We start from the raw sequence: 125418 nt of genomic DNA, 5'->3' as shown, positions 1-125418 counted from the left end.
GTGGAAGCACCAAACAGGAGAAAATCCCCCGAAAAACAGGTGCAACTCACAAAGGTCAGCTGGTTGGGAAACTGCAGCTCCAGGGACTTTCTCAGGAGAATGTACTGGGAGGAGAAGGAGAGGCGTGGAGGGGAGTGTGGGTGACCAGCAGGCACTGGGGAACCGCACCCCGCAGATGTGCATGAGCTTACCCGGATGCCGTAGCTTCACAGGCCACTGGGGGCGGCAGAGAGCACAGGCGGGAAGCAGGCACAACAGGGAGCAGAAAAACCAGAAAGGAGAGTCAGGGATCCTCTCCCCTCCTCTCCCCTCCCCTCCCCTCCCCTCCCCTCCCCCTCTCCTCTCCTCCCCCTCTCCCCTCCCCTCTCCCCTCCCCTTCTCCCCTCCCCTCCTCTCCCCTCCCCTCCCCTCCCCTCCCCTCCCCCTCTCCTCTCCCCTCCCCTCTCCTCCCCCTCTCCCCTCCCCTCCCCTCCTCCTCTCCCCTCCCCTCCCCTCCCCCTCTCCTCTCCCCTCCCCTCTCCTCCCCCCCTCCCCTCCCCTCCCCTCCCCCTCTCCCCTCCCCTCCCCTCCCCTCCTCTCCTCTCCTCTCCCCTCCCCTCCCCTCCCCTCCCTGTTCCCAACCCTCTCACCAATACACCACTCTAATCTGGATCTTCTTCGCATCCACGTAGGTGCTGCTCGGGGAAACCGCAGGCAGAGCAGCCAGCGATGCCGTTTCCGGCAGGGACGCCAGGGACCCGGCTGAACTGGAGGAGCGCAGCAAGGCTGCCCCGAGGAGCTCGGGCACCACGGCCATGGGCACAGGAAAGGGCTCTGCGCCTGACCCCGACACGGTGCCCGCAAAGGGCGGGATCTCCTGCACCCCAGGCACAGACTCCTGTCCAGGGGCAACCGTGACCCCCGGAGGACTCTGGGGAGGAAGGCCTGCGGGGACATTCCCGCTCGACAGGGACTCCAAGGGGGTGGCCGAGGCCAGGGTCGAAGGAGGGCCTGCAGCTCTGGTAGGACTCTGGGCTACGATCCAAGCCACCGTCGGGAAGCGGCCTGGGACCGCCACAGCAGGCCGGGCTGCAGCCCCCATCGGCAAAGAAGTCGGGGCCCGCACTGAAAAAGGAGCCCGGGCGGCTGCCCTGGGGGGCACTGAGGTCGGGGTCCGCACTGAAATGGGAGAACGCGAGGCTGCCCTGGGGGGCACTGACGTGGGGGTCGGGACCACAACAGGAGCCCCGGCTGCAGCCCCGGTAGGTAAAGAAATGGGGGCCCGCACTGACATAGGAGACTGAGCTGCTGCCCCGGGGGGCACTGACGTGGGGGTCCGGACCACAACAGGAGCCCCGGCTGCAGCCCCGGTAGGTAAAGAAATGGGGGCCCGCACTGACATAGGAGACTGAGCTGCTGCCCCAGGGGGCACTGACGTGGGGGTCCGGACCACAACAGGAGCCCCGGCTGCAGCCCGGGTCGGTAAAGAAGTCGGGGCCCGCACTGAAATAGGAGCCCGGGCGGCTGCCCCGGGGGGCACGGACGTGGGGGTCGGGACCACAACAGGAGCCCGGGCTGCAGCCCCGGTTGGTAAAGAAGTCGGGGCCCGAACTGACATAGGAGCCCGCGCTGCTGCCCCGGGGGGCACTGAGGTCGGGGTCCGGACCGCAAAAGGAGCCCGGGCTGCAGCCGCCGTGGGCAGTGAAGTCGGGGCCCGCACTGAAATGGGAGACGGGGCTGCTGCCCCGGGGGCCACTGAACCCGGGGTCCGCACTGCAAGAGGCGACCGCGCTGCCGTCGCGGTCGGAACCTGAGTCAGGGTCCGAACTGTCATTGGAACTCGGACCGGAATTTGGGTCCGCACTGGTGTCGGGGTCTGCACCCGAGCACGGGCCCCCAAGACAGTGGGAACCCCCGACCGATTTGGCGTCAACCCCGGGGTGCTGGTCCGAGCTGGGATGGAAGTCCGGACTGGGGCCGGGATACGGGCTGGGGGTCGACCCTGGTTTTTCATAGGAGGCAGGGGTAGGGGGACCCTGGGGACCCCGATTTGGGACCCGCCCCTCCCTCCCTTGCCTAGGGAGGCCTCCCCCGCACCGGGGTTCTAAATAGGAGGTGCCCACAAGAAGGCACTGTTACATGGGGTTCCACGCGCGGCCCGGGTTCCAAGGCTCACAGCTGGCAGTGGGGACAGGACAGGACCCCTGGGCGCACATGCCGCTCCCTCCGCGCCCGTCACACTCGTCACACTCACGGCCTGCCTGGGCCGTCACACACTGGCTCAGCGACGCTCCCACGCCACGGCTCGGCGCATGGCACTGCGTCACCTGGCACAGCGTAGGGAAGAGGAACCCTCTCCTGAGGCGCTGGGAGGACATGCCCGAGCCTACACAACCAGGGCAGTGGGCTCAGGACTAGAAGGGGCGGGGGCAGACACGGTGCGAGCACTCAGGAACCTACAGGGCCACAGAAGGGGATCAAGACCCAGTCGGGCAATAAGAGGAGGGCGTCCAGAGCCTGACAGGGGGCCCTAGAGCAGCACCACCGTGTACACTGATGTCCTGTGCCCACAGCCAGCAAGGGGCAGTGCTGGATTCAAGTCCTGGTCCTCTACTCACCAGGGCAGGCTAAACACTGTCTGGGCGAGGCCATACATATTCCCCGGCCTACTCTTACACGGGGTCTGGTTTCATGAATGCTGGTAATAAACTGACTCTGGTTAACCACAAGCATTGGGTGTGCAAACTGTGTGAGTCCAGCTATCACTGATCAGCTCCAATACATAAACCGAGACCCACCGGAAAGGCGATCCATCTCCAGCGGGGCTGTGGGCAGGTAGGGGGCATGGGTGGGGGAACAACACTGCCAACTCCCCGCAGAGGGCTTTCCCACACAGGCGCCCTCCATGCTGACCCCACATCCTACGGGAGACCTGCCACACAGTAGGTGCTTGGTAACAATCTGCCTTTGAATGGTGAAATGCCTGACCACATAAAGCCCCTCAAGAAAATATTACAAAGCATCTGTGCAACTTTCACCCCACTAACAGCATCTCATGTCATCACAGAGCTGGCCTCAACGCCAGGATAATTTCGGCCATTAGGCCCATGGTTCAGGTCCAGGACAGACCTCCTGGGGCGTCACGGATGGGTTGTGAGCAGATGACACACTCCCCGGGCCTCCCAACCCCGCCGGAACCCTGACTTGGACCCGAGTCTCCAAAGGGACACTTCATCGCCAGACTCTTCACACTGGCAAGAGACAGCTCTTGTGCCCGCTGGTTTCTCCGCACACGTCTCCTCCCTTTTTCTCCTACACCCAACCTTCCCGGACAGAACAAACATCTTTCTCTCCTGGGCAAACCCAGCAAGCAAGTGATGCTAAAACAGGAACTCCGCCGAAAATATTCTCACAGATAACCCAAGGACCCTGCAGGCTGAACCCCAACATCAAGACCATCAACAAAGTTGCCCACTCTGCTGGGTGATGCTGGGCAAGTATCTTCTCCTCTCTGAGCTTCAGTTTGCCCGTGTAACATGCACATGGGGTTTTCTTTCAAGACAGTGTGGAGCACCGACGTTTCCTGACTGCCTGCCTGCTCTGCACTCACTCCTGCACTGCCCAGATCTTTCTGAGGCTGGGCCTGTTATTATCTCATTTGACAGATGAAAAAATGAACGCAACAGGGCCTTCCTGCTGGCGAAGTGGTTGAGCGCTGGGATGCGAAGCTTCCTGCAGCCTCTGCAGCGCCGGTTCCATCCCGGGCGCGGGCAACGGTCCCACAAGGCGCGCTCCTGCCACGCCCGCTGCTCCCCTCAGCAGAGTGTTTCCTCAGCCTCCTGCTCTGCTCCCCGCTCTGGCGCTTCTGACTGTACCCAGTGCTTGTATGTATCAGTGCTTGTATGTATCAATCAATCAATCTTTAAAAAAATAAACGCAACAGACGGGAGGGGAAGTGACCTGTGTGATGCAGTCACACCACCAACATCTCAACCCAACATCCTTGGTTTTTCCCAATTTTCCTTCTGGGCACTGGCTTCAGTGCCGACTCTCTGGAGCCACGGGGCTGACGGCGATCAGCCCTCAGCCGTGGGTGGCCTGGGAGATTTAGAGCTCCTCGGAAAGACACTCACCCCGCTGCGGCTCCAGCGCCCTTCCCATTCTCCACTTTAATTCCCATCCTATTTACATACAATGAGAGGCTGCGCGCCCCTGCAGCACGAGTCCATTCTTCTCCTCTGCACCCAAAAACCCTGCCCCCCGCCCGACTCCGACTCCAAAGCGCTCAGCCCGAGGGGATCCTGGCAGCAGGGTGGGGAGGCTGGAAGCCACTCCTTCCGCGCCGCCTCCCGAGTGTCCGCAGGGAGCGCTCAGGCACCACCGAGAACGGGCAGAAACCTCCAGGCTCTGCCGACGGGGCGGGTCAGGCCTGGAAAGCAGACGGGAGGGAGCGGGCGTTAGCGCAGGCTGCCCCCGCACCTCCGCTCCCTTTCCCCGCGCAGTGGACACCCGACGAGCGCGGGCCGAGGCGCCCCACGACCTCTTGGGGACGACAGGGCTGGCCACGAGGAGGCAGCGCGCAGCAGGGAGGGAGAGGGGGGCGAGAGAACGAGAGATGGGCGCAAAGATGGGGCCGCGGCTCTCGCAGAGACTCTGCCCTGCCCACGACAGAGGCGGCGGGTGCCCTGGGCAGCTGCGGCCGCCTGGGCCCCGGGGGCCCGCACGCTCGGGGTCGGGGACCGGGCGCGCCGACGGGGTGGCTACCTCCCGAGCGCAGACGGGCGGCGCTGACAGCTCGAGGGGCGCGCGCGCGCCTCCGCCTTCGGGGGGGTTCCAGTCGGCCACCGCGCTGCGGGAGGAAAGACCAAGATGCAGACTCCGAATTCTCACACCCGGCGCTCGCCCCCCCCCACGCAAGGGAGGGAACCCCAAGCCGACGAGGGGTGCAACGACGCCAGCAGCAAAGGGGGGGTGGCGCGGGCCACCCGCCCTCGGGTCACCGCGGCCCGACCCTCACCTGGGGCCGTCCCCGGGTCGCTCCGGCGTCCGCAGGTTGTTGAGCGCATCCGGGGGGCCGTGGACCGACGGCTCCGGGGTCTCCGCCAGCAAGCGAGGCCCGGCATCCCGGCCGGGGCCGCGGCGTCGCGCGTGGACCAGCAGGAGCGCGGCGCCGGCCAAGCCCGCGGCCACCAGCAGCCCCAGCGCCGGCGGCACCAGCCAGCGCGGAGGGTCCCCGGGCCGCGGGCGCCGCGGCGCTCCCGGCAACGCGCCGGCGCCGGCGCCCGGGCGCACCGGGAACTCGCAGCGCGCGCCCATGTAGCCCGGCGCGCAGGCGCACACGAGGCCGGAGAAGTGCGCGTAGCAGCGGCCGCCGTGGGCGCAGGGGCGCGCGGCGCACGGGTCTGCGCGCTCCCGGCAGTCGCGGCCGCCGAAGCCCAGCGCGCAGGAGCAGCGGCGCGCGCCCCCGCCCTCCAGGCACGTGCCCCCGTTGGCGCAGGCGCGGCCGGCGCAGTCGTCCAGGTCGTGCTCGCAGCGCGGACCCGCGAAGCCGGCGCGGCAGCGGCACCGCAGGGCGTGGCCCAAGTCCAGGCACAGACCGCCTGTGGGGAACGGGGCGTCAGGGGTGCAGCCGTGAAGAAAGGGGCCCCCCGAGCCCGCCCGCCTTTGTGTAGCTCGGCCCTGTGGACCCCGCCCACCTGAACGCAAGGGCAGCTGCCTGCAAGGAGCCTGGAAAGCGCCCCGGTTTCTCGGGGTCCGCGGCGATTTGGGTGACATCAGCCTCCCCTGCTTGAGTCTGCGTCTCCCTCCCGCCCTCCCCGCTGCTGCCCATGCACTTTTCTTCGAGAATCAGCGCGTCCAGAAGGTTGATGGGTTTCAGGCACCCAGCACCCCAGCTCGCCGCATGCCTAGACCGCCCCTCGCTTTTCACTTCCTCCTTTTCCTCCATCCTTTTCACCTTTTCTCTGCCCAGCTTCTCAATGCAGGAAGGTCTGTGCTCAGATGTGCCCTCTCCTCCAGGAAGCCCTCCCTGATACTTCCTCCAGCCCAGCCCAGCACTCCCTGAACCCGAACCGCTCTGAACTCTAAAGACAGGTCCCGTGAGGTGCAGCCCACAGCTGTCCTGCTCGCTGCTGTGTCCCTCGTGAGTGCTGTGGGGACAATTACAAGCCCTTGGTGCTCTTTGTCCTCTCTGCTGATTTCTCTGCTCTGGCCTCCATTGCTCAGATAGCTCCTAAGGCTCCATCTCACCCACAAAGTCACCTCCCGCAGGATCTGTCTTGGTCATCTCGCTGACCTCATTCTTCACTCTCCCTCGCGTTCTGCTCCAACCACACGCTTCCCTGTGATTCTCCACACGCAAAGCACATTCCTACTTCAGGGTGTCTGCACTTGCTAGTCCCTCTGCCTGCTCCCCCGAGACCCACCCGCCTGGCTCCCCATCTTCAGCAAGATCTTCCCTGACCACCTTCCCTATGCTTCACTTAGTGCTCATTTATCTTATCTTGTTCACTGCCTGCCCCATCCCCTCAGCTCTGCAAGGGCAGGGCTTCTTGTCCATTTCATGCCTTGCTGTACCCCAGTACCTGCAACAGGGCCTGGCACACGTTACATATGCCATAAACGGGATGGCCATGCCGATCCCCATCCCCATTTCACATGACAGACTGAGGCTAGGCAGAGCGGGAGGCCACGGTGCTAGGGGAGACAAAGTCAGGGTTCCCACCCAGGGCTGAGCAGAGCCCTACCCTTGCCCACTGGGCCATGCGGGACCCCTTTGCCGGGGCATCCCCACTCTGCCCCCCACCTCACCGTTCTGGCATGGCCGCAGGCTGCACCGGTCCACCCTCTTCTCACAGTTGGAGCCTTGGAAGCCAGGCGGGCAGTGGCAGATGTAGGCAGAGTCGGGGTCCGCACCTCCCACGCACAAGCCGCCATTGAAGCAAGGTCCATCCGCACACGTCACCCCGCTCACCTCGCATCGTAATCCATAGAACCCCCGGGGACAGGCGCACTCGAAGGACCCAGGGGTCTCCTGCACAGGGGCACATGGGACTTTGGATCGGGATCTCCTTGCAGGACAATTCCAACCCGTGCATCACCTTTGACCCCTAGTGGAGACTCCCCACCATCTCGCACCTCAGCTTGCACAGCCTCACCTGCACAGTCCTCCCTGACAGCCCTTGGATCCTCCCTGTGCTTCCGGGTCTGCCCATCCAACCCCACAGGGAGGAGGCTATGGAGGGCATGTGGGCACGACCCTGTGCCCACATCCGCCCGACATACGCTGCCCATCTGATCTACCCTTCCAAATTCCATCCAAACAACCATGTCCTAACTTGATCCTGTTCCTCAGGCCGCCACAGAGCCTCCTCCTGATCTCCTCGTTCCCATTCCCACAACTCTACGGTGCCGCCCGCTCCCCTTCCCATCACCTAATCCTATTTCAAAGTCCCAGAAGCAAGCTGGACACCTCCAGGAAGCCCTCCCTGTCAGCTTCCCCACCTCCAGGAAGCCCTCCCTGACATCCCATCCCCAGCCATCCCCAAGCTGTATCATGGGGATACAGGGAACGGTGGGAACCCCAGAAAGGAATGCTCGGGATGAGGTGGGAAGGGGAGATACCGACACTGCAGCTGCCCCCGTTGGCACAGGGGTTCCCGTCACAGGGCCCGGGCCCGGGTACGAGGCATCCGGTGTTGGCCGAGGATGGGCCCTGGGGGCTGAGGCAGCTGCTGGTGGACACAGGGACAGTGCAGAGGGGCCCGGTCCAGCCGAGCAGACATTGACACTCATCGGGCTGCTCACAGAAGCCATGCTCTGGGCTGCAGCCGGCTCGGCACGCCGCTGTGTGGGAGGCGGAGGGAAGAGAGTAGATGAGGGGCTGTCACGGGGTCAGGAGCACAGAAGTTTCTGAGCTCTTTCTGCGCTTCACCCTGCTTCAGGCTCGTGACAGATCACCCTCTGCGCTAGATGGTTCTGCCACCTCCCCCTCACACACAGGGAAACTGGGGCCTAGGGGGGACTCGCCCAGCCAGGAAGTAGAGCAGCGACCAAGTGAACCCAGGCCACTGGGCCCCGGCGTCTCTGTGTGTATGTGTGTGCGAAGACAGTGGAATGGGGGTGGAGGGCTAATGAGGGGCTGCAGGTCAGAGTTTGGAGAGAAGAGACTGAAGGAAGGGGACCAGCCATGGGGAAGAGTGTGACACTTGCCCTGTCGGGGTGTGGGGGTGGAGTTGCATTAGGGCAGGGCTTGGAGGATCCGGATAAGTCTGGGATTCCTAGGAGCTTCTGAGGGCTTCAGAAATCTGGGGAGGGTGTAAGTCGGGGATCTCCAGTGTTAGAAAGCAAAGGGACCTGACCTGGTGGGCAAGGACACAGACGGAGAGGAAGGATGCCTGAAGGGAGAGGTGGCATTGGGATCAGTTGTCAAAGTTCGCCGGTGGGGTAGACAGGACCCCAGACTTTCAACCACTTTGGGGGACCTACTAACTGGAAAGGTGCGTGAATATGGGTTAAGGAAGGAACTGGGAACAAATGCAATGGGTTTCAGGTACACATTAGGGGCGACAAGAGTGCTGGGAAGAACAGAGTCAGAAAACCCAGGAAAGCCTGGAGGTAAGATTAGGGCACTCGGTTTCCACAAAAGCTGGAACGTGGGAAGTGACTCAGGACGATGATGACAGCTCCGCAGGGACCGGGCCCCCAGTATCCCCAAAATCCGTGGCTGGACACTGCAGGGAGCTGAGGACCGAGTGGAGCGGGAGCAGGGCACTGTCAGCGGCAGGGGCCTGTCCCGGCTCCCTGGAGAGGGGTATCAGGAGTACTTGGAACGGACCCTGGGGACCCCGGTTTCCTGCAGAGGGTGCCTAGGCCATGACAGGGGCGGGGGGCCGGGAGCGCAGCTAAGGGGATGAATGAACGCAAGACTCACGAGGCGCGTCGCAGTCATCTTCCACCGGGGCGCAGGGACGCCGCCCCGGGACGCACCCCGAGGGGCCGCCGCGCGAGCGGCACAGGCGCGCACACGCGGCCCCGACGGCGGGCGGCTCGCAGCGCGCGCGGTAGGAGAAGTGCAGCTCCCAGGCGCCTGCGCGCTGCACGTCCCGGGCCCAGGGGCCCCCGGCCGCCAGGCGGCGCCGTCCGGCCACGCGCGCCAGCAGGCTCCAGGCGGGCCCTGCGGGGAGAAGGGCCGCGCGTGGGACTCGGATTCGCGGTGGAGACGGAGCCCTCCGGCGGGCATCCTCGCCCGGCCCAGACACCCAGTCTCGAGTCCCGGGGCGGGCGGGGTCCTCTGACGTGCTGGGAAGGGCAGGCCCGGGGTGTCCGCGCTGAGACGCCAGGAGCCCCGGGCTGCATCACCACCCTCGAGGAGCGCGGGGAACCCCCCCCGCCCAGCAGACAGCCCCGAGTTACCCTCCTGGACCTGGCATCAGGTCGCAGCTCCCTGGAGAGCCCAGAGTTGAAGCCACTCACCCCTGGTCTCTTCTGCTAACTCCTCTCTCCAGGTTTCCAGGATGAGCGAGAAGGTGGCCTGGATGGATGCAGGACGGAGAGAGGAGAGAATGGACTTTGGGGGGCAGGCAGGCCAGGGACAACTCCCAGGGGGACTGGCCCAGGGCAGGAAGGAAGAATGTTCTTTACGCCCATGATGGAGCGCTCTGAGCACTCGCCATGTGGGAAACACTCCCTCAAAATACCTGCTGTAACCCCCGAGGCCTGTGAGCTCCCCTGCTCATTCCTGCTTTACAGAGAAAGAAACTGAGGCTAGAAATGGGAAAGTGGAGCCTCCCTGGTTAAGTCTCAGCACTGTGAAGCTATCCGCAGCCTCCGCAGCACAAGTTTGATCCCGGGCCAGGGAGCTACCCACATGGTGCAGCAGACCTCTCCTGTCTCACCTCTCGGCAGTGTATTTCAATAGGTCTGCCTGCTCTGCTCCCCACTCTGTCTCTAGTGCACCCTGTTTTACACACACACACACACACACACACACACCCTACTCCTACTCCTCTGGGCTGCACCGCAGCTCTTGTATGCATAAATAAATTAATCTTAAAAAAAAAAAGGAAAAAAAAGGGAAAGTAATTGCCCAAAGGGCCAACGATCTAGAATTCCAGTACAGCTCTGTCCACATCTGTGCTTTAGGGCCCCGGGCTGGACGTGAGAGCTTTGGCTAAAGCCCCAAATGGAAGAACTGAGACGGGGTAAGAGGACGTGGGGTCGCTGGCAGGTAGGAGAGGCTTCCCTAGGCGCACGGAGATGGCGGCTAAGGACGAGGACCCCAGGATTTAAGCACTGAAGGAGGATTCTGAGATGTTAAGACTTCCGGACGGTGCAAGGGCTCGGGACGTGGGGCTCCACGCGTGCGGGGCTCTGCTCGGAACATTTCGGGAAAGCAGGTTGAACCAGAAAATGAGAGTTCCCAGGGGTGGAGCGTCCGGGAACGCAACTAGTCTAGGGAGACGGAGGCCAGCAGGGGGCAGCCTGGCTCAGGGTCGTGGAAGTTGAGGGCAGGGAGCGGCCGAGGCTTGGGTACGGCGCCCGCCCGGCGCTGCCCCGGGGCCGGGTCTTACCGGCCAGGCGTCCCGGAAGGGAACGCGCACGAGCCCGTCGGGCAGCGGCAGGCCAGGCGCGGGGCCCCTGGGCAACTCCGTGTAGACCGGCCCGGGCGCGCTAAGCGCCGCGCCCAGGGCGCACGGAGACTCGGCGGCCTCTTCGGAGACCCCGGGCTTCAGGCAGACCCTAAAGAAAAGGCGGCAGGGACTGCGGGCGCTGCAGGGGGACCTTGGGGTCCCCGGGCCTGGCGCGGGCCGGAAAGAGAGGATCTGCAGCTCGAAGACGCCGGCCGGCTGTGCCTGGGGTGGAAAGGGCACCGGGGTGAGGGAGCCGCGGGACCCGGGGCGTCCGTCAGCCGGGAACCCCTTCCCAGGACCCCCGAGTCTCGCCGCCTCCCTCCCTTCCACCCCCCACCCCTTCCACTCCGGCTCTGACCTGCGGAAGGAAAATTAGCGCCAGGATCACCGTCTGGGACAGGAGTTGGGGCATCGGCGGCGCAACCATGGCCTTTCGGGGTCTGGAAAACCGCAGCTGCCGGCTCCGAAGCCTTATATTGTGAGGGGACGGCCCCGCCCCTTCAGGCAGGGACCGGCTCTGGGGGACCCTGGGGGAGGGGGTCGCGGGGGAAGGGGAGCGCGCAGGAGTCGGCTGGGTCAGGGGCACGGCAGGGCGAGGGCGAGGGTCCGATGGCGCGTGTGGCTGCGGCTCGACGCCGGCGGCAGCTGGGGGGCCGGGGGCTGAGCCGGGGTGAGGTTGTGCGGGTTCGGATCCGTGAGCGTGTGCGTGGCCGCGAGCGAGCGCGTCTGGGGGGAGGGCGTGCGAGCCGGCGAGATCGTGGGACCCTGCGAGTGCAGGAAGGTGTAAGTGCAGAAGCCCGTGTGCGAGCGTCCTGCGGCGGAGCGCGCGCAGCCCCTGCCCGGGAGCAGCCAGGGGGGCACGGCCGGCGCGCGGCGGGAGGCGCCTGGGCAGCGTCTACCTGAGCTCCTGGGCCCGAGCGCAGGGGCGCGAAGCCGTGCCTGGGCGTCTGTGCAGGTGCCGCGGGCGTGCGCGGGGGCGGCCCTTCCAGGTGGGGCCGACTCGGGGCGCGAGTGTGGGGATCTCGCGGAGGCGGTCCCCGGGGCAGCCGCGTGTGGACACCATGAAGATCTGGGGTCTCGGGGGGCCCTGAGTGTGTGTGCTGGTGTGTTTTCTCCTCCCCCAAACAAAGCCGCCCTCCCCAGCCCCGCATCGCCGGCGCTGCAGACGCCCGGGCGCGGGCCGCGGGAGCGGGGCGCCCAGCTGTATGCAAATGCCGCCATCTGCCGGGCGGCGCCCCCTCCCCCTCGGTGCCTCAGCCGGGCCCCCGTTTGGTCTCCGGAAGGTGTGAGGAGCAAATGGGCAGGAAGTTCGGTCAGGCAGGGCCCTGCTCCCTGCCTCCAGGATGAACGGGGGAGGGGTTCCCCCCACGCCCTCCGGGAGCCCTCCCTGTTCCAGGGCCACGGCGAGGACAACAGATGCTCAGGCCGTGGTCGTCATCATTTCCTCCGTGCAAAGCCCGTGGGGCACGTCCCCGCCCCATACAAATCGCTACTTAGCAGTTAATAGTGATGATGGGCCCGTGTGTGCGTGTATGTAAAATCCTCTTTTGGAAGAATAACTACTCGACACAGCCCGGCAGAGCCCTGCCATGGCAAGTGATCCGGAGTTTTGAATAAAGATTTCAAGAGTTTCCTTTTATTCCCGAGAATAAATTTCTGAGTGTCCCAACACCCCAGGCTCTACTGTAGTCACGTCGACTGGTTATTCGTTCCTCGCTCTTCTTTATTTTCACCATTCAGACTTCACCTCACTACCGCTGCCCAAGGGGGGGGGGGGCTGGACACACCTTCCCTGAGTTCCCACAGACCCCTGGTCCCTCTATCCTAACCCTCACCACTCTGACCCATAGGGTCTCCACCTATGTGTGACACTCTTTTTTTTAAATGATTTATTTATTCACACAAGCACTGGGTACAGTCAGAAGCGCGGGAGGGTGAGAGGATTCACCAGAGCCAGAGCAGGGAGCAGAACAGGAAGAAGGACCGAAGTACACTGCTGAGGGGAGCAGCGGGCGGCAGGAGGGGTCTGCGCGCCATGTGGGACTATCACCCGGTGGCCGGGGATTGAACCGGCACTGCAGAGGCGGCTGGCAGCTTCCCAACCCAGCGTTCAACCGCTGCGCCACCGGGGAGGCCCTATGTGTGACACTTAATTTAAGGAAATGCCACCTGTCTTTTTGGCAACTCAGGATTTCTCACATGCCAATCTCAGACACCACGCTGAGAAGAGCAGCGACCTAGAGGAGGGGAGGAAGGAGATAGGGATCCTGGGGAAAAAACGTTCCTGGCAGAGAAGAGCAAGGGCAGAGGCCCTGAGGTTACCTGGCACACGCAAAGGTTCCCCCATGGCTTGTTCTCGCCTTTGATGCTGGTCTCTGCTCAAACACATCTCCAAAGCTGGGAGGCCCTGACCGTCCCACCCAATCTAAAATAGCACCCGACTTCCCAAGTCACGCCTCCTCTTGTCACACTTTTTCTGCGTCTACCACCACCAGCATTGCCCCCCTCCGTAGAAGTATTAGCATGAGGGCAGAGCCTTTTTCCTCCTATCGCTGCTGAACCCAAGTGCGTACAATGAGTCTGGCGGTCTAGAGCTTTGAGCGCATGACAGAGGCGCTCCCCTCTTATGGAGACAGATGTTCCAGATCTGGCCCAGGACCACAAGGCTGGCAGGTGTGGTGGGTGATGGAAAATCTACCCCTGTGGGGGTACTCTTAACAGCGGCCCAATCGTGCCCCTCGGGTGCAGCCCTAGAGCTCAGAGCACGTTGAGAAACCCCCCTAGGCCGTGGCACACAAAGGTGTCTCAGAGGCTGCCTGCACAGACCCAACCCTCTCCTTCCCTTCTGCCACTTGCCGTGAGGTGGTGTGGCCTCTCAGCACCAGAGTGGGGAGAAGCCTGAGGGTCCACGGGGCACTAGCGTGTGTCCACACTGCCAGAGCCTTACCCTTAGGAGCCATTCCTGAATCCTCCCCTCATGCCCTGTGGGTAGACAGAGCTGTCACGTTTCAAGACTGACTCCTCAGTAAAAGTGGTGGGACGAGGGGTGCCACCCAGTGAGACAAGCTAGCACACACTCGAGAGGCTCCCCAGGATCACAGTTCCCAAACATGAGACCCGGTCTTCACCTTAGCTTTGGTTACCTACTCAGGTAAAGTAGGCATGGGCTTGGCCTCACTCAGAGGCCGCCCTCGAGCCAGGGACACTGACACGTCAGATACCCCCTAGGATTGCAGTCCACACCCTCTGGACTCGGATGATGTGGAGGGGGCAGAGAAATCTAATTCTTCTGTGTAGATATCTGTGAACCTTTTAAAAAAATCTAGACTGCAGAGGTTTGATCTGGCCCACACTGTTTCAAGTACTTTTTAATTGAACAAACACCAGGCGAGGTCTTTCTTTTAAATGGAAAATATTGGACTGGTGCCAGCACCAAATGCTGCCTGTGATGGCAGGGGCTGGCACAGCTGGGGGCATGGGCAGGGGTGAGGCAGGGGGAGGGGGGCAGCCGGAGGAACAAGGCAACCGTGGATGCCCGAGCCGCGTGGACACACAACAGCCTGGGAGCACGTGCCCCATTACCTCTCACGACCACCCCCCAGGGTCAGTTGGGGAAAATGAGGCAGAAAGAGGCTTGCCCTGAACTTGCCACCGCTACCGTGAGGGCCCACAGGAGGGCCTTGCTCCACCCTTAAGCCTTGCCTTGGAGGTAGACGCCATGATTATTTTACAGATGTGGAAACTGAGGCAGGAGAGGGCAAGTAACTCACTCCAGCTCACACTGCGGGAGGCAGCTGCTGGGCCCAGAACGCACACTCCCGAGTGACACGCAGCTAGGCCACCCAGGGCGTGAGCCGGGCAGCCCCTGTGGCCACTTCAGGTCAAAGTACTTGACATAAAACAATACCTAAGATTCGGTTCCAGGCACATTGGCCACTTTCAAGCCCTGGAGAGCCCCGTGTAGCCATCGGCTCTGGCGTGGATGGAGCAGAGAGGAACATGGCGTCCGCCCCACCCGGGACCACGGCTGCGCGACATGGCCTGCTGGCCTCAGTGAGGGGCCAGTATTTACAAGTTGGGAGATTTAATATAAAAACCCCAAATTCTGGTTTCTTTTGAAACTCAGAAATTCGAGCAACTCTAGGCCCACCCTCCCGCCGGGGCAGAGCGGGCAGAGCTGCCCTCTTGAGGACGGGTGACCTCTGCCGGCCAGAGGCCCCGCTCTGGAAGCAACACTTCCCGGCAGCCTGGCAGCTACTGCCTTTAAAAAACCTAGTGCCAGTCTCCCTTTGCCGTCCCCCAGATGGGGATGCGGGGCCGGAGAGGGACACACACTCTTCACAGCTCACACAGCACACTAGAAGATGCAGCTAGAGCAGGTGTTCAGATGCCGGGCCAGGGCTACAAGTGACCCCGACCCGCGAGGCACACACTGCGCTGGACCGGCGGCCAGCCACTGCGGGGCCACGGACAAGAGGTGCAGACCTCACCCCGAAGCCCCCACCCGGTGACTCTCTGGACACAGGAGTGTGGCGTCTGGGATGGATTTTATTGGACATGTGGCTGCCCAAGCCTTGGTCTGGGAGCACCGGGGCCCAGGACCCAGGCACTGAGTTTGAGGCGGCCCGGAAGTCAGGGCTGTTTGGAGCGAGGCCACAAGCGGCTGGTGAGAGAACCGAAGAAGAGGTTCTGCTTGCTGGATCTGGAGAGCTCAGCCAGACGCTGCTGCTCCTCCTGGGGTTGGGGAAAGACAGAGGGGCGGTAGGGTCAGCCGGGGGGCAGAGCTCCTCCCTGACTCCCAAGTCCCCTGCCCTCCACTCAGAGGTTACCTCTGCCCAGACCAGAATCCTTCCCCAAAACTCCCCCTGCTCCGCCCCGATCATCAGTCCGTACCCAGAAGGTTCTGGGACCTAGAGAGGAAGCCCCGACGCCATCAAGAGCCACCTCTGAGCGACAGGAGCCCAGGCTTGGACCCCAAGAGCCCCAGGGCCTCCCTGCATACCGATCCCAGAGTCTTATTGTTGCAACCTGGATGCTAGGGAGACCCCGAGCCCAAACTCTGTGGCTCTCTACCAGATTGGGTGACGCAGCTCCTAGGGCCCCGATCCCCCAATTTCAATGGATTGCCTCTCTAGCCCCTCGGGAGTTCCGGCCCTGCCCCCATGAACCCACCCTAGAAGCTTGGCCCCCACTTGGCCCTGACCCCAGGCAATCTCCTTCCCAGGCTTAGCCCACGCTTAGGGTCACCCCAAGACCATCAGAACTCCTGCCCTGGACCCATGGCCAAGTGTCCAGAGATCCTCCTTTCCAGACCGGATCCACAAAAAACCTGGGCCCCAGATGTGCGAGACCATTGAGGACGACCCTGGTGCCAGACCCATCAGAGGCCTTTCAGGCTGCCTTTCTCAGAGCGGGCTGCAGAGGCAACCCCCCGTCAACAGAGCCCCCAGGGACAGCCTGTGTGCAAAAGAGGACTGGTGGCGTGAGATGTCCTGCTTCAGCGCTCCTCCGCTGGGAGCGGGCCCCTCGGGGCTGGGGTCTGGGCACCCACCTGCTCCAGCCGGCTTTGTCGCTGTTTGAAAGCCTCCAGCGGGTCATCCTCCAAGGCGTAGTGCTCCAGCACCGTCCGGACATCCTCCACCCCGTTCAGAGCGATAGCTGCGGGCACAGCGGGAGGGTGAGCCAGGCTGAAGGCCAGGGGGAACGGGTAAGGGTAAAGGTCAGATGCCGCGGGGGGCTGGTGCTACCTGGGATACTTCTCAACACACCGAAAGGGTTGCTGGAACATTCCCTAAAATTGCCCAAACACTGAGAAGCCTCTAAGGACAAGATGCTCACAGGGCCCCCACGGGCACACGACAGACAAGCCAGAAGCTGTCTGTTACTCCTCTCGGGGAGCAGGGTTTCCAGGCGAAAGGCCAGGAGGCCGGGGGAGGGGGCAGCCTCACTCTTGAGGAAGGCGGACAGGTCCAACAAGACCCGGTCATCGGAGTTGCCGTCCCAGGGCCTCAGGGCGACACCGTTGTAGGGCTGTAGGCGGAAGGCCTCCTTCTTGCAGTCCACGACTACTACCCGGGCAGGGTCCCGGTTCAGGCACGAAATATCCTGGAAGTGGGTGACAGTCGGGTCAAGGCCTGTGCTCCTTCCCTGCCCTCCCTGCCGGGAGCCCCGGGGGCGAGGGAGACAGGTAGACAGAGACACACGCAACACATACATGGCCTCTAGGGGTGGGGTGCTCCCAGAGACCAGGCCAGGATTACCTTAAACCCCACCCCCCACCAGAAGCAGGGTGCTGTTGGGCCATGACACCAGATGACTGACAAGCTGCAGCTCACCCAGATAAAGGGGGACAGACAGAGATCTACAGCGACACCTGAGGAGTCACTCAGCCTCTCAGACACAGGCCCTTCAGGACCCCGATTGGAGCCATGCTGACCCCAAATGACTACACAAATCCCCAACACAGTCAAAAACCCCACAGACAGCTAGACACGGGGGCCCTCGGGCCCAGGCCCACGGACTGGAGCAGTAGTCGCACTGACAGACGCCAGGCCGAACCAAGCCCACACCGGGCACGCCGGCTTCCAAGCTTTCCTCTTCCCTCACCCCAACTGTATTCTTTAGGGAGACCCCATGATCTGCTCCCCGCCCCAGATTCTGAGAAAAGGAGACGGGCCCAGGGGCCAGCCAAGCAGCAGGTGTCCTGCCAGGGTGGGCACAGAAGCAGGGCTGAGGATGGCATCAAAGCTGGGTCCCCCTTCCCTGAAGACATGCGATACCCCACCCCCAACCCCACGGGCCACCCGTGGCCCCTACGTGGCACCTTAACATGGTGTCCATCCATGTATCTCGTGGCATCCCGAAAGAGGCGGTAGGAGATGAAGCCATGAGGGTCCACACTGTCAATCAGTGGAAACGCAGTCTGGGGCGGGGGAGGGAAGCACGGAGGTCGGGCCGAGCCCCAGCCCGGCAGCCCTCCCTCGCCCGCCGCCACGTTCACCTCGCCCGTCTTGGGTCCTCACCATGCCTGTCTCTGACGTAAAGATGACGATTTCATACAAGGGGGCGAGCTGCTGAAACAAGGTCTCGATGCCAGGACGCTTCTTAAACCTCCAGCCGGTGGCCAGCTGGGGAGGCGGTGAGGACAGTGAGACACGACCCCAGTGGCCTCAGAGCCCCAAGGGGATAACAAGGACCCAACCTGAGGGAGTCCCAGAAACACAGGGCTCCCCACTGTCTGCGTGGCCCTGGGGGCAGGAACCCATGGCTGTGACTGCGGGTCGGGTCCTGGCACGCTACTGACCGCACCTACAATGGTCCACACGCTGGGCGGGGTCATGAGCCCCTTCTCATGGCAAGGGAGCGAGGCGATGAGTGATGCCCCCCCCCCCAGGAATACACAGCGGGACTGGGGCTCAACCCCAGTCTGGCTCCGGAGTCCATGCTTTTAACCCCTTCACCACCATCCGGCCACCCAGCTCTACCCGTTGTCCCCAACCTGCTACACCTTCCCCAGGACACACCGACCACTCGGGGTGCAGGAGGACACCCGTGAGCTCCAAGACCAGCGTGTAGGGCGGCTGGTAGTAGGGCTCCCGCAGCGGGTCCGGGAGAAGACAGGGGCTGGTGGGCTCGATGATCATCTGAGGGGGAGGGAGAGAATGGGGACGCTCAGGCCAGGAGCCAGAGGGCAGGCGAGGGAGAGTCGGGGACCCGGAGCAGGGCTCCCACTCACCTGTCTATAATCTTTGAAGTATTTGTATGTGCGGCGCAGCTGCTGTACCAGAACTGGATCTAGAACGCAGGAAGGGATTCCCAGATAAGCCGCCCTCGGCCTCCCAGACCAGACAATACACGAGGCGTTTATTTACTTACCAGCTGAAAACAAGTCTGTGCCCAGTTGACTAAACCAGCTCACAGGCCCGGAGGCAGACAGCACTCACATAGCCACCGGGCAGGAACACATTCATTCACCTGCCCCATTTAAACCTGCCCAGCACCCCAGGTGCAAAACAGAGTATTCCCACGTGCGCATATAATTCTGCTGATTTAACGGCCAGGCCGCACGTCCACCGTGAACCCCTGGGCTTCCAGATCACCCTGCTTCAAGCCAGGGCGCTGAGTCTCTCCAAGCCACACAGCGGGTCCAAACAGGGGGTCTCCACTAGGAGTGGTCTGGCGCCCCCCTTGCGGGAACTCTGGGAATGTCTATGGACGGTTCTGATTGGTTGCCGCTGGAATCCAGTGGCGGGAGACCCGAAGGCAGTCAAAGATGCAGCAGCGCACGGGACACTCCCTCACAACTTTTCTGGCCCAAAGCAGCAATAGGGCAGAGGTTGAAAAACCCTGATTCAAATGACTCCACTGAATCCAGTTTAAACCAGGAAACGTATAGGACTGCCCACTTCCGAATGGTACTCTCAGCACAGTAAACTATTATTTAGGGACTTGCCTTTTAAAAACCAAAATATCAGAGGCACTCAAGATAGCAAACACGGGGCCTCCCCGGTGGCGCAGCGGTTGAGCGCTGGGTTGCGAAGCTGCCCGCGGCCTCTGCGGCGCCAGTTCGATCCCCGGCTGCTCCCCGGCCACCGGAGGAGGGTCCCGCATGGTGCGCAGACCTCTCCTGCTGCCCGCTGCTCCCCTCAGCAGTGTACTTCGGTCCTTCTGCCTGCTCTGCTCCCCGCTCTGGCTCTGGTGAATTCTCTCACCCTCCCGTGCTTCTGACTGTACCCAGTGCTTGTATAAACGAACAAGCAAACAAACAAATAAATAAATAAATAAAACATGCCTCTAAAAAAAAAAAAAAAAAAAGATAGCAAACACACCCGTTTCATAAGAGCACGTGCACCTGCCTCGCCGAAAAGAGAATATCCATTTCTTTAAGCCAGGTACAGCGGCCTGCCCAGCTAGAGCGTATACTTGCCCCCGTGCCCAGGTTAAAGCCTATGTTCACACAGCGGCCTGCAGATTCCCCAGCAAACAGGTGGCTTTCCGGACCAACCATTTTTCTTTTTCTCCAGGGAAGAGCCGTAGTAGCGGGCTCTACTGAGAGTGGACGACCACTCTCTACTCTCCATTTTCAGAATCGCCTCGTCCCAGAGGGGGAAGGGGGAAGAAGGCATTGTCTTGGAAATGAGGAGCAGGGTGGGGTAGTGGCCGGGAGGTGGGGGGAGGCTGTCATAAAGAGGAGGGGGATAGGGGCTGCGGAGGCTCAGATCTAAGGCACAGGAAGCCAAGTGTCCGGCGGCGGGTGACAGACAGGTGGGTGACAGACAGCAGCGTTCCCCCAACACGCCCACCCTGGCTCCCCTCCCCCACCCTTCCCTGACCATCTGCTCCCAGGCTGAGGGGCCCCGGAAAAGGGATGGGGCTTTGTTATGTATCTCCCCCAAAGCCATCCAGCTGCTGACTCCCCCACCCCTCATCACCCTGGAGGAGGGGTTGGGACTCCGAGCTGGGGAAGACAACAACTGTAAATTACAGGGCAGAGTTTGGAGAAGGGGTCACGGAAACTCCGAATCTGTGCTGTTTACTCACCATCGTCGAATTCATCGGGGATCTGGGAGGTAGAGAGAAAGAGACAGTTTCGGACAACAGAGACAGAACCCCATCACACCCAGAAAAGGAATCCCTGAGAGGAGTCCCTGAGAGGAGTTGGCACAGGTCCTTGGGAAGGGTTCACCCCAGAACAGAGATGAGCCTGAGCAGACCAAAGGGGAGGGGACTCCGGGGATGGTAACTCAGGCAAGGGATCTGGGGCTCTTTCCCCCTCACCTTGGCACCATTTTCATCCACAGAGTTGTTTCCTGCAAGGGAGACAGGGATGAAAAGGAGGAATTGGGGCCTGGGCTCTTGGGTCTTAAGGAAGAGGGTAGGGGCAGGTAGCCGGGATCCCTGAGTCTGGGGGTAAAAGTGAGCCTCCTAGGTATCTGAGGAATGAAAGGACTAGAGGGAAGTGTGGACTTGTGGCTGCCGAGGGGAAAAAGTAGCTCAGAGGGCTGGTCCACCCCTGTCCCTCCCCATCATCTCTCCTGCACTTGACTCCCTGTAGCCTCATGCAGGAGTCAATTAGAGAGATAAAGACCTTGATAAGACAGGTTGAGACTTTCCCCATTTCTAAGGTTCTGAATTCTAGCTGCTCTACTACGGGAGGAGACAGGAGGTAAAGATGGGGAAGTCCATCTTTAGGGGAAAGGGAAGAAAGGTCTGCAGAGGGGCACAGAACCAAACTGGGATACAGGGCTATGTCCCTCACCGAAGATATAGACAATGCTCACGGTCCCCCCGGCCCCGAGCAGCCCAGCAAGCCAGAGTGCGACTTTCTTGGCGTAGCTGGGACCTTCCGTGCCCCGCTGCTGTTGTGGGCCCTGGGCCTGGGTCTTAACGCCTCCGTGGCTCCCGATCTCTGCGGCCTGTGGTTGAGAGGGCAGTGGTTGGCCAGGAGAAGGGGAGATGAGGGTGATTTGGGGCTCTGGTCAGAGAATAAAGTTTGGTAGCCAGGAAGCAGAAACCAACATAAGCCTCCGAGTGCTTGGGGGACGAGCAGCCCGGAGAGTGGATGTCTCACAAGGATCAAGAACTAAACTGGTGCCAGGATACCAAGAATTCAAGAGTTGACAGGGGGTGCCCTGGATACCAGAGGCAACTGGAGGGCCTGGAGGCCCCAAAAGCAGGGCAGGGAGATGAGAACAGGGAGCCTGGTCCGACACAGATGCCGAAAGCCAGGTAATGGAGGACACGCAAGGGGTCAGGATGGGCATTCAGGCGGCTGGGGCTCACGGTGGAGGTGTATCGAGCGGAAGGAATGCGAGCGGGAGACCAGGGCGCAACTGCGCGTCCAGGCTTGGGGAAGCAGGGCAAGGAAGTGATAGACCTGGAGGTCAGAATGGCTGGAGGGCTGTCAACATGGAGGCAGGTCGAATCATATGCCCACAGGCCTACCTCGCCGCCAGCACCGCAAAGAAAATAGCCCAGTTGGGACCCCAGTGTCCCTGGGTCCCCGCCCGTCAAGTATTACCTGAACGGGAACCGAGATAGGAAACAGGTGACCCCCGGCCCCAGCACGCACGTGGGATCCAGAGGGGGTGAAACCCAGAAGAGGTGGGGTCCTGAGGACGCAGCTGAACTCTCAGTTTTAGTCCGGGGGAGCAACGTCGTCCACCCGGGGAGGCAGGGAAGCGCCCCCAAATGCGGGCGGCATTCCATTCAGCACCCTGAGGTGCCGCGTCCCACAATCTCCGGACAGTAGCGGTTCGCCAGGAACCCCAGGAACGGGGTCCTCACGCCGCAGGCCGCATCGTCCCGCTCACCTGATCCGGGGCCCGGGGGGACGGCGTCGCCAACCTCGCGCACAGCCCCCGCGCGCTGAGCCGGAGCCCGCTCCGCAAGCGCAGGAACAGCGCCGCCGAGGCCGCCATCTTGCGCTGACGCCACTCGGCCCCGCCCACTCGCTCCCCCTCCCCCGCCCCGGGCCTGGGCGGCGGCCAATGGGGGCGCAGGGGCGGGGCGGATGGACGGGAGCCCGAGAGAGACATCCGACCCCGGGGGCGGCGCCGCGGGCGCGTTCGCCTGGGGCGCTCTCCTGCCGCTCGGCGCCTGCTGGGACAGAGCGCCGGTCGCCCCGCACCACGCCCCGCCTCGGGCCCCGGGGCGCACCGCCCCCTACGCTCCGAACGTGGCTGGACAGCCGCCGCCCAGGCGTAGCGCTGAGGCCAGGATGAAGGACCCCGAAGGCTCCTTCCCGAAGAGCCGCCGTCCGGCCGCCGGTCTCCCCCGAGGGGGCAGGAGCCAGCCCCTCCGCTGACTCACGTGGAGCCCGGGGCCCGAACCTGCCCTCTCGCCCTTGTCTGGGCCCCCTCTTACCCCGGACTGGGAAAGCCGGCCCTTTCCTGGGCTCAGCCGTGGCAACAGCGGCCTCGTGCGGCAGGCGCAGGCGCACTGGGAAGGGACGCATGCATTGGAGGCTGCAGGGAGCCGCGATCTAGAGTTAAAGGAAGTCTGGTCCTGCTGTGTGCGCTTTAAAAGCAGGTGTGAGGCCCTCCCGCGCTTCTGACTGTACCCAGTGCATGTATAAACAAAACAAACAAATAAATAAATAAAACATGCCTCTATAAAAAATAAAAAAATAAAATAAAAAAAAAAAAGCAGGTGTGAGGGCCTCCCTGGTGGCGCGGGGGGTTAAGGAGCAACCTGTGAAGCTGCCCGCAGCCACTGCAGCACGAGTTCGATCCCCGGACGGGAGCTTCCCACATGGCGCTGCAGACCTCTCCTAGCTCTGCAGCTGCTCCCCTCGGCAGTGTATTTCGGTCATTCTGCCTGTGCTGCCCCCCCCCTGTCTCTGGTGAATCCTCTCACCCCCTGCACCTCTGGCCTGTACCCCAGTTCTTGCATGCATAAATCTTTTTTTAAAAAAAATGTGTAACAACCATATAACGTTTAGGTGTAAACATTAAGGCAGTGAAGGTACAAGTCAGGAAAGGGAAAGCAGAATTTAGGGTCGTAGTTACTTCTGCTGGGGGATGGACTGGGAGAGTTGCTAAAGTGGGTCTTATCTGGTGATTTCCCAAGTTGGAGGGTGGGCATGTGGGTGTTCCTGGCATAACTTTTTAAACATCTGATGTATTTTTTATGATACATTTTTTTTTTTTAAAAAAAGCGAACATTAACTGAGGAAGGTGAAGGAGAGGCAGGGTATTAAGCCCCATTTCTCTACACTGCTCCCCATTCCCACTCCCAAGCCATCAAAGGAGCTATGGCCACATGGTGTCGCTGCTCCTGGCTCTGGAGAAAGGCCCACCAAACCCTGTGGCCTGCAGTCTGGGCAGCTGCGGGCAGAACTCAAGCGTGAACAAGATGTAACTTCATCAATCATGCGAAGGGCATGATGTCTCTCAGACATCTTCTCAAGCCTTTCTCTCACGAACCCTCTGGAGTAGGCACTGCTATTTCCAGAGAGGTGTACGTAGGACCCTGTTAATTTGCCCCAAACCTCACATCAAGGACGCGGGATCCGCAGATCACCTCACAAGAAAGAATGCGGACGTGTGCGAGTACACACATGCACGCGCACACAGAGACACATGACTTTTGACCAAACAGCTTTTTATTGAAAGACCATAACACAAAAGCAAGCTGGGGAAGGGGGTACGACAATGTGGGGCCCCTCCCCCAGACTCTACTCTGACTCCCATGAACAGTGGGGAGGGAAGTAAGAACCCAGAAAAGAAAACCCTGAACCATCTGGCTGGCCCTGCGGCAGGCCCGGGTGCGGTGTCAGAACCAAGGGCCAAGGGAAAAGGGGGACGTCCCCTCTGCCGAGCATCTGCCCCATCCGCTGCCTCCACCTCAGGCCTCCAGGAGCTTCCCCAGGAACCGGAGGTTGAGGATCTTGAGCTGCTCGTCAAGGTCCATGCGGACGATGCCGTCTTCACCGTCGATACTCAGCAGGACCCCGGTGGCTTCCCGATCTTCACCCAGGATCACCTTCACCTGGGGCGGGGGGACGGGGGGGGGCAGACAGGGTCAGAGTCTGTGTCGCCAGCCCGGTGCCCCCTGTCTCTGGCCCTTCCTTACCTTGTTGTTCTTGGTGGGGGTGATGGGCTCCAGGTGCTCACTAGAGATGCTGACCACTTTCTCACTGTCCTTCAGATACACGGAGCACATGCCTCCCTGGGGGCGGGGACAGCCTGGTCAGCCTGGCCCGCGCCCCACACTCCACGGTACACCGGCCCAGTGCTCCTTCTAAGGAGTCACTTTCCCAAGGGGACACGGGGTCAGGAAGGCCAAGACTGGGCCTGGTTTCGGGGTCTGGAGTGTACTTGGAGGGCAGGGAGAAGGGAGTGACTAGATCAGCAAGGGAAGCACCAGAATGAAACCAGCTTGGGCCAAAAGGGAGGCTGCTTGCTTCTCAGGAACTTGACTCTTCTTGCCCCAAACTGACCTCAGCTTCTTCCCTACCCTCGCTCGTCCTCCTGGGATTCCATCTCAGGCTGGACCCCCCAGTCCTCAGCCAGAGCTTGCCCTTGCCTTGCTCACTCACCGACAATCTCTAGCTCCAAGGCCTACGCACTCGGCCGGAGGGTGTCTCTCTGGCTCTCCTCCCTTCTCTCCTTCCCAACGCCCCCTAGACCTCCCCTGCTCCCAGCTCGGTCTTACCACTCCTCACAGATCACAGTGAAGTAATTCCAAACAGCAGGTCTGACCCACCAGTCCCCTACTTACATTCCGCCATAACCCCCCCATGCCAAAGTCCAAGTTCCCCAGGATGGCATCAGACACGGCCCCGGCGCGCTCCGGCCTTGTCACTCACCATCCCCCAGGCTCTTTAGGTTTTAGCTACAATGGAAAGACTTTTCCTCCCTCCCCGCCTCTGTGCACCCCTCATTAACCTCTCCCCCAGAACTTCTCTTGACTTACTCCTATTCTTCAAGTCTCTACCCCAATGTTCCCTGCCCCAGGAAGCCTTCCCCAACCCCCCTAGAGCGGGCAGGGTGCCTCCTCTGAGTTCGCATAGCTCTGCTGCCCGCTGGCCTGCCTGCATTCCAACTCTGGTCCCTCAGGCTGCTGCTGTGGGAGAAGTCTGTCTCCCCACTGGAATGTGAGTTTGTGAGGGCAGGGCCTGGAACGGTTTGGCCTCTGCTGTTATTTAGTGTTTACTGGAGGGCCAACAAGGTGCCGGTTTTCCTCCAGGAGCTGGGGCTACTTCGGAATGACATGCAGGCTTATTAATCAGAGCAGCACACCCTTGCTAAGCTATGTTTCTGAAGCGGCAGGCAGATGACATGAAAAAGAATTACATGGAGGGCATCCCTGGTGGCACAAGGGGTTAAGTCATCATTATCAAGCTATCGGCAGCCACTGCAGAACATGGTGCAGCAGACCTCTCCTGTGTCACCCGCTGCTCCCCTCAGCAGTGCATTTCAGTGGATCCGCCTGTTCTGCTCCCCACTCTGTCTCTGGTGAATCCTCTCACTTTTCCGTACCTCTGGCCTGTACCCCAGTTCTTGTATGCATAAATAAATAAATCTTTAAAATAAATTACATGGACCTACAAGAGATACCTGGGATGACCTGCATGCCTCCGGGGAGGGTAAGGGGGAGTTAAAGAAAGAATGGAAGGAAGACAGTTCTAAATGAAAGAAATGCACTGAGGCTGGAGGGGACTTAGTGAATGTGAAGAGAGAAGACTGGTAGCGCTGGAGCAGGGAAAGCCAGGGGCCTGGGTGCCCAGCACAGTTACTGAGTTGACCTTGCTCAGGAATCCATTAAAAAGTGACCGGATGCGGGTGCTGGCCCAGGCTGCTGGGGCTCCAGTGTGAGCACGGGCGAGAGAGCCCCGCCCCAGGAGGCGTGCATGCCTCACCGTTCCACATCTGTTTCTCAGTTATAAGCAGGTATTGGAAGACATGACTGGACAGTGAAGAAGGAGAAAACAAACCCAGTAACTGCAGAGATGGGGGTACCAAAGGAGAGGATGTGCCAGCCCGGACACCCCACTTACCGTGACACTGCGGATGACACCGGTCTGCCCCACCACCTGTGTATCCAGGTAGGTGTCCCGCACCTTCACCTGGATGTCAGTGGTCACCCAGTCGCTGGAGTTCTGCTCAATCCCTGAGCCCGGCGTGTGCGGGTTGTAGCCACCGGGGGAGGGAGCGCCAGGTGTCATCGGACTGTAGCCAACAGGGCTCGGGCTGGGGCTGGCCTGTAGGGAAAACGACCGAGTGGTTGGGGGCAGGTCATCTGGCCTGACTGTCCCCATAGGTCCGAGGTCACCGCAGCCTACCAGCACCCTCGAGGGCACGCCAGCTGACCGGTACCTGGTAGGCCATGGGTGATGGCGTGGGGTGGTAGCTGGCAGGGGAGTGGGTGTTCTGGTAGCCAGCCGGGCTGGGCGCCACCTGGTGGTAGCTCTGGGGACTGGGGCTGGGCTGGTAGGAGCCCTGTGGGGAAGGGGCAGCGTAGGGCGAGAACTGGTCTGTGTTGTACCTGCAGAGACAGGAGAGGAGCATGTATGGGGACGGCAGGAAAGGAGGTGGTGGCAGTAGACAGGGGCTGGACAGGGGCTGGGCAGGGCCGGCCCCGACGGACTCACATGGCTGGCGTTCCTGGCGTCTGCGGGTTGTACTGTGGGTTAACCTGCGGGGAGGAGGGGTCTGGGTAGCCCGGTGTTTGGGGGTTGGGGGTGCCCCCGTAGGCCTGGGGGGACGGGGTGGGCTCGTCGTCAAAGGCGTACTCGTATTCTTCCTCAGCCCTGCAGGGGAGAGAAGTCTGTTGAGAATGACCGCGGTAACCACCGAGTGGCCAGTGTTCCCAGGAGAGCACTCGCTGGACCCCACGTGGCACCGAGGCGACCTTATCTTCATTACGGCCCCGGTTAGAGGCTCCCAGGTCACAGCCGAGGAGACTGTGAGGTGAGGCCGCCTGCCGGAGGCCACACACCCTGGGTCACCTCATCTGCCTCCGAGTCGAGGAAACAGATGAGGCTGCAGAGATTTCGCACACCGCCCCGGCCCCGTCACGTGACCAGCCTGGGGCTGCGAGCGAAGAGTTTAGGGTGGGCCACGGAGACCCCCCACCCCTCAGAGACCCTGTGCCCCCACTGGTTCTCACCGTGATGGGGTGTTAGGGTTATTGGGGTCCCAGGCCCCACTCTGGGCAGGAGTGCGGCTGCCATCATGCAGGGGCGTCTGCGAGCCATAATGTGGGGTGCGGCTGCCTGGAATGGGGGAGAGGCACGTGTCCTTCTGTTCTGTCCCAACTCCAGGTGTCCCCACATCACCCCTCCCCCGTGCCCGCGGGAGGGCACTCACCATCCTGGAGCGGCGTCTGGGAACCGTACATAGGCGTGCGGGAGCCGGAGCCGTACATGGGCGTCTGGGAGCCATACATGGGCGTCCGCCCGTAGGTTGAGGTCATGCCACCCGGGCACCGCGAGCCCCTGTGGACGGAAGACGGGGTGAGCAGGGCTCGCTCACCTTCCAGCCACCCTCCGCCCGGCCCGGCCAGGCCCGTACACCGTGGTGAGCCGCTGGCGGTCCACGGAGATGGTCTGGCAGGTGGAGTGCAGCTCCACCCGGGCTGTGGACTCCGTGGCGTCCTTCACCACACCGATGTAGCCTAGCGGGGAGTGGGAGTCAGGCCCAAAGGGCTCTCCTTCACCGTGCGCCCCTAACCCCCACTTGGCCTCACGGGTCACCTTTGTAGGGCCCCTGGGAGATCCGCACAGTCTGGCCGATGAGCTCGTTGTCTCTCTGTCCCCGGCCCCTGCTCATGTCGCCGCCTGGGCTGCCAAAGCCTCCACGCTGACCTGGGGAGGGAGGAGAGTGTCACCAGTCCCTTGGGCCATGCCCTCCCCTTACAGGCTATGCCCATAGCCTGGGCACCTCCAGCTCCTCTTGAACTGCCTGACTCCCCCTCACAGCCTCCCGGACTTCCCCATCAGAGCCCTGAGAGTTCTGGGCAGCACTGTAGGGTGGGGCTGCCATCCTATGGGTTGTGAGTCCCACAATGGCAGCTGCCCAGAGAGTGTGGGCTGAACAACCTTCTCCCCCAAAACTCCGGACACATCCCCACCCCCACTCCCCCTCACCTCCAGCGCTGGGGTGCATGGGGCTGGTGATCCGGGGGCTCATCGGGGCAAAGCCACCCACGGTGAAGTTGGTCACATCCCGGGGCTAGGAGAGGGGCAATAAGTGAGCCGGCAGCAGGGTCTGGCTGCCAGGCTCCCCACCCCTGTGCTACGCTGCCAGCTCCCTCTGGAAGTGTCCCGCTTGAACCTGGCCAGCAGCCATCCTGCCCCCTGTGGGGAGCGTGCCTCCGTCTCCCTTCAGGGAACGGCCACAACAGGTGCCGTGGGGGCCTGCCACTCCAGACGCCCAGGCTTCCCTCGACCAAGGAGTGGAACAGAAATGTGGGAGCCAGGAATTTAAACTCCCCAGTAACACAAATGCCACAAGCCAGGGTAGCTCATCACCCCCTCTGCAGGAGCCCAGGAAACCACCTCCTGCTGCGGCTACCTAAAGAGCCAGTACGGTCCTTTGCTCCCCGTTTCTGCGCAGCTTTCCTACCACAGAGCCTCGGTACTTGCTGTTCCTGAGACAGTCCCGCGACCTTCCCCTCATCCGGGTCTCTGCCAAACGCTGCCTCTCAGGGAGGCCTCTACTTAACGCCCAATCCAAAGCAGCAGCCCTCTGCTTTTCCCATTTTGTTTTCCTTTACGGGGCTTGTACTGAGCCGTGTTTATCCGCCCGCCGGCACAGCACAGCAGCAGTGCTGCGCTCTAGCTCACTGCCGGACCGCCAGCGCCTGGCATCAAACAGGCAAGGAATAAAACCAAACACGTGAAGGACTGAATGATTCAGTGAGCGGCTCAGAATCCCAGGAAACCATTTCTTCACACTTTGCCAAGGACCCGCTCTTGCCCTCCTAACCCTGCAGAATGCCATTCTTGCCGCGCCCGGGGCCAGGCAAGACCGGAGAGCCGAGGAGGTGCCCAACAGCCAGGGTGCCACACGCCCGTCTCACCTTCGAGCCCCCAGCCAGCACCAAGTGGCGGGTCTTGCAGACAAACATGCCCCCGTTTTCCACCAGTTTCTTACAATGCAGGAAAACAAAGCTTCGGAAGAGATGGCGGATCTCGCCCTCGCGGCCCTGGAGGGGGAGGCAGGGTCACTCTCGCAGCCGTGTCCCACCCGAGTCTTCCAGGCATGGCCGGCAGGGAGCCTGTGCTCACCGAGTGGGGGCCGTCAATGACTTTGACGATGTCTTTCACGTGGATGTTGTTCTGCTCCGAGTCCAGCGCCACAGCGAAGCGGTTGTCCTTCTTCCGGGTGACAGCCTGGTGCCTGACAGTTACCAGCTTCCCGCACATGTTCAGCACCTACGGGGGGCGTGGGAGAGCCCGAGAGGGCGAGAACAACAGGGTGATGTGGAGCAGCTTCCCTATGGTGGGCTGACCCTTTCCTGTGGGAGACTGTCCCAAACTCTGCAGACGGTCCACACGTCCCGGCTCTGGCGCGGGCAACGTCGGGGGCCTCTCGCCAGGCACTGGGTCCACCAAAAATATTCCCAGTCATTCCCGAACCCCCTTTGGGAGAGTCAGAGTGTGCGCACCAGGGAACTGAGAGGCGAGGCAGAGAATAACCCACAAGCTCATGTCTGCCCGCCACTCTGTGCCAGGCCCCTGCTAAATTCTTCACACAAAATTCCACTGAGGCTTCTTCCCCCGGGAAGACTACTGTCGTGACTCCCCTCTTACAAAGGGGGAATCTTGGGTGCAGAAAAGACAAGTCACCAGCCCAGGGTAACAGCACAGGAGCAACAGAGCCAGATGTGAACCCAGAGCCCAAGTTCCCACGCATTAGGCTCCGTGGTGCCCACGTGCGTGGGGAAGGGGCTAAAGGGAGGCGGGCACCTCAGGCCCCTGGCCCGCAAGCCAGCACCTAATGCCAGGCACGCACCAGACGCTCAGGGAGCCGAGTCAGCGCATGAAGCAGCTGCTGCCTTCATCTCCGCGTCACAGGCTGTGAGGCAGGGAGAGGGCAGCGATGCCCCGCGCCACATGCAAGCCCAGCCTGCCACCCAGAGCAGCTGCTCAACCCTCAGCCTGCCGCCGCCCGGGTCGGCGCTCTAGGCGAGGAAGCCGCCGCACTCAGTGCCACGCACCTGGAAGGTCTCCCGCTCCAGTCGCACGATGACGCCCACAGTCTCGGAGTCCAGCTGCACCAACTCCCCCCACTCATGCTGGCCCCCGACATCCACCCCCGATGCTGTCTCCGAGCAGAGCTGCAGGTCGCGGGGGAGCACCTTCAGCTGCGGGAGAGGGGAAAGGGTAAGGCAGGTCCCAGCAGCTTGCTGGCCTGGGTCTGCTCCGGGCATCTCCGCCCCGCTCCCTCTCCCCGCCACCCACCTCGTGCATGGTGAGGTCCGAGAAGAGGATGACAAAGTTCTCCTCCACCCGTACGATAAGGCCCGTGTCGCCCTCGAACCGGCCGGCTATCACCTTCACGTGGTCCCCCATCTTGAAGTACTTCCGAAGTTCCTGGGCGGGGAACTCCAGCATGTCCTAGGATTGATGTGGGGACAAGAGGATAAGGGGGAGCCACGGTACCCAGTCTGCCCCACCGTCTTCAGAAAAATACCGTCCGAACCCCCTTTGCAGGCTCACACCACCCAACCACAGACCAGAGCGAATTCACTTGTACGAGCCTCCGACTGCCCTAGAGATAGCGCATCTGACACAGGACCTCAGCCGGGACACCCCGCAGACCCACTCGGAGACAGCTGACCCCAGACTTGCGACACCAGACTACACCCTCCTCAGACCCAGAGAGAGGCTCACCCCAGACACAGCACACTGGCCTGGACAAGCCGCCCCAGCACCACTCCCCAGCAAAGTAAAATCAGGTGGCCGGCTCGAGCGCGCCACAGCGACGCCAGGCCCTCGGCCCCAGACCTGTGCACCACGCCCACCTTGAGGTCCTCGTGCTTGGGCATGATGGTGATCTTGTTGCCGTCCACACTGAGGATCTTGCCCTGCAGGTTGATGAGCTCGCCCTCACACACCTCCACATTGTCCCCAGGCTGGAAGTTATGTTCCCGCTCCTTCCCTGCAGGGGCAGAGGTGGGGCTGACTCGGGGACTGCCCCCCATGGCCATCCCTTCCTCCCTGGCCTGGGCATCCAGAGGGGGCCAAATACCTGTGCTTTCAGTCACCACCTCCAGGTCAATGCCCTCTGGCTGGTCCTCAAACTTCTCCAGTTCAGAAAGGGTGGGCTTCACTCCCTCCGTGATCTGAGCACCGCAAGACAAGGGCAAGAGGAGGAAGCAGATGAAGGTCAGTGTCACAGTTCAGTGGAATGAGAAGCAGATGGTGAAAACTATTCCCCTAGCGACACTCCCAACTTGATTATGCAGGACAGATCTGCATCACCCATGGCTCTGGAGCCTGGAGGCTGGGGAGAGAGAAAGTCTGGCCACCCTGCTTGCACCCCTCTTAGCACGACCCCTCGGGGATCCTCACCACAGCAGACATGGCAAAGCTCTTGAAGAGAAAACCCTTTCGGCTGTAACGGTTCCCCTCGAAGATGAGGAAGTCACCATCAGATGCAACGTCACCTCCCAAGGACCTGGGAATTTGTGGAGGAGAGAGTGAAGACGAGGATGAGAAGAGAATCTTGCTGTACCTCAGTCCCCTCAGGTGGCAAAGGGAGGAGAGGACCACAGAGTGACAGACCCAGCCCATCCTGACGCGGGGCCTTCTGGCGGCAGCAGCCACGGACGAAGCCCACGGCCGCCCCTCAATGCAGGGGTAACTGAGTCCACCGCTCTGCACTCTGCGGCCCCTCCCTGCTCTATCATCACCACAGCACACATCACTAACGGGCGACTGCTAGGCTAGGGTGGCCACTCCAGAAGAGCAAGAATCAGACATCTCCCATTCCCTGCTGTTTCCCCACTTCCTCTAGAATGGTGCCTGCCCTGTGCCAGGCGCTCAGTGACTAGCAGCTGACAATCATCGGACAGAGCACTGGCCTGCCACACAGGACTCTGCGTCCTCGCCATGCCTGGGACAGCAGTCACCTGCCCTTGCTTTCCAGGTGAGTAATCGGGTTCAGTGAGGACACGTTCCCTGGCCTAGTGGCTATGCAAGTAAGTCTGAAGGTCAGGACCACTGTTTATCAGAGTGAAAACCTACTGCACACGCAGTGGGTTCCAGAACAGGTCCAGAGGCAAGTGTCACTGGCAATTCTTAAGTTTCTCTGCCTGCTCCTCTCCTGCCCTCCCCTCCTCGCTGGAGGGCTCATTTAGCCTGGGCCTAAATGCCGAGACCCCTGGGCCGTGGCTCATGCTTCGCCCAGCAGAGAAGGTGAGGGCAAGATCCTTACAGGAAGAGGCGCTATGTGAGCTCGGGTACCTGGGCGTCAGGCGAGCAGGAAGAGATTTCACAGAACCTGATTTTATAGAACCTGACACATCACTAAACCCCATTTCATCACGTGACACATCAATCACACCATGTGCCAGGTGCTGCTGCGGGCACATGTGCGTAGGAATCCACTGGGTTCTCAGGCATCTCTAGGAAGCAGGGTTGGTGCTATCTACTTTTACACCAGAGGACACTGAGGCACGGGGACAAGGATCCTGCCTGAGGCGCCAAGCTGACCCCTCAAACTAAAGCTGTCAGGGCCCATCCCTGTGAGGGAACCTGCACCAAGGCTCCGAGGATCCGGCCCTGCCAGCCCCAAGGGATACGCACCTGATCTTCTCAGCATCAAACAACCTCTGCGGAGGCCGTTTAAACTTCTTCCTCTTGGCAAACCAGTCTTTCTGTGGAGGAAAGGGGGCATGGGTAGGAAGGGTGAAGGAGGAGGGCCACCCGGCGAGGGGGAATCAAACAAGGCCCTCCCGCAGGCACTTGTGCCTACGTACCAAGCTCATGCGGGCCTTGATGCGGTCATAGTCAATGCGAGGGATCATCTTCAGGGAGATGGTGTTTTGGCTGGGCTCCACGTAATCCACCTGAGGAGGACGGGCGGGTGGTCAGGAGGGGCCCAGCTCAGAGCCGTCACCTCGCTCTTTGATACTAGACAGAAAGCAGATGCCAGGAAGGGCGAGGGGCAGAGGGTGATGGGGAAGAAATCAGACAGCTGACAACGCCCAAAGGTCTTGTCTCGCCTGTCTGCCCTCAAAACTCTGCAGTGGATTGTCCACTACACTCCTGGTTCCCCCAAACCCACTCTCTCCAGCCTTCTGCTTCACTCTTCCATCTGCTTACGCACCCAACCTGGGAGTCACACAGTAGACTCCTCTCTCTCTCTTCCACCCACATCCAGTCTGTCAGCAAACCCTGTCCGTTCGGCCTTCAAAATAGCCAACTCCTCCCTCTTCTCTGCCACTATAGCCCACCTGACCCACCATCACCTGCCCCTAAACTGATAGGGCAGTCTCCTTGCTGGTTTCCCCGCTGGGCCCCATTCAGTCTACCCCAGGATTTCTCAGGCAGGTAAGCCCCTAGTGTGGGAGCACAGTCCCGTGTGAGGTAAAATGCTAGCAGCATCCCCGGCTTCCATCCACTGGACACCAGGACCATTCCCCCTCCAGTCAAAACAACCAAAACAGAGGCTTCCTGGTGGAACAAGGGGTTAAGTCACAGCACTATGAAGCGATCAGCAGCCACTGCAGCACTAGTTCGATCCCTGGCCAGGGAGCTACCCACATGGCACAGCAGACCTCTCCTGTCTCACCTGCTGCTCCCCACCAGTATATTTCAGTAGATGTGCCTGTTCTGCTCCCCACTCTGGCTCTGGTGAATCCTCTCACCCCCTAACCTATATACCAGCTCTTGTACGCATAAATAAATTAAAAAAAAAAGGCCAGTCACAGGTTGGTACCTCCCTGAGCTTATCTCCCACCATGCCCACCCTCACCCTGCTTCAGCCAGGGGCGGACCCATCTCAGTGCTTTCCTTCTGCCCTAAGAAGGCCACGTGGCCGACTCCGTCCCCTCCTGCAGACCCCTGCTCAGCATGCTTTGACCATACACAGAAGATGGCCGCCCAGTCTCTGCGCACAATAAATTCCAGGCTGTTTCATCTGGTCTGAGTGGGGATCTGCTGTCTGCACTGGGAAGGGGCTGGAAGGACTGAAGAAGAGAGCAGAGGAGCAGACGTGTACGCTGGAGTCCCAGGCCCTCAGCTACCCTGCCCCGCCCCGGCACCTGAGCGATGTCGTCCTTATAGATGCCCCGCTTGAGCCGGACCCAGGACTTGGGTTTCAGGTTGGCGACCTCCTTCACCACTTTGAGCACATCTGTCATCTCCTTGATGGGCACCATCTGCTGGTTCCAGTAGCCGAGCCGCAGGTTGCCCACGCCCTCGATGGCCTGCTTCACGTGGGTCTGCTTGTAGGCCTCCACGTAGATGTAGCCCTTCACGTGCTCTGGCGCCACGACGGACTTGATCTGCAGGGGCTGCAGGGCCGAGCGGGTGGCAGGTGACGGTGAGGCACAACTGCCGATATGTCACAGCCACCACCCAGCGGTCCCTCCTCCAGGAAACTGTGCCACAGAAACACGCTCACGCAGTGACACAATGGTGGCTGCAGAGTTAATTATTACACGAGGTAGAAATCTTAAAATGCCCCCAAAAAGTGATCTGTTAAATTGTGACTTAATTGTGCCATGAAATACATTATAATCCTGTAAGAAATGACGAGGTGAATCTATCTGCTGTGATATAGAAATATATGCAACATCTCCACTGAACCTGAGCCAGAGCGCGCTGGGGCAGCTACACTAACAGGCAGACCGGACCCTACAGCAGAGGTTGTTTCCAAGACATTTTATAATGATAAAAAGCCCCATCTAACCAAAGTCACACATCTAACAGAAGTGGAGGAAGAAATAAATTATTCATCAACAATAACTGAGAACGTAATAACTTACTTTTAGTTCCTTACTTTTAGTAAGGAATAGAACAACTTGACAGGCGGCCAAGGACGGGACACAGAACAATCCTATGGACTAACTACACCTACCAAACATCTAGAGCTAGAACAATAGGGGCGCACGTTCTTTTCAAAGGCACACTCTCCAGGATACATCATCTGTCAGTCCATTAAACAAGTCTCAATAAATGTAGCATAACTGAAATCATTTTAGCCACATGGAATGAAATTATAAATCAGTTAAGGAAGGAAATTTAGGGAATTCACAAATATGTGAAAAATACTCCTACACAGCCAAGAGAGCAAAGATGAAATTACACGTGGAATTAGAACACATGTTGCAGCAAATGAAACATTACCATTAAACACAACACAATGAAACTCACAAGATGTGGAGAGAGCCGTGCCAAAAGGGAGAATTACAGTAAAGGCCAACTTAAAAAGAGGGAAAATAAATCTCAACAATAATGTAACTCAGCTTATGAAATTAAAAAAGAAAAGGGCCTCCCCGGTGGCGCAGTGGGTTGAGCGCCGCGCTGTGACGCTGTCCCCAGCCTTTGGGCGATGGTTCGATTCCCAGAGGCCAGGGAGATACCCACACGGTGCAGCAGACCTCTCCTGTCTCGCCCACTGTTCCCCCTCAGCAGTGTACTTCATCAGTCTGCCTGTTCTGTTCCCCACTCTGTCTCTGGTGAATCCTCTCACCCTCCCGCACCTCTGGCCTGTATCCCAGCTCTTGTATAAAAATAAATAAATCTTTAAAAAAAAAAATTATTAAAAAAAAAAAAGAAAAGAGGAAGGCACTAAAGCCAAAGCAAGCAGAAAGAAAGAAGACATATAAAGACGGGAGCGGAAGTAAGGGAAAAGAAGAAAGCCAGGGAGGACCATCAAAACCAGAAGGTGGTTCTTTGAAAAAACTAATAAAGTCGAAAATCACTGACCAAGATAAAGAGAAAAGTCTCAAAATGCTGCAATCGGGCACAAAAGGACTTTAACCTGCTAATCTCATAGAATTAGAAGGCAACGTCAGAAGGCAGGTGCACTCCAACATTTAGATGCCCCAAATGAAATGGCTGCATTCTGCAGACAGGCTACCGAGGCTGACTCAAAGGAGAACGAGAGAAACCTGAACAGACCCGCAAGAAGACTCAGTAAGCGAGGAACGTACAGACACGTGTAATTCAGGGCCCAGTGGCTTCGCTGAATTTACCAATCACTTCTATCATTTCCACCGACACCCTTCACAAAGCATTCTAACACACAGAAGAGGAAACACGCCTCAACTCACCCTGCGAAGCCAGTATCACCTGACAGCAAAACCAAAGGCATCACGCGAACACGATGGACCAATACCCCGCGGGAACACACAGGCCAGAATCTTCAATGAAATGGCATAACATCGAATCCAGCAACATGAAAAAAGGATCATCATGGGCCTCCCCGGTGGCGCAGCAGGTTAAGCGCCTCGCTGAGAAGCTGTCTGCAGCCTCTGCAGCGCGGGTACGATTCCGGCCGGCCAGGGAGATTCCCACAAGGCGTGGCAGACCTCTCCTGTCTCGCCTGCTGCTCCTCTCGGCAGTCCCTGTTCTGCTCCCCACTCTGTCTCTGGTGAATCCTCACCCTCCCACACCTCTGGCCTGTGCCCCAGCTATTGTGTTATAAAAAAATAAATCTTGAAAAAAAAAGGATCATCATGTACCATAACTATGAACGATTATCTAAGTTTTGACAAGTTAACTTCCAAAAACTGGTTGTGAGGGCAGGAAATGGAAACCACCTCACATGTACAGGGCACAGCAAGAGGTGAGAGAGGCAAAGGCCGCTGCAGGATGACACACGCGATAAAGTTTTCACAAAGGACATTGCTCAACATGCAGCGGAGGTGGTCTGGAAAGACACGCAAACCAGTAATTATTTTTGAGAGACTCAGCTATAAAGAGAATTTGGATGTACTGCTTAGGTCATCAGAAACAAAAACTCCGCCATAACTCAAACAGGGGCCCAGAATCTCGCCCAGGGCACAGGCAGAGGTCTGAGGATATTTAAATTCATGACTTGCAAATTCCAGCCACTGTCCACTTGCTCTCACGGACACCAGAGGCAATGGACTCGGCCTACCACGAGTCACGTGCAGCGAGAAGGGCACCGGCCAGCTGGCAGTGGTTCGCAGCCGCCGAATGCTGCGGACAGCCTTCCGGCCCTTGGCCTGGTCCTGAAACTGGCAATGACTCCTTTGACAACACCTACATTTATTGAACGTGAGCCAGCCATGTCCAGCGCATTTATCCTGAGAATGCTAAGAAGCCAGCAAGGGGCCCAGAGAGGCTAAGTGGCTTGGTCCAGGTGACACAGCTGGGCAGCGGCAGGGACAGGATCCAATGCTGGCACTCTAAGAGAAAACCTGTGCCCTGACTGCAGCATCTGCTGGCATGCAGATGGCATCACTTCCTATTTCCCTGTGCTGTGAGGCCTGAAGGGATGGGGACCAGCTCTGGCATGGTCACCACCGTGTCCTCCACGGCTCCCGGGGCGGGGACCAGCCAGATGGAGGCTGAGGTAATGATGAAGACGTGAGAGAAGGTAGGAGGGAATTCCCTTGCACAGACTGGTTCTCTGCCAGTTCTGAGCCAAAATGCTCCATCCTGGGACTCGCTCCCAAACAGAGGAGGGGACAGCGCAGCCCCAGAGGGCTACAGGGGCACCTTGCTGGAAATTCTCAGAGAGCAAAAGACAGTGCTCTGTCAGGCACAGAACACGTCAATGCAGGGAGTTGAAGCGATTCACATAACAGGCTTTGCTGCTCAGCACAAAGGGCACCTAGCACCCTTGAACCTATACTGCCCCCTCTCTCTGGGTTTCACCCTGGCCCTCACCCCCAAGGCGATGCCCACCCGACTTACCGTGTCTGTGAACTGATAGGCAATGAACTTGCGCATCAAGGAAATGGCCGTGGCGCGTTCCTCCCCAATCTAGACGGAGAGGGGCAGGCGTAAGGGCCGGGACACAGGCGAGAGGAGGCAGGGAGGGCGGCACGCGAGCAGGATGACAAGGGAAACAGGAAGTAGGAGAGGAAGAGGCACAGGAGACGTGGAGAGAGGCAGAGCGAGAGAGACGGACAGCAGGGAGGACGGATGAAACACACTTAAGTGGGAGGAGGAGAGAGGAAGAAAGACAGGGAGGCGGCAAGGACAGACAGACGAGTACGGGCGGGAAGGTAGAGAGAGAAGGACCGAGAGACTGACATGCCAAGGGACCCGGGATAGACAATCATCACTGACAGAGCAGCCTCCCTCACTCCCCCGCCTCCGCCTCGCTCAACCTAAGAGGCCAGAGCACACACCTTACACTTGACAGTCCAGAGATTGGGGTCCCTAGATAGGAGAGGAAAGGGAAGCCCTTCAGTGAAACTGTCTCCTCACCGTGAAAGACAAGAAGCACCCCCCCCCATGCCTTTCCCTTTCCCTCCACCCTTCTACTCACAAGCAGAAGGAGAGGGAAAGCGCCAACTTGTCCCCCACCCCACCATCCACCACTCTGCCTCTCATGTACTTGCCGGCACATCACCCCAGCACAAGACTCGCACCTCAGAACTCCTGCCCCAGCCCCTTACTTGACTCCGGGGAGCAGCTGCTGCTGGGTGATGTCGTCTGAGAGCTCATCGGATCCGCCGTACACCCTGGGGATGGGGGGCAGTCAGACACCTGACCCACTCCGAAGAGGAACCATAGCTCCCCTCCCCACCCCCACACCACGTCTTACGTCTCTCCCACAGAGGACTTGGCGTATTTCTTCATGTAATACTCGCCCAGCTCTTCTTCTCGCTGGTCCCTGGGGTGCGAGAGGAGAAACACAAATTGGGGGTTGACCAGAGGAGAACATGCTGACCGGACCCCAAATCTCCCCGAGGGCGCCAGACTCACCCTAGCCCCTACTCTGCTTACCTCCAGAGGTTTTGCAGGCGGCGAGCCCCAGAACGATCTTCATCCAGGACGACGTTATCTATATTAGAAGCTGAAAACAAAGGAGCGGCTGGGGTTAGTGAGCGGGTGAAGGGTAGGACCGGGGGAAAGTGGTAGGGGCTGAGTGAGCCAGATTTGGGCCCCGGGGAAGGAGATACCTCACCAAGGAAACCCCCCACCCCTCGCCCTCCTACTCTGTTCTCCTCAGCAATCTCCTTCTCATGAAAAAGATTTGGGGACAGGGCACAGCAGTTGGGGGACATCCAACTGTTCCCCATCTCATAGCCACCATCTAAGCAAGCCCTGAACTGCATCCCACCCACCCATCAGGCTCACACACATAAACACATACATATTTTCCCAGGCCAGTGGCTGCTGCAGACCTGGCCCCAGAACCCCCTGACTCTGGAGCCCACGTGAGTCAGAACCCCCAGGGCCGGACAGGGGTCTAGGGTGAGGGAGGGTGCCTCGGGAAGGAAGGTGATGTCAGGATTATGGGAGGAAAGTCGGAGAATTGGGCTTTTCAGATTCTTACCTTCAATCTCTTCTACTTGGAGGAAGAGGAGGTGGTGGTGGTGGTGGTGGTGGTGGTGGTGGTGGGCGAGGGCAGACAAAGTATGAGCCAAATTATAGCAGCAAAATCAACCAATGGGTTGGGGGCAGGGGAAGGGAGGGACACAGGAAGGTTGAAAATCAAAAGTAAATAAAGGCCAGGCACCAGGTGGTTGGGGGAGAAGCCGAAATGTATGAGGCGCACAGAACGGAAAGTAACAGGGAAGGGGGGGCACCGGCCCAGGAAGTGGGGGGTATCTTTTGGGACCAAGCCTGCCCACCCGTACAACCCCCAGAAGGGATTCGCTGGGGTCCTGGCATCCCAGAGTCCTCGCCCCACAACTGCACCACCCACAGCCCCTAGCCCCCCCCATCTCATGGGCCTAAAAGGAAAAGGGTGCGGACTGGTCTCTCTGGCAACGACAGAAAGAAGCAAGGTGAGGAGGGTTGGGGTTGGGTGGTTCAGGGCAGGGGAGTGGGGAGATGGGTTCTCAAGCCCCTCTTGGCCATGGCCTCAGCGGTCTTGCAGAGGCAGGGCCCACACACACCTTTCTCTAGGATGTCCTCCGCTCCGTCCTCCCACTGATCCTCGTCCTCATATTCATCGTCCACATCTGAAAGAAGAAGGCACAGATGTCAGGGGGCACACAGGGCAAAGGTGACCGCCCTCTGGGAGATGGGCACCACACATTCCACCTTCTGGATAGGGACACCAGGCTCGTGGGCCTCCCCTGGTGGTGCAAGCGGTTGAGCGCAGCGCTGGGAAGCTGTCCGCAGCCTCTGCAGCGGAGGTTCGAGCCCAGCCGGCAAGAAACCCACATGGCACAGCAGACCTCTCCTGTCTCGCCCGCTCCTCCCCTCAGCAGTGCATTTCAGTCAATCTGCCTGTTCTGCTCCCAGCTCTGTCTCTCGTAAATCCTCTCACCCTCCTGTACTTCTGGCCTGTACCCCATTTCTTGCATGCATAAATAAATATTAAAAAAAAAAAAGATAAGATTGAAGTGAGCCAGCAGAAAAATTCCACTCCAGCTCTCAAGGAATGTCTGGTACACAGTTCGTGGTTCACTGTCGTCTAATCCCTTGCCTTTGTGAGGGCTGACACTTCCGGAGCACCCACTATGTGCCCGGCCCTATTCTGAGAACTTGCCTCAATTCCCAGAGGCCACCCTGAGGGAGACACCACCCTTGTTCCTATTTCACAGTAAGGGGCCTAGGGCCCAGAGAGGCCTTTTAAACGCAGGCACTCCCAAGTCCCTCCTTTATTCTTGCTGAAACAGGAACTGTTGGGCCCCTGCACAGAATGGGTAAGAGGCTCGGAGAGACGCACAGTAACTCTCCCTGGGCCACACGGAAAAAAGAACAGATCCAGGCATCCACCACTCTGTCCCACCCCCACTTCTGGGTCACCCTCACTTTCTGTAACAAACACTGTGATAACAGTACTATGGTTATGTATTTTCAAAGAATCTTTCTTGGGCCTCCCTGGTGGCGCAAGGGGTAAGCACAGCACTGTGAAGCTCGCAGTCTCTGCAGCACAAGTTCGATCCCCAGCCAGGGAGCTACCCATATGGCGCAACAGACCTCTCCTGTCTCGCCCGCTGCCCCCCTCAGCAGTGTATTTCGTCAGTCTGCCTGTTCTGTTCCCCGCTCTGTCTCTGGTGAGTTCTCTCATCTCCCATACCTCTGGGCTTATACCCCAATTCTTGTATGCATAAATAAAAACAAGCCTTTAAAAAAAAAAAAAAAAAGACACCGGAGACATGGGACTGAAGGTGGAAATCCAGCCTCCGCTCAGGGCTGCCACGCGGGACTTACCAGCCTCATCCAGAATAAAGCCTCCATGGCGGGGTTTCTTGGGGGGCCGGTCATCATCTTCCTCCTCCTCCTCCTCGTCATACTCCTCCTCCTCTTCCTCCTCCTCTTCCTCCTCAGGCTCTTCCTCCTTCTCACTGCCTGCTGCACTCCGCCTTTCCTCCTCTACCTGCAAGGCCAAGATGGATTGGGGCACCGGGGTTTATATACCCCCAAATCTAGACCGATTTCCTCATCCCAAATCTGACCTCAGCTCTGCCAGTCCCTCTCCGTGTACACGCCCTTCCACCCTGGCCAGGTCCCTCCGGTCAGCACCTGCAGTACCCCCAGTTTAGCACCTGGGAGCTGAATGTGCTCTCCACTGCTCTAGACCCTGCCAGCCTCCACCCACCCATGAACGTGACGGCTCCGTGAGGCGGGCCCTTGGCCCTGTCTCTCACTCTACACCTCCCCCGGCCGTCTCCTCCACTCCCTGGGACATGGGGAAATCTGTGACAATGACACCCACATCTCTATTTCCAATTCACACTGCTCACCAAGGTCACTACCACCTCCCACTGCAAAGGTCACGGACAGTCTTTCTTGCATCTCAATCTTATTACATCCTCATCTGTAGGACATCTCACACAATAAACTACTACCTCCCAACAGAAGCGCTCTTCCTGGCCATCTGTCACATCATACCTCACAAGACTTTTCTCCAACATTTCTGGCTGTTCTGCCCCAGCTTCCCCTCACTCTGCTGTGTCTCAAATGCTGGCTTCTATCACCAGCGCTCAGCCCAGGCCTGCTCTGCCTCTCTCTCCACAAACTTTGTCCCCAGGCCACTTTACCTTCCATGACCTCAGCCTCTGAAGGTGACACCCATCTGTCTCCAGCCCCCCACCTTTTCCCACAACTAGAGATCCCCATGGGCCAGCACCTTCCTGGATGCCTACCCTACATGTTCTCTGAGCCCTTCACACCCACCAGGTCCCAAAGTGGCCAGTGTCTTCCCCAGACCTGTGCTGGCCTCCTCGAGCTCCCCCCAGGTCCCAAATTCTTGCCCTTTCTACTTTCTGAACATCCATCCCTTCTTGGCCACCCCCCCACACACCCCAACCTAGGACAAAACAGTGCCCTCTAAACCTGGACAAATGAAAACGCACAGTCCAGCAGTAGAGACAGGTACTCAGCAGGAGCGAGCTCTATGCACTCTACAACCTGGGTCCTGCCCCACTTGCTTCTCTGGTTTCTTGCATCTCAGCTGTCTCTCCATAGCAATCACAATAAGAAATGATCAATAAAAACAATGCTCCCCCAAAAAAAGTGCTCCCCAAAATTTAATCTTTTCCTTATTAACTTCTTGAGTTTTTGCCATGTCCCCGTGAAGACAATTCCCTTTTCTGATATTCTCTTTAAATTCACTCATATTGGGTCTCCCTGGTGGCGCAAGGGGTTAAGATGCAACCTATGAAGCTGTCTGCAGCCACTGCACCACGAGTTTGATCCCCGGCCAGGGAGGTGACCCACATGGCGCAGCAGACCTCTCCTGACTCGCCTGTTGCTCCCCTCAGCAGTGTACTTCAGTAGATCCGACTGTTCTGCTCCCCACTCTGTCTCTGGTGAATCCTCTTACCCTCCCACACACCACCTCCATACTGTACCCCAGTTCTTGTATGCATAAATAAATAAATCTTTAGGGGCCTTCCTGGTGGTGCAAGGGGTTAAGACGCAACCTATGAAGTATCAGCAGCAACTGCAGCACGAGTTCGATCCCCGGGCAGGGAGCTACCCACATGGTACAGCAGATCTCTCCTGTCTCCTCTCTCCTGTTCCCCTCAGCAGTGTATTTCAGTCAATTTGCCTGTTCTGTTCCCCACTCTGTCTCTGGCGGATCCTCCCACCCCCCACGCTTCTGGCCTGTACCCCAGTTCTTGTATGCATAAATAAATAAATCTTAAAAATAAATAAACCTCTTTAAAAGTTCACTCATATCTTTACTTAATTTAAAACAAGCCTTTTCCACATTTTGCAACATTTCCAAAGTGAACTTTTTCAAAGGCTAGTTTATCAAAAATACCAAAGAGCCATAAAGGTAAAGCTACACAATGTTATTAAGTCCCAGCAAGATAATGTTGTCTGCTGCAGGTTCTAAGCCTGAGCCCGTTCTCCCTCATAAACAAGACTTGCAAATTTCAGAAAGGTAATTAAGTCAGTAACACAGTGAAACTTTCCTCAACTCTGGCCTCCCCGGTGGCGCAGCAGTTGAGCACTGCTGCCCGCAGCCTGTGCAGTGCCAGTTTGCTCCATGGCCAAAGGCGAGGGTCCCACATGGCGCGCAGACCTCTCCTGCCACCCCCGCTGCTCCCTTCAGCAGTGTACTTCGTTGGTCTGGTTGTTCTGTTCCCCGCTCTGGCTCTGGTGAATTCTCTCACCCTCCCATGATTCTGACTGTACCCAGGGCTTGTATAAATAAATAAATAAATAAATAAATAAATAAATAAATAAATCTTAAAAAAAAAAAAAGTCAAACATGTAACTGAATGTTGCATTCACTACATTCATAAGAAGAATGCTGCATTGTCATTAAATGGTTCAAGAGTGGCTTGAGATCTTACCCTCATCCCACCTAAAAGCACCTCACCTCCCGTCCCACCTGCAATGCATCCCGTAATCTTGGGAGACTGTGATCTAAAATACGAATCTGATCATTTTGTACCCAGCTTAAAAGTCGGGGCTTTCCAATGAACTGGAGCCTGCGCCACACAGCCTGGACTAGAAGCACATACTCTGCCAGCTCCTTCTCTCACGTCCCACCTCTCTGAGCTCCCCTCCCAAATGCTAGGTCCCAGGAACACTGTGTCAGCACCATCCAGCTTCCAGGGCGGTCCTCTGCACAAAGTCATTCTCCTGTTCCTCTCACTCATTACTTCGACCAAAATGCTCCCTCTTCCTGCAAGTTATGCCTGTTCTGTTCCCCCTGCCCTGAAAGTCTGGCATATTCTCTGGGCTCACAGCTCCGACAGCAGGGCTCAAGCTAGCTTAGGAACTGATGGGTACCGACGTCAGCCAGCCCAGGGCTGGGAACAAAAGATTTAAAATACCTGCTTAATAAATAAAACCCCACAATGTCCCAAATTTGGATAATTCATACTACACCAGGACCTACAACAGCCTGACTGCTAGGAACTCTGTCATCATTCCCGAGTCACTCCTAGCAAAGCCTTCTTTTCCAAAATTGGCTTCCCACTCACGGAGGCCCTCCAATTACACTCTCTGTTTTCTCAGAGCTTGAACTTGCTCCTGCACTGTCCATCCTTAGCACCCCCCGAAGTAACCATCTGTTTCTAAAACTCTCCACCCAGGCCTCCCTGGTGGCGCAAGTGGTTCAGCGTCAGCACTGTGAAGTTATTTGCAGCTACTGCAGTAGCACAAATTCGATCCCCAGCCAGGGAGGTGATCCACGTGGCACAGCAGACCTCCCCTGTCTCGTCCACTGCTCCCCTCAGCAGTGTATTTTAGTCAATTTGCCGGTTCTGCTCCCCACTCTGTCTCTGGTGAATCCTCTCATCCTCGACCTACACACCAGCTCTTGTATGCATAAATAAATAAATCTTAAAAAAATTAAAAAATAAAATAAAACTCTCCACCCTAGCACAGACTGCTCTGTGACAGAAGCTGTGAGCCCAATATAACCCGAAGTCACTGAATACTTGTTAAATCAATGATCAGGTGACGAGCTGAGGACAGTGTGCCAGCTGATTCCCTATTATTTGCCAATCCTACCTGTCTAGACACAGAACCCATTCTTTCAAGGACTGGGAGGAGGGAGGTGTTTCAAAAGTCCATCAAGTCCTACCTTTGGCACTGAAAGCAGGCTTCATGCTGCCCTCCTGCTGACAGCAAATGAACCAGCAGGTGAGTGCAGAGTCTGGTGTAGTGTTTGGGGAAATATTTGCACAGTGGAAACCAGAGCATCCTGGCCAAGAAAAGGAAGTGGGCACCCGGGTCTCATTACCACCAGGCTTTTAACCACAAGCAAAGTGTCTTAAAGCCATGAGTCAGAGACCAGGCTCGAGGCAAAGTTCTTCCTGTCATTCTCCCTTCTGCCTCACCCCCGCCATGGCATGACAGAGTTGGAGAACCCTCCACTGTAACTAGAAGACTCCCCAACAGATACAACTTCACTGACAAATGCGTGCAGAGGATAAGCAGACAGCAGAACTAAGTAGGGCAGCTCAGGAGAAGCCCAGGTAACTCTCTATACACCTGACGTTTTCCATATACACAGACACAAATAAATGAAATCTTTGGTTTTCTTAGATCGGCCACAAAGGAGGCATGATAAATGGCAGCCCATAAATCCTGGGAACTGTAGAAAAGCCCCCCTTCTAAAGGGGGTGCCCACCTCTTGAGCAAAGAGCTGCTGTGTAGAATAATCGTCAGTTTCAGGTTGCTGGCTCCATCCATTTTCCCAGAAAACCAGGCGACCTTGATTTTTTAATGAAATCACCCTTGTAAGTATTGGGAGCTCAATTTACGAATAAGTGTAAGTTTCTGTAGATTACATAAGACTTTTATAATCATCTTGTCTTCTCTTTGCTTACTGGTTTGTCACTGTTGCCTACTAAATGGAAACTCTGTGACAACAAAGGTTTGCCTTGCTCTACTCTTTCTCCCATACCTAGGAAGTCTCTGGAACACATTAGTAAGTATTTAAATATTCAACATGGGCCTCCCTGGTGGTGTAAGGGGTTGAGATGCAGCCTATGGAGCTTGCCGCAGCCACTGCAGTGCGAGCTCAATCCCCGGCCTGGGAGCTGACCTACATGACGCAGCGGACCTCTCCTGTCTCGCCCGCTGCTCCCCTCAGCAGCGTGTTTTGGTCGATCTGCCTGTTCTGCTCCCCATTCTGTCTCTGGTGAATCCCTCACCCCCCCCCCATAACTCTGGCCTGTACCCTGGCTCTTGTATGTATAAATAAATAAATCTTTAAAAAAAAAAAAAAGTTTGGGGCCTCCCTGGTGGTGCAAGGGGTTGATACGCAGCACTATGAAGCTACCCACAGCCACTGCAGCAGGAGTTTGATCCCCGGCAGGAAGCTACCCACACGGTGCAGCAGACCTTTCCCGTCTTGCCCGCTGCTCCCCTCAGCAGTGTACTTCAGTCAATCCACCTGTTCTGTTCCCGACTCTGTCTCTGGTGAATCCTCTCACCTTCCCGCACCTCTGGCCTGTACCCCAGTTCTTGTATGCATAAATAAATAAATCTTTCAAAAAAAAAAGTTCAACAAATCCATAAATCATAAATAAATATAAACGGGTTATAGTTAGTAAGAACATATTTGAAATAAAAATGTCCCAGGAAATGTTGATTATTTGGCTCCTGAAACACTCAACAGGCCAAAGTCAGAGTGTGGCTTTCAAAACAGAATACAACCCTCCTTTGCTCAAAATCATCTCAGGGCTCTGTCTCACCCAGTTAGGGCTGAATTCCTCACTGCAGCCTTCAAAGACCCTACATGCCCTGGCTCCTGTTCTCATACTCAATGATCCCACCGAAATGGACGCTTTGTTATACCTTGAACATTTCAGACATGCTCTCAACTTTACACATGGCGTTCCCCCTTACTGGAGCACTTTTCTTCCATACAACATGACCCACTCCTTCACTCCACCAAATCCTCTTTCACATGTCACCCTCTCAGACTCACCCCAATGACCCTATTTCGTTTTTTTAAGAGTTATTTATTTATACGTGAACTGAGGTACAGGCCAGAGGTGCAGGGAGGGGGAGTGTATATGTGTGAGAGGATTCACCAGAGACAGAGTGGGGACCAGAACAGGGGGATTGACTGAAGTACACTGCTGAGGGGAGCAGCGGGTGAGTCAGGAGAGGTCTGCTGCGCCATGTGGGTGACCTCCCTGGGCGGGGATCTAACTCGTGGTGCATTTGCTGCAGACCGCTTCATAGGAAGCATCTTAACCCTTTGCACCAATAGGGAGGCCCCCCCATGATCCTATTTAAAGTGCAATCAAGACCCCCTCGTTCCCTTCGCCACAGTTGCTTACTACGCAAGTTCTCTGCCGGTTATGTTCATGTACATTCATAAGAACAAAGGTTTTTAAAACCTGTTTTGCTCACTGGCATGAGCCCAAGAGCAAAGAAGGTGCCGGCAAACAGTAAGCACTAAAAATAGGGTTCCACAGCGACTGCGCATACACCCAAAGAAATACTGAGTGTTTACTATACGCCAGGTTCTTTAAACACATCACCTCTTACCTCACCGTCCCTGGAGCAACCTCAGCCTCCTGCACCTGGGCCCCTCTGCTTGGCATCGATTTGCTACTCTTCTCTCTCTCCGGATAGCCCGGAAGCTCCCGGAGGCCACAGCCCGTTCTGATCCCCTTGGGCTCGCATAAGGGCCCATCTGCCTCGGTCCTGTCCCCAGACGCAAGGCCTCCCCGAGCGCCCCAGCCACAGACCTCGGCCTCCTCGCCGTCACTGCTGCGCTCGCTGTCCTCCTCCTCGGAGAAATTGCTGTCCTCGCTGTCCGACATCTTCTGCTCTTGCAGGAAAAGACGGCGGCTCAGCGAGCCCTGCCCCGAGCCTCAGTTTCCCCGCCGGTTCCCAGGGAGAAGAAACCCCCCTTAGCGCACTTCCGGCAACCTGGTTCCGACAACTGGAAACCCGAAAGGGGGCCCCCGACGCCACCAGCTACGCCGCCCAAGTCCCCGAATCCTGTCTCTACACCCCCTGGTCCTCGGCGACCCCCAGGCCTGCCACTTCGGCGTCCGACCCACCCCTGACCGCTCCGGTTCCACCTCAGCCTTCGATACCAGCTGCTGTTCACACGACGCCTGCCTGGGACTGACGTGACCTCTCGCGAGAATCTACCCGTTAGTCACACCTAACGCGAGATCTCCGGGCTTTCCCGGACGCCATATTGAGAGTGGCGGCGTGTCCCTAATGTAGCTCGTGGAGACGCCATCTTGTGAAGGTCAAAAGTGGACGCGTAGTCTCCCCTCAGAGCTGGACTTTTCCAGCTAAGATTTCGTGTTTGAGTTTAGTCCACATCAGTCATGCGGTGGGCCAAGCCGTAAGGAGGCGAGGAATATTAGCAAGTAATAACAAATGAGCAAATAAATCAGACTTATTCACCCAGCCCCTCTGAAACAGAGGAGAAAAGTTCAGAAAAATGAACTAATTGAAAAGTGGCAGACCCAAGACTCCCCCCCAGTTTGGGTGACATCAAAGTCCTTGTTTTTCTTTACCGTCTCCTTAAGTTGGTTTGCTTTTCATTTATTTTTTAAAGATTTATTTATTTATGCAAGCACTGGGGCACAGGCCAGAGTGTGAGAGGGTGAGAGAATTCACCAGAGACAGAGCTGGGAGAGGAACAAGCAGATGGACCGAAAACACTGCCGAAGGTAGCAGCCGCCAGCCAGGAGAGGTCTGCGGCGCCATGTGGGCGCCTCCCTGGCCGGCTAGAAAAGGAACTGGTGCTGCAGAGGCTGTGGACAGCTCCACAGTGCTGCGCTCAACCTGCTGGGCCACCCGGGTGGTCCTGGTTTTGTTTTTTAAATATTTATTTATTTATGCATACAAGAAGTGGGATACAGGCCAGCGGTGTGGGGGTGGTAGTGAGAGGATTCATCAGAGACAGAGTGGGGAGCAGAACAGGTGGATCCACTGAAATACACTGCCAAGGGGAGCAGCAGGAGACTCAGGAGAGGTCTGCTGTGCCATGTGGGTAGCTCCCTGGCCAGGGATCGAACTTGTGCTGCAGTGGCTGAGGACAGCTCCATACTGCAGCGTCTTAACCTCTTGTACCACCAGGGAGGCCCCTCCTTAAGTTAGTTTAAATTGAATATATGTGTTAGTAATTATTTGTCAGAGAATTGGCAGAAAGACCAGGAATGAGGGAGAGAGAAAACCGGAAGGGAAAGAAACCGGAAGCCTTTAGAACACGCTGCTGAAATTTCTCATATAAACATTGAGACCGAGATTTAAGTTACGGAAATTTAATATACACCAGAACAGTACACGCAGGGCATGTGGGTTAGGATAGCAGCAGAGTCACAAGACAGATACAAGGGAGTAAACATGCCACAGAAGCATCTCTGCATTAACACACGCTCCCTAGTCCAACAATCCCAAATTAAACCCAAGACAGAGTGGGTGGAGCTGGACGCAATGGAAATAAGCTTCCCTTTCTACAAATCTGGTTCCTTTGAACCAGCAACCCTTTCAAACGCAGTTCCACATTACAAGGTCTATTGGTATTGTTGCAGAAATGCATCACTCCAGGGAAGTGCAGGAACAGTCGTTTTTCTCTGCATACAAGTTCTTCCTATTCTATCAGTTGTCCTCAACTGAAAGCCACCCAGTGTCCACCACGAGGAACACAGACAACGGGCTGTGGTACATCCACGCAACAGAATAGAACCAAGTACGGATGCCTGTACATGACTGAATGTCAAAAACATCATGCTGAGTGAGAAAAGCCAGACGCTTGGATATATGCAGTCAGATTCCATTCATATGAAACTTCAGGAAGTAAAGCTAATCTAAGCAGACAGGAAGCACATTAGTGGGTGTCCAGGGCTGGAGGTGGACATTGGGAAGGGGTATAAAGACATGCTTTGGGTTGATGGAGGTGTGGTGGTGTATTAGAATGGCATTGAAATATACACTTAAAATGGGCACCTTCTCCTGCATGTAATTTATACCTCAATAAAGATGATTTGAAAAAAAAAAAATGTTCAGGAGCCACCAGAGACCAATTATCAGATTCCCTGGGGTAGGGCCTGACCATCAGGATAACCTGAAAGTTCTTGAGGTGCAAAATATTCGCAGCCGGGGAGGTGAGCTATAAGGCTCTCCCCATCCTCAAGGGGTGGGGTGGTTAGAGGCCACCCATTTGATGCTCTGCCCCTTCCTGGAAGAGGAGAGGAGAGGCAGGATAGTCGGGCAGCACTTAATGACAGGGCTTTGTTCTGAGAAACGTGTCGGTAGGCGATTTCGTCATTGCGTGAACATCAAAAAGTGTAATTGCACAAACCTGGGTGGTACTGCCTACCGCACACCTGGCTCGATGGTATAATCTAGTGGGACCACCATGGTTCAGTCTGTGGTGCACTAAACCCTCGTTGAACAACATATAACCGAGAGAGGAAGAATAAGGGGGAGGGGAGCAAGATCCCCACCCACCCCCTTGACCTCGGCCCCTGCACGTCAGGATTCAGATCTCACCTTATTTTCCTGCTTCTCCCCTCTGCCCCCTGGCTCCTGAGGCTCCAGGTGGGGTCCTCTGGCCTAGAAGAGGAAGCCTTGGGGTTTAGAGCTGGGGCTAGAGCCCTAGTCTCTTTTCTCTCTCTCCACCCAGCCTCTTGGGGAATACAAGGGAGCCTGCATTGTCTCACATTCATACTGGGGACAAGTGCTGAGCACAAGCCCCCTGTAATAATTCTAAGAGTTTGGCCAGAAAGTGGGCAACAGGTCTCTGGGGATGTCCTTCGCAGGGTGGACAGGGGCCCTGGGCAGCAACCCACAGCCGGGACCTCAGGGCATCCAGTAGGCGCTGTAGCCGGAAGACAGCAGTCCCCACGGTTGGGCCCTCCTCGAACCCAATCACAGACAGCTCCAGTCGGAAACAGCCTAGAGTCTCAGCAGGACACACCTGTGGGGACAGAGTGACCTGGTGTCTCTGGCCCAGGGCCTGATCCTAAGTCCCCACCTGCAAGGGTTTGGACTTGTAGCCTGGGACTAGCCCCTTCACTTCTGAGCCTCAGTTTCTCATCTGTTAAATGGATCTCTGATGGATTCCTCCCGGCTGATAGTCACCCATAATGTATCTGTTTTAGTTGGTTCCTCAACGGCTTCTAAATGCGGATTGTGCTAGAACAAGATACTCTAATGCCATCTGCTGGACAAATACATTAAGGATGTGAAAAGAATCCTTGCGAAGGCATGATCCCAGGTCCCACCTTCCCATCCATACTGGGTGGGCCAGTCTGCCTCAAAGGAGCAGTGTGAAGAGTAAATAAAGTAACAGACCAGTGCGCAATGTTTACCATATGTAAGCAGTAGCTGCATCATTTGTTGCTACTATGTGCCTGGCGCCTAAGTGTCTCCAGGCTGCCAGCTGGGTCAGGGCTGGACATTCAGACCCCAGCTCCCCGCTACTGAATGAATACTCTCTAAACTTCCCATTCACTAGGGAGCTAAGGAAATACTCACCGATAGGTCATCTGGAGTGTAGAGAGTGCCATCATTTTTGTTTCCCTAGGTTTTGGGGATAGAGAAGAAAATTAGATCTTTGAGAGAGAGAGCCTTGACCTTTCCTCCAACAAGGCCCCCCCCAACCCCAGCACTACCCCCTCACTTAGCCAGCCTCAGCCTGCAGGCTTCCCCTCTTCCCTCCTCACCAGCATCTTCATGATAGCAATGAGGAAGTAGAAAGGCTCCTTCCGGCACATGGGTAGTCCTAGGCTCCCCAGGGGCCACACCAGCAGGAGGATGGTCCAGAGAGCCCACATGGGCCCCCTGTCCACCCCCAGGTATTCTCTGAACCCAGCCTGGAATCCTGGAAGATAGAGGTACGGAGAGAGGGAGCAAGTTGGAAGGCTGGAGTGGGTGAGGGGAACTGTCTCCTGTCCAGCTCCACTCAACCCAAAATGTACTCCAAGAGGAAGATGGCCACCCAGGGGAAAGGATGGCCTAGGTCAGAGGAACCCTATCACCAACCCATCCTCCCCACAAGGGAGATGCAGGACTGAGCAGGTGTATGAGGACTACCCCCAAGACTGCAGAGTAGAGCGCATGAGATTTTCTGTGTTGTGTTATGTTTCTTGCTGGAAGATACCTGTGTGGGGCCTCATCTGTGTCTGCAGGTGCCTGCTTGGGGGTCTTCTAGTTCTGTCTCAAGCATCTTGGTCTTCGTGCCTGCCTGCTCCTGTCTTTCTCTGAGAGCTGACCTCTCTGTGGCTTTTGTTTCCTGAGTCCATCTCTGACTGACCTGGTGTCTCTTATTTCTCCTCTTCTCTGTTGGTCCATTGTTTGTATTTCTTCTCCATCTGTGCCTGTCTCTCTCTTGCTGGGTCCCACCTGATCAGCCTCTGCTCCTTCCCTCCCCCTTTGTCCCTTCCCTTTGGAAGCTGGACTCTGGGCAGAGGAACCTCCCTCTGGCCCCAGACTCACCCACCAATCTCCACTTGGCCTCCACCCTCCAGCCACCACACCCCTTTGAACCTTTGACCTCAGACCCAGTGCTGTCAGAGAAACTGAGGCAACTGTAGCCTTTGCAGCCCAGAGAGAGCAGCTTCTGGCTAGAAGGGCGCATAATGAAGGGTTAGAGGGGAACCAGGGGGCACCCCCGCTCTAAGATTCCTCAGTTGCAGGCTTGGGGGGCTTTGAGATAGGGTGGAGCCTAGAAAGGATGATTTGAGGTATTCTGGAGAGAGGGGATTCTAGGTAGGGACCCTGAAGGCGGGATTCTGAAGAGGGAGTCTCTAAGGAGTGTGGGATTCTTCTGCGGAGTGTGGGATTCCAGAAGCAAATTCCAGAGGAGGCAGGTACTGAGAGGAGGAGGCTCTGAAGGGAAATTTTTGGGAAAGAAAGATTTTGAAGGGGACGCTGAAAGGTACATTTTCGTGAAAGGGGATTCTAGCGAGATGGATCTGGGACTGGTGGATTAGGGAGAGGGAAGTTCCGAAGGAGGGGACGTCCAGGGAGTAGTGGGTAAGAGGAGAGGAAAATCCTGGGGCCCATGATTCAGAGGGTAGGGGATGGGCCCTAGGGTGGAAGAGACCGAGGGGAAGAGGGCCTCTGGGTGGTCTCAGAAGAGGGGTGTGGGGGGTGGCCCTCTAAGAGGAGGATTATTGAAAGGAGATTCTAAAAGGAAGAAAATTCTGCTGGGAAGTAGACTCTGGGGGAGAGAACTTTTACAGCGGCGAGTTCCCGGGAGGAGGATTCTGAGCCCTGAATCTGGGGATCCGGCCTCATTTCTCTTGGGGGTTCCCGACGGAAGATTCTGGTGGAGGGTTCTGGGGGGAGGGAGCCTAGCGCGGAGGAAGGGGGTAAGAGGAGCCCCTTTTGAGAGAGTAAGACCCCATTTTACAGTGTGGGGGGGAGGAGGAGATCACTAAAGACCAGAATGCAAATAAAACCCGCGGTGACCAACGATGGCCGAGGATGCGACGAGGGCGGCTCTCCCCTCCGTCAGCGCCGCAGACACCCAGGCCCCGCCCCCTCGGCCAGGGAAGTCCCGCCCCCTGACTACCGCGAGAGCCGTAAAGCGCCGTGGGGGCGCGACGCAGGGCTCAGGGCGCCTGCGCAGCCCCTGGAAAACGGCCGCGGTGGCCCCGCGCTTTCCTTTTCCGGTGGCGGCGCCGCGCGGTGAGGAGCTCGCGTCAGGGTCCGCAGCCATGCCGTCCAAGGGCCCCCTGCAGTCCGTGCAGGTCTTCGGACGCAAGGTGAGCTGGGCGCCCGCGGGGAGGGCCCGCGAGAGGCCGGGGTCTGGGAGAGGCCGATGGGCAGGAATCGGGGCGATCTGGGAACCGGCCCTCACGTGGCCCCGCTGTCCCCCCTTGGCTTCCGCAGAAGACGGCCACCGCCGTGGCGCACTGCAAACGGGGCAACGGCCTCATCAAGGTGAACGGGCGGCCCTTGGAGATGATCGAGCCGCGCACGCTGCAGTACAAGGTGCTGGGACTGGGGACGGGCGTCTGGGTTGAGGGGAAAGTTCCAGAAGCGAGCGTGGAATTCGGGGCGCTCCTGGATTCCGTGAATTTGGAAGCTGAGCAGTTTGATATCAACAATGTGTTGTTTAGAAGCCGAGCTGGGGGCTGAAGAATTGGGCATTTGGAGAAAGAGCTGGGTTTGGGGGGGTTTAGGAAGATGCTGGAAAAAACCGCCAGGCGGAAGATGGGAAATGTGGATGTTTTGAAAACTGGGATATTGGAAAACGGAGCAGCTGGGGACCGGATGGCAAGGGGATTTTTAGATGTTAACGCGGCCTGAGTTTTTGCAGTAAGCTAAGGGTTCGGGTGTCATGCTAAGCTTTACTTTCTATCCTCACTCTGGAGCCTCTGTGACTGCAGGGAGCAGTGTTTTGTTACCCAGTACGTTTTGCCAAAGATGTCAGGGTCTCGGTGAGGATTGCAGACGCCCAGTGTGTATTAAAAATGTAGCAACAGAAATATCTGTTATCTTTGGCTGTGAGAGGGGCTTCCCTTCAGTTCTTTGACTCAGAATGGGAAGGCAAGTAGCTTCATTTCTTTGCATTGGGCTGTTCATCTGTAAAAAGGGGATAGTTTCTACTTTAAAAGCTGCCATGAAGATGTTACATTCTCCGTGTAAGCTTTTGGGGCCAGAATGAGAATGCATTTCTTTATTTTTAAAATCTGTTTAAAAGTGAAGAGTAAAGCCATCTCCACCACAGGAGTGGTTCACATTAACCTAGTGTTAGTGTCCGAGATCTCTTTGGGTAGCAGATCGTGGGTATTGCAGTGTCCTGTTAGTGGCCGTTGGTTTATTTGAAGGTGTCGTGTGTGCAGCCTATGTTAAGTGCTGGGGACAGTGCTCAGCACTGTTCTCAGACTCTTGTAGTCCCTGGACCCAATACCGAGTACTCCAGAGGCAGGCTGGGATGGCCTTTTGGGTGGAAAAAGGCTGAGTGGAAGGGTCAGGGCAGGCTTCTGGGAAGAGATCTGTGAGCTGGGAATTCAAGTAGTTTTTAAAAGTGTCCAGGTAGAGGAAGCACATACAAAACAATCTCACGTTGGCCAGGGGACAGCCTGGCATCAGTTGTTGTTACCTTTTCTGAAATTGATGTGAAGGCCCAGAGGGGAGGTGGACAGCCCAAGAAATGCACCTGAGGTAGCCTGAGTGGCTTCTCACTGAGGCACAAGGGGCCAGCAGTCTGAGAAACAGTCTTAAGAGATGGGAATCTGAGGCCCAGGGAGGGGCACCCACCGGACAAGTCCTCTGCCCATGCATCTTCCCAGCCCCTCCTGTGTAGAGGGAGGGGCCTGCATGATTGCCCAACCCTTTCCCACTTGGGCTTAGAGGCCGGTGGTGGCTGCGGGCCCCTTGGGAGCAAGGGAACACTGCTCAGACTTAACTGATGGTGTGATCTAAAGTCCTGCTGTCACCCTTGTTCCTCTAGCTGCTGGAGCCCGTTCTGCTTCTGGGCAAGGAGCGATTTGCTGGCGTGGATATCCGTGTCCGTGTGAAGGGTGGTGGTCATGTGGCCCAGATTTACGGTGAGTTGCTGGGCACATGGGTATAGGTAGCTGAGAGCGTGTCCCTGGCTTGGGGCCTTCATGATGTTAATCGGCCCTTTGTGTGCCTCTGTCTTCACAGCCATCCGCCAGTCTATCTCCAAAGCCCTGGTAGCCTATTACCAGAAATGTGAGTCAGTGGTTCCTCCCTGGGGGCAGGGGAGTGGGCGACCATGGGACCCGCTGTGGCACTGAGCCCCAGAGAATAGAAGGGTACTTCTGCCATGGTTTTCTAAACCTCCTCATCTCTCATCCCCAGATGTAGATGAGGCCTCTAAGAAGGAGATCAAAGATATCCTCATCCAGTATGACCGGACCCTGCTGGTGGCTGATCCCCGTCGCTGTGAATCCAAGAAGTTCGGAGGCCCTGGAGCCCGTGCTCGCTACCAGAAATCCTACCGATAAACCCATTGTGAGGCTTGGGGTTCATCTTTATAATAAACAATGGTTGTTGGATTTTAAGGTTTCAAGGACTGCTGTGGTCTGTGGGAGTGGAGTATCTGACTAAGGAGAACATGGGTAGTGCCCCCCTGCTCCCATTCTGAATTGCCCTTTCCAGAAGCTGCTGCTGCTCTGGGGTTAGTGTGGGTGGGTGGGGCAAACAGGCCTGCTCTCGATGTCCTGCCCCTTTCATGGTAGTCCCGTCACGGTTAGGGTAGGCGGGGCCATGTGGCATGGCCTGGCCTGAGTTTGTCTGCCCATCCCTTTGCTACTGTTCCGATGACATCTGGAACACAGTAAGTGAAGAGAAACAGCTTGGGTGGGCTTCGAGGATGACTAAGGGCTCGGCCTGATCAGGACATTATTTTTTTTAAAGATTTATGTATTCAAGAACTGGGGTATAGGGCAAAGGTGAGAGAATTCACAAGAGACAGAGTGGGGAGCAGAACAGCAGAATGACTGAAATACACTGCTGAGGGGAGCAGCGGGCAAGACAGTAGAGGTCTGCCGTGCCATATGGGTAGCTAGCTCCCTTGCGGGGGATCCAACTCAGGCTACAGTGGCTGGCGACAGCTTGATGGCTGAGACTTAACCTCCCCTGCACCACCAGGGAGGCCCCTGATCAGGCAAGTTTTTTACTGTCGATCTGTAATGGCAGTGATTGAGGTGGGGGGCCTGTATATGGGGGTAGGAGTTCCCTTGACTGTCTTCATTCTTCAAGATGGCAACTGCCTCCCGGGGAATGACCCTCCTTACGGTGGGTGCCAGCGCTGCAGGACATGCAACGTGGGTCAACATATCAGCTCATCTGTTGTGCCTGCTCGCTAAGGCGAACGCACAGTGCACTCTCGCTACGCTGGACTGCGCAGGTGGTGAATGTTTCCACCAGCAAGAATGCTGGTGGGATGCCGGTGTGCAGAGGCAGTGCCTAGGAGTCCTGTGTTGCCTGTGGATTAAGTTGGCTTTGGTTGTCCTCTGTGTGGGAAGCTGGTGCACTTTATTGCTGGGAGAGGCATCTGCCTCCGTACCAGGCTTTGCAGCTGCAGCCGACCTGGGTATCTCAACTGTCTGCCCCCAGGTGGGGTCCCACACCTAACCCAATGTGGGGGTTCAGGAGAAGACTATACATATGGGCATCAACTGAAACCTTCTCAATTCACTTTATAAAAGGAACTTGGAATTGCACCTCTCTGGTGGTGCAGGGGTTACGTCTCTGCTATGAAGCTGACACCAGTCACTGCTGGGCATGAGTTAGATCCCCAACCCCTGGCCAGCGAGCTGACCCACATGGCACAGCAGACCTTTCCTGACTCACCCGCTGCTCCCCTCAGCAGTGGACTTCAGTAGATCTGCCTGTTCTGTTCCCCACTCTGTCTCTGGTGAATCCTCTCACCCCCACACCTCTGGCTACACCCTAGTTCTTATATGTATAAATAAAAATAAATCTTAAAAAAAAAACCAACTTGGAATTGACCCTCCACTCTACATAGCTCTGCACTAGCCAGTTCTGTGGCCACACGAGGCCCCTGAGCTGGGCTGCAGAGGCAGGGACACTGGCATGGTTGAGGACAGTTCTGGGGAGGCACAAATCAAGTGCTGCTTCCAGATGGACAGTGGGGGATGGGTGGGGGATTACTGGAGCACCATGTAGGGGCCAGTCCAGTCCTTGAACAGACCTCCACGACCTCATGTGAGGCTGGTAGCAGGAGGGGGCTCAAGTAACGGATGACAAACGGCCTAGTGGCAGAATAAACCAGCTCATCGCACTTTACCTTGGAGCTGGTGTTAACTGGGTTCAGCTGGCATTTATCTCAGCCTCCCAGAGGTGGCCGAGAAGACTGGGCTGCCTGTTGGAGCGCTGTGGTTCTAAGGACTGAGCTGACCACTGACAAGCTGACCACTGACAAGCTGGCAACAGCACAAAAGTTCCTGGGAGGCTCCTCTGCTGGGGGCAGAGGTAGGAAGTGGGCTGGGAATTCTGGGGCAGGAACCTGGAGGAGGGCTGAGGCTGGCCTGGTGCCCGAGGCTTTTCCACAGGGTCCAAAGACCCCCTTGTTGTACTCCTGGCCTCCTTCCCAGATGCACAGCTGGGATGCATCTGGAGAGGCAGAAAGGGCTTGCCTTCCCTGCTCCAGGCCTTGCAGCAGACAGCCCCCCTCCTCCCTCCCTGCCGCCTCCTCGAATACCGGGAATTCCGGCGCCCTGCTGGAAACCCAGACCAGGCTGGGAACTTTCCTTCAGCTGGGAATGTGCAGCTGGGAGGTGGAGGAGGGGAGGGCAGGCTTCAGTCCTGACCGTGGGGAGGCTGCAGTGGAGCAGGCCTAGGAGGCCCACTCAGCCCGGGCCCTGGGGCACCGCACAGTGTAATCACTCAAACCCAGAGGTAAGTGGCTCCCATTGATTGAGCCAGGCCTCATCCTGGCTACCTGACTCTGCTAACCTTTAGTTCCCTAAAGCCCTGGGAGAAGCAGGCTGCCAATCCCACCTGCAGGGGGCAGTGTTCCCTGCTGTACCCCCACTGAGGACCTAGCACAAGACCTAACACAAGACCAAGAGAACTCTGGCTTCCGTGAGGCTGGAGTCTAGTTCCAGCTCTGGCCCTTCTACATTAGGGCTAAGGGCCCTAATCCCTTAGCTTCTCCGTGCCTCAGTTTCCCCAGCTCTAACCCCCCCCCCCATTTGCCTTTTAGGGCTGTTATGAAGATGCTGCATTGAGTTCACACAAAGTGACTAATGCCTGTGGTATGCACTCAGTACCCAATAAATCTGGGGCTTTTTTGCTGTTGTTGGCCGACTGTTAAAACTTCAGATTCCTAGGCTCCTGCCCTGGAGACTGATTCAGTAGACCGATTCGGAAACCGGGCCCTGTGATTTTAGCAACGCCCCCAGTGAGTCAGAGGTTCAGACACTTGACAGTGAGAGGTTACTACTCACTGAATCTTCCCGATCCCAGGTGGCAGGTACTGTTCTCACTTTACAGATGACAAGACCCAGTCTCAGGGAGGTAACACACCAGGTAACTAGAAAATTCAGGCGTTGAGTTCAGCCATGACACTGGTGCCTCAGACAATTCTAGGGAAGATTAAATAAGACAATGCACTAAAAGCACGAGAGGTTTTTGATGAAAGCAGCTCATGTTACCGACGCTAACGGTGTCTCTCATGGGGGGTTACCACTGCTGGGAGGGGGCAGAAGAATCCTAATATAAAGGCCTTCTGTCTCTACAACCTGAATTCTTTTTTGGGGGGGTGGGAGGAGGAGCACAGTGAAGCACTGTAGAGGCCCCAAACTAGAAAGGCAATAAAGGGATCAGATGTATGTGAGTGGGCACTGAATTGGAATATTCATGAGGGTGGGGGTGGGGAGTGGTTACCAAGAGAACTTTGCTAAGTCCCAAACCCAATCTGCCCTGGTGTTAGAACTGTTCTGTAGTATCGAGACCCCCCCCAAAAAAAGGACCTCCCTGGTGGTGCAAGGGGTTAAGCACAACACTGTGAGGCTATCTGCAGTCTCTGCAGCATGAGTTCGATCCCTGGCGCAGCAGACCTCTCCTGTCTCTCCTGCTGCTCCGCTTAGCAGTGTATTTTAGTCAGTCTGCCTGTTCCTCACTCTGGTGAATCCTCTCACCCCCCCCCACCCCCGGCCTGTACCCCAGTTCTTGTGTACATAAAGAAATAAACCTTTTAAAAAAAAAGGCCCAGAAAAAAACAACTGAGGATGGGTCCCGAGCTATTCAAATGGTTGGCTGATCATCCACCATGTGCTCTGGGTGGGTGAGTGGGGAGATGGCCCAGTGAAGAGGCTGATGATTGGATGAACAGGCAGAGACAGAACATGGAGGGCTGGATAGACAGGGCTGGATGGAGAAGATGGACAGGTGGGATAATGGATGAGCGGACTGATGGAAGAAGGGAGGCTGGGTGAGGAGCAGGAAGGTGGACGGATGACGAAAAGGACAGAGATGGTTAAATACAACAAGGCGTATGGGTGGGACGATTGACTGGAAGACAGATTGGGAGACAGACAGCTGGGTGGACAGAAGTAAAGGTGGCTGGGCAGCTGATAACTGGCCAGGGAGGGACAGATAAGCTGAATAAACTGCCAAAAGAATGGGGACCTACGGTTCTACTCGAAACAAAACACGTTAACTTTCCTGGTTAGCATCAAGCACTATAAATCCTCTGAAGCCACACACCGAATTATACTGCGCCCATCCACTACGTTTTAAAAATGAGAGTCCCCCAATTTCCAGCACCACTGATTCAAGCTGCCAGACCTTCCCGTTCGTCTTCCGCCACTCCCCACTGTCTCCGCAATGGGAAATGACACGTAATTTCTCGGTATTAATAAAATATTAATGACATCCCCATTCCCCATCCTGGCGGCATTTAAGGAATAAGGGTCCTTTACCAAAGCAGATTCCAGGAGTTGCAAAGCTGCAGCAATTTTTAGACCCGTGGTCAGTGCCTGGACTTCTGGGTGAAGTTCTGAGGGTCTGTGGCATCTGGTTACAGTCCTTGCTTTCCAAGAAACCCGACATCCTGGTTCACATGTGGAAGGGGGTCGCATCGGGAGCCCCCTGGGCCCGGCGAAGGCCCACAGATTCCTGGGAGGGGGCCAAGAGAGCAGGATGGTTCAAGCGGACCTGGGCCTTGGCTGGCCGAAGCCGCCCCCCGCCCCCTACCTGGATGTTGACTGTGGTGGCGTAGCTGAGCCGCCGGGCTGGGGCCGGAGGGGGCTGGGGTTGGGGTGGTGGTGAAGGTGCCCGTGATGTGGGGGCAGAGGAGGACCAGGGGCCGCGGGAGGCCAGGGGGGCGTCTCCCCCAGCCCCTTGCCGCCTCGCCAGGCTCTGGCTGATATACGAGGCTGCCAGGTACCTCGAGAGGGCAGCAGCATTGGGGCCCAGGAGCTGACGGGTGGGAAGCGGGGGACTATGAGGTGGGGTCAAGTCTGAAGACTCTGACCTGGCAACACGTGTGACCGAGTGGCCTGCTGGCTTGGACACAACCACGGCGGTGTGACCTTGGAGGGGGAACGGGCCCTGGGGGTCCTGAGAGACTCCTTGCTCAGGCACAGGTGTGGCAGCCACAGCATGGATGTCTGCAAGGCCCTGCTCCTGCAGCAAAGGTGCAGCAGGGGTGGCCTGGAGGTACGTGAGGCCTCTCTCCTCGGGCAAAGGTGAGAGGGCTGGAACCCGGATGTCCGTGAGGTCTTGCGGCTGGGGCAAAGGCACAGCAGCTGGAACCTGACCATCTGGCAGGTCTGGGGGCAAAGATGGCGGTGTGCTGGCTATGATCTGACAGTTCAGGTGGCCTCCGTGCGCAAGTGAAGGTGAGGTACCCAGAACCCGAGTGTTGGGGGGCTCTTGTTGCAGGGGCGGTGAGCTGTTAGTTGGGATCAGATGGTCCAGGCTGCTTCCAGGCCCAAGCAGAGGCTTCGTGTGGGGCTTGCAGACCTTGGCCGGAAACTGAACATCTTCGCAGCCTTCTGGCTCAGTTTGTTGGGTGCTGGCTGGGCTCTGGCTGTCTAGGTGGCCATGCTGCTGGGGCACAGGAGTGGTGGCTACAACGAGGGCGGCAGAACCACTTTCCGGCTTGGGCGAAGCTGGTGTGGCCGGAACCTGGATGTCCACGGGGGAGCCTCGCTCAGGAAAAATGGTGGCCGACGGGTCCAAGCCGTGACCATGCTCGGGCAGGGGACTGGGATCTGGATCGTGGACTGGCAGGTGGCCTTCTTGATCAGGCAAAGTGGAAAGAGCTGGAACGTGGATGTCTGGCGGGTCTTCCCACTCCGGCAAAGATGTGGGGGCTGGAACCGGGATGTTCCAGAGGCTGCCTTGCTCAGGCAAGGGGGGAGCAGCTGGAACTGGGATGCCCGGATGATCTGGCTCCGGTAAACGTGAAACATGCAGACCCTGGCCATCCACGCGTTCTGCCTGCTTAGACAGAGGTGTAGCAGCTTGCACTCGGGCAGCAGGGCCCAGGGGGACTGATTCCTGGGTACAGGTCAATGGGAAGGCCAGCTCACATACCAGCACGTGTCCAAAGGCAGGCAGGGGCCCTGTGTGCAAAGAAAGGAGAGGGAGTCAGAACTGGTGCCCCACCGTTGGGCCCTCTGCAAACCACACGTCTGTACTTTACCTGGCTCGGCCTGCTCACAGGGCTGGCAGGGGGGCAGCTGGGGCTGGGCCAGAGCCCGTGGCCGGCGGCGGGGGGCATTGGTCGAGGCCCGGGTCTCGGCCCGCTGCATCTGCTGGATCCGCTCGCTGTAAAGTCGGGCCAACTCTCGCACTCGGGATGCTGCCCTCTCCGAACTCTGGGCTCCGGCCTTCCCGCTCCTGCTGCCTTCTCCCAGATCAGAATCTTCTAGGATGAGCAGGGGCTCTGGGAAACCTGGCCGGGCCAGCTGACCCTGCTCCAAAGCCTGCCAGGCGCTCCGAATTTCTGAGCAAGAACGGAATTCCAGCTCCTCAGGGAATCCCTGATCTCGGGTGACACCCGGGGGCTGGAAATCTGGAAATGATACCCCTTCTTCCTCCTCCTCCTCCTGTCCTGCTCTGCTTCCTAAAGGGGGCGCTCCCAGCTTTCCAGAACTGCTTCCAGGGAACAGTTCTCTCCTGGGGTCCAGAGCCTCATCTGGCCCCTGCAGAGGCCCCTGTAGCCAGGAGTCCCTGGGCAGGGCGGGAGCACTGCAGAGGCCAGGAATGTCAGGAACACTGCCTATGGCTGGAAGGCAGGGTATTTCAAAAACACTGGGAATGTCGGAGAGACTGGGAAGGTGGGGAATTTGGGGAATTTCAGGAAGGTTGGGCACATCAGGAATTGTGGGAAGGCCGGGAATGTCGGGCATTTCAGCTGCACTAGAACCGTCAAGGCCCTCGAGGACATGGAGCGGAGACGGCCCCCGTTCGTCCACCTCCTTCTCCTCCTCTTCCTCTTCCGAAGAGTCCCGGCTGGGCAGGGCTTGGAATGCGAGGGTTTCGCGGTGGCCTGGCATCTGGGCGTCTCCGGGGAACTTGGGAATGTCGCAGGGGGGTGGCTGGAGTGAGCACTGGGAAAATGCCAGGGGTCTCGGCGTGGGTGGGCCCACCTGCCCCCGCGCTGTGCCCAGGCCGAGCGCCCCAAGGACACGGTGATGGGATACTCGACTCACCCCCGGATCCCGGAGGCCTCTTTGGTTCAGCAGTTCCAGGATTTCTTCAGTGATTGAGGTCCCAGAAGGCTCCAGCGTGGGGGGTCCAGTGTCCTCCAGGTCCTCCGGGGGGCCAGGGGCTGGAACTGGTGACTGAGGCTCTAAGGGGGGGTAGAGCTCCCCCTCACTGCCAGCATGCTATGAATAAGGAACGAGGAAGTGAAGGCCCGGACTGCCCACCCTCGCCCCTTTCTCCCAGGCCCAGCCCCTCAGATGGAGAAACCCAATGCCAGGCCCGCTTCTTATTCAGATGTGGGACTCTGAACTCAAGCTCCCTCCTCCCTCAGACCCAGAGGTCCAGGGCCACAGAACCTGCCCCACGGTTTCTCTTACCTTAAGTCTGGGCTTAGCTGGGGGTGGAGAGATGAGAGCGAGAAAAGAGAGAGAGGTGGAGGCAAGTGTTACTCCTGTAACAGACGAGCTGCCGTTACCCCTCCCCCGTGCATGCCCATGGGGAGAGACAGCCACAAAGACAGACCAGGTTGGGCCGGGGTGTCACTTACAGTTTTGGGGAAGCACGACAAAAGGGTCTTTCACAGGCTCTGGGGGGAGGACACAGTGATGTCAGGGCCCAGCTCCCCCGAGACCTCTGGGTCGCCCCTGGTGCTGGGTACTCACCCGACTGTCTGCGGCTACGGCGGGTGGCAGGGCCTGGAGACGGTGCTGCAGGAGACAAGTCAGAACCCCTTCATGAGGCCCGCTCTAGGCTCCCGGAGGAAGGAGGGGGTGCCAGAACACAAGGCCCCATCTCCTTTACCTGTGTTCCTCCGTCCAGGAGTAAAACTCCTAGCATCTCGAGGTTGGGGAGACCCAAGTGGGGGTGTCAGGGGCTCTGGGGCATTTTTACTTTTAGGAGCACCTGCAGGGAAAGACTTGGTGATAATAAGCTACTTTTATTTATTTATTTAACTTTTTTTTTTTTTTTTAAAGACTTATTTATTTTACTTATACAAGCACTGGACACAGTCAGAAGTGCGGGCAGGTGAGAGAATTCACCAGAGCCAGAGTGGGGAGCAGAGCAGGCAGAAGGACCGAGGTACACTGCTGAGGGGAGCAGCGGGTGGCAGGAGAGGTCTGCGCGCCATGCGGGACCCTCCTCTGGTGGCCAGGGAGCAGCCGGGGATCGAACCCGTGCCGCAGAGGCTGCGGGCAGCTTCAAAACCCAGCACTCAACCGCTTCGCCACCGGGGAGGCCCTAAGCTACTTTTACACGGAAGTAATTCCTCTACACGCTATCCTCCAACCCCAGGCCCCAACTCACTGTGCAGGCTGTTTTCAAGGAGAACTTGTTTTGCCTGGAAGAGATGAGCATGGGAGTTGAGAGGGCAGGTCGGCACCCCAGTCACCGTCCCACAAATGGCTGCTGCTACAGGTCAGGTGCTTTATATGGTTGATGATAATAAACCCTCACACCCTATGAAATTGGTGCTATTATTCTTCCAGAAGAAAAAACTGAGGCCAGAGAGATTAAGTTACCTACCCAAAGTCAGAAAGCAGGGACATGGCAAAGCTGGGATTCAAACCCAAGTCTCACTTTAAGTATCCTATGTCCCAGTCTGACACGGCACTTAGGGTCTCTCCAGTGCAATAGGGGGTGTGCAGGGCTGTCTCCAGCATTCCCAGGGCCCCCAGCTATGGCAGGAGCTGTACCTTGGCAGGAAAGGAGGCAGGATGGTTCTCAGAGAAGAGGCGCTGGAGATAGTGAATCCACAGCCTCTTCTCTTCTTGGTTCTTGGCCTGGGGGTGGGTGAGGTTGGAGCTGGAGCCAGGTTTGAGGTCTGGGGGGAAGCCCCGCCCACCAGCCCTACCCTGTGCTCACCTGCAGCAGGTGCCTGTGCTTGGGTATGGTCAGATCAGACACCTTGAACCCTAGAGGGTCTCGAGGATTCTCACTCACGCTCAGGTTACAGCACTGGATGAGAAGTGAGTGGGTTGGGGGAGAAGAGAGCAGAGCCCTTAGGCTCAGCTATGTATCCCTGTATATATCTGGGTGTCCCTCCCGCTAGAAAAATGGGCCCCACAAGTTGCAGGGTGGAGCCCTTTCCCTCTGCTGACTTCCCACCAGGCTGGGCTCAACTCTAACCACCAGTCCCTCCCCACCCTGGTGGGAAAATCCAGGCCCTGCCCCCCCCAACCCCCGCTGGCTCCACCCCTTCTCATTAAACCTTGCTTCTGTCCTCGGATTCAAGAAAACCTAAACCCATTTAAGGGGGTCCTTGCAGACACCGCCGACCCCCAGCCACCCCTCCACGTATACAGGTACAGGTGCGTAGAATAGATCTTGCAGGTAACATTCTGCCCCATCCCCATCCCCATCCCCGAACTCACAAAGATGTGGCCCTTGTAGGTGTATTCGGGGCCCCGGCGCTTGGCCACCAGCAGCATCCGTGAGAAGAGGAAGAGCAGCCGCTCACCCCCGCGGAGTCGGGGGCCGCCACCTCCACCACCTCGGAACGCACCCTCCAGCACCAGCTCCCCAAAAGCGCTGAGCTCCGGGCCAGCCCAGCCGCCTAGCCGCCGCTGCACTTCCTGCAGGAAGGACCCCAGCAGGCACATCGGGCACAGAGCAAGACAGGTGGGAGGCATGGGGCGGGTGTGTGTGTGTGTCAGTAACCAGGCACTGTCCACGCACCCCTTTCAAGGCTCTCTCTCTGAAGTACTGACGGCCCACCCCACCCCCACCAGGAAGGCCCTGTGCCCGCTCCCTCCAGCCAGCCAGCCCCAGCCCACCCGGGGTCACCTGCAGGCGCGCAGCATGCTCCTGCTTGCGCTTCATGTCGTTGATGTACCAGGCGACCGCTGTCATGGACACGATGGCCTCCTCTACCATCTCACGGCCCCCGGTGCCCGGGCCCTCTGCCCAGTGCTTGCCTAACTCCTGCCAGTCAGTCACCAGGCACCCAGGCCGAGGATGGGGAGGAAGAACAATAAAGAGACAGAAAAGCACAATGGTGAGGCAGAAACGGAGACAAGAAACGAAGCAACAGGCAGAGATGCAAACCAGCCGGTGCTGACCCCCACCCTCAGCAGTACCCGACCCCAAGCCTGGCCCACTTCTGGAGACCAGATGCCTCTCCGGGCCTTGCCCTGCCTGTGGTGGGTCCACCCTCCACATGCGCCACCAGGTGACCGATGGGCAGGACCCTGCCTTCCCCACGCACCCCCGGGGCTGCGGCTGACCTGCAGCAGCAGATGGTACTTGAGGATACGCTGGACGGGTTTCAGCAGGAAGCTCTGCAGGGGCAGTGAGTGCTGGAGCTGGGCCTGGCGCTTCTGCAGCCACAGTGCTGCTGGCGGGGACAGGGAGAGCTCCCGGAGGAGGGCCAGGGAGCTGGGGGCACAGCACCGGTCAGGGGCACTGGCAGCTCCGGTGGGCACGACTGGGCGGGGAAGGGTTGGGTTTGGGGAGGGTCAGGGGTAGGTTCGGGAGGAGTGAGTTACTGTCCCAGTCTGGCAGGAGTTAGGTGGGTTGGGGAAGGAGGAGACAGGCTGGGATGTCAGCTCGTGGGCACGGCCGGGGTGCCGTGCCCCTCACCTCGGGTAGTTCATGCAGTACCAGGTGTAGATGTCAAAATCCTCACTCTGCAAGTGAGACGGGAGTCAGGGGAACCTCCCCATGAAGTCCCTCCTGCCTAGCACAGGCCAACTCCCCTCCCTTACCCAACCCCGCCCTGGGCAGGGTGACCCCTTCGATCTGACTCACCCTCTGCACGAAGCACTCAGCAATGCCCCCCGCGCTGCTGCTGCCCTCCAGGTCCTCCAGGAGCTCACTTTGGGGGAAAAGGGGAAGGGTGAGGACGGCCGGGCCCCACAGGCCCCCAGGGTAGGATCCCAGGGGGCAGATATCCCAGTCCTTGGAACTGGCAGCTTGGTGGCTGCGAGGCGCTCAAGCGGGGGTCTCTGATCGCTATGTGGAAGATGGCAACCTGCTCACACCTTGTCCTTGGACAGCTGAGATCTCATCACAGCTGGCGTGAGTCTGAGGGCCTTGGCTGCACGACCCAGCCAGGTATCAAAACTCTCGAAGCAGCGACGATCTTAAGATCCTACAATCTTATCTTGACTCCCAGGCCTCCCGCGGTATCTTAAGACCTCGTGGAGACAGCCGGAGAGGTGGTGAACCCCGGACCCTGGCGCCCTCCGCACTAGAGGGCCATCCATGCTGGTCTGTCAGGGACTCGGTTTTCCCAGGACAGGTGGGTTGCACAAAAGTTTGTTCGCGCGGTCCTCGGGTTCATCAAGGTCCAAGACCTGACAGCCCTCGGATCCTATCCTGATGCCTGGCCTGCCCCAGTATTTGGACTTCATCCGGGTCCTCGGGCTCCCCAGCATCATGATCCCTGCCCAGTGTCACCCAACTCCAGGTACCTGCCTGGATGGAGCACTGTGGCGCCCCAAGGTTTGAGTCGGGACATTGCCTGCCTCCCACCCCCAACAGTCAGCGCCCCTGCCATCCAATTAGCCTCTGACCTGCTGAAGTCATAGATGTCCTCGATGTTGGCAAACAGCGTGCCCACCTGCTCCGCACTCAGTCCCAGGACCCCACCATCCAGCAAAGGGCCCAGGTAGTCCTGTGGGGATGACAGGGGTTACAGGGGGAGAGGGACTGGTCTGGATTCCCAGTTCGCTCAGGCGCCCCAGCCTCACCTCCACAATGCTGCGGAGGTCCCGGACATAGGCCCGCTCTGTCTCCACAATTTCACGGGCTACACGCTCCAGCCTCGAGGGTTTCGCCGAACTCTGGGTCCCCACGGGTGACAGATGCAGGCGAATGGGGGGCCCTGGAAGGGGCTCTGGCCTGGAGGCTGAGCAGGCCGGGGTGGGCCCTGGGGCCGGGTCCCCCTCAGAGCCCACCGTGCTCAGGGATGTGGAGCTCCCAGAACCTCGGGGGGAGGCCATGGCAGGGGTAGTGGGGGCTGCTGCGGGTGTGGAGTAGGAGGTCAGTGGGTCTCTCCAACTGGGGGAGTGCTCTCAGCCCCCACACTCATTCACACCTGGTCAACATCTTCCCCAATGCGCTGCGTTGATCCAATCCTGTCCTCTCCCATCAGGCTCCTCTCAGCTTTTGGCCTCTAATCCACCTCGATGCATCAGCCTGGGAGATCTTTATCAATTTGTCCATCTGACTGTTACTCCCCTGAGTATAAGCCCTTTGTGCCCTCAGGAAGAGTCTAGAGGCCCCTGTGCAACAATGCCAGTAGACACGGTCCAGTGGCTTCTTCCCCCAGCCCATTCTAGAGTGAATGCCCCTCGACTTTTTTCAGTCACTTAAATAAGCAAAGCAGCCTCCTCTCCCCTCTGTGTCTTTGCACACACTGTTCCCTATGTGCGGACCAGTTTTCCTTTCCTTTTCCAGCTCACTCCTCAGCATCTTTCATTTCGCAGCAGATATGTCCCCTCCTCCAGGAAGCCTTCCTTGACCTCCCAGACTGGGTTCCCACTGTCCCCTGGGCTTTCCCTATTCTAGTCCTGAGCACTCTGCTCTGGCACCCCCCTCTCAGGACAGTCAACTTCTGGGGTAGTCTCCCCCACCAAATTTGGAGTTCTGGGGGGGAACATCTGGGCTATGTGGATCATCCAACCTTGCCAGCATCGCCCAGCCTCAAAAGGAGGGGAATGTCCAGCAGGCCCCACCCCTCCCGTGCAAGCTCACCTGTGCGAATGTCACACCCAGCAGCACAGTCACACACTTCACCTCCGCGGGCACGCCCAAGGCTGGGGCTGGCTTTGCACTGGCTCCGTCCGAGGGCTCCCTCGGGCATGACTGGAGGGCTCCTCGGCGGTCTGCAAAGACTCCGGGCTTGGGTATCAGGACCCTTCACAGATCGGGGGCCGAGAATTAGAAGTGTGGGCTAGGTCTAGGGAGGACCCCCCGCCCCCGAGTTGCTGAGGAAGGAGACAGGAGCAAAGTGACGGAAAAGGGGAGCCGGAGGACGAAAGAGAACGTAGAGGAAGGGACGGGAAGGCCGAGACAAAGAGTGGCGAGCGCCCGAGCGCAGAAGCCGGGCGTCTGGTCCGTCCGGGGCCGGAGGCGCAGGAGCCTGGGAACGCTCGGTCTCCGCTGGAAAGAGGGTGAGGGGCAGGGCTGGGAAAAGCCGTGGGCGGGAGGCCGCGGGGTCCCAGGGGAGGGCGGAGGAGGCTGGGGGACCGGATGCCAGGGTCCCGCGGCAGGCGCCCTCCCCCGCCGAGGGCTGCGAGTTGGGGCGCTGGCCCCGAGCCCTAGGCGCCCCGCTCCGACCCGCCCCTCCCTCCGAGACCCGCTCGCGGTCCAGGTCCGCGGCGCCCCAGGCGCCCCTCAACCCACCGGCCCCGGGCTCCCGCCGCGCCTCGGCTGGCCCCCCGCCGGCACGCCCCCTCATTGTTCAGCGCGGCGGCGCCGCCCCCTCCCCCAGCCCGAGGGGCCCCTAGTTTCCCTCCTCACCTCCCAGGGAGCCTCCAGCCCCGGTCGAGGCAGCCGGGTCTCTACTCGACTTTAGCTCGACCCCCGGGGAGGCGCGGAGCCGGGACTCGGGGCGCTACAGGTCAGGGGCGTGAACTTCGGGGCTCCGAGGTGCCGGGAGCCAGAATCTGGGGTCTGTCGAAGCATGGGGTACAGCGGTCGGAATTTCTGGGTCCTCTTAATGGGGAGTGCTGCTCCCGCGTCTCAATGTGGAAACTGGGGGCCGGAGTTCTCGAGTCTTCCCGAGAGGGCCGTGGGGGGCCGGACTCGACTCCCGCTAACTCGGGGGGCAGGGGCGAACTACCTCCAGAAGGGAGCGCAGGGCAGCCCCGAATTCCCGGACCCCTCGAGGCGGTGGGCACCTCGGCCCTAAACCAACGGGCTCGGGCACCAGGAGTCCGCGCTCCAGGTTCCTCCGCCCCGGGAGTCTTCCCGCGACTTTCTGGGGGCCCCCGGGGGGTCTCCGGTCTGGGGTGCCGATTTCCTCAAAGCTGGTTTCTTCGAGCTGGAGGCGCTCGGCTTTCAGGGTCTCCGGGGCCGAAGCCCCAGACTCCCGGCTCCTCCAGGAGGGGGCGCAGGGCACCTGGATATCTGGGGTCCGCTCGCTTGGACTTCGGGTCTCTCAGAACGGGGTGCGGAAGTTCGGGACGCCGCAGACCGCGCCTGCGGGCCTCCGTGGCCCCGGGGTGGGCAGCTCCGGGGTCCCGCGGCGCCACAGCCGCGGCGGGCGAGTCTGGTCCCAGCTGAGGGGCGGGGGGCGGGCGCCTGGGGCTTCCCCTCCCCCTCCCAGCCGCCCCGGCTCACATCCTGTTCCCGCCCGCGGGGGGGAGGGGCCGCCTTCCGGCCGCCCGCCAGCGAGGGGTTAAGACCCCGCCCACCCCGCCCCGCCGGGATTTGAATATTCATGAGGGCGGGGCCCAGGCTGGCGACGCCGCCAACATTCCACATGCCTCGTGGACTTTTCCCTTTTGCAGCGGGAGCCGCGGAGCCGTGAGAATCCGGAACTCGTAGCGCACTTTCCCCCGCTGACCAACCACAAGGTTGCTGCTCGCATATGTAATGGGAGGCGGGGCTGTCCGGCGGGGGTCACGTGGTCAGAAATGACTGAAGGATCCCGCGGCGCAAGGGTGCGGCCGGAGCTCCAGTGGCGCAATCGGTTAGCGCGCGGTACTTATATGGCAGTGCGGGCGGAGCGATGCCGAGGTTGTGAGTTCGATCCTCACCTGGAGCACTCTTTTCTCTCCTTGGTAGTCAGCTGTATACCAATCCGTAATTTTAATAATCGTCCAAAACCTCTACATCACTTAGAAGAATGAACATTTCGATTTTCGGGCCAGAAAGACTCGTGGAGCAGGCGGCGGCCGCCTAGAGAGTTGTGCTGTGGGAAGGTGCTGTTTCCGTCCAGGCCGCCAGGGGGTAGCATCGCTTCTAAGATGCCTGGACGTTCTAGTTGGGTCTGCAAATCTCAGTTTAAGACTTCCGTAGGTGTGTGGACTAGCCCCACTGTGTAGGTACCGCACAGCCTCTTTCTGCGTCTTGCTCAGGCTTGGAGTCCCCTCCCTCCAATTTTATTGCGATACAATTACCGTATCAATATGTTAGGCCAAGGTGCACAACATGATTTGTGTGTATTTTGAAAAATGATTACTACAATGTTAGTATCCATGATCTCACGAAGTTACTGATCTTTTTTCTTATGCGCCTTGAGGTTTTTTTTTTTTTTTTTAAGGTTTATTTATTTATTTATACAAGCACCGGGTACAGTCAGAAGCGCGGGAGGGTGAGAGGATTCACCAGAGCGGGGAACAGGACAGGCAGACCGACGAAGTACACTGCTGAGGGGAGCAGCGGGCGCGGCAGGAGAGGTCTGTCGCACCATGTGGGACCCTTGCCCGGCAGCCAGGGATCAAACTGGAGCTGCAGAGGCTGCTTTGCAGCCCTGCATTCAACCGCTGCGCCACCAGGGGAGGCCCCTTGAGGTTGTGTTTTTTTTTTTTTTTAAGCTTAAGCAGGACAGGTTTATTAGTAAAAGAATCTTAAAGACGCAAATGGGCAGAAAAAACTGCTTCTGATAAGGACAGATTTGTTAGACAAGAAGCCGGCATAAACCCGGGCAAGATAAGAACTACTGGCTTGAAATTTTTTTTGGGGGGGGGGGCGTTGAAATTTTTAACTCTCTTGCCCCTCTTCATTTCTGAATCGATCTTTTTTTTTTTTCTTTCGATTTTTTTTCAAAAACAAATGCCAGATATTCAGTATGTGATGAGCCCTTGTTTAGACAAAGCTCCTACCCCTGGGGATCTGAGTACAAGTTATATGTTACATGGTGGTAAATGTCATGGAAAATGTAGAGCAAGCTAAGGAGGACAGGGGAAGTTGGTGGTGGGCTGTAGGTTGCGTTAACAGTCAGGGACCATCTAACTGAGGAAACATTTGAGCAGAGAACTGAAGGTGAGGGGTGAGTCATGAGGCTACCTGAGGGGGGGAGTGGGGGGGAGGGGTAATTTGTTCCAAGCCTGTTCAGGGGCTGGTGGAGCAGCACAGAAGCTAGAGGACTACAGCTACAGTGACCAAGGATGGGAGCCAGGCCGTGGAGGACTTTGGCTTTTGCATAATCTGACTCAGGTGTGATGACACGTTCCTTTGGGGTGTCCAGTGTGAGAACCAGGAGACAAGGGAGAGGCTAAGTTTCAGGTGGGAGATGATCCCAGACAGGACCAGAAGACTCAGGAGGATGGATTGTAGCTATTTTGAAGGTGATTCAGCTGTTTGGCTTAATACGGGTTTGAGAGGGTCAAGGAGACTCCCAGGTGTTTGGCGCTGGTGGTAGGTGCCATTTTAAAAAATAAGTTTTTTTTTTTTTTTAAATAGGCAGACAATCTGTTTTTGCTAAGGGAGGGACCAGAGATGTCTGCTGTTAATTCAGTGTCTGTAAATATTCCTGCAGATTCTCTGACTTTACTTCCAGTTTCTTTGCGTCTCTGTGTATCTTCCTCAATCCTCTTCCACTAAGGGGACTCAGCCCTTTCCCATAAGGGGCCAGTTGGCTGGAATTGGCCATCAAAGGTCAGGGCGTGCCCATGGGGAAGGGGACCAGGCAGGAGGCCTGAGGCAATAGACAAGGGGGGCCTCCCCGGTGGCGCAAGGTGTTAAGCACCGCACTGTGAAGCAATCCACAGCCTCTGCAGCACGAGTTCGAGCCCCAGCCGACCAGGGAGCTACCCACATGGCTCAGCAGACCTCTCCTGTCTCCCGGCTGCTCCCCTCAGCAGTGTACTGCTCCCCACTCCGTCTCTGGTGATTCCCCTTCCCCCCACACCCCTCTGGACCACACCCCACTTCCTGTATGCAGAAATAAATGAATCTTTAAAGAAAAAGGACTGGAGAGGAAGTAGAGAGGGGAGGGACAGGGCTGGGAGAGGGAGCGGAGGGGAGGCAGAGCCCAGGGCATCAGGAGCCAGAGGGCCGGCAGGGGGAGGTGGGCAGGGGAGGACGGGGCGGACTGAAGCTAAGTATAGTGAAAAGGGAGAGGGAGAGGAGTGGTGGCGACGAGAGGGGCTGGAGACGTGGAGGCTGGAAGGGCAGAAAAAGGGGCGCGGGAGCGAGACTGGGGGAGGGGAAGCGCGGCGAGGGCGGAACCGCCGGGCGGGGCGCGCGGGAGGGCTCGGGGAGGAGGAACTGCGGGGGGGAGGGGAGAGGGCCGTTGGGGGGTGGGGGGGCGAAGGAAGAGGCGGGGGGGGCAGAGGGGGGCGGCGGGGCGGGGGCGGGGCGCAGGCACTGACGCGGGGCGGCTTCCGGGCGCGGGGCGCCGAGCTCCCCCCGCCCCAGGGTGGTTCCCGCCGCCTCTTGCCTTGTAAGGTCCGAGGACGCGGCTCCGCGGGGGCCCCGCCCCGGCGCGGCGGCGACCACACACCCCGGCCCCGCGCCCCCGGCCCGGCCCGGCCCCCGCCCGGAGCTGCCGCCACTCGGCGGGGCCCAGACCCCGAGCTCCCGGGCTCCTCGAGGCCCGCCGGCCAGGACTGCGCACGGCCAAAGTTTTCGGGTGCCGGAAAGCCCGACACCCACGGCCCTCCGCGACTCCCAGGCGTGCCGCGGCCGGGGGCGGAGCACCCCGAGTCGCCGAGAGTTAGCCGAGATTCCGGATTGTTGAGATTCCAGAATCTGGGGCTTTAAAAACTGCCCTCCCCGCCCCTCCCCGGAACCCGAAAGCCCGAGTGCCCCCGACTCCAGCCCAGAGGGCGGGGTGCTGGGACCCCGGGCTTCCGAGGCGCCCCCGCCCCCCCCCGCGGCGCGCCCCCGCCCCCGCGCGCCCGGGCTGGCGCCCCGGCACATTCCGTCCTCCCCGGCCCGCCCCTCCCTCCTCGGCCCCGCGGGGACGGAAACATCCCGGCCCCGCCCGCGCCCGCCCGCCCGCGGGCCGGGTCAAGGAGCCCGGCAGGACGGCAGCGCCCGCGCCCCCCACGCCCCGCGAACTGGCTCTCCCGGTTCCTACCCGGTGACCTCACCTGGCCCCGCCCCCTCAGGTGAACGGCGGGGCCGGTGACGTCACTTCCTGCCAGGTAAGCGCCGTGGGCGGCTCGGCCCTGGAAGGTTGCGTCCGACACCCTCCCGAAAAGAAAGAAAAAAAAAGGCCCCACTAATCGCCCCCACTCGTCGCTGCCTCTAGCCGGCGGAAAAGCCAGGATTCCACATTACACGCAGATTTCTTTTATTTAAAAATTTCGAGAGACACAAAAATAAAACTTTAAGATAATATATTAATATATTATTATAGTATACTTATAATAATAATAATTTCGTTTCCAATATTACAAAAAAAGGAAGAAAAATACACGGGAAGCAGACGACCCAATATATATAAATACTATAAAACCTTTCAGAATAAATAAAGTCGTCATAAATAAAGGGCGCAGTGCCTGGGGGCAGGAGGGGGAGAAGGGATTTGGCAACGACGTTTTGGCTACTTGATTTGAGGGAAATCTCAGCACCAGGGTTCCCCCTTGGAAGGCTCCTGTCACCATCAGACACTACAACCTCAGGGGATAGGAAAAATTGGGAGAGGGCGGTGAGGGCCTGTTATTCACAGCATTGGGTAGGGGAGAGGTGGGGAGAAAGAGGGGTTCACTGACTCCCTCAAATTTGCTACATTAGACAAAGATCCCAGAAAACACTCCTTCCCCCAACACCATGGACACTGAGCTTGCTTGCACACCGGGGGCCTGCCCCAGTGTGTGGTTAGGAGAGGGTTAATGCAATTTGGAAGGTGCACCTAGAAGCTACATGAGTACCCCCGCCAGCTCCCCACAGTCCCTGGGGTCCCTGTGGTGCCCACAGCACAAGAGAAATGCACCCCTCCTTGAGATCCAGCTGATCTGTACCCAGCAGGCAGTTGTCACTCAGAAACGGAAATTCGATTGAAGATGGGGAGGCGCCGGGACGGTGCAGGTGGCTGAGGAGGCCCAAAAACCCCAGCCTCAAAGACTGGCGACTCAGACCCCCCCAGGCTGCTGCCGCTACTGGCATATTCATCGGGATCAGATCCCAGGGAGTGTGCGGAGGGACTCCGAGCCAGGCTACCCAAGGGCCCGGGCCCCCAGACACTGCTGGGGTTGGCCCTTCTGCAGGAGGGGCAACAGGCAGGGGCGGGGTCCCTTCGGGCCACAGGGGTTCCTGGGGCTGCCGAGAAGGCAGAGGGTGAAAGTGGCAGATCCCCAGGTGGTGGAGGTGGGGAACTCGAGGGCGAGAAGGAGCAAGAGGACAAGGAAGGCCCCGCCAGGCCTGCTGGTGGTGGTGAGGTTCGGCGGCCAGAGGGCAGGCCCGAGAAACTGATGCTCTGGCGCAACACATGAGGGTGGCCAGGGACAGCTAGGTCCTCGCTGGGGTTGTGGATGAAATGGCAGCGGGAGCCATAGGGGCAGCCCCCCTGGAGGTAGAACTTGTGGCAGAGCTCTGTCTTGTACTTGGGGTGGCGACTGGCCTGGCGGAGCTCACCTAGGCCGTGGGCAAACTGGCATTTAGCCCCGTAGCGGCAGCGTCCACTCTCAGAGAAGGTCCGGCATAGCTCAGTCTTGTAGCGGGAGGAGGTGGTGGGGGCTGAAGTAGGCGAGGTGGGAGAGGGCGACAGTTCAGGGCCAGGACGGGGAGCCAGGGGTGCGAAGCCTGGGGGTGGGGGCACCCAACCGCAGCTTCTGCCCTCCACCAGACTGGTGGAGCGGCCGGGCAGACGGGCAGCGACCCCAGCAGGGCTGGAGTCAGATGAGCTGAGGCTCCAGTGGCGCGAGGAGGCCCAGCCTGGGCTGGACTCGGTCTCTCCGTGGTCGGATGGCAGTTCAGGGCTCAGCGACAGAAGGCTCTGTGGGAACAGGGATCGGTTAAGACACCGAAAATGTAGGGTGACGCTCCGCCCCAGCTGCAGGGCACCTAAGAGCTTGCCAGTCCGGTTTGTGGGCTCCTGCCCTGAGCCCCACCCGTCCGCAGAAACCCCTGGGTTTGGAATCACAGGGATCCCGATTTGGAGGTTCTGAGTTTACAGCAACTGAAGCCTGTACCAAGCGAGACCCAGAAATCCCGGGTCCCTTGGCAGGATTAAGAAGGGATCCCCAAGTCAGGGCACAGCACTGTCCTCCAATATTGAGGCTCTGGGCCTCTCCGGATCTGACCCCGTGCCCCGGTCTCTCCAGTTTCACAACTGGAGGGAGGAGAGGGCAAAGTTAACTCAGGAGTCCGTATCTCTTCGATCTTAGACTTCCCAAAGACTCGCGCTGGTCAGGGAGCGAGGAGAAGTTTGCTTCCCATCACCCGAAGACTTCGGCCCCAGAACCTCCCCCGCGCGCAACCGCGCCCTCAGCAACTACTAGGGGTAAACCAGGTGTGGGGCCATTTCCGCCTCCAGAGAGCCCCAGTCTGAGAAAAGTCCTCCAGCCTCCCATCCCCACGGGCCACTCCACCCAATTTGGGGCTGAAAGTCGCGGGCTCCATTTCAAATCCAGGGAGGCGCACTGCTTGGAGACCGGGGGGGGGGGGGCTCGGACACCCGGACAGAGGGTGCGGCGCTGGGGAGCTCTACTTTGAGGAAGGACCCAGGGGTCCCGGGCCGGAGTTTGAGGTGCCAGACTAGTAAGTCTGGTGCGGGCCTTCGGGGCGCCGGCCGGCGGGGACTCACCTCGTAGATGGCAGCGAGGTCCATGGCGGCGCGGATGGCCGATCGGCTGAGAGACCCGCGGAAAGTGGGAGCGCTGGAATCAGGCTGGGGCCGGTTAGCCGAGCCCATGTTTTTATGAGCGAGGAATAGGGCGGGGCCTTCACTGAGGGGCGGGAGCTTCCCGGACGCGCGTCCCCGGCGCTGCGCGGATACCCGAGTGTTTTCGTCTGCCCTGCTGGGGCTGAACCCGGCCCATTGGGGGCTGCGACCGGGCGGGGGGGGGGGGGGTGGGGAGTGCGGGGAGGGGGTTGTCGGCTCCGTAGTCCGGGCTGGAGACTGAGGCGCGGGGAGGGACCTGGGACGGAGGTGGGGGCAGGGCCCTGGGGGAACTGACCAGGGCAGAGGCCGAGAGGGCGCGCGCGCGCCAGGGGACTGGGGCGGGAGGGTACCCCGAACTCCCGAGAAACGTAAAGACACACACACACACACACACTCACACACGGAGGACAGAGGAGGGAAGGTAAGAGAGACATAAAAGACGTGATACACACACACACACACACACACACACGCGCGCGCGCGCGCGCACACAGACGGTGGGCAGCGGAGGGAAGGTAAGAGATAAAGACGGAAAAGACGATACAATCCCAGAGAGAGGAATTCAGAGGAAGGAGCTAGAGAGAGGGTCACCTACAGAACCAGAAAGGACGAGGAGAAACAGACAGACACCCGCAGGGGCCAGTTGGAGAGGAGACCACAAGGCCTGGTGGAGAATTGTTTTCTGAGACCTGTTTGGTGGGGTTTTGCCTCCAAACACCCCACACCGCCAGAGCCCTGGCCCGCTCTCCTCACCCCCCAAGGCGGGGCTGTGGTCCTCACGCCCTGGAGAGACTGGACAGGAGGCTTCACGCGCAACTCCCAGGCTGTGGTGGCCTCTCAGGCTCCTGCACACTAACGCTCTTCTGCTCCCTTGCTCGGGCCAGGCTCTGTTCCAGGACTTTACAGACGTTAACTCAAGGAGGTGCCTCTATGCCCGCTTCGCCCACCAGGAAATACAGGCGTAGAGTTCAAGTTCCTCTTCTAGCTCCAGAGAGCAATGGCAGCGGCCTACCAGGCCTTTGACGGTATTAAGTTTGTCCTCTGAGAAAACTCAAGATGGGGAAGGTGAAGCTCTTTTATTATGGTGGGGAGTTGCCTTGCTGGAAATCTGTTTTGAGATGCGGGGTCATCCCCTAATAGTCTCTCTGGCGATAAGTCTACTTTGGGGGAGCCACTCCCCACACTGGGGTTGCCCCGGGTGAAACTCTCCAGATCTGGGGGAGACCCGATTATTGAAGAGGGCCTTGGCGAGCTGGTTGCCCTGAGAATACCGGGGTAGACATCGTTGCACTCACGATGATGGAAAGTTCATTCTCGAAGGCAGCGCCTGCTTGTACTGAGGTGGGGAGTTTCTGTCACACACGCCGCCCTGCCTCTTTGGACACAGCCTGGGGGAATCCCTTATGCGGCGCTTTCTGGGGCGGCGGGGCCTTCCCGGCCGGTCCCGTGAGCGGGGCGACCGCGGGCGGCCCGGCACGATCGCAGCCTCCCGCTCCCCCGTGAGTCACTCGCAGGGGCGGGGGGAGGGGAGGCTTCCTGGAACCGCGACCACGAGGCCGGGCCCGGACGCCCGGGTTCCTCTCCTGTAACCAGGGCTCCTGGCGTGTGTAAACAGAGCCTCGAGGACAAGGGGCAACGGGGAGGTGCCTGGCACCCGTCTCCCGGCCGGGCTCCAAAGTCTCGGGGTGCTGGTGGGACTAAGACTGCGGGAAAACGGGAGGTGGGGGATACCCGGGGGTCCCGGGAGCCCCATGCGGCCGCGGTCCAGGAGGAGGAATTCCAGTCTCGGTTCCTAGGAGACCGGGAGCATTTCCCACCCCTGAGTCAGGCTGACCCCCCCCCCCAACTTTCTGCTGAGTCACCCGCCCGACAGCTTGGGCGCTCGGGATTGATTGGGCCGATGCTCAAAGAGGAGGGAGGGGGGTGTCGCGCCCGGAAAGACCGACCACTCACCCCAACACTGAAGGGTGGGAGCCGGGAGCCCGGGCCTCACCCCTCCTTGCTGGAGTCTAGGTGTCCGGGTCCCCCAAGCGGCCTCTTAAGACTCAGGAGACCCGGCCCCTGCTCCCCGCTTTCCGCAGGTCGAGGAGCCCCGGCCCGGGACTCACCTTTACTCTCAGACCCCAGTCTGGGCCCCAGCCCCCTCCTTCCCCCCGGTTTCGGGGTCAGGCCCCCACCCCGCGCCCCAGCCCGGGAGGAAGTTCAGGGCCGAGCTCCTCCCCACTCCCCACGTCGCCAGCGGGAAAATCCGTGGCTCCAGTGGCGGCCGGGAATCCCCTCTGGAATGACGGTGGGGAAGGGGACGCCCGGGTCCCCGCGCGGGGCGCAGGTCCTGGGCGGGCAGAAGGTGGGGGCAAGGGGCGGAAACCGAGGGCTAAAAATACGGCGAGCGCTTCCGGCCGGGGGGGAGGGGAGCGGAGAGCAGAGTTTCCAGAAAAACAAGCGGGGACGGGAAACGCGGGGGTGTGAGAGCGCCTGCGAGCGCGCGGGCGGCCGGGGGCCGTGTCCTCGCGGCACGTGCGTCTGGGCCGGGGGTGCGCCGCGGGGGGTGCGCCGCGGGGCGGGCGGGCGGGAGCGGGAAGCGCGGGGCGTGCGCGCGGCGGGGTTCGCGCTGCAGGTGCCAAAGCGCGTGCCCGGCAGGACGGGGTGCCCGCGGCGGGGCGTGCGGTCGGTGGAAGGGGTGTGGGACCCGAGCGCGGCCGGCTTCCTGTGGGGGGCCGTGCGCGCTCCCGGCCCGCCCGCCACGGCTGTCGACGCAGGTGCCAAACCGCCGGAGCCGGGCATGCACTGGACTGTTTACCTCGCCGCCTCTGGGTGTGGGAGTGGATGCCCAACTGTAGCTGTCTTTGAGGTGTCGTTCTCGGGACGTGTGACTTACAGACCTCCCCGTGCGGCTGTGTGGCGCTGGCGGCCGCTGACACCTGGAGTGACCAAGTGTGCGTTATTCTGCAGGGCGCCTGGGGGAGGGCACCTGCGGCCCCTGCTGTGATGAGGGCCTGTGTGGCGTGTGCCCCGCTCCCTGTGTGGATTGTGTTCCCATGTGACTTGTGTCCTTAGGTGGTGGTGGTGTCACTAGAACTGGGGAGGCAGCGCCTGGATGGGGTTCCTTTGTGGTGTCAGTCACAAGGCAGTCAAACTGCTGAACTTTGAGGCCTGACGTCTGCACTCACTGATGGGGAGGCCACTGACACGCCCCACCCCCACCCCCCAGGTCTAGGCCAGCAGGCCTCTGTGGGCAGAGCAGACAGCGCAGACACACGCACTCACACCTGAGAAGCCTTATCTCTCCCTAGCCCAGGCTGCTTTTGATAATGTTGAGCGAGGGCAGGGCTGAGTCAGCCTGTGATGGGCAAAGTCTGCGATGAGGAGAGTGATAGCGGGTTAAGTGGTGGTTAGAGGGTTGTTTGTATGGTCATGTGGTTTGGACTGTTCCTTTAGCCAGCCTCTGGGACCAAGGCTGGGGACACCATGGTCTAGATTAGGGGCAGGTGTGTGTTGTGCCTATGCTCTGTGGCCTTGGGTGGCTGGGCATCTCACATTAGCTATTCTCAAGTGTGCGGTGGTGCTCCAGGTTGTACAGCCTTCCTTTGGTTGGAATAATCTAGTAAAAACCTTTACCAAGGTGCTCCATGGCCTGCCTCCAGTCCTTTCCACTGCCAGCCTCTTCACTGGGGTCCAGGACTCCACATTGTTCTATAAACCCACTGGCATCTTCCTGCCTCAGGGCCTTTGCACTAGTTAATCCCTCTCCTTCAAGTCTGTTCCCGTATCAGTTTCTCAGTGAAGCCTTCTTGACAACTATCAAGGATTATTTAAAACAAAAACAAAACTAGGCCCTCCCTGGTGGCGCAAGTTGTTAGTAAGCACAGCGCTATGAAGCTATCACAGCCACTGCAGCACGAGTTCGATCCCTGGCCAGGGAGATCCCCACATGGTGCGGCAGACCTCTCCTGTCTCGCCCACTGCTCCCCTCAGCAGTGTTTTCAGTCAATCTGCCTGTTCCGCTCCCTGCTCCGTTTTTGGTGAATCCTCTCACCCCCCCCCCCACACACACCTTTGGCCTGTACCTCAGATCTTGTATACACATTTTTTTTTAATCAAAAAAAATTCTTGCTATTTAACTAATAAATACATGTTAACATATCCTTACAGATGACAATACCCATAAACCACTACCCAACCTAAGCTTTCAAACGTTTTCAATAAAGCAACATAGCTCATGTGAAAATCTTGCATTCATGTTACATTTATTCCTGTGTACTCTTTTGGATAAATCTCTGCTTCTGTTCTCCCGTCTCTGCTTTCTCTCGGCACTTCTTGTCTGATAGATTTTACCAGACTGAGCCGCCTCTCACCAGACTACCAGCCCCACCAGGCAGGGGTCTTTGCTCCACCCTGTGGAGCTGGGCCTGCACCAGGTGTTCGCTGCCTGCAGACACAGAGCCCTGGTGCACAGCTTCTCCCTTGTGGCTGCTGAACTGCACCCGTCACACTCCCCTGCCCACCCACATCCTGCATGTCTCCCTGGGCACTGTTTTAAGCACTCTGGGTCCCCTATTGTGGGTGATGCGATGCCACGCCACCTGTCGTGTGCTGGCTGCACCCTATGGAAGCTGGGCAGAGATTGGGGAAAGAGGACACTTCTGGTTGTACAAAGATCATGGCATCACGTTAGCTGGCAGAACCACTGCTTGCCTTTATCTGGAGATTAGGGAGAGGGACCTTGATTATGACAGTGAGTTCCATGTGTTAACCTGGCTAGGCAAGAGTCCGCATTATTCAAATACTAATCTAGACACAGTGAGGGAGTTCTGCAGCTGTGTCCGAAGTACAAAATAAGTTGACGTGAGTTAAGGGAGGTGATCCTACAAGTCCTGGGGAATGGGTGGGGGGCAGAGCAGTGGCTTCCCTGAAGAGGCCACCTGTGTGGGGCAGTCTCAGCTGCTGTCAAGAGGGCTGCTGCCCACTCTGGGGTCTGCCCGGTGTGCCTGGTGTTTCAGGGAAGGGCCCGTGCAGACACCTGGTCATTTCCCAGGATTCCAGTGCGGGGACTTGGGCTCTGGGTTGATCTCAAGTCTTCTGGGGTCCAGGAAGGAGGCCTCAGAGCTGACATGGGAACCAGGACACAGAAGGTGTTGGGTGGGGCAGTCCCCCAACTAGGCTGAGTCACTTGAGCCTTTCACACCCCAACAGCTGGGCTTGGGCTGGTAGCTCCGCCCTGCACTTGCCCAGGCCTGAAGGCCATGGTTGAGCTCCCCAAAGCTCAGCTCCAAGCATACTCTCAGGGAAAGGGGGAGTCTGGTGGGGTGACCCCTCCCCAAAACCTGCTTCCCGGAGCTGGGGCCCAAGCATGCCTGGGTTCTTCCCCAGGACTGATGATTCATCCCTGCTGGGGCCTTTTCACTTCTCTTTTGGGACTAAAAATACAAGGACCCAGGCGTTCAGCTGGGCAAGGCTTCACCACGGGTTGCGCAATGCCCTCCGTCTGAGTGCTGACGCAGGCAGGTCCTGGTACGGGTAGGGACCGGAGTTGCTCCCCAATAGGCCATGCAGAGGTCAAGACCTAGACCCCCTACACTTCCCCTTTCCTGGGTCAGAGGCACTAGAGGCTGGGCTGTGGGCCCTGGGAGTGCAGCTCCTTCTGAAAGCCCCCCGGGGTTCTGGCTTCTGGAATCTGACCCCCTGGGGGACTGGGAAATGGTGAGAGACAGTAAGACCACAGTGCAGACAATGACAGGAGACAGAATGAAGGAGAAACAACACACACATATAGGAACCAGAGCTGCCAGAAAAAGGGTGCCAGGCACAAAGACTGCCCTCAAACTGGGGGATGGAATCCAGCCAAGACTGAGGGCCCAACAGGAGCTCCACACCCAGGTGAGGACAGGGGTGGGGGGGGAGGGAAGCCCCTGGACGGAGGTCACCAACCCCAAGAGTCCAGAGTCCAGCCAAGCCTCTCCAGGAGCACTGGGAGCCAGCACCCGCAGGGCCCCAGCCCCGCCCTGTGCTCCCTGCTGGCCTCTGCTGCCCCCTGGCGGCCCCAGCCTCAGAACTCGCACATGAAGAAAAGTCAGAGACAAGGCTGCTTCCAGGCTACTCTTCATTCCCCCCAGACCCCCACCCCACCACGCACTCCCCACCCAGCCAGCTCACAGTGTGCCCCCGGGGCCTGTTGGGGGTGCAGGTGTTTTGCCCGTGACCTTGTTGGCGCAGTCCAGAAGGGCCGTGTGAATGTCCTTGGCACAGGCAATCTGGGCTTTGATGACCGCCAGGTACTGCGGGTAGGGTAGGCTGTCGGGCTGCACTGCATCCGGCTTGGTGGCCGTGGGCACGAGTGTTGGAGAGTGCTTGGCGCTGTCACAACTCTGTGACAGGCACTCATGTGCCAGGCGCTGTGGACAGACAGGCGAGGTGAGGCATCAGCCTAGCTCCTGAGCCCACCCCACCCAGAGGGCCAGCCTGGCTAGTCACGTTGGCTCTGGACCCCCCAGTGCCAATCACAAGCTCGGTGGCCTCAGGCCCGAGGCTGCTCCTCTCAGAGCCTGTTTCCTCCTTTGGACAATGGCTGTTAACGGCCAGCTCTGCCACCTCATTGGCTCAGAAGGGTGTGTGGGACTCAAGCCCGGGCTCTGGAGCACCACTTAAGAGCTGACTAGGGAACACCCGCCTCCACTGTTGTGCTGGTCTAACCCAGGCTCTGCAGCACCAGTCTCTGCTCTGATGGCACCTGCACCAGGTTTGGTTTGGCTTCTCTGACTGCTCCTTCCAGGTATTTCTTATCCTACCCAAATCATTTTTTTTTAAGATTTTTTATTTTATTTATTTATGCATACAAGAGCTGGGATACAGGCCAGAGATGCAGGCGATGGTGATGTTGAGAGGATTCAGCAAAGACAGAGTGGAGAGCAGAACAGGTGGCTTGACTGAAGTACACTGCTGAGGGGAGCAGTGGGCAAGTCAGGAGAAGGTCTGCTGCGCCATGTGGGTCAGCTCCCTGGTGGAGATTGATCCCTGACCACAGTGGCTGCCGACAGCTTCAGAGTGCTGAGACTCAACCACTTGTGCCATCAGGGAGGCCCCCCTATCCAAGTGTTACAGATCGCAATTTCCAGATGCCATCTCTTCCCCTCAGTCTGGAGCCCTGTCAGGCTCAGTTCCCACCCCCACAGAGATGACACCACATCTGTGTCCCCTGGAAATTTCCAAACTCTCATATTTTCCTCTCCTCCCTCCCTCTTGGTCCCTTTATCAGGGACAGCCAGACCATCCCAACTAGAGCCTGGGGCTTTACTGTGGAGCTGCCTCCCACAGCCTTCAGTTCCATGGCCTGGACACAAAGCCTCTTAGGACCTCTCCCATCTATACTTTCCCATTCCCTCAGCCTTGTGCTGGTGTAGCTCAGTCTACCTAAATCCCGCCATGGCTGCTCTGTGGGCTCCCAGCCTCCAGCTCCAGCCCTCCAATCCACCCCTCATTTGGTAGCCAGAGGCCTAGTCCTAATAAAGCAAATGGCCCAATATTCTTCCCTCTTGGAAACCCTCTGTGGCTCCCTGGTACCCTTAAGGCTATATTCAAAATCCAGCAAGCGGGGCCTCCCTGGTGGCGCAAGGGGTTAAGACACAGCACTATGAAGCTATCCACAGCCACTGCAGCACGAGTTCGATCCCTGGCTGGCCAGGATGATACCCACATGGCGCAGCAGACCTCTCCTGTCTCCCTGCTGCTTCCCTCAGCAGTGGATTTTAGTACATCTGCCTATTCTGCTCCCCATTCTGTCTCTGGTAAATCCTCTCACACACTACTCCCGCCCCCCGGCCCGGCATCTCTGGCCTGCATCCCAGCTCTTATATACATAAATAAATAAATCTTTAAAAAAAAAAAAAAAGAAAGAAAAGAAAATCCAATAAGCCCCAATGCTTACTATACCTCAGCCAGAATAACTTTGTGATGTTCCTAAAAGGAGCTTTAAGCAGAAGCTGCTGTTTCTGGTTGCAATGCCTTTCTACCACCACAAAGCTTCTCAAGCACTAACTTGTCCTTCAAGTCCCAGTCCAAAATAACGATGAGACTAGTACAGGAAACATTCGTCATGTGCCTAGTACGGTGTTAAGTTCCTTATTTTCATGATCTTACTCATTCTTTTCTGCAAATTCATTTTCCAAAGGAGGACCCCATGGCTCACACACAGAGGCTGGTGGTGTGTCTGATGCCCGAGGCTGGACAAATCCTGCCCGCTTCCATTTTTGTTCCAGCCTCAGCTCAGACGTGCTCTTCATCAGTAGCTTCCAAAGCCAACCTTTACTTAGCCATCCCCCTACTAGGCAGCGTCAGGTGGCTGCTCTGGGTTTCCACAGTCCCCCGAGTTTCCCTTGCTTTATTCTTGTGCACCCTTCCTGCGTTTCTCCCATCACAGCCCTGAACTCTGTAGCCAGGGCTTCTCCCAACTCAGCCCTAACTACCGAGGTCTATCTATCACTGTATGGAAATACATGTCACCCACCGAACAGGAAGTTCTGTGAAGGTAAGGATTGGGGTAACAGTGAAACACAAATCTGATCCACAGGAGATGCCCCCATTAGTGGGTGTTCACTGACTGAAACAGGGCTCCCGAAGATCCCAGGGACAGAGTCAGGGTTATGGTCATCCAGGCTAGAAGGCCCCTTACCAGACAAAGCTCCAGTTGGTCACAAAGTGCATAGAACTCCTCCAGACATTTGTCAAAGCGCTGTATGGGTCCGTCGCTGCTCTTTCTATATCCCGGGAGAAGAAGGTGACTGGGAAACGGATCTCCAATCTCTGGGACATCAGTGGCCACCCAAACAAGTATCCATCAGGGACCAGATATAAGCTTAGGAGAACATGAGGCAGGGCCTGGGGGACAGTTAGTAGTAGAAGGGGCAAAAGAACAAGGCTGAGTGCCAGGGAGCCAGGCTTGAAAACAGGAGGAAAGGGTGGGTGGGCGAGGTATGGGGGAGGAGTTTCCCAGATTGGGATGGAGTGGGGAGGCCATCCCAGGCCAAGGGCACTACACTCACTGTCCGTTGTCAATGTTAGTGTTCTGAACCAAGTTCTGTGCTGCAACCTTCATCAAGGTCTAGTTGGCAGAAAAAATGACAAAGAAAATGCAGAAATATACGGAGACTCCTTTGGTAGCTCTGCATTCTCCCTCAAGATCCATCCAATCTCAGAATCTTCACTTGGCCCCTCTGCCCTCGTCACTCCCGAGTAACGTTCCTTCTATTCCCATAATCATCACCACCCATATTTCCCCAGACGCCCGCTCTCACCTAAGGTTCCCACCAATAACCGTCCGAACACGCCCTCACCCACCAACCACAGACAGAATCTCTGTACAGAACGGTCTTTTCCTCAGGTTTTACGACCAGAGCCTGGTTTCTCCTTTCAACTCCCTCTCACTCGAATTCCGGCCAACCCTCTGGCTCAACATCCCGCTGATCCCACCTCACACTGTCCATTCGCAGAACTTCGCTTTCGCCTCGCGAAAAGGACCAAGTCTCACCCCTCTTCCTTGCCTGACACACATTCTGCTCTCTCCCTGCCTAAGCAGCCTTTCCACCCGCGCCCCCTTGGAGTCAGAGAACCAGACCCCGCTTGCTTCTCGCAGCTCCCCGCCAATCACCTGTAGACTCTCCTTCAGCTGAGGGATGAGCATTTTGTAGCGCTGCACGGGATCGAAGTCCTGTTGCTGTTGCTGCAAAAGTCCGCTCTGGCCAGGCCCCACCAGTTGTGCCGGCGGTTGCGGCTGCTGCTGGGGACCGGGGCCACCAGCCGAACCCGGACCCGACACACCAGCTGCAGACGCCGCCGCTGAAGCCTGCTGCTGGGACGCAGCCATCGCCCTCGCCTAGCGCGCCGGAAGTGCGTCACAACTGCGTCCCTCCGTTGTTTAGTGCCCTCCGCTCTAGGGCCCTGTTTGCTAGTTAGCTCCGCCTCCCGGGCGATTCAACCAATGGGAGGAAAGAAGGCGTTTCACCTCCTTCGCTGGACTCCCAGCCGACGTCCCGCCTGAGATACCGACCCACCAATCACAAGAGTCCCTTGTTCCCTCGCCCCGCCCTCTACCCATCAACCCGCCAATACGAATGTGGGTCTGGTCCGGACTATATTTCCCCGAAGGCCTTGCGGCCTGAGGCGACTGGTCGGGTCCTCCGCGTCTTGGCGGCAGTTGGTGGAGCCGGAGCTGCGAGTCCGTCCTCGGCGCTGCCTGCGTGTTTACCTGCGTGTCGCCGGAGCGCTCACTGGCCCACCTCATCCTGACCCGAAACCCGCCTCGGATCGGGCGTCCGCCGGAATCGGCACGCCCCTTCGCGTCTCGGCCCGGCCCCGGTCCGGGCTCCCGTCGCCATGGCGCCCACCATCCAGACCCAGGCCCAGCGGGAGGATGGCCACAGGTACGCCGCGCGCTTGCCCGGACGGCTTGCTTCTCAGTCCGCTTAGGTTTAGGCGAGGCGGGGGCTTGGGCGCGGCGTCCGCGTACGACGTCATCAGTTCCCCCCAGGTCTGCTGGTGACGTGAAACCCTCGCCGCGAGCGTCGTGACGTCACGGAGCGAGCCCCTTTGGCCAAGGGGGCGAGTCCTTCAGGGACGGTGTCGCCCCCTCCTCCCCTATAACGTCAGGGAGTAAACTCTTGGAGAGCGCCCCGAAGGGACTGAGTGCTCATTCCTGCGGTCAGGCGCTTGGAGACCCCCTTTTCCAAAATCATTTGAGCGCGTGGCTCACCTCTTGCACCTGAGGCAGCCTCCTTAAAAGGCATCCGCCTCGCCGTTAGGAAGAGCCCCGCTGCCGGCAATACTCCCGCTGTTAAGACCCTCGTGCACTCCTGCCCAAAGCGATGAGCGCCTGTCACCCCCTCCTTTCTTTCAAACACTTGGAGAAACCCCTTCCACCCGGCTTTCCGTCCCGTCTATCAACGTGTCTCTCTCAACAGGCCCAATTCCCACCGGACTCTACCCGAGAGGTGAGCCCCATTGTGCTTTCCCAGGAGGAGGTCACTGGGGGCTGGGACCGGACGTGGGGCGGCCAGGGCCAGGTTTTGAGCCCCTGTGTTCCCAGGTCTGGAGTGGTCTGCCGAGTCAAGTACTGCAATAGCCTCCCCGACATTCCTTTTGACCCCAAGTTCATCACCTACCCCTTCGACCAGAACAGGTGAGGCTGAGATCCCTGGTGGGGAAACAGCTCAGCAAGGGCTGCTTGTCTGGTGGTGGGCCCTCACCTCAAAGTCTAGAATGGTACCTAGCATGCAGTAGCGGGTACCCAAAAATGCTAACGGGGCAAGCAGTGTTCCAGCCTCTTACTGGAGAGCCAGCCGTCCGACTCCAGCCTGGGGCCGCTTCATTCTGGGTTCCTCCCTGGAACAGCTTAGCTTCTGGGAAGCAGGGACGTGAGGGGTAAGTCTGGAGTCAGGAAACCATTTGGATGTTTCTCCACCCAGATTCGTCCAGTACAAAGCGACTTCCTTGGAGAAACAGCATAAACATGACCTCTTGACTGAGCCAGACCTGGGGGTCACCATTGACCTCATCAACCCCGACACCTACCGCATCGACCCCAACGGTGTGTGGGGAGGCAGGGAGGGCCTGCTCTGGTGAGCAGAGGCCGGGCCTGGCCTCCTTCATGGTCCTCCTGCCCTCCTGCTCTCCCCTAGTACTCCTAGATCCAGCTGATGAGAAGCTTTTAGAAGAGGAGATTCAGGCTCCCACCAGCTCCAAGAGGTGAGAAGGTGCTGAGAGGGATCTGGCTCCGACGGGATCTGTACGCAGGAGGGAAGGGGGTCCTGAGGCGCCTGATCTTCCCACTCCAGATCCCAGCAGCACGCGAAGGTGGTGCCGTGGATGCGGAAGACAGAGTACATCTCCACCGAGTTCAATCGTTACGGCATCTCCAACGAGAAGCCTGAGGTCAAGTAGGTTGTGGTGGGTAGGGAGGGAAGGGAGATTTCGGGTGTGTCCAGTGTCCCTAAGGGCTGTCCTCTTCACGCCCTAGGATTGGGGTTTCCGTGAAGCAGCAGTTCACCGAGGAAGAAATATACAAAGATAGGGATAGCCAGATCACAGCCATTGAGAAGACTTTTGAGGATGCCCAGAAATCGGTAATTGAGGGAGCGGTCCTGGGGCAGGCCTAGGTGGGGCTGACCTCTCGGTCCTCCTCACTGTGTTTGCCCCCCACCCCCAGATCTCCCAGCATTACAGCAAGCCTCGCGTGACACCGGTGGAGGTCATGCCTGTCTTCCCAGACTTTAAGGTCAGATCCAGGGCAGCAGGCAGAGGGGGAGAGCTGGGATTACCTGTCCCGGGCTAATCCCTTTGCCCTCCATCCCCCTAGATGTGGATCAACCCGTGTGCTCAGGTCATCTTTGATTCAGACCCAGCCCCCAAGGACACGAGTGGTGCAGCTGCACTGGAGATGATGTCTCAGGCCATGATCAGGTCAGTGGTCCTGCCGCTGGCCTTGGCCTGCTCCTCGCTGGCCATCTGTCCTCACTCTTCATTGTCCCTCTTTTTCCCCTACCAGGGGCATGATGGATGAGGAAGGGAACCAATTTGTGGCCTACTTCCTGCCTGTGGAAGAGACCCTGAAGAAACGAAAGCGGGATCAGGAGGAAGAGATGGACTATGCACCAGATGACGTGTGCGTGGGGGAGATTGTGGTGTGTCTCTTCTCCCTCATAGGGGAGAACTGGGGTGACCCTGTGACCCCTTCGCCCTCAGGTACGACTACAAGATTGCTCGGGAGTACAACTGGAACGTGAAGAACAAGGCCAGCAAGGGCTATGAGGAAAACTACTTCTTCATCTTCCGAGAGGGTGACGGCGTATACTACAACGAGCTGGAGACCAGGTACTCAGCACTCTGCTGTCTCGGGCCTGTGCTTCAGGGTCCACACCCTGGGGTATGCGAGAGCCACCGCAGCCGTCACGCGCCCCTGCGGATCTTCACATGCATTTACAAGCAAGAGCAGCACCTGGTTCTAACACCTGAACCCAGAAAGACCAACTCGCGGTGACAGCTAGGATTTTGAGTAGGGCAGATTTCCGCAGATGCTAGGGGACCGCACGTGAAAGTAAACACAGGTGTAACACATAAAACTAGCGTGTTTTAAATGAACCTCTGGATACTCAAGTATAGGAATGGGGACAACCCCCCCCCCCCCCATTCTTAACCCATGGCTTCAGGTTTACTCTCATGCTGGCCTTTGGTGTAAGACTTGGGAGAAAATGTGACACTGAATTTCTATTTAAAGCAGAGATCACAAATTTGTATTCCATAAGCCAGCAGGAAATGAGAGGCAGCAGTGGGCCAGTAGAACTGGGGTCACCTGTATGTAGCTCCTTGCAATCCCCCAAGAGGCACCATGATGGCTACAAAGGACTCCATCCCATCTTTGCTTTGCTGGGGTCGGCAAAATAGCCCAGCGTGGCCATAGTCCTAATTTTCAAAAGGCACAAGCTTAAAAACCTGGGTTATCTAAGAGCTGCTAACTAATCTACATTGAAACAGGGGTGTGTATTACATAGAGTGCGACCCATCGAGTATCTTAAGAGCTGTCATCCTTCCCCTCCCCCTCAACTTTGACTCTAGTCTCCCTTATTCCATCTCATCTGGTCTGTTCAGGGGTAAGCACTGACGGGGAGTAAGAACCAAGTCAGATCAGATCCTTCACTGCGCAGGGGGGTGAAGGTGGGGGATGAGACCCTTTAAACTGCATCTTCCACAACCCTCCCTTCCCAACTTACAGGGTCCGCCTGAGTAAGCGCCGGGCCAAGGCTGGGGTTCAGTCCGGTACCAACGCCCTGCTTGTGGTCAAACATAGGGACATGAACGAGAAGGAATTAGAAGCCCAGGTAACCAGCACCTCTGGCCCCGCATGGCCACGGAAGGGTGGTGGTGAGGGTGAGGGCGAGGGGAGGGCCGAAAACCCAACAGAACTACCCCCTCCCACCGGCCCCTGCTGTTAACAGGAGGCACGAAAGGCCCAGCTGGAGAACCACGAACCCGAGGAAGAGGAGGAAGAGGAGATGGAGACAGAAGAGAAGGAAGCCGGGGGCTCAGGTATAGTGGGGCAGGCTGAACCCTAGGAACCTTGAGGGGGGGGGTGGAAACTGGGCCTCACTTCTCCCCCCGTCCGCACAGATGAGGAGCGAGAGAAGGGCAGCAGCAGCGAGAAGGAAGGCAGCGAGGACGAGCGCTCGGGCAGCGACAGCGAACGGGAGGAGGGCGACCGGGAGGAGGCCAGTGACAAGAGCGGCAGCGGCGAGGACGAGAGCAGCGAAGACGAGGCGCGCGCCGCGCGGGACAAGGAGGAGATCTTCGGCAGCGACGCGGATTCGGAGGACGACGCGGATTCCGAAGAGGACAGGGGACAGGCCCGCGGCAGCGACAACGACTCGGACAGCGGCAGCGATGGGGGTGGCCGGCGCAGCCGCAGCGCCAGCCCCCTCCCCAGCGGCAGCGAGCACTCGGCCCAGGAGGACGGCAGTGAGGCGGCAGCCTCCGACTCCAGCGAGGCGGACAGCGACAGTGACTGAGGCCCAGGGACGCCGTGCGCAGGAGGGCACTTTCTCCATGGTCTGTTTTCAAGTCATTTGTTCATTTCCCTTCCCTCCTCCAAACCTTTGCTGTTAATAAAGCCACGTCCCGTTTACCCTGCTCCCAGCCCACAGCCTGGTTCTGTGTACGTGTCCCCACGCTCCCCGCGCCGCCCCAGAGGCCCCAGCTTCAGGTGTAGACGCAAAGGCCAGAGGCCAGGCCACAGGGTTTCCGTGAAATGTAGCGTAACAAAGGTCAGAATCTCCCGTTTTGTTTTGATTTTTTTTTTTTTCCAAAATAAGCCCAGACCATTAAACAAGTGTAACTCCAACAAATGTCTTCTCAACAGCAAAAAAAAACTGTACAGTTACTCAAAGCTGATTCTGCCAGTGGGGCTGGGACTAGGATGGGTGAAATCATCGTGGGGACACCAGGGGCTGGAGAGGGTCAGGGAGGGTTCCTGCCCATCAGAGTGGGGCCGCCTGCGTCCAGCACACTCTGTTGTCAGGTGGGGGGAGGGGGCAGCTCTTGCCTCCCATGTGTGTTGGGGGGTGTCCCTCACCACCTCCCAGTGCCAGGCAGGGCCGGTGTACCCCGATGGGTAGTGAACAAGATGGGACCGGCTGGGAAGAGGTGAGGGTCCCATATAAGGGACACCCTGGCTGATTCCAAAGAAGGTGGCCCCTGTCCATCCCACTTCCCGGGGCTTGTGGGAGGAGAACTAGAGAAGCCCTGGGAGCTTGAGGGGAATGAGCAAAGGCACAGAAACATGGAGGGGCCGGGGCGGGGAACTTGCATAGGTTGATGAGTGTGCAAGAGGTACATAAATAAACCTGACACCCCACCCAGCCCGGCACTGGGCGAGGAGGTGGGGACCCGCGGCAGGTCCCCAGGGCCACCTCACCCCCTGGTTTCCTCCCCCTCCCCGGGCTCAGCTGAGGGAGGTCCAGACCAGGAGGAAAGAGGCAAGAAGGTCTGGGGAATGGGGTGAGAGTGCGAGGAGGGCGGTGGTCTTAAATTCTTTTTTTTTTTTGGTTTTTTTCTTTTTTCCCAACAATTTGTATTTTTAATAACATACACAATGGTTACCAGCCATATTCATAACAAAAGTTATTCATAAAATGTATCTAAAAATAACATTTTTTTCCTTTCTGTGTGAAAAGCTTGAGAATGTCGGGGGTGGGGGTTGAGGGGGAAGAGGGGTTGGAATAGGGTCCCAGCTTCCCTACACCCGAGCCCCCAAATCCCCTCCTTCCACCTGACCCAGCACAACCCCCCTTAGCAGGAACAGGGACCAGAGGGTGTATGACTCTAGCACTGAGACAAATCTCTGGGTTATGATAATAGTGTTTGTTCCATGTTAAGTGAGGTCATGACAGAATGGGGGAAAGGTTCAAAGAAAAGGGGTGTGGGGAAAGAAACCAAAAACCAAACAATCCCCTTTCCCTATTCCTTACCCCCAAGTCTTTTCAGCAACCAGACCTGGGAGTGGAGAAAGGTGTGTGTTGGTGGGGGAAGGGGACGTTAAGGCAACAGACTTCCTGACCTCACTGGCTGCCCTGACTCCCCACTTTCCACCCCGGAAGCCAGGGCTGGGGGGAAGTTGGGCAGGGCTAGGGGGTTCTGGAGGAGGGGGCTCTGCCCTCTCCTCTTGTAAAATTCAGGCTCCCCCAGCCACTTTCTTGGCTCAGAGAGAGGCCTGGGGATTCTAAAAATGAGAGGGAATGATCAGAGAAAACCGTTAAGAACTATATAAATATGTATCTTAAATAGGCCTACGAAATTAATTGTCGAGAACCTCCAATAACCAGGGCAAAAGGAGGTGAGTGACCAGAGGGTGGCTCCTGTCCTCAGGGAGTGATGGGAACGGGGAAGGGGGGCGCGGGGAGGGGTAAGGCAGCACCTCCTCTCCTCATCTGCCTTTTTCTCCTCGGCGCCTCAAATAACATTCAGGAGAGCAGGTTATCTACGCTTATTCTCTCCCCAAATGTCAGATGGTTCTGAGCAGGCCCCGCAAGATAGTGGGTCAGTGAGTCTCTGGGGGAGGCTGCTCCCTTGGGAGGGGCAGGTGACCGGCGGGCTGGAGGCGGCGGGAGCGGGATGGGGTCAGGTGGGGGACGAGGAAGAGGAGAGGAGGGAGCAGCAGGCTGGCCGGTCCCTGCCCCGTTTATCCTGACTGCCCCCTACTGCCCGGGGCCTCAGCAGAGATCCCTCGACGGGCCTGGGAGTGAGCAAGGCGTGTGCCAATGTGAAACAAAAGTTAAAAGGGTGAGAGAGTAGAAAAATATTAGAATGTATAGCTGAGCCAGCCCACCCTCTCGCTGTCGCGGAGAAGCCCGTTGGGGGTTGGCTCCCGCCCGCCGCCCGGGGGAGCCTATGGGTGCGCTGGGCTGTGGGTCCCGTCAGATGGTGGAGGTTTTGTCTGTCCCATCTGTGGTAAGAAAGGGAGGAAGGGAGGAAGATCAGGAGCTGGCGGGAGGCCTGAGACAAGGAGCTCAGGGAGCCTGTCATCCCAGTCAGGCCCTCCCTGGAGTCCGGCCTCCCCTGGGGACCCCTCAGGATGACTCTGAGTTGCTCAGTTCAGAGGTGGAGACGCTGCTGGGTCAGGGAAAGAGGAAATGCTCACCACCCAAGGCGTGTTCTGTCATGCTCAGACACAGAGACTCCAGAGTGGGATTGATCTCCAGGTCAGGCCCAGGGACCGGGCAGTCTGGGTGAGAGAGAACACAGGTGGTGAGGACTGGACTGGGGTAGGAAGTCGAGCCAGGAAGACAAAAGGCCAGACGGGCTGGCATGAGAAAGGCTGACACAGATGAGAGGGAGGGGGAGAGAGCACCTGAGAGATGCGCACACTGTGATGGGAGGGCTGAGGGCTGAGATGCAGAGACGGCCTGGGTGTATAGTGGAGCAGGCAGGGGCAAGGGTGGCAAGAACAGAGGCCTGGCGGGAGGAAAAGCCTGCCCTGCCGGCACAGGAAGGGATATGAAGCTGAGGGAGCTTCCTGGAGGCCACACACAGGCTGTGACTATTTTGGACACGCACTGCACGTTGCCTTGGGCACAGTCTGAGCATCTGCCCTGGGCATTGGGCAGCCCTGTGCTCCCTGACTGAGGATCTGTTCTGTGCTTGGTGCTGAAGCTTAATTAGAACCCTCCCCGTCCCCACTTGGACTTACTCCTCTGGGCAGGACGCAATCTGGGCAGGCCCGGCCAGCAGGGCAAATCAGGACACCAGCCACGCGGCTTGTCCTTAAACCGCCTCTCAGAGGGTTTCCTGGGCCGGCATCTGGCAAACAGCCCACCTCCCTGAGCAGACCCGATCCCACCCCAGACCTCTTTGGCGCCTCACTGCCCTCGGGAGAAAGTCTGAGATTGTCACCTGGGTTCAGAAGACCCTACTCCCACCTCCAGCCTCACCTCTCGTCTCATCCCTTCCGAACGCTGAGCTCAGGCCGTTATCAGACCACCGGTCTCTCCTAACAAAGACTTATTTTAACCTTGGACAAGTGTCTTCTCTGAGTACCAGACTTGCGACAGATAAGATGGGAAAAGCATCAGTGACCTCAAGTGTGCAAGCTGAGAGGACTGACTCCTCAGTACAAGAAAGCTGGTGATAACCCGCCCAGCACACAGCACACCAGTAAAAAGGACTGTTGTTATTTCTTGTTCCTGTAGCTCAACTATCCAGTCACTCAGCAGCACTGACAGACGCCTCCTGCATGCAAAGCCCTACGCCTGGGTGGAAATGGAAGACACCTGCCTTTGAGAGCTGGACGGCCACATCGTCTCATGAACTAAGGTTGGCAGCTTATGACATGAAGAGCATTGGGTCACCTGCAAACCTAAGATCTCTCCAGAGGCAGCCCATCCCAGGCCAGCCTGATCTGCTTCTGTAGCCTCAGTGCCCAGAAGTGGGCTGGCACAGGGCAGAGTGAACTCATGGAGCAAGGGAGGGCTGGCGCTCCTGCAGCCTCCCTCGGCCCACTCTGCCCTCACTCTGATCTCCCACTAGGCCCGCGGACTGAGGAAATCAGTGCCCCCAGCCTCAAACACCCTTCGGTGTAGAACCCGTCAGAGGGCTGGAATGTAACGACTGGCCCTGATGTGATCCCCCGGCTCATCGAGGCGGCGAGGCTCCCCACCAGTGACTTCACTAACTTTGACGCAACCCCTCAGACCCTCCCAAATCGAGTATCTCACATGAACACCCAGACGATGACAGGGACGGAGCAATGCAGAAGGTAGGGGCAAGGGCTGGCAAAGGCAGGACCTGAGAGAAAGTGAAAGGGGTGGAGGAGAGTGCAGAGAGTGGAGCAGAGTGGGGGAGGTGTGGGGACAGTCAAAGAGAAGAGTAAGGCCAGCAAAGGGTGTCACCAAGGCCGAGTCCCGGGTGGGGGCACCTTACCTGGAGGGAACATGAGAATGGCCTGGGGTGATGAGTGGACCGGGAGCGAGTGGGTGCGCTGGACAGAGCTGCGGCTCTGGCTGGGCATGCTGTTGCTGCCTCCGGGGTTGGCGAACCACAGGCTCTGCGCCAGGCCAGGGAGAGAGAAAGCAGAGGTGAGAGGGAGTGGCCCGCCCCAGGTGTGGCAGGGCCCACTCCTGCCCAAGGCCCACCCGGATGCAAAGGTATGGGCACACACCCCAAGCACCCCAGCCCCAAGAGTGCCAAGTCCTCTGCTTCCAGCATGCTCACCTGTCGGCCCTGGCCCCCAAGGCTGGGGCTGGTGAGGGCATGTCGGGGGGAGATGCCCCCAATGCCCGAGGGGCTCAGAAGGCCCATCCTGCTGGGCGGAAGGGCCCGGGGAGGCATTGGGAATTGCCGCTGGGTCCGCCGGGCCACCCCCATCCCCACAGAGCCAGCTATGGGGAGGGAGTTGGAGCCGAATGCCCAGCTGTGAGAGAGCAGAAAGCTGGGTGTCAGTTTAGGCTGATGGGTCCTCTGTCCAACCTTCTACCCCCTACCCCCACAGCCTCAACAGGCAGGACACAACACAGACCTGCTCTGACCTCGAGGGGATTCCCCATCCAAGTACCCGCATCACACACTGTTCTCGCCTGCCCCACGAGCACCCCCGGAGGGAGACAGGGAGTGCACAAAGCTTCCCTTGTGGTCACTGTCAGTAGTTTTCCTGACTCAGTTCCCAAGTGTGGTATTTCTGTTGTTCACTTGGGATGAGAAGGGACTGTGGAGCCCGCTGCACACAGGCGAGAACAAGGGACAGGCAGGGGGCCTGCTATCAGGACGCGTGCTGGTTTCTGCCAGCCCAACCCCATGTTCTAGTAGCAAGAACACCCTGATTTTCTTCTTAGAAAGTCTTCAGGCCTTTCTAAAACTGCATAGTCGCTCCATGGCAGATTTTTTTTTTTTTTGGAAGGATCTTTTTTTTTTAAAGATTTGTTTTTATACAAGAACCGGGGTAACAGGGCAGAGGCGCAGGAGGGTGAGAGGATTCACCAGAGACAAAGCGGGGAACAGAACAGGCAGACTGACTGAAATACACTGCTGAGGGGAGCAGCGGGCATCGTGACGGGAGATCTGCCGCGCCATGTGGGATCTGCCTGGCTGGCCAGGATCGAACCCGCGCTACAGAGGCTGCCGACAGCTTCACAGCGCTGTGCTCAACCTGCTGCACCACCGGGGAGGGCCTCCGTGACAGATTTAGTACAACCAGACTCCCAGCCCAGCACGCAATCATCCCTGGCACCACTGTCACCGAATCAGGGCCCAGGGGGAAGAGAAGATCCCTGCGCCCGGCCACCACCTACCCTTTCTGCTGCCGGTAGTTCTGCATCTCTAGTGCGGCTTTTCGCGGGAAGGTTCGGAGGAGCTTTAGCACTTGCTGTTTCCAGGACAGCAGCCGTTTCTTCTGCGTCTCCGTGAAAGCCTAGAATCAGGGAGGTGAAGCAAGGAGGGGGGGCACGTCTTTTGGATCCGCCTTTCATTCACTCAAGTATGTACTGGGTTAGGGTTAGGGCTCTGTGCTAGGCGAGGCCAGGATGCACAGGTGACCTGCACATGTGAAGCGCACAGCATAGCTGGGGAGAAGCTAGATGTGACCCAAGCTGAGATGAACACTGAGGGAGAGGCACGGGAGAGACAAGACCTAGTCTATAGGGGTCGGAGGCCAGCGTGCACGCTGCCTGCTGAGGGGAGGGAGGATTCTTGCTGGCGAGGAAGGAACTGCTCTGAGGAGCAGCAGCAGGCAGGGCATCCAGGAAGCCAGCACTGTGAGAGGGGGGCTAGAGAGGCGGGTGGGCACCCTGTTGGCCACATAAGGAATGGTGGTCTTGAGGACTGGGCAGATTTTCACTTCCTCGGAGCCCCAGAGAAGGCCTCACCTCATGAGTCAGGCACTTTTCGATGAGCTGGAGGTAACTGGTGATGTTCTCCTCGTCTGGTCGGGACACCAGCAGCTGGGTGCACACTGGGGACACCAGAAAGGCAGGAAGTTAGTCCCCAGCATGCCCTCTGCCATGCTCCAGCTTCCCTGGCCCCAGATGGATTGGTGCATAAGGAGGGTCAGGAAACTCAGCATGGATGAGCACCCACTAGGGGGCTGGCATGGCATCTGGCTCAGAATATGTAAAGTGTTGTACAGCGCCCACCACAGTGCCTGGCACAAGCAGATAACTCTTGCAACAATCTCAACAATGTAGGCATTTTCAGTCTAATGAATCTGAGAGACAGATGCTGAGTCGCCTGCCCAGGGTCACACAGCTAAAAGAAACTATCCATGTGAAAAGGCGGCTAAGCCACGCTGTGTCAAGGCAGGTCGGACCCATTAAGAACTGCTCCATCTCCATCCCCTGGACTTCAAGTTCCCTCTGAGGACCACTGGATTCACCTTATCTGCTCCTCTTTTACTGCCTGCCGTTTCCACCGACACATAGTCTTCTGCTCGGGTCAGAGAGGGTGAAGGCTCTCTCCCACCAACAGCCTGGACATACCTGAGGGCGGGGACCTTGCCACCCCCCAATCACCATCAGTCACTGTCTGCAGTATTCTAGTCCCTGGGATGCTCCTCAAAGTCCAGTTCCCAGCATTTAACACAGCTCTGATCCCTAATGCCTAGGTTCGCTAGCTTACCATCCCAGAACTTTCTGCCAGGCCCTCAGTCTCACCTTTGCCCATCACCCGTGTAAACTGGCTGGGGATGTCTCCGTCCGCGACGGGAGCTGGGGCAGGCTCACTACCATCAGTGGGAGCTGGAGCTGGTGGAGGGGGGTAGCTCTCTGCAGCTGGAGGGTCCTTGGCCTCAGTGCCCTTATCTGTGCTGGGATGAGCCAGGGGAGGTTCAGCACCTGGCAGCGATGGGTCCCCACAGCCCCCATCCTTGGCAGTAGAGGCGGAGGCGGCGGCAGCGGCGGCAGCGGCGGCGGCAGCCACTGTGGCCTGGAGGACACTGTAGGCCTTGATGGGGGTGATGATGATCTGCTGCAGCTCCTGTAGCGCGTTTCGCAGGTTCCCACCTTCCAGCACATCCTGGGTGGAAAGGGGGGGGGGCAGAACCCCACCTCAGCCTCCACAGCTATGAAGCATAACTACACAGGCAGGGCCAGACAGGGTTTGCGGAAGGCTGCTAGGACCCCGAGATGAGCACAAGGAGAAGGCAGGTAAGGGAAGGCAAGCCCACTGCGGGCGTGTGCATCTGCACACACCCTCCTCCTTGCCCCTCCCAGGCAGCGCAGCAGAGCTCAGGAGATGGCGAGCTAATGCTGAAAGCAAGATTCCCCTATGATGGAAGCAGATTCAGAACCAGAGATTCAGACCAAGACCCGGAAGGGGGTGGGGTGGGGGTGGGAAACCAGAGGGAAAATGTCAGGTACAGAAAAAAGGAGAGCAAATGGGGTTGGACATGCAAGAACAAGTGGGTAAGAAAGAATCCAGTGGGAAGAGAGTCCATGCACACAGAAACATCCCAGCTGGACCGGGAAGATCAGTAAGAAATGGAAACATAAAAGGCGAGAGAAGGGATCAAGCCAATAGAAGTCTGGAGACACAGGCCAGAACAGACAGGGGCGGGAGTCTCTTAGCTGCAGGCAAGCAAGCCCTGTGACCCGACCTACACTGGGGGCCTGTCTCCCCAGGCCCAGGGAAGCCCAGTGGGGAAACCACCTGGGCTGCAAGGCTGAGCCAGAGCCTTTAGTCTACTGGTAGGAGTAGCCAGTTGGCCCTAGAGATGGGGATACCAGCACCTCACCTTCTCCAGGGACTTCAGGACGCTCTGTCTCTCGCGCAGCTTCTGGATGCTCAGGGCTATCTTGTGGCGGGCACCTTTAGTGACATTCTGTGGTAGAGGCAAAAGGGGAGGGAAGCTAGTAATGGATGGCTGATGTACCTGGAGGTACCCCAACAAGGCCCAAAGAAACAGGGGAGGCTTGGGCTGCAAGGGTAGTATCAAAATGATGCTACCTCCAACACCTCCCTGATGGTCCCCTTGGCTTCACCTGAGACTCCAGGTGCTGCTCAGTCAGTGTCATCATCTCTTCATAGCTCATCTGTGAGAAGAGGGCTGCATACTTGTGTAAGCGGAGGCTCTTGAGCCACGTGGGGACATCTGTGGAAAACGAGAGAGAGGAAGTGAGGTCAAGAATCTGGCCCTGGTGGTGAGCAGAGGGGCTGTGGGGGAGGGACCGGGCGTAACCACAGGCAGTCTTAAAAGCTGCAGAGAACTGGAAGGGGGAAAGGGACAAGCTTCAGACTTCTTTCACCCAGCCAGACCCTTTCAGGTGGCCTTCCCTGATCAGGACATCTGACCCTGGCGAGCTGCTTGGCTGAATGCACACGGGAACAACCTCGTCGATCTCTCTCAAAGTCTTCCAGGAACCTCTGCTCCATCAGCTACCACTGTGACCTGGCTTCCTTGTCAGAAAGGCCTCTGTGGGGCCTCTCGCCACAAAACCAGGCCTGTGGGTAGACATGGGGTCTCTCTGGCTACTCTTGAGTCTTAAGCGTGGGGTGTATGCTTGCTCCTCCCTCAGACCTGTCCCACTCCGGGGAGGAGGTGGGTAGCAGGCAGCTACCGGCTCCCCTCTGTCCTCTAAGTTCTGCAGAAGCCTCTTTCCAGTGCTGCCCTGCCCCCGTACCTTTCATGCCACTGCCGTCCTCTTGGAAAGTGTTTCGGCTGGAGCCCTGCTCCTCCGTCTGCTCACTGCCAGAGGAGGCCACGCTACTCTGGGGCGAGAGGGGTGCGTGGTCGGGCGTGGTGAAAGCAGCCCTGGCCCCAAGCTCCTCTGGACTCGGCCATTCACCAGGGGCCTGGGGGCTTGTGGGGATAAGCGACATGGAGCGCTTCAGCGGGCTGGGGTGGATTTGGCAGGGGAGACCTGGCCAGAGGGGAAGAAAGGCAAGAGGTCAGGCTCGCGGACATGACCACAGGAGACAATGACCCCACTCAGTGCTCCAGAATCCAACAAGGGTCCCTGGGGTCTTCAGGAACCACCTACTAGATACTTCCTGTTCTTTAACCTCCTGTATCAAACCCATCGGCCAGCTGCCAGTCACTTCTCTGAACTGCTATGCTAGCAACCCAGGCCCGTCACTGGTGCCTCTCACTGGAATGACTGACACGACCTCCTCCCTAGTTCCCGGCCTTCATTCTTCTTCCTTCGGCTCATTCACCTCACCGAAGTCTTACTTGTCGTTCTCAAAACTTGGTCATGCTGACCATGTCAATCCTGAGTCCCAGCTTAAATACCAGCCGTGGCTTCTCTTCATGCTGAGACTACATCACATCTTCCACATACTTACGAGGCCCTGAAAGACCCGGGCTCTGTTCATCTCTCACCTATCATCTCCTACAACTCACTGTTCAGTTCAAGCCTTCCTGGCCTCTGCTTGTCGCCCCCCCGCCCCCCGCATCTCCCTTCCCCATCACCTTGCGGTTTATTCCTGGAACACACCAGCCTCTTCCCAATTTTACCTCCTGATCCTAGCAGTAGGCTTCCTCTGGTCTCAACTCCAGCATCACCTCTTTGGAGGCCTTCCATGAACCTGTGGCTGCCTCCTCCCCTGAGTCCTGATCGCTCTAGCCTATCAGTCTGTCTTATCACCTTCCCGTATCGATTGCAACCTGAAATGATCTTACCTAGTTATTAATGTTATGCCCCTGTTAGAACAGAAGGCCCGTACAGCAGACACCTATCCTGTCTTAAACATTACCATATCCTCAGTGATTAGAGTGGGCCTGGCCCAGAGGAGCTGCTTCATTAGTTCTTGCAAAGTCAGCAAATGAAGTACATATAAACTGCTTCCTCAACTCCCTTTTGTTGCACCTTACCACCTCCCAAAGATTTTTCCTGTCTTAGCCCTCTTCTACAGTACGGTTCACGCCCTCCAGCACCCATCCCATTCTTGTAGAGGGATCCAGCTTGATTTTTTTTTTTTAAGATTTATTTATTTTTATACAAGAGCTGGGGTACAGGCCAGAGGCATGGGGAGGGTGAGAGGACTCACCAGAGCCAGAGCGGGGAACAGAACAGGCAGACTGACTGAAACACACTACTGAGCAGCGGGCGCGACAGGAGAAGTCTGCTGCGCCATGTGGGTTGCTCCCTGGCCAGCCGGGAATCGAACCTGTGCCGCAGAGGCTGTGGGCAGCTTCACAGCACTGCGCTCAACCTGTTGCGCCACCGGGGAGGCCCTTCAGCTTGATTTTTAATCATGCTCCAGACAGGGTAGGTTCCCACAGGCTTCCAGACCTTTGCACACACTCTTTCCTCGGTCTGGTTCCCCACCCTTCCACCTTTATCTTCTAGTCATTTCAGCCATTCCCCGACTCAGCAGCTGCCTCCTTGTGTTCCCAGGGCTCCCCAGGCATCTTTGCATGCCCAGGACTAGGCACAGGGTATGACACACAGGAGCCCTTAAAATTTCATACACGCCAAAGGGATGACACCCACAGTACCAAGGGTGTCAAGGGGGTTCCTGGGCTTCACAAAGGGAATCTAGAAGTACCCAAGTCAAAGAAAAAGGAAAAGAAACAAAACCAGAAAGTCTCACTGTAGGTAGGTGAGAATATCGAAGCTGGGGGAACAGAAGCCCTTTGCCCCAGTTCCCACAGGGAGCAGAGGCAGAGAGAGAAGGCTAGCCCCGTTCTGATGGAAAGGCTGGGATTCCTGCCAGTGCCCATGGACGCCCCACACAGGAAGGCCGACCAGCGCTTTCTATCAATGACAACATCTGTGCTCCTAGCTAGGAAATCACCTGAGGGAGCGAGCAGTGCATTAACTCATCCCCTAAAGGCCAGTCTCCACCCCTGTCCATGACCTTTGGGGTCCTCTACTTAGGACTCCTTCCAAATCTCTGGATTCCCACAAGAGGATAGCACACGCTGGGCCCTGGGGGACCCTCAGGTGCCCCACATCCCTTTTTTCCCTTCTCAGTCTTTAAGGGGGCAGGCGAGGCTGAGAGGGCAGGAAATTACCCTGATTAGAACGAGTGTGCAGTTCCTGAGGAGCCTTGCTTGGCCCCGAGCTGGGGTGGAGGCTGGCCACAGCACGAGAACTATAAAAACAGGAATGCCGGCTGGAGATCCAGGGCCTCACTCTCTCCAAGAAACTCTGGTCTGTCCTTGGCAGCACCCCAAACCCACCCTGCCTGTCCCTACAGGCCAATCCCTGCTCCCCACTCAAAAATATTTTAATCGTTTCCTGTTTCCTGCAATTGCTTGAATTTGAAAACCTTCATTCTATCCTTCAAGGCCCCCCAGAATGTGGTTCTCGAATATACGGAGATCTGGGAGTCAAGACAGATCTGAGTGCAAAAGCTAGCTCTGCCACCTACTAAGCAGGACCTGTGCTCCTCGACAAGTCACCGCACTCGCCCCTCTGCCTCCATTCCAGGTGAAGTTCTGCCAAAACAGGCAGGCACATGGGAAGCACAGATATTTGCAACTGCTGCTACTCACTGAAATCCTTGTAGCTGTCCATCCCAGTCAGACCTCTGCCTGCACACCTCCACTTGCCACACCTCAGCTTGCCAATGATGCCTTTAATTCATGCTGTGTGTTTTGCCTGAAACACCCAACTCCTCTCTCTCTTCTGGTTCAAATCCTAGTCTGGTCCTTTAAGAGCTGCTGGTCCCATTGTGGGACCCTGAAGAAATGTATGGGCTCCCTGCATGGATGACCCTTCCCCTTGATGAGGCTGAGTATCTCTAGGAGGGTCACTTTTAGGCAGAGGCAGTGCAGCATAGTAAAGAGTATAAGCTGTGGAGCCAGACTGCCTGGACTTAAATTCTGGCTATATCACGTTGGGCAAGTTACTTTTCTGTGACTCAGCCAATGAATTTACAGGTATAAAGTTCTCAGAACAGCTCTTGGCAAGTCAGTATTTTTTTTTTTTAAACTATTTCTCGGGGGTCTCCCTAGGGGTACAGGGGGTTGAGCGCAGCGCTGTGAAGCTGTCTGCAACCTCTGCAGTGCCAGTTTGATCCCTGCTGGCCTTGGCGCAATCCACATGGCAAGCAAACCTCTCCTGTCTCGCCTGCTTCTCCCCTCAGCAATGTATTTCGTCAGTCCGCCTGTTCTGTTCCCTGATCTGTCTCTGGTGAGTCCTCTCACCCTCCGTGCATCTGCACTGTACCCCAGCTCTTGTATTAAAAAAAAAAAAAAAAGGGGCCTCCCTGGTGGCGCAGCGGTTGAGCGCTGGGTTGCAAAGCTGCCTGCGGCCTCTGCGGCGCCGGTTCGATCCCCGGCTGCTCCCCGGCCACCGGAGGAGGGTCCCATATGGCGCGCAGACCTCTCCTGCCGCCCGCTGCTCCCCTCAGCAGTGTGCTTTGGTCCTTCTGCCTGCTCTGCTCCCTGCTCTGGCTCTGGTGAATTCTCTCACCCTCCCGCGCTTCTGACTGTGCCCAGTGCATGTACAAACAAACAAACAAATAAATAAATAAAAATACATGCCTCTTAAAAAAAAAAAAAGAAGAAGAAGAAGAAGAAAGAAAAAAAAAAAAAACCAAACTATTTCTTGGGCCTCCCTGGTGGCACAAGGGGTTAAGCACCGCACTATGAAGCAATCCACAGTCCCTGCAGCACAAGTTCGATCCCCGGCCGGGCAGCGAGAAACCCACATGGCGAGGCAGACCGCTCTGGTCTCACCCGCTGCTTCCCTCAGCAGTGTATTTCAGTCAGTCTGCCTGTTCTGTTCCCCACTCTGTCTCTGGTGAATCCTCTCAACCCCTCGCATCTCTGGCCTATACCCCAGCTCTTGTATGCATAAATAAATAAAACTTTTTAAAAAACAACTATTTCTCGGGCCTCCCCGGTGGCGCAGCGGTTGAGCGCTGGGTTGCGAAGCTGCCCGCGGCCTCTGCGGCGCCGGTTCGATCCCCGGCTGCTCCCCGGCCACAGGAGGAGGGTCCCACATGGCGCGCAGACCTCTCCTGCCGCCCGCTGCTCCCCTCAGCAGTGTACTTCAGTCCTTCTGCCTGCTCTGCTCCCCGCTCTGGCTCTGGTGAATTCTCTCACCCTCCCGCACTTCTGACTGTACCCAGTGCATGTATAAACAAAAACCAAAAAACAAACAAACAAATAAATAAACATGCCTCTATTAAAAAAAAAAAAAAAACTATTTCTCAATATAACATAGGTAACATTTTACTTTTCTTAAGATTTATTTATGCATACAAGAACTGGGGTACAGGCCAGAGGTGTGGGGGGGTGAGAGGATTCACCAGAGACAGAATGGGGAACAGAACAGGCAGAATGACTGAAATACACTGCTGAGGGGAGCAGCGGGCGAGACATGAGAGGTCTGCTGTACCATGTGGGTGCTGTGTTAAACCACCTGTGTCACCAGGCAGGCCCATTGGTCAGTGTATTTTAACTAGAATCATCACTATTTATATGTCCTCCCAATCTGAACTCAGAAACTGATGCTCTAAGACTGAAAAACAGGAGCCAAGATGCCTTGAGTTGTCAGACAAGCCCTCCTAGCCCTCCATCTTCCCTGATTCTTGCCCGCGCCTGGGAGGAGGCAGGTGAACAGGGCATCTATATTTAGCTGGAGAAGAAACAGGGTCAGAGGGAACTGATAGTTATCATGTGCCACATAGCTGTGCAACAGAGACCCAGGGTTCATCCCACCCAGTGACACAAATGACATTTCACTGTTACTCTCTCCAGGCCAGCTTTAGCCAGTGCCTGCTAAAGGGCCCAGCTACCCTAACATTTAGTCTCAGAAACCTCTTGCCCTGATTAAGGTCATGTCACCTTATCAAAGCTTCCCTTTCCTGTTCATTTTAACTAGTGTTAAAAAAACTGACCGGAGGGCCTCCCTGGTCATGCAAGGGGTTAAGACGCAACCTAGGAAGCTATTTATAGCCACTGCAGGATGAGTTCGATCCCCGGCAAGGGAGCAACCCACATGGCGCTGCAAACCTCTCCTGTCTCGCCCGCTGCTCCCCTCAGCAGTGTATTTCAGTAGATCTGCCTGTTTTATTCCCCACTCTGTCTCTGGTGGATCCTCTCACCTCCTCCCCTCCCACCTCTGCCCTATACCCCAGTTCTTATATGCATAAAAAAATAAATCTTAAAAAAAAAACCTGACTGGAATATCAGCTCGTCCTACTTGTTGCAGTCTCCAGGGTATTTATCCTAAGGGTGCCTTTTCAAGTGGTTTCAAGACCACTTAGTTGGTAAGACAGCTCAGCAGTCAGAGGCAAGTTCTGGCATCAGAATCCCTGGGTGTGAACTTCTGTTGTTCCCACCACTTACTCTGTGTGACCTTGAATTCATGGCTTCACCATTTTTGAGCCTCAGTGTCTTTACCTGTAGTATGGAGCTAATGATGTAATAATGATGAGAATTAAACGATATCCGATCTGAAAAGTGCTGGCCAAAGAGCAGAGTCAACGCTCAACAATGTCATCCATGATCACTAACCAGTACCTTGCAGCATGAGTTACATCTGGGAAGATGAGGCTTACAAACAGGTACCTCAGAAATAAGGCTATAAATTGAGACCATATACAAAAATGCAGAATGTCAGATCATGATCATGAACCCAATGTCTTCAGAAGTTGGAAAAGTATCAGACAGGCCCAAAGGGAGTAGGTCAATTAGGGCACATGTGCAGGGCTAAAGGGGATGACTAGTATTCAACTCCATCGCAATGTTTTTTTAAAGCAAGGCATGCAGTTTGGCACACAATTTTAGATAAACCTAAAAATGTTTTTCTTTGGCCTCCCTGGTAGCGCAGGGGTAAAGTCTCAGCGCTATCCAGCTATCAACAGCCACTGCAGCACGAGTTTGATCCCCAGCCAGGGAGCTACCCACATGGCACAGCAGACCTACCACTCTTCTGTCTCGCCAGCTGCTCCCCTCAGCAGTGTATTTCAGTCGATCCGCCTGTTCTGCTCCCCACTCTGTCTTTGGTGAATACTCCACCTCTGGCCTGCATCCCAGTTCTTACATGCATAAATAAATAAACCCTTTTTTAAAAAAAAAGATTTATTTTATTTATACAAGAACTGGGGTACTGGCCAGAGCAGCATGAGGGTGAGAGAATTCACCAGAGACAGAGCGGGGAGCAGAACAGGCAGCGGGCGAGACAGAAGAGGTCTGCCACACCATGTGGGTATCTCTCTGGCGGGCTGGGAATCGAACCCACACTGCAGAGGCTGCGGACAGCTTCACAGCACTGTGCTCAACCCGCTGTGCCACCATGGAGGCTCAATAAATCAATCTTTAAAAAAAAAAAATTCCTCTCAACTCATTATTATTGCTACCAGGAATAGGGGCTTTTGATTTTTCAAGAGAAACTAAAACCTAGATTTTTAGGGAAAAATTCCCCACACCTACTATCACTTCATTTACTAAAAAACAAGAGTCTTGTTGAATTTGGGCTCAATAAAATATGTCTGCAGGGTCACATATAGCTCTAGGAATGCTAATTCAAAGCCTCTTCACTGCCTCATAAAGCTGAGGTCTAGAGAGGTTATGTGACTTGCCAGGGCCATGCAGTGGTGAAGAGAAATCCCAATCTGACCCTTTTCGAGCAGGCACGTCTCCCCTAGGATCCCCACCCCCTCACCTGCATTTGCGTTGCTCCCAATACTGTTGATGGCTGGCGGCACCGAGCTGGGTGGGTGGAAGGGCACGTGTCCATTTTCCCGGGGTGGCTTGTCCTGCCAGCCTGGTCCTGCCTCTCCAGGGCCCAGCTCTGCAGGCCCCCCCCATTCATCTGAGCCCTGGCGAGAGTGGTAGGTGGGTTCGGGCCGAGTGCGGAAGCCACTAGCCAGTCGCTCTTCCAGGTGGCTCAGCCAGAGGGCCAGGGCGTTGCGGTCCTCCAGTGTGGTGGCTGGGTGGATGAGGGCATAGGAGAGCAGCTGGCGGCTCTCCTCGATGAAGGCGTTGCTCTCAATCGAGTAGGCCAGCACTTTCTGCAGCAGCCTCATGTACTCCGACTTGGCCTCTGTGTTGCCTGGCTGAAGGAGGGGCAGGTGGGACAGCAGCAGGGACACCACCTTCTCTTTGGACTCCTGCTGCCACTGGCTGACGATGGCTGCGGAGGGGACAAAAAGGGATGTCAGGGAAGCCATGAGGGCTGCCATTAGCTTGCTTCCTCAGCTCCAATCTCGCCTCCCTTCTCCTTTCACGATCTCTGACCTTCTTGCTCACATAAGATCAAACACACTCAGCCTTGCTACCAGTAATTTTTCCTGGTTCCACTGAGAAAAACCTACTGTAGTTCCCAACCACACATGCTTTTCTGCAGTCAAGCTCCTCCTGCTACCTCTACGCCTGCTCGTCTTGCTGTATTCCCACCGGTCATTTTCATGGCCTCCACCCCTTATCCCCTGACTATCAAACCCGCCTCCTTGCTGACCGGAGAGGACGCTGGGATATAGTGGTGAAAAGCTTGGACTCTGAAATCAGGTGGTCTGGACTCCCCAACCTACTAACTGGATCCTGGGGAAATCTCCTTGAAACTCAAGATCACTGACTTCCTTACCTGAAAAATTCTGGAGATAATTATAGTACCCAATTGGCAGTGTTGCTCTGAGAGTCAACGAGCTAATAAAGAACGACAAGTGGCTGCAAAACATTCAATAAATGCTTGCTGTTGTACTTTAACTGGACTCTCTACTTCTAGATTCTCCCCTCTAATCTGTCCCACACCCCCAAATGGAGATACCTTCCTACAGCACACCAGCATGTCATCTTCCTGACCAGGAGCTTACAATGGCAACCAGCACCATTAGACTCAAGTTCAACATCACCTTCATTTCCAGGGTACTCCCACTTTCTTTCTCTCCAGATAAAAACTGAGCTCGGGACACCTCCATCTTCTCTGGGCCCTTTAAGTCTCCAAATTCAAGCTGCTGAGATCCAAGTTTGTAGCCTGCAAGAGTCTCCTGACTCCACGGCAGGAGTGACCTGGTGATATCTCCTTCCCAACTCACGCCATAAAGGCTTGAGTGTATCCTGGGGAGATCAACCAGGTTTACCCTCTCAACCCAGAAGAGAGCTCTCCAAGATAACAGCCTCGGCTGGCCACATAAAGTAGGCTTTGGGAAGGAACTGGTACAGGTCTATCTTCCTTGAAAACCCTATTCACACATCTATGATGAGCTCAGTGGGGTCAGGATGGGGATAATGCTGACAAGGCAAAGGAAGAAGACAAATACCCACACTGGCGAAAAGAGACAATTTATCAAGGGCTGGTGCCAAGTCTGCCCTCACTCTTGGATAACTGAGCTCACACCTGTAGTCAAGACAATAGTTTGCAAACACCCAGCAAGAGAGATGAGCTATGAGGCTACTGGTGGGGCCAAGGAGCTGACCACCTGGACATAGGGGTGGGTGAGGCAAAACAACATGCAGAGATGTGGCTTATATCCCTTCTCTTCCATTAACTGACCATGTGGCTCAGGGCAAATGTGATCATTTCTCTGGGTTCTACTTTATCTATCTGTACAGTGAGGCTCACAATCTTTCCTACTTAGTATGGTTGCTATGAATTAAGTGAGACCCACGTACAAAGTTGGGCACAAAGTAAATCCTCAGTAAATATCCAACGCTATCTCTAGCATCACAATTATTATACCTTACTGTGGCTCCTTTCTGTCAAATACCCACAGAGATTCTATTTTTTAAATTTATTTATGCATATAAGAACTGGGGTGCAGGCCAGAGGACTCACAGAACAGGCAGAACCACTAAAATACACCGTTGAAGGGAGCAGCGGGCACCAGGAGAGGTCTGCTGTGCCATCCCACAGAGATTCTAAAAGCACAAGCTACCATCCCAGGACACAGAGAGGCTGGAAATGGAACCTATGTAAGGAATGGCTCAGAATCCCAGGCATCTGGGTGTCAAGTAACCCCCAGTCTGGGTTACTCTACATCTGATGGCATCTCAATCCAACTTCCTAAGGGCTTAAGATTCCAAGGATCTTTAGATCCCTCTGTCCTCACTATAGGCCAGATGCCGGGCAACTTGAACCTCGTATAAACATGATTTAGCACGCCTTTCATACATTTCTCTCTCTTAATGACCTGTGTGGAAATCTATGGCCAGGGAATCCACATAAATTCTAATTCTGCTTCAATTTGTAGCTCTAAGAAAATGAATCACACAAAACTCTCACCTCCTGGTCATATAATAGGACATTTTCTTGGCCTATGCCACTCTGCTTCAAGCTTCCTAGAAAACCCCTCTTAAAGTATCCAGGGATTTATCCCTTTATTCATAGTCATCCACGTATGCTATGCCCACAGTAATGGCCAAAACAACTACTAACACTACTACAAATGATAGAAATTATTGATGATAGTAAATATGAATAGTTTTTATTGAGTATTTGCTATGTATGTGCTGTATGCTAAAGACAAGCCGGTTTTTCAGCCTCACCTCAACCCTGTTTAAAGCATCCCCATCTTGTAAACGAGGAAAAACATTTTAAGGAAGGTGAAATCATTTCCCCACTGGGACAACTGAGATCTGAAGCCGGGTCTGTCCACCTCTAGAACTGAGAGAAACTTTTGCCCACAGCCCTCTACAATCTCTCCAATGCCACCAAATCTCTTCTATCCCCATCCCTGGCTTCGCAGCTCCCCTTCTGGAACTGCCACTCAAGTCTAGGAAACACCCCTCCTCCATCTGTCTTCTCTCGACCCAGCTCCCCATGACCAAGAAGTAGTTTGTCATTCCCATATCCAGAGATCTTTCCCAGGTGGGACAGGCCTTCTTGGCATTAGGGAGCCTTCACCTTTCCCTTCCATCTGGATCTGGCCCTGGATCACATGGGAAGGAACTCCCTGCTACCCCATGTCCCTGGGCTTAGTCCCAGAGTTTTTAGTTCGTCATGAGAAGGAAGAAACAGTGACTCAGACTAGGGACAGAAAGTCAAGGACCTGCACCCCAGCTGTGTCATGAAGCTGTCCGGGCAATATGAGTCCCCTCTGTAAAAGCGGGATTACAGGGTTGCTCTGAAGGTTAACGGAGACAACCTGCATGGAAGGCACCAGTCTGACCACAGTGAGTACTCAGTGTGGGACTCAAGGATTGGTATTTTTCTCCCTCCTCCTCCTGCAGCTTGCCTACCCCTTCAGCCCTATCCTGATGTTCTCAATCGTTGTTGTTTGGGCCTCAAAGGGTAGCCAGAAGCATCTGGGACAGAGAGTGGCCTTGTCTAATCCCTCCCCCACTTCAGAGTACTGCCAGGACCCCAGGGCTGAGGGACACAGCTTCTCCTCTGGTACTGCCAGGGGATGTGACAGAACAGCCCCAAGGGTTGGGCTCAATGAAGGACCTTGTTCTGCTGTGGAAAAGGGAAGAGTGGTTTTGAACAAATGGAGGCTGACCCTGGGGAAATGTGTGTTCGTGTGTCTGTGAGGCAGTGTGGTGGGGAGGGTGGGCCTCCCATGACTGGGAAGCATCAGTGAGCACTGGAACTGGGCCAAGGAATTTAAGCAGCCTCAGGCCCCTTGGGGTGAGCCCAGCTGGGGCTGCAGATGACGGGTGGGGATGGAACTTCTAGTCTCCTGCCCAGATCAGAGAAGTCTGGCACAGAGTTGTGGCACAGCAGAGGCCCAATGAATACCTGCACAATTGAACCCAGATGGTCCCCTGGAAGACAGTGGTGTCTACGTGTGTAGGATGTCCCATGTCTAGGATCCCTGGACCTCAGGTCACCCTGCCCATGTCCTAGCAGAGTAGATGGAGTAAAAACAAGTTCAATAGACAAATTTGCCTCGATCTGAAATCCAGTTCTGCCTCTACGACCTAGCCCAACACAACTGTGGGCCAGGCCTTTAACCTCTCTGCCCTGGGCTCCTTTTCTGTACAGTGAGGAGAAGTAAAAGCGCTTACATACAGGACTGTTGTAAGAGTCTATGGGACAACAGTGCAAAGCACCTGGCTCCAGACATTTTTACTATAGTTGCTCCTGGTTAAAGATCTACAGCCAACCCTGTTTTGGGGTAGGGGGAGCAATTCATGTAGGAGGGCATATATGGGCCTCCCCCTTAAGATTCCCGATAGGGGTGGTTATTTACCAAAACCAGACTATGTCTCTGGTTCCTCTGAACTGGAGGCACAACAAGCAATGATGAAATTCTGGAGGTGGGCGGATGGAGGAGGGGGCAGGGGAAATGCCATGACGCCAATGGCTGCTTCTCACCAAGTGCAAACCTGGAATCCATATGCGTGGCGAGCATGAACAGACTGTACATGTGAGCGCCCTGCTTGGCCAGGTGACCAGAGCTAAGTAGGTCATGACCCTGGGTTCTGGCAAACCACAGGAGCTAAATATATCTTGGAGACTGCCGTAAGAGCAAACCCATTTTTATGTGCTGGGCTGTTGCAACCATCGTGGCAGCCTCAGGCACCAGTCAAGGGAACTGGGGTTTGGCTCCAAACATGTCCTTCTCTGCCTCACCCCAGTTCACACAAAATGGGGGAGGGCTGGGGGCTTACATTTTTGTTTGATGAACTGTGTCAGTAGAGCTTGAAAGGGGAGGGTGGAGGCATCAGAGTTGAGCTCTGGTGACTCACTCGGCCACAGCCTCATCCTGACCTCAGTTTCCCCACCCAGATTCAGTGAGCCAGAGAGGGAGGGGCTTCAATCATCTGGATGCAGACTCTAAGGACAGGAGGGAAGAGGAACAGGAAATGTGGCCCAGGAAGCCATAGGACCAGGGAGGGAAGGGGATTTCAGCTTTCCTGGTGCCACCCGCTGATCCAAAAGTGAGCATCAGGGTGAGAGGACCAGGGTTACTGTTTTAGCTCCAAACAGGCAGGGAAGACAGTACACGGAGAAGGAACAGGGGTGACAGGAAAGGGAAACCAGGGGCCTCTCTCCCTGTCCCAGAGACCCTTGGAGGATTATGTTGCGTTTCTGTCCCCAGATTGTCTCAAATTCTGCTTCCAGGAAGCCAACACTGGACTCTCAGGCTGGGGGATTCCTCCTACCCCCTAGGCCCTCCCCAGGTTCTTGGGAGGAAGGGACAGCTCAGGCCAGGCTCCTCTTCCACAGCACTCCCAGGAGGCCACATGACAACCCCTCGTCACCTTTCTGGGCCCGGCCAGAATCACCATCAGTATCAAGACAAGCGGCTCCCTACTGAGTGTAAACGGGAGGCTACTAGGGAGGTTAAAAATACCAGAACCTCTGGGGACAGGACCCAAGTATTCTTATTCCACCCTCGGGTGATTCTGGGGTGGGAAACCATTCCCCCCGATCAAGCCTTCTGCGCTCCCTGCCCTTACTGAGGAGACAGGGAGGGGGGCATCTCTGACTAAACCCAAACCTGAGCCCAGGGAAAAGTGGATTCCAGATAATCTTCCCTGGGAAAACTGAAGAAAGGAGCAGGATCGGGCAGGTGAAATATGGAGCAGAAGCCTAGAAAGAAAATCTGCCTCGCTGTGCCTTGCTGTTCAGGCCTAACTTGAAGGGACCTGAAAAACTAAAGGGGGACTTCAGGTCCCACCACCGGCTGCTCTGACCCAGGGACTGGTGGGCCAAGGTAACTTAAGATTTAGTTTGTGGGCTGTGTCTCTCTTGATGGAGGGGAGGGGCACACTCTTTGAGGGGTCTACCAGTAAAATATTAAGTGCTTTAGAAGAAAAAGCTGGGCCCCCAAACAAAGTATTATGCTTAGTTGTGGCTCCACCTTCACTGGCACATTACTTCAGAGCCCAAGAAGCCCTTGAAGATTATCTAGAGCAAGTCTTTCACTGTCCGGGCATGGAGCCTTAGGAGCAAGAAGGGTAGGGCTGGCCCAGGGCACAAGAGCGGCCAGTTACAGAGCTGAATTTAGAACTCCCGGGTGTCCTCATCCCTAACCTCATGTTCCATGACAAATGAATCACTTCCAGGTCATCATCTCTCAAACTACTACCGCCTGGTCAGCAGAAGAACCTGGGTGCTCATTCCCAGGCCTGTCCCCTCAGGATTCTCACTTAGGGGTCTCAGTAGGAGGGCACAGAAATCTGGATTTTAATAGATTTCTATTAAATAGAAATTTAAATAGATTTCACCCACCAGGTGATCTTGCCAACGATGCAAGTGTGGGAAACACAAGGCCATAACGGAGAGCGGAGAAACAGGCAGAGGACGCACAGCTCCTCCCACGAGGCAGCCCCCAGGCCCAAGGAATAGCTCCTTCTCTCACAAATACGAGACAGGGACTGTTGTGCTTCAGGGTAGGTGCACGACAGGAAACAGCTTCTTAGTCTTAGAGCATGCCTGTCTGTTAGGAAAGATACCTCAAGGTCCTACAAAACACTTTGCTCTCCCATCATGCTTTGCTCCAAGTGGCAGGCTCCCTGCTGACTCTGGAACACACCATGGCCCTCCATTTCTTGGCTCATTCTAAGTTTTCCCTACCTCTAAATATCGGCTTGTTATATCCTCACCATCTGACATAGGCTATGGAGAAAAACTTTGATTCACGAGTCAATTCACTCCTCGGCAATTCTACCCTCTGGCTGGGCATTACCCGCAACATCTCAATTCAAACCATTTGGGATGGGGCTCAGGTTCTTTGTGTAAAGCGTTCCATGTCTTTCAAGGGCAATGTGCTAACATCAAATATTTTAAATGCACATAATTTCACACTAGCAGTTCACAGAATCCTAGGAATTTATTCTAGAGATGCTTAAAGGGTACTTATCACAACACTGTTTATACGAGCAAGACCAAACACACCACGTTGTAGAGTCCACTGGCCAAGAGCAAGAGCTCTAAAGTTAAACGTCAGCTCTGTCCGACTCGCCGTACAGCCCGGGGGAAGTGACTTAACTTGTCAGGGCCTCGGTCCCCTCACGTGTACAATGGGGTAACAGTAGTACCCGCCTTATAGAGTTACCGTGTGAAGGTTAAGGGAGTAATAAAGGTAAAAAGTGAAACACTGCTTGGTACACAGGCAGGGCTCTATAAATGTTCTCTAGTCCTATTATGTAGATAGTAACAGCAATGAGATCCACATACACAGATTGATGACGAAATGCTCTTCAAGCTATGGTGTTAAGTGAAAAAAGCAAATTGGTTAGCAGGCACAGTATTTTGCTCTGTGTTAAAACAGTGAAGAGGCTGGAAGGAGAACATGTGTGTGCTCATACATGCACAGATTATTTCACAAAACACATAAATTAGGACTGTGAAAGTCTGGAAGGGAGATGTCCCTTCACTTGGCTTGATTTTAATACAAAGTTTAAAAGCAAAAGCCAAAACTATAATAAACAAATAAACACCACTGGTGATTCTGATAGACAACCAGACTAGCACCCAGTGCCCATTCACCTGCTCAGTGGGCGGTGGTGATGTGTGACAAAGCTGTGCCAGATAATGACCTGCTCCCAAAGGAGCCACCACTCTGGGGGTACAGGTATACCACAACCTTAGAACTCCCACTTCTGGTGCCAGAGGAAAGGGGTTTTAGGGAGGGTGAAGAAAAGGGGTGTGAATGGCTGATCTCTGAGCCTGCTGCAGGTGAACTGTGTTCCTGCTGCCATCAATGTCCACCAGACTGGGACTTGGGCTGGTGTTACTTCTGGCCTTAGGAACCATCTTTCCCCACAACCACTGTGCTTCTGTGGCTTGTGCATAGAACTCGGTATAGCAAAGGTGACTACTGTCTAAGGCAGGCGGGCCCGGCAAGATGAGGGAAGTTAGGCCGCTGTGTCCAGCTCCAAATCCCAGGCCGAGCAGCCCATGCTCATTTTTCTCAGCTGATAAATGGAGGTAATAATAGTACCTATCTCATGGGGTTGCTAGGAGGGCTAAATGAGTTATTAACAATAAAAACAAAAACTAACACTTACGGAGTGTTTATCACATGCCAGGCACAACTCTAAAGAGTTTACAACAGGCTCCTCCCTGGTGGCGCAAGCGGTTAAGATGCAACCTATGAGGCTATACCCAGCCACTTCAGCAGAAGTTCGAATCCCGGCCAGGGAGCTGACCCACATGGCGCAGCAGACCTCTCTTGTCTCACCTGCTGCCCACCTCAGCAGTGTATTTCAGTCAGTCTGCCTGCTCTGCTCCCCACTCTGTCTCTGGTGAATCCTCTCACCACCCCCCCCCCCCCACCGTACCTCTGGCCTGTACCTCAGTTCTTGTATGCATAAATAAATAAAATAAATCTTTAAAACAAAAACAAAAGTTGTTTATTTCTTAAGCCCGATCTGCCTCTGTTGGTAAAGAATAGTAGAATGAAAAAAAAAAAAGAATAGAATGACTCATGGATTTTGGAAGAGTCCTAAAATTGTCTCCAGAAACTTGAAAAAAAATGAATGTTCTCCTTCCACTCCCCTTTCTTAGAATTTGTTCCTTTTAACCACCCAGACAAGTCACCCTATGTGATCTTTCTTCTGCCATGCGTTGTTTCCACTTTGCCCTGCCCTTCCTTAAGACTTCCCCCACTCCATGCTTAAGGGTATCTGGCAACATAGTCCCAGGAGACCCAGGATGACAACCTGGGAGGTCAGGGACTCTCCATCCACAAGCAAGCCTAAGGCCCACATTTCTTAGCATCATTGCTAGGTTGGCCTCCTCAGCCATTTGATAGGCACTCCTGGTAACAGGTGCTGCCATCTCTGGGGGTGAAGACTCACCAGCACTGTTGGCCTCCGACTCCAGCAGGTGGATGTCATTGCAGTCTGCCAGCGAGTGCTCCAGGCAGAGCTGCAGGAAGCGGGCCTGGGTGCGTGTGACTCGCTTCAGAAGCGACAGCAGGGCCACTGTCTGCTCACACTCATTCCAGCCCTTGAACCAGCCAGCAAGGATGCCCACCTGGTCTCGGAACATCATGGTGCCAGGCCTGGGGCCAGGGTGGGGGGGACGGCGGTGGCGAGGGCCAGCGCCGTCACATGGTCTCGGCTCTGAGCTCCTGTTACCTCTCCCCTGAAGGCCAGGGCTTGAAGATGCTCCGTAGCGTGGTGAAGAGGAGGAAACCTGCTCACATCGGGGGGAGGTCTTGGTCCAGCCACACCTCTCCAGGCTCCTGGAAGCAAGGAAGTCAGGGAGAATCAGGAGGTGAAACTAACTTAGTGAGTGTGGACCAACGGGACCCTTCAATCCAAATCCAGGGGAAAGGGCTGATTGGGACTCAGAAATCTATCCCAGAGACTAAGGTCTGAATGTCACAGAGCCAAAAGAAGCAGATTTAAAGCAGGGAGTAATATTTTCCAGAAATGGGAGAGAGGAAAGGCTGTGCACCATGGGAGAAGATCTGACTTCATGGAGAATGCTCCCAGCTGATACTACTAAACAGACGTTTGACATAACTAAGCAAGCGTGTGCTCCCCCAACCTTGCCAGTCTCTGGCCACCTCCTCTGAGAGGTACACAGAGAGACTGTTCACCTGCTAAAAGCACACCATGGACTCTATTAATTCAAACTAAGACTCACAAGGTTAGGATGTGGGTGGGTGAAGGGGTGGTGACCCCAGGAGGGATGTCAGGTATGTGGATAGCTACCTGATAAGTAACTTTCTGGGGGCCTAAAGACAGAGTGTGGACAGAGGCCTTTTCAAAGATCTTGAATAGGGCATCGCTCCACCTTCAACCTAGCTCTCCTACTCTGAAATAGGAGCAGCTCTGATCTCTCAGATCCCACCTATCTCGGCTTTGAAGTGACACTCTCCCACTCCTCTTCATTGTCCTAAGGCTGTTCCCGACCCAATCCCTCTGAGTTGGAAGGTCCCCTTCACTCCCAGAGATTCAAGCTTGTCATCCAGACTCTTAAGAGCCAGGAGGATGCCAAACAGAGAAAGGGAAACAAAAGTCAAAAACTCCTGACCAAGAAGGCGGACAAATTCCTCTTTTAGACAGGCACTACGTCAACTAGGCAGACAACAGGCCTATTCTTCAGCTGACTGGTTTCTGGACACTACTCTGAAAACTTTTTTCTCAGTGTCTCAAGCTCCAGGTCTCCACTCACATTTCCCCTGTCTGTCTCTCTTGTGACCAGTGCCTTTGGCTCCATCCCCAAACCACATTTGGCTCCATTCCCCTCTGGCTGCCAAGAGAACTGAGAACCCCATACAAAGACCCATTGAACCGGCTGGGCTTAGGTCTTAGGGAGCTACTGCCATCTCCCTGAATTTCCACGCTCCTGCTGAGGAAGGCCCTGAGGTGCATCAGACAATGGCTGTGACTCACCTCTCAGATCCTCAGTGACACACCTGACACACCTGACCAGAGCATACTGGCCTGGCCATCAACCCCCTTAAGATATTAAGAAGGAAAAGTGTGTGGGGGTGGGAGTTGGGTGGGGGGGGGGGATAAAACCTAGCTCCAAATTAAATAAATTGGCAGAGTTTTTTTTTAATGGAAAATCAAAAGTTGCCTCCCTGGCTTAAAATTCTCCAGTGACTTCCCATTGCACTTAAATAAAATTTAAACTAAACCCCAACTTCTCATCTTGGCCCACAAGGTCCTGCAGGACTCCTATGGCCTCTCCAAACTCATCCTGTATCAAGTTCTTTCTTGTTTCTGGAATCCTCTTTCCCCAGACTTATCTATGATTGGATACTACTTGTCACTCAGGTCTCAGTTCAATGTCACTTCCTCAGAGAGATCGTCCACGGTTCTTCAAACTAAGGAGTCTCTCCATTGTCCTTATTATATGCTATTTGATTTCTTTTATATAATTTGACATCCACAGACTTCATTTATGTTTGTGCTTTTTTCTATTGCCCAGCAAAATGCAAGCTACATTCTCCTAGTGCCCAGGAGAATGCCTGGCACGTACAAGGTACTCTGTTGGTTGAATGAATGAATGGCTAAAAAGGCACAAACATGGAAGCCACACTTGGGACTTCTAATACCCTGAGAAGATAAACGGCCCACAGAATGGTAAAGGGATTTGGAAACCTTAAGAGAAAAAACCAAAGGCACTGGAGAAATTTCCCCCAGAGAAGACAAGACTCAGGGAGAGTGGCGGGCCAGACTTAAGACTATCTGAAGAACTAGATTTGTATTTTCACCCCAGAGGAGAATCAGGGTAGATGACACCAAGTTACAGAGGCGATATGGGATATAGGAAATGCTGAAAGTCAAGAAAATGCAGTTCTAGTCCTGCACCAGTTAGTGACTCACTTTGATCTTTGAGCTAATTTCTGCGTCCCTTCTCTAGAATGTGCGCGACAGGGAGCTGGATGGGCTCAGCCGTGACAAATGTGCTTTCCCTGACAGGCTAACACTAATCGATTGGTAGTGGCTGCCTGAAGAAGTGAAGCAACGGGAAGACCCTTCAACGGGGAAGAATTAATAAACCGGAGCCCACCTATACAATGGGACATTATGGAGCTAGGGGGAAAAATGCTTGATTCTGAGAGCAGAATACAAAAAAGTTATCTATATCTCTACATAGCACCTGCTCTTTAATGACCTGGAGGGATATCCATAAGCTGTGTAATAATATGCACAGGAAAAAAAATCCATAAACAAAAACTCTTACATATCTTACACATAAGTATCTGTATATCTATAAAGAAGGCTGCAGGAAAAAAACACCCTAAGCTGTTTATAGTAGTTACCTTGGGGAGAAGAAGGAATTACTAACACTCTTCCCTTTAATAACTTTGTATTACGGCACTAGTTGCAAGTACACACTTACTGCTTTTGTCATTTTCAAAGAGGACTTTAATTTTTTTTTTTTTAATTTAAGATCAAATTCTACCTTCTGGCTCAGTGAAAAAGAGTATTATGATAATCAATGTTTGTTGTTGACATAGGATGGATGAGTGGTAGCTCACGTGCCTTGCAAAAATCAGTTTCCCTTCCCAGCTCTAGCATTTTGTGGCTTTTGGTCCCAAGGAGACAGCAGTTGCCTCAACATAAGGAAGGATTTTAAAATAATGTATCTGTCCAAGAACTGGCTGCCATGTGAGGAGGTAATAAGCTCTCAGGCTGCTGGAAGTGGTCAAGCGGAGGCTGGATGAACATCCCCTGGGAGTGGGAGGGATTCCTTCACTGGGTGGCAACTCTTCAGCTAGAAGGACATGTTACTATTTCAGAAGGAACATTTGTGATGGGAGGTTTGATATGCCAACAGCATTTACTGGCAAAAAGATGACCAAATCCACAAACAGACCAAAGTTGTGCACTCTTTCTCATAAACCCTTTTACAAGGCTGTAACTTCTCCTAAGCAACAGCAAAAGGTCCCCCAAATAAACTGTTGACTAAACATTAATCTAGCTTCTTCCTCCAAGTCAAATATTAGAAGCTAAGCCTTCGGACAGAGCAGGGTCTCAAACACGACACAGGTTTTGAACAAAGCAGGCTGGTGAGGACTAGGATGAGTTAGAAAGTAACACACCCTGGCTAAAGGAAGAAGTAACTATTTAGCTCTAGTCAACTGCTGCCATGTGGGAATGTAGATCTGAACTGTCAGATCTTTGTCTCTTTTTAAGAGGAGCTGGTAATCTGCATTTTTAAAGTCATATTTAAATGGCAATTCTGAATTACTATACAGAACAAACCTTGTGACCCTGGATGAGCTGGACATAAACTTGGGGGGGGGGGGGCGGAGTAGTCAGTTAAGTATCCCTCCCTTAACCCTCTGATTTACACCTTCAAGTCACCCACTGCTCTGTGAACGTGACCGGTAAAGAGGATCAAATACCTGAAGATGGTTCAGACAGTTCTCAGTAAACACTGGGGGCTTTAGAGAACAATCACTTTTAAGGAAGCACCATGAAAAAAAAATCATCCCTAAAGAAGATCACTATGACTTGTGGACAGGAGCAGGACACCGGTGTTTAGTCTGGATAGCGACTATCAGAGGGTCACGCCCCCCAGCTACCTCCTATCCGAGGTGGGTGGCAGCAGTGAGAAAGGAAGACCTGGCTGGGTGAACAGGGAGAGGCATCAGCACTGGCTATTCTAAGGCATCTGACTGTGGCAGACTGGCTTGTAAAACGTTTATTCCCATCTCCTGGTACCAGCCCCCTAGGTTTCCTTTGGAGAATTTACTGTCTTTCTTGGCTCTAGAACTAGACATGGAGTAAAGCCTGGCCAAGGAAAGTCCACCCTCGATTTTGCTGGAACTACCGGGGGAAAATAGTCCTCAGTTAGGGTTGCTAAGATTACAGCTGTCCTGATGTTAATGATGACCGCTTCCGCTACCTCACGGTGACAGCCTGCCTCAGAGTGAAACCAGCAAGGGTGAAAGCGCAGTCAAGAGATGAGGGCAGAAAGAATACCTGTTGCCATCACTCTACGACCTGGATCCAGCTAGCTTGAAGCCCTCCCCCAAAGCTCCAGGTCCCAGATTTTTCATTTACACGGACCAATAAATTCCTCTTTGGCTTAGGTCAGTTTGATTTGGATTTCCAGCACTTAAAAGTTGAAAGAGCCTTGACTGCTCTCATGTAACACAGAATTCTCTACTGCTTGGGTCTCTTTGTCCTCATGTGGCCAAAAGACATTAGAGAAGAGAGAAGAGACATTAGAGAGGGATCCCTTCAGCAAAAGTGTCTCAAACAGTCCAACAGTACCACTGCCATATTTGAAGGGGATGAAAGAACCTTCTTAGGAACCACCTACCTACCTACCCTGGAGGGTAGGAAATGGAGACACAAAATGGCGAACATATTCCAGGAAAAACTGCCATTAGGCTTCTTTGGCCCCCAACAGTGAGAAGGGGCCACGGACAAGCAATGCTTCTGGGGGCCAGCTCTCATTTATAAACAATGCACAGTCAGACCAGGCTAAAATCCGGGATCTCCTGCTGATACTTATTTGCGGTGTTGACCTAGGCAAGTAACTCAGTTTCTTCCAAGTGAAGTGTGTTGTAAGAATGAAATGAAACAATGTATATAAAAATACCTAGCATGATGCTTAGCACATCTTCTTATCGCATATTAAATGTCATATTTATATCATATATTAAACGCCATATTCATATCATATTAAACGCCACGTGTGCTGGGCTAACCGCTTTCCATGGGTGAGCTCATCTGATTCTAAAACCTCTCCCCGCCCCATCTCTCCTTCACACATGTTATCCTTATTTTAGAGATGGAGAAACTGAGACACAGAGGAGGTGAGTTACGGGCTCCAGACTACATGGCAAAACTGGGATTTTCAAGGCCAGGCAGCCTGGCTTTGGGGCCTCCTGCTTATTCCTGAGAACCATGCTGCCACTGCCTGGAAGTTCCCTTCCACTATCTAGAAAGCTAAATTAAAGTTCAATTCCAGGGCCACCCTGGTGGCGCAAGGGGTTAAGACACAAGCCTCTGCAGCGCCGGTTTGATCCCCGGCCACCAGCGAGGGTCCCATATGGCGCGCAGACCTCTCCTGCGGTGCCCGCTGCTCCCCTCAGCAGTGTATTTCAATCAGTCTGACTGTTCTGTTCCCTGCTCTGTCTCTGGAGAATCCTCTTACCCCCCTGCACCTCTGGCCTGGTTCTTGTATGCATAAATAAATAAATAAATCTTTAAAGTTCAATTCCAACATTGCCGGGCTAATAAAAATTCCTATTTGCCTTCCCACCTGATCCTAGTCCTTCCACAGCACCCTTCTGGGCCTCTGAGGAATTCACATTTCATGAATAAGGTAACAGACTTCTTATCTAGGGTTAGCTCACTATGCTGACCTAAAGAATAGGAGAATGTCAGGAGCCAAGGGAGCTCAACTTTTTACTTATAAAAATCAACTATTATTTGCAGAAACTCCTAAAATATGTACATAACATACACACATATATATACCATGAACTTTTGTATGAATGGTCCTGGGAAAGGGATGGAGAGGCGGGGAGAGGTCTGGTAGGCCCTCTCGGAAGTTAAGCCCAGCCTGGGGAGTTATGGCAAATGCATAGAGAGGAAGCGGGTATACCTCCCCTCGTCCCCTCCCACCCCTCCGCCCCCCTTAATGTACTGACCTCTCCCTCTAAAATGCTGTCTTTGGCTCTATTTCTCCTCTCACGCGGGAGAGGAGATCAACTGTCTAGATGCAACAATTACCTTTTTGAAGACAACTCAATTTCTTAAGTGATCTTTGACTTCTCCTTTTCCACAAGATCTAGTCATTTTGTCTTGATGATTCTTTTTTCTTAATGTCAGCTAAACATGCTCTCCTTTTTCTTTCCCAAAACTCAAATGGATCTGAAACCAGACTGTGCTGGAAATGTAACTCTACCACTTACTACTGGCATTTGGGCAAGTGATGTGCCCGTGCTATGCCTGTTTCCTCATCTGTAAAATGGGTTCAATAGTAGTCCCTACTGTTGCAGCGCTGTGAGGCATAAGTACTGTCATGCAGTTGTTAGCTAGTATAACCACCCTGGATTCTGATTTCCTCTAACCCTATTGTCAAGTTGTTTGCTGCATGCCCCAAATTTATTGGCTTCTCTCCATTTTCACTACCATTACCAGATTCAAGTCACATTTCATCTCATTTGAACAACCGTATTGCTTCCTAACTTGTCCCCTGCTTCCATTTTGCCCATCTTCCTTGTAGACACTGGTAAACAGTCTAGAATAAAAATCAGATCACATCACTGTCTTTCTTTAAAAACCTTCTCCCTGAAATACCTCTCCCAAAGATCCTCACAGAGCTGGTTTCTTCTCATCAATCAAATCTGGGTTCCTATGTGCCCCAATTTTCTTCATCTCCCCAGCAGGAAGGAGTCTTTGGTTTGATATCACCACCAAGAAGTATTCTTGAAAGGTTGCAATTCTTCCAGAAATGCCGAGTCTGTATTATTTGTTGATACAGTTTCAGTTCATTAGCATAGCACCTGGCATATAGCAGACTCTCAATAAAAATCTGTAAAAAATTGGGGCCTTCCTGGTGGCGCAGGCGTTTGAGCGCAGCACCGTGAAGCTGTCTGCAGCCTCTGCAGTGCCAGTTCCATCCCTGCTGGCCATGGAGCAAGCCACATGGCGCGGCAGACCTCTCCTGCAGCGCCTGCTGCTCCCCTCAGCAGCGTATTTCTTCAGTCTGCCTGTTCTGTTCCCCGCTCTGTCTCTGGTGACTCCTCTCACCCTCCTGCGCATCTGGCCTGTACCCCGGTTCTTGTGTAAATAAACAAATCTTAAAAAAAAAAAATTTCCCCGCCTCTTTCCGCATGTCATGATGCTTAGATGAGAATGCCCCGCGCCCAGACCCTCCTGCAGCCAGCACCTTCTCACCATTCAGGACGAACGGTCACTTTCTCAACTGCCCACCCTCTGCACAGGGGCCACTGCGGCCCTCTCGGTCACACTACTGACTTAATTCTTCACTGCGTATATCACTATTTGTCTACACATCCCCTCCCTCATCAGAATATAAGTTCCATGCGTTCCCAGGCCTTGACCGCTTCATTCACTGTTGTATCTCCAGCTCTCAATACTTAAATTGTTTAATTGCCAGAGACATTTCAGACGTGCAGACTCTCTACGTTGCTGCTCTGTGGCTTGCCCTCAACCAGACTGCTCGGTCAATTTACACTAACACAAAACTAAGTTCTATTCATGGTAATCTACTAAACTCTTTCCCAAGTTCTTCACACGGGAAACCTAAGGCTGCAGTAGGGGACTGAGCCACCAGTACTCCTTCATCCACCACCTGAGGTGACCCCAAACCAGGCTGGCGGCCATACTCCTCTCTCTCCCGGTGAGTTCCCGAAGGAAAGTCTGGTTGGGTCAGACTAGCCATCATCTCTGTGGATCCAAACAATTAGACTGGAGAATGACTGGGGATACAGACCGGTGAGGAAGGGGTCTACCACCAGTGTTCAGGAAGGTCATACGATAGGATCACATTCCTATCTGGCTCAGTAAACAAGAGAGTTAAAGGATATAGATCTCCAAACATGTCTTAAAGGATCTCTGTCATCAACTCTCATTTATTCAAGGAAGAAATGGTTTTCAAATTGGGGCTCTCTGGAAAGAGTTAGTTCTTCCACTGAGGCTGCTAAGGAGGTAGAATTTAAGGTTAGGGCTGCTGAGGATCATCTCTGTCACCACAAAGCAGTAATCTGTCGAAAAAGAAGTTAACTCAATGGAGAAATTACTGAGATTGTTTAAACTCCTGGATGCAGCTAGGTCTGAAGCCATCCTAGCTCCGGGATTTTTAGTAACATGAACCACTTAATACTCTTTGGAGTAAACCACTTTGAGCTAAGGTTCTGTCACTCATGTCTAATTTAAGAGCCCTGGCTGGTAAGAACTATTTGTTTTTGCTAACACTGAGCACTTATATGCAGGATATTATTTTAAGCACTCTATATGTATTGACTTATTTAATCCTTGTACTAATTCTATGATGTAGGAGATCACCATTACCTTTACTTTTTAGTTGCGGAAACGAAGGACCGGAGAAGCCCTAGGTTACCATGCTGGTAAGGGACAATGTGGGCGACGAATCCTTTCCAGCCTAGGCCTGCACAGTGAAGGGGCGCTGCAATGCCCCACCACACCCAACCCGATCCTAACAGAACACCCAACTCTGACTCAAGGCACTATC

At 56.3% G+C, this 125418-nt stretch overlaps 9 protein-coding genes across 11 annotated transcripts; 2 read left to right on the top strand and 7 right to left on the bottom strand.

The window, feature by feature from the left end:
- Window positions 1-4255: 4255 nt before the first annotated feature.
- Window positions 4256-11037, bottom strand: DLL3 (delta like canonical Notch ligand 3; the record flags this gene model as incomplete). Its single annotated transcript, XM_084257222.1, has 9 exons — window positions 4256-4408; window positions 4744-4828; window positions 4997-5579; window positions 6790-7012; window positions 7607-7824; window positions 8912-9154; window positions 9454-9511; window positions 10551-10832; window positions 10969-11037. 9 exons carry the CDS (start codon window positions 11035-11037, stop codon window positions 4403-4405), a joined length of 1767 nt encoding a protein of 588 aa, XP_084113348.1. The 3' UTR covers window positions 4256-4402.
- Window positions 11038-15133: 4096 nt separating this feature from the next.
- Window positions 15134-22030, bottom strand: TIMM50 (translocase of inner mitochondrial membrane 50; the record flags this gene model as incomplete). Its single annotated transcript, XM_084256597.1, has 11 exons — window positions 15134-15344; window positions 16162-16268; window positions 16559-16715; window positions 17434-17532; window positions 17633-17737; window positions 18134-18253; window positions 18346-18404; window positions 20151-20172; window positions 20388-20419; window positions 20869-21025; window positions 21923-22030. The coding sequence occupies 11 exons, from the start codon at window positions 22028-22030 to the stop codon at window positions 15243-15245; spliced, it is 1068 nt and encodes a 355-aa protein (XP_084112723.1). The 3' UTR covers window positions 15134-15242.
- Window positions 22031-23758: 1728 nt separating this feature from the next.
- On the bottom strand, window positions 23759-47924 carry SUPT5H (SPT5 homolog, DSIF elongation factor subunit; the record flags this gene model as incomplete). Its single annotated transcript, XM_084257160.1, is given in 28 exon segments — window positions 23759-24101; window positions 24186-24281; window positions 26113-26316; window positions 26432-26600; window positions 26707-26865; window positions 27225-27326; window positions 27421-27552; window positions 27629-27731; window positions 27811-27921; window positions 28204-28288; window positions 29139-29264; window positions 29347-29493; window positions 30279-30425; window positions 30523-30678; window positions 31086-31222; window positions 31313-31406; window positions 31636-31741; window positions 32872-32942; window positions 33045-33134; window positions 34332-34583; window positions 37960-38028; window positions 38400-38430; window positions 38670-38735; window positions 38819-38887; window positions 39001-39070; window positions 40119-40184; window positions 41386-41545; window positions 47847-47924. Coding segments are annotated over 28 exon segments (3240 nt in total). The 3' UTR covers window positions 23759-23957.
- Window positions 47925-53740: 5816 nt separating this feature from the next.
- On the top strand, window positions 53741-56115 carry RPS16 (ribosomal protein S16). 2 transcript variants are annotated; one of them, XM_084257374.1, is made up of 5 exons: window positions 53741-53840; window positions 53968-54018; window positions 55535-55631; window positions 55732-55779; window positions 55909-56115. In XM_084257374.1, the coding sequence occupies exons 1-5, from the start codon at window positions 53793-53795 to the stop codon at window positions 56052-56054; spliced, it is 390 nt and encodes a 129-aa protein (XP_084113500.1). In that variant the 5' UTR covers window positions 53741-53792; the 3' UTR covers window positions 56055-56115. The 2 variants fall into 2 exon arrangements, with proteins under 2 accessions (XP_084113500.1, XP_084113499.1); XM_084257373.1 differs by having other exon boundaries at window positions 53968-54069.
- Window positions 56116-60636: 4521 nt separating this feature from the next.
- Window positions 60637-69043, bottom strand: PLEKHG2 (pleckstrin homology and RhoGEF domain containing G2; the record flags this gene model as incomplete). Its single annotated transcript, XM_084256914.1, has 16 exons — window positions 60637-60696; window positions 63243-63419; window positions 63615-63631; window positions 63900-63944; window positions 64039-64140; window positions 64543-64576; window positions 64932-65018; window positions 65101-65193; window positions 65610-65810; window positions 66022-66159; window positions 66462-66612; window positions 66817-66863; window positions 66985-67051; window positions 67752-67852; window positions 67929-68197; window positions 68935-69043. 16 exons carry the CDS (start codon window positions 69041-69043, stop codon window positions 60637-60639), a joined length of 1698 nt encoding a protein of 565 aa, XP_084113040.1.
- A 6069-nt stretch (window positions 69044-75112) lies between these two features.
- ZFP36 (ZFP36 ring finger protein) lies at window positions 75113-76936 on the bottom strand (the record flags this gene model as incomplete). Its single annotated transcript, XM_084257916.1, has 2 exons — window positions 76883-76936; window positions 75113-76072 (listed from the first exon to the last, which is right to left on the bottom strand). The coding sequence occupies exons 1-2, from the start codon at window positions 76904-76906 to the stop codon at window positions 75113-75115; spliced, it is 984 nt and encodes a 327-aa protein (XP_084114042.1). The 5' UTR covers window positions 76907-76936.
- Window positions 76937-83109: 6173 nt separating this feature from the next.
- Window positions 83110-86816, bottom strand: MED29 (mediator complex subunit 29; the record flags this gene model as incomplete). The annotated part of the gene is made up of 4 exons (XM_084257676.1): window positions 83110-83352; window positions 85626-85710; window positions 85996-86054; window positions 86601-86816. The coding sequence occupies 4 exons, from the start codon at window positions 86814-86816 to the stop codon at window positions 83110-83112; spliced, it is 603 nt and encodes a 200-aa protein (XP_084113802.1).
- Window positions 86817-87325: 509 nt separating this feature from the next.
- On the top strand, window positions 87326-91622 carry PAF1 (PAF1 homolog, Paf1/RNA polymerase II complex component; the record flags this gene model as incomplete). Its single annotated transcript, XM_084257372.1, has 14 exons — window positions 87326-87372; window positions 87910-87939; window positions 88035-88127; window positions 88414-88535; window positions 88627-88693; window positions 88783-88884; window positions 88965-89070; window positions 89154-89222; window positions 89304-89407; window positions 89493-89609; window positions 89690-89818; window positions 90717-90822; window positions 90940-91030; window positions 91112-91622. The coding sequence occupies 14 exons, from the start codon at window positions 87326-87328 to the stop codon at window positions 91504-91506; spliced, it is 1578 nt and encodes a 525-aa protein (XP_084113498.1). The 3' UTR covers window positions 91507-91622.
- Window positions 91623-93705: 2083 nt separating this feature from the next.
- Window positions 93706-116766, bottom strand: SAMD4B (sterile alpha motif domain containing 4B; the record flags this gene model as incomplete). Of its 2 annotated transcripts, none has more annotated exons than XM_084257273.1 (12): window positions 93706-93728; window positions 94134-94217; window positions 95912-96035; window positions 96203-96401; window positions 97276-97394; window positions 97849-97934; window positions 98632-98992; window positions 99711-99797; window positions 99958-100067; window positions 100597-100836; window positions 107542-108012; window positions 116571-116766. In XM_084257273.1, 12 exons carry the CDS (start codon window positions 116764-116766, stop codon window positions 93706-93708), a joined length of 2100 nt encoding a protein of 699 aa, XP_084113399.1. The 2 variants fall into 2 exon arrangements, with proteins under 2 accessions (XP_084113399.1, XP_084113398.1); XM_084257272.1 differs by lacking the exon at window positions 93706-93728 and adding an exon at window positions 93910-93938.
- Window positions 116767-125418: the final 8652 nt, after the last annotated feature.

The sequence above is a fragment of the Talpa europaea genome (assembly GCF_964194135.1).
Source record: "Talpa europaea genome assembly, chromosome: 16".
Classification (NCBI taxonomy): domain Eukaryota; kingdom Metazoa; phylum Chordata; class Mammalia; order Eulipotyphla; family Talpidae; genus Talpa; species Talpa europaea.
Note: the sequence above shows the minus strand (reverse complement) of the source record. Positions and strands in the feature narration are given on the sequence as shown.

What these genes read in the sequence shown, in the direction of transcription:
- RPS16 (XM_084257373.1), top strand. Translation starts at nt 53,793, where the DNA reads ATGCCGTCCAAGGGCCCCCTGCAGTCCGTGCAGGTCTTCGGACGCAAG. An exon ending in CGCGCACGCTGCAGTACAAG is followed by an intron (nt 54,070 to 55,534) that starts GTGCTGGGACTG and finishes TTGTTCCTCTAG; the next exon opens with CTGCTGGAGCCCGTTCTGCT. An exon ending in TCATGTGGCCCAGATTTACG is followed by an intron (nt 55,632 to 55,731) that starts GTGAGTTGCTGG and finishes CTGTCTTCACAG; the next exon opens with CCATCCGCCAGTCTATCTCC.